General features: G+C 44.6%; 1 protein-coding gene across 3 annotated transcripts; it reads left to right on the top strand.

The window, feature by feature from the left end:
- Positions 1–30,808: 30,808 nt before the first annotated feature.
- EMB2410 (embryo defective 2410) lies at positions 30,809–134,418 on the top strand. Of its 3 annotated transcripts, none has more exons than XM_086783840.1 (23): positions 30,809–33,427; positions 78,031–78,229; positions 78,347–78,406; positions 78,506–78,610; positions 82,995–83,135; positions 83,303–83,365; positions 84,172–84,406; positions 84,502–84,581; positions 85,686–85,843; positions 85,989–86,517; positions 90,310–90,507; positions 91,989–92,048; positions 92,182–92,304; positions 92,416–92,694; positions 92,839–92,904; positions 92,989–93,126; positions 93,257–94,093; positions 94,215–94,495; positions 94,573–94,805; positions 94,928–95,160; positions 108,397–108,588; positions 110,239–110,508; positions 133,957–134,418. In XM_086783840.1, the coding sequence occupies exons 1-23, from the start codon at positions 31,068–31,070 to the stop codon at positions 134,107–134,109; spliced, it is 6,993 nt and encodes a 2,330-aa protein (XP_086639966.1). In that variant the 5' UTR covers positions 30,809–31,067; the 3' UTR covers positions 134,110–134,418. The 3 variants fall into 3 exon arrangements, with proteins under 3 accessions (XP_086639966.1, XP_086639965.1, XP_086639967.1); XM_086783839.1 differs by having other exon boundaries at positions 94,573–94,811; XM_086783841.1 differs by lacking the exon at positions 30,809–33,427 and adding an exon at positions 34,003–34,020 and having other exon boundaries at positions 94,573–94,811.
- The last annotated feature ends 9,761 nt before the right edge of the window (positions 134,419–144,179 follow it).

Genomic DNA, 144,179 nt, shown 5'->3' with positions numbered 1-144,179 from the left:
TTGTGGTTGGTGATCTATCAAAGATTATCTTACTGTATGCTATGGGGAAGGGATTATAAAACCCCAAGCTTTTGTGCAGTTACACAATACTCTAGGGAGATTGACTCCTCCAGGAGACTAAGATTTGGTTTAAACAATGACATTGTACTGGGTGCTTTCTCTCTAATGGTTTGTAGAGTCCCAATAAGGCGATGGGCATATGGGGTTTGGTGAAATTGTGCCTCCATGGAAGAATTACAACACTGGAGAAGCACAAAATATATGGGAGATCGCTAATAGGTTGGTTTCTAACAATGGTTGTGCCCTCATATTATAAGCAGCATGTACTCAACCAATTATGCCACTGGAAATAGTCATTTATACGGATGGGAGTTTGTAATGATGCACTCATTAAGGTGAAAAATAGAGGTTGGCATCCAAGGGATCCTTGTAAGTAGAATTTCTATTATATGTGGTCTCTAATCTCAAAAACTACAGTAATTAATAGTTTTGATTTAAAGTGTCTTTATGTTTTTTTCATTTTGCAAGATTACAATCTCATACTGTCTTTCTTTATGCATGCATCCTCAGTACCGTTTTATGTATACCCTAAGCTAGACTATTGGAAGGATGAAGGTGGAGCAAGGGAGTGGAAAATAGATAGTCGTGTAGAGGTGGGTGCTTTTTTTTGCTAAGTTTGATGAATAGTTGTGGGTTTTATTCCCAATGATTTAACGTTGTAGAGAATATACATTAAAAAGTAATGTAAGACCTCTTTATTCCAAGGTTGTATTATTCTATAAAACACGCATGAAAAAGTGTGCACCAAAAGTTGTAAAAGATACAAGGAATAGGAAATTAATCATATCATTTCTACCACCCATCTATATAATGCTTGAAGATTAGTCAATTCATTCCTTCATATGAAGCAAATTGTATAATGCCCTTGTCATTTGTATCATCCTTGATATATTCCTTCTCCACTCTTGCCATTCTTCCACTCTTGCCAATTGTACCATCCTTGATATTCCAAATGTTGTATTATTCTACTGAAAACATGGATAAAAAGTGTCCTCCCCAAATTGTTAAACATACAAAAACAAAAAAATATATTATTTTCATTTATGCCACCCAACCATATAATGGTTGAACTTCAATCAATTTATTCTTTATACAAAGCAAATTGTATAGTGTCCTTGTAATTTGTATCGTCCTTTGGAAAAATTTATTCTTCTTCTTCTTCTTCTTCTTCTTCTTCTTCTTCTTCTTCTTCTCTCTCTCTCTCTCTCTCTCTCTCTCTCTCTCTCTCTCTCTCTCTCTCTCTCTCTCTCTCTCTCTCTCTCTCTCTCTCTGTGGGTATTCTAAAAAAATTATTATAATTTGCACGCGATTGTGGCGTTACAATGGACATTCAAAAGGCCTATCACATGTAAACATTATTTGACCTACGGCTAGACAACATCCTTATAAGGACTTCCTTTTTGAGCTTGGGCTAGTGTATGAACATATTGTTGTGGTCATGAGGCCAAAGATTTGAAGGTACACAAAGTATAGGTGCTTGCATGCTACAAACTCATGTCCCCCAATTGCCCTAATCTAAAAGTCTTAGCAAGTGTACTTGGGGTGTTTTGCAATAGTGACATCATATCTTTCACCTCTAATGGTAGAATTACATGTCTTCATTACAAAGATCTCATGCTCCAATTTCTTACTCACCCTTTCAGCCACCACAATGGTGCATGATGATGACAAGGTGTGGTGAATCCTCTTTGTTATTGTAACCTCTAACATCTCACTCCTGTACCTTGATGTAAAACATCTTGCTCCCTTGCATTGTCTTCCATTTCCAACATGAATCATGTCCTCTCTATTGTGGCTACCTATGTCTTCGTTGGAGTAGTTCCCTTTAGAAATGGCCACATTCACAACGGCCTCAATGGAGCATTTGTGATTGTTGTGCAGATTCTCCATGTGTGGTTTATGCTAGTGTTGTAGAACCATATGAACTACCTTCATTGTCCACCACTCCATTCTCACAAGCTATAGAATCTTGGTGTTGGGAATCCTTTGCTTGGCTCCTTGATGGGTTTCTTGCACTTACCCACTTGCATGTCTAAACATGCTTAGCACGTGCAACCCTACTATTAGCACATATGTATCGGATTGCCTAATGATTGAATTGTAGACATTGACCATCAAAATTTCGAGGTTAATTCTTTGTCACGTACTCTGGCCAATGGGAGACCTATTATCATCTTGTATTATGATGGTAACATAGCGGCATTTTTTTTTGTGCTATATTTTTGTTACCCACACTACATTGGAAACATGATTCATTGGTATTCCTACAACTATTTCTTTGATCAATTTGCTTGTTGCTGTTGGATTGGGAGATGCAATAGCAGTGTGATCACATTTGTCTCAAAATCAGCTTTACAATGCTAGGACACCCAAGCTGAGGTGCTTTTCCTCTTAGAATGTATGCTTTAGTCAATGTGCCCTTGAATCCTTTGCTAGCCATGCTTTGCATTTGTTAGGTTGGTTCATGACAAGACATCCAATGATTTCTCATCAAACTCCTATAGGTGAAAAAAAAACAAGTGCTTTAATGCGTTGATCGTTTGCTAAATGGTTAAAAGTTAAAAGTTGCTTACCCCAACTAGGTGATGCCTTTAATGAGAAAATCTTACATTCCACCAACCAACAATCCATGGCAACAATATTTATGTCGGTAAGCTTATCATCCCCCCACATGCTCTTATATACTTATACTACTACATTAGTGCGTCGTCCTTGTTGGTTGTTGTTGCATGACACCATCTTCTACATAGAATCTGTAACTGACCTTGAATATCCTTAACAACATACTACGTTGTGTGTATGTGTAGGCTAGCCATGACCATTTCCTATCCTCCATCATGTTTTGTCGAGACCATTGTTGTACACACTTTGCCCAATTAGCACTCCAATTAGCACTTACCTTGTCAGCCCCATGAAGCCAAAGAAACTTGGCACTGAAAATCCCTTCCTCTTCACCACCTCATTTAGCATTCTCTAGAATAGTACTTGTGATGTATCCTCCTCCTCCATCTCGCATGTTGGTAATGTGATGAGATCTCCTGCACACTACATCTCCAAATAATTTTTATTTTTATTTAATACATAAACATTCACACCACTTATAATAATCTCTTATGCCCCTCACCTAGGAGCGTACATGTGAGCGACTATAGTGCCTTAAGCTCTCTGCACATTATCAAAGCAAACCCATGATCTACGTTACCACTTTGATGCATGTGATTGAACAAATCTAGTCTAGAAGTAGGCCTAGTTTTTGTTGACATCTTTAAAACATAACATCATTTGTGTGTTCCTAGGCTGCTTGCCCTAGAAAATGGCTACCATGAAAGAAATCATACTTCTTTAACTCTACTATACATGACTTAAGTCCTTGTGTACATACACCTTGCTTCAACATCTTCACCATTCTCTTGAACTAGTCATACAAATATTAGATGCTAATTTGCAACACTAAAGCAAAGATATACCCTCCTTAGAGATGTTAAAAAAATATATTGTGTAAGCTGTTTGTTTGAATAAGAAGATGCATATGAGAAAATCAGACAGCTCTCTCTAGCTTATTACCTTCATAGTTCATTATCTGTTCAAACCATGGCATCAATGATAATTCACATTTGAATCTTTCATGGGTCAGAGACTACTTCTTCTCAACAAGCTCCTTGGTTTTCCTAATGGCTTCCCACGATTTTCCTCTCTTAGCCTCATTGGCTATGAAACAACAAGGTTGATTTAAGAAGAATATATGGGTGGTTGTGTTTGCTATAAGGAAAAGTAAAGTGTCTTTTATTTGCATTATACATAAGGCACTTAGGAAGCTCATTTAATTTTTATAAGTGAGTGTTCGTTAAGCCCTAGACATTGTAAGTACACAATATCTTTCCTAAAGTTTAATGTCTAACTACATGGGCAGCTACATTGTTGTGGGTGTTTGGTGGGTTGGACAAGGCTTAAAATGATGCACTAGATCTATCCATTCCTCCCCTATTCTATCCATCACCTAGAATAGCTAGCACCATACTAACAAGGGCATTGACAACACCATGATCTTACCTAATTGTTACTCGTACTCTCGTGCACTTGACTCCTCTTCTCCACCTACCTACACTAACTAATGACTTAGTCCATCCTTGAAGTCTTCTTGCATGAGTCACAATCTCAAGGGCATTGACAACACCATGATCTTACCTAATTGTTACTCGTACTCTCGTGCACTTGACTCCTCTTCTACACCTACCTACACTAACTAATGACTTAGTCCATCCTTGAAGTCTTCTTGCATGAGTCACAATCTCAAGGAGTTTGAGTACTGTGCACAGACATGATTTTTTAATTGTCTTGCAACTTGGGTGATGCATGTTATGTGATTATGAAGTGAATGCAAATGTGAAATGGTATTGAGTGTGAAGTGGTGTTCACAAATGTGAGTGATGATATGGTGTAGTTGCTTATACAATGATGATATGAAGTCACTTATGTAATGATGATGTGGTAAACCATTTTTATGAAGTTTCTTATGAAATAATAATGTGGAAATCATTTTATAAAGTTTTTTATGCATTAATAATGTGGTAACCTTTTTGTGAAGTCTGTTATGTACTGATGATGATATATAATGATAATGTGGCAACTATTTTGTGAAGTCACTTACACAATTATCAATTTAGAAACCAAGATATGAAATGTATATGTGATGAGGTTGCAACTAAAATGTGAAGTGGTCACACCAAGTTGTGTGTAGAGAACATGCCAAGCTTGTTCCACTCTCCTCTCTCTTTCACCCTTTGCCTTCTTGTCCTTACGAAATCCCTACTCCAAGCTACACAAGGCAAGGAAAAATGGAAGATGACTCCACGATTGGACTTTTTTCAAACACTTCTCGAGTCCCACTCTGTAGCCCCACACTTTCTCTTACTATATCCTTACCTATCTCTTCTCTTCCTAGCTCCACTCCCTTCCCATACTCAAGCTTCACTCCACCCTAGTATGAGATTTCAGCCCATGCCATGCTCCTTCACTCATGAGAACCCTATGCAAGCTTCACATTCTCACATAAGTCTCAAATCTCAAGAAAATTGAAAAATTTATGCAAAAATCCAGAAGACAAGAGCTCATATGAGAGGTGAAGCACAAGTACTCAGGAGTACCATAGAACAAGTACTCACAACTACCATGGAGTAAGAAATACCAAGATAGAAGAAGTAGCAGGATAGTAATGAGAAGCACCCAGAAGAGGGACATATGACAAAAGAGATTCCAAAGTTAATAATAACATGTAAAGAGCATTATATGTAGAGATTTTGACTTATGTATAGCTTGAGTTATGGGCATTCACACATATCCAACTGCCCAAAATACACTTTTTTCATAGTCTAGTCTCTATCTCCTCATTCTCCACCTTCTAAATTAGAAAATATGGCCTAGGCACATTAGCAAAATGGTGTAGGTTAGAATGCCAAAGAATTGGCTTGATTCCTAGGGCAGAACAAGTGGCATAGTAGATTTACAAGATTTTTGGTTGATGTAGCAACACCCTTGTATTGACTATGAAGGATAGAGAGTACATCTGGTCTAGAGGGTGTTCGGAAGTGTTGCAAAATCGAAAGAAAATTTTGGATGATACACCCATAATTCATCTTCATGGATGCTTTAGATGTGGCAATAAGAAGTGCCTTGATGTAGGAGGCACAAGAAGGATGGTTCCGACCAACATACTATGCAAGTAGAAGGCCATCCAAAGTGAATAGGAATTTTCCCACCACATGGAGAAGGAATCATACTAGGAATGATCTACTTCATTAATAAGTTTACACATTATTTGTTTAAGGGAACATTTTTTAGTTCCATGTAAATCACAAGGCACTCTTGTATTAGGAAAATAAGCTGAACCTCGCAAGAAAGTTAGCAAGGTGGATGTTTCTACTGCAAGAGTTTCACTTCACCATCAAATATACCCGTAGTAATCAGCATGCAATAGTAGATTTCCTATCGAGGCTAGAGTCAAGAGAAGCTCTAGTAGGGGTAAAAGATGACTTTCTAGATGTACAACTACTTGTGCTGGATAGTGAAAAGATAAACTTATATTATGAGTTACTACAATTCTTTACTGACCTATCCTTCCCAAAATACATGCCAAGGGACTAGAGGAAGGAGTTGACCCTCTCAAGTAAGTCATTCATGGTGATAGCTAGACAAATTTACAAGATAGGCATTGATCAAGTACTAAGAAGATGTGACTAAGATCATGAGTAGCAAGATGTGTTGGCAAAAGCACACCAAAGAGTTAGTGGAGGACTCATAGGAAGGAAAGTATTCTAGGAAGGACTAGCCAACAACAATTATAAGGATTCTCACACCTTTGCAACAGAATGTGACATGTGCCAAAGGACAAGACAACCAAATGCTTCAGAGACAAAATGCCACATAATCCAATATTATTACCTCGAGCCATTCTAAAACTGGGGACTAAACTTTGTAGGTCCATTCAAACCAATAGCCCAAAGGATAGGCAACAACTATATCTTGTTAGTGGCAACATACTATTACACTAAATGGGTGGAAGCAAATGAAAGACTACAAGGCATCTTCTATATACAAATTCTTGTATGAAGTAATCGTGACAAGATTCAGATGCCCAATCAAGCTTGGGACCAAGGGACTCATTATTTGAATGAGGTGATCAAGAAGCTAATAGAGTGACTCATAGTAATACATAAGAAGTCAACATAGTACTACCCATACTGCCCATAGGCCAATGTCAAGTAGTGTACTAGTCCTGAAGTGTACTAGTCCTGAAGGGAATTCTAGTCAAGATTGTAAATGAAAACCAGATAGATTGGGACATAAAAGTTACACTCTACACTATGGGCATTTAGAATAGGTTACAAGAACACCACATGACTACCACCCTTCAGTACGGAGACAATAGTGCCCATGGAATTCAAAGTGCTAAACTATAGCATAGAGGCTAGAAGAACCTGAGAAGCACATGATTGAGCATCCCGCAAAGCTAGATGAAAGGAGGTTGTTCAATGTATGGATAGCAAAAGTGGTTGAAAAGAGAAGAAACCTTCTCATGGATAGAAACTCTAAGTTCAAGATCTTTTAAGACAATGGTATAGCGTTGATAATCAATTCCAAGATGGGGACACACCCATTAAAGCTTAAGATGAGATAGGTAGGCCCATACAATTTTTTCAAGAAGATGGGAATGGGAACATTTAAGTTAGCAAGTGATGGGGCAATAGGGTTGCCAAAACTGGTGAATGGATACAGGTGGAAGCCTTACTATGGTAGGTATTCAAATTAGATGCAGAATATCTAAAAGCAATAATCAGATCGGAAGAATGAAGAAGAAGAAGAGAAGTCATAAGGAAATGATGTGTGTGTGTGTGTGTGTGTGTGTGTGTGTGTGTGCATGGTGTTGGCATGTAGAGCGGGCGAAGAGACATCTGGCACCATAGTGTTGTTAAAATAAAAAATAACATCCCTAGGTAGGCCACATGGGTGCAAAGGGAAAAGGGTCACATCTATCTTTTCACACCCTTATCCCATCATTATTGCTCTGGTTGTATATGCACTTAATGTTAAGGAGCAAGTGATGGGGCAATAGGGTTGCCAAAATTGGTGAATGGATACAGGTGGAAGCCTTACTATGGTAGGTATTCAAATTAGATGCAAAATATCTAAAAGCAATAATCGGATCGGAAGAATGAAGAAGAAGAAGAGAATTCATAAGGAAATGATGTGTGTGTGTGTGTGCATGGTGTTGGCATGTAGAGCGGGCGAAGAGACATCTGGCACCATAGTGTTGTTAAAATAAAAAATAACATCCCTAGGTAGGCCACATGGGTGCAAAGGGAAAAGGGTCACATCTATCTTTTCACACCCTTATCCCATCATTATTTCTCTGGTTGTATATGCACTTAATGTTAAGGGCGAAGAGACATCTGGCACCATAGTGTTGTTAACATCCCTAGGTAGGCCACATGGGTGCAAAGGGAAAAGGGTCACATCTATCTTTTCACACCCTTATCCCATCATTATTTCTCTGGTTGTATATGCACTTAATGTTAAGGAGCTGAATCAATAAAGGATTTAAAAAAATCATGAAGATGTCGAGCATCCATGGCCGTATTACATGAAAACACACACCATGCCAATGGTTTTTTACACACCCAAAACCTAAATGATTTGGGTGGAGTCGTAATTTCTAGTTTGCGTCCTTTACATTTCCTCTCTTCTAAACATCCAACTTCTTGCATCCATTCTCCCTCTCACTCACGTCTAGTTTTGTAGTGTCAGAAAGATGGAGGAGTTTGAATATCTCACCTCGATCCTACACAAGGAAGAAAGAAGAGAGGTTTTGTATTTGAATAAAGGAAGATCACAAGCAAGCAAAACAAGAGCCTAGATTTGGAGTAGAGTAATGAGCTAAAGCACTGGTAGCACATAGGCAATAAAAGACTCAATGAAATTAGGTTGCTTGGAACAAGAAGCATAGAGCCAAGTATAGGGGTGGAGCAATAACACCAAGCCTGAAGGTCAACAAATGCTGATACCATAGTCTGTACCATCTACACCAATGCCAAAATCGATAGTTGAGGTTTCTCAAAACAATTGACATGGATTGGATTCAAGAAGCCATAAACTGCTTGCATAAGTGCATGATGGAGGGACCAAGAGAAATTCATAGATTGTAAATAAATCTCAAGGAGAAGGAACCAGTGCAATAAAGCATTATAGAGGACATTCGGAGTCTGAAGGAAGCCTTGTAGGAAGAGGTGAAAATACTGAAGGGAGAAGCAACCTAGCACAAGGACTTATAATTTTTGGTTAAGCCTACAAAAGGCAAACAAAGGGATGTCAAGGGAAGTTGAGGAGTTGAAAGGCATTGTGTCCAGAAAAGAGCACGAAGGACTAAAGATGAAACAAGATCTAGACATAGCCCTCCTCTGACTTGAAAGCACAGTAGCCAAAATAAATCAGATTCTTAAGGAGCATTAAGAAATAAATAAGACTATGCAATAAAGAGCAGTTAAGAACAATATGGAATTAGTGAAAGCCGAAGCATGACTGGCAATATTGGATGTACACAAGTGCTCAGAAGTCTTCAATCTTGATGTAGAGAAGCATGCCATCAACAATGAGATTAAGGGGGTGTGGGAGGAGTATTTGCAGAAATTGAAAGCTATCATGGAGGCTCCCAAACCGACATGCAACCAAATAATTCCCCATGGGAAAGAGCAATAAGGGAGGATTGCTAGAATAGGACTAGTATACAAAAAACCAATAGGAGGGCAGGACAGAAACAAGATCTAGACATAGCCCTCCTCTGACTTGAAAGCACAGTAGCCAAAATAAATCAAATTCTCAAGGAGCATTAAGAAATAAATAAGACTGTGCAATAAAGAGCAGTTAAGAACAATATGGAATTAGTGAAAGCCGAAGCATGACTGGCAATATTGGATGTAGACAAGTGCTCAGAAGTCTTCAATCTTGATGTAGAGAAGCATGCCATCAACAATGAGATTAAGGGGGTGTGGGAGGAGTATTTGCAGAAATTGAAAGCTATCATGGAGGCTCCCAAACCCACATGCAACCAAATAATTCCCCATGGGAAAGAGCAATAAGGGAGGATTGCTAGAATAGGACTAGTATACAAAAAACCAATAGGAGGGCAGGACAGGAGCAAGATCAGACATAAAGGCACCAACGAGAGTGGCAACAAAGAAAAGGAGGAACTTTAAACGTAGAACACAATGCTGGTGCAAAAGCTAGAGGTTTGGAAGAAGTTTACAAATCTGAAAGAAAAAAGAAAAAGGAAGAAGGTAGTGACACAATAGGAATCGATAGAGGGAGAGACAAAGAAATAGCGTTGTGGATCAGTAGAACCATGGACAACATACCCCTGAACTAGCTTAAGGAACACGTGTTGGCTACTACCAACAAGCAGCTTGGAGATAAGGTAAGAGATAAATCCACACTCAAGCTGTAGGTGGAGGAATTGGAAGGATTTCAAGAAACATCAAAGGAGGGCTGGAAAGACGGTTGTCTCCCTACGTATGCAATATAGGCAAGTAGACTACACTCCTAGCTCACCAATGGAATGATAAACACTCCTTTCATCGCTAGGGGATTCAACCCGGTTAGGTGCATGGAAGCTTATCCCTTTCGGGAGAGAATACTATGAACACCACTACCTTGACATAGACTTTACACACACAAGCTCAATCTTGCCATAGCTCATTCACTCATCATCCCACTCATTCATACATCCAATACAAGAAGAAAGCTAAGCTAATGCACACACAAGCTCACTCATAAGCACACAAGATCAAGCACACTTCATTCTCAAGCACTTACTTCCCTAGCATGCACACAAACCTTGAAGCTTAATGGAACTTGAAATAAACATGCATTCTCATTCACTACTCAAGCAATGCCTTGCCCATGGAAAAGCTACAAGCTATGGAGAAGCTTAAGCTTGAATCCACTACCACACAAAGCCTAATAGTAGAGAATCCACAAGCATCAACAAAGAAGCATGCACACTAGAGAATAGAAATGAGAAGAGAGAAAAACATCATCTCATTGCATTGAATTAGAAGAGCATTGCTCATACAATAGTGTAGATGGGGAGAGAGAAGAGCTTGCACTCTATGAATAAGAGGGAGAGCTAGTCTCAAGAGAGCTCAAGCATAAGTTTAGCCCAATGTGTCCATAAGCTCTCAAATGAGCTACTATTTATACTAAAACTCCTAAAACTCCCAAAACTTCCCATGTGGGATTATTCTCAAGCCCACTCCCACACTCACCTACAACTTGGAACTCTTTACAAGAGCCCTAAATAAGAATGTCAAGTCTCTTGTTTTCCTGCTTCCATCTTTGTGTTGCATCCTTGCATTGATCACCACTCGTCACGCAACATTCCCCCCTTCCTATTTTGCGCACGTCCTCGAGCGCGTAGATGCCAAGGAAGAGTAGAATCTCCAGTGTGTACCTGCAAGCAAAATGATAGGTGGTTTGTGTGTTTTTTTTTTGAAAGCAAAAGTACTAACAGACAATAACAAAACAAGCAATTTTACTGAATAAGACATGGCAATAAACGTCCAATTAGCTAGAGGAAGGAAACATTGAAACAGTGTAGAGATTGAATAGGTTAGCTCAAGCCTTAATAATTACTATCTGTAGCTATCTAAAGTAAAGAATGTTTTATGCCAAATGTATTGTTATTTTCCTAGAAGGCAAAAGACAACAGTTAATCGAGGGACTATCAAAAGTAGTATACTGAGCCTATGCTAAGTCAAAGATGTCAGTTCAAACCTAATAAATCTAACATAATTATGTATTGGCAGACTCTTGATATTGCTTAGTGTTTTGGTTTAATATTTTAAGCACAACGGCGACCATCCTAGATTAGACAAGCATTTCTCTTGGTGCCTGTCTGTCCTTTTTTTTTTTGGATAGGGCTCTCTTCAAGAGTATGTTTGTGCACCCGCGGTATGGCTATTCCTTGCTGCACAAGGCATTGGTCTGGGAAAGGTATAGACCTCCCTCGCCTACCATGAATAACAAGGCAATAGGCCACAAACATATACACTTTTCTTTTATTTTTGTCATGCCAATTTTTGTTATGGAAGGTTTATTAGATTGTCCCTAAGCAATGTCCTAGTAAGGGCAAGATATCCACTGACGGTCCTATGATTATTTTAGTCTCTTTGTCCTAGGTCTGGAACTCTACCTTTAGCACAAAACACTAATTACTTTGTATTACTAAACGGGTAAAAACAAATATGGTCAAACTTACACTATCAAGTCTAAAGCCACTAGAATGCTATCCCTACTCTAGACCAAAGGAGATGCATATTGCCATGCTTAGTAAAGTGAATTTTATAAACAATCAAGCAACAAGAAAAATACAAAAAACATTAAAGATTGGCATGAGTTCCCCTGTTTCTGTTAAAGCGCTGGTTGGTGAAGAATTGTTTGCACTTGATTGTATGACTGTCAGTTGTGGTACTGAAGCAAAAGATGGAGTTTGGTGCTTGTATCTGTTTTATTCCAACAAAACAAACTAAAGAGAAAGAAAATTAAAAAGACAAAAAATAAAAAACATTGGTGCTAAGCACTGGATTTGGTCGAGGGAAAAAACCCAATGAAAAAAAGTGCCCTTGCTTCTAGTTCTTATTAAGAGAGTACAAGTGCTAGTCTTGCACTGGGGGTGGATGTATGTCTGCATTCTCAGGTGGGTGGACATCAATAGCTTCAGGATGTAAAGATAACCCAGAACGTAATCCTACCCATGGAGAAGATGGCAAGGGAAGAAGTGTATCCTCACTAGCATATGGTATGGGCACAGTAGGAAGGCTAAAGAGGCACCTATGGTTTTGAAACCGTTCTAAAGACTCACTCACATTGAGCCAAAACTGACATGTAGATTCTTGGGAAAGAAGAACCTGCAAAATGAGAGGGGTTAGCAAACGAAGGGTGTCTTCGCGCCATGTTTGAGCTCTTTCCTCTTCCGGGAGTCTTTGTTGGTTGGGTCCACGTTACGGCATCACAATTGCCCAGAGATTATGTCGTTGAGGTGTGACCCCCATGATCTGCTGCATCATACCAGTGCCATAGCGACGGAAGTATGTGCGACACTGCCAACATATATGGGAAGCATTCCCCAATACCATACGAGCACAGTCGCGGCAGTGTGGAAACGGATGATGTTGTTGGTAGTATAACTCCACAAATTGTCTTCCACAGCAATCCTCACCCACTGGGGCATCAAAATATCGGGAGTGCGTCTGAAAAGGTGCAATGCTGTAGCCCCCTTGATGGTCAGGGTGAGTGCTATCTAGGTCCAAAGATGGATTGCATGTGTCCAGCCAAGTCTCCATTTGGTTATTCTACACAACACATAAGGAAGTGTTCAGATTTTTTTTATTTAATGCAAGTTGAACAAAGAATGCTAGTATGTACAGGCATGATGGAAATAGAGCTAATAGATTCGATAGATGAATTGCCAAAAAGTAGCTTTTGTAGCATGATAGCTCTTTCAAAAATGAGTTTGTTTTTTGGATATAACATTATGCAAACTGTTTTTGGGGTGTTGACGTATGGCACAGGTTCCTTTTTGTTGGACTCTTTTTGGTACCCATTTCAGAGTACGTGCAAGAGATTGAAGTTTAGTCGGAGGTGAGATTTTAGCAATAGGCATAGGAAATGCATTGGGACAAATAGGAGGAGGTGTGAATGGAGATGTTTGAACACTTTTGAGCTTTGGCAACCATATGGCAGTTGTGTTCTTGCCATCCCATTAGGCTTTCAAAATTTTCTTGGGTCTTCAGAGTGCCCAACTCTAACACCTATGCCTGTAGACTTATGGCTGGTAATGTAATTTGATTAGGGAAAGAGTAGAATACCGACAACATTCCAAATAGTTGGAGTTGTAGGAAGAACGCTCTTTTCTTGATAGTCAGGGAGTCTACTTGTGTAGGAGCCTGATTGAAAGTTGTCGGCTTTGTAAGACAAACTTTTGTTGCCTCTGAGATAGAAGTGAGTAAAGGTACCCACTTGCCTTTTTCTTCCCATGTCAGTTTGGAGTATCCCTTCCTGTTCGAGACCTTCTGATGATGTCCAATTGACGCGTCAGCTTGTGTTTCCACCTAGACTCTTTCAGGCTTGGTAAGGCATGGTTTCCAATATTGATTTGGTTTCTGTAAGTGAGGTAGTGTTGACTGCTTTTGTTCTTGAGTAGATTCATGAACATAATTATGTTTTGCTGCAGTAGTCCTTGCATTCTTTTTTGGTAGCCACAAGGTAGTAGCACCCTCGTAGTAGCCTTGTGCTTGCAGAACCTTCTTTGGGATCCACCGTTGTTGAGTGGTCTTGTTGGAGGTGAAACTGTTGGCTCTGGTGAACCTCCTCTTTAGCTTTGTATTCCTTGGATGTTCCTTGGCAGCATTGGGTCTTGCCTTGCAAGCTGCTTTAGGTAACCAGATTTGAATTCTAAGTGCTTCCCCCCTTCCGTAGCCTTGTGCATATAAGAGAGATGTTGGCACATGCCATCCTTGAGTATTGTCATTGTCATTATTCACCCAAATCATTGGATCTTTTGAGGATGTCTCTATCACAGTAGGGATGGTTTCCACCTTTTGAAAAGATGGGAGTGCCGAAGCACTTGATCCTGTAAGGTGAGTAGAATTTACCAACAAGGTGTATTGTCATGAGTTCCAGTCTATACCGCATCTAGTGGTTCTAATCCATGATCTGCCTAGAACAACATCCACCACTGATTGGCTCTTGTTAGCAACATAAAAAGTCACGTGCATAGATTGATCCTGAATGGACATATTAATACAGCACTTGCCTAGGGCTGGGGTTTCATCCCCAAAGAAACTCTGGAAGTTCAATGATGCGTTTTTGAGCAAAGGTTGGCCTAATGATGTCCACGCTTCATAAGACAAAACATTGCAGTCGGCTCCCGAATCTATAAGACAAAACATTGCAGTCGGCTCCCGAATCTATAAGTGCAGATGCTGCAAAGATTGCTCTTTGAGTAGGGATCCTTACATCAATATGAAAGGGATCTACAAAGTCTTCATCATCATTCAAGTGGATGGCCATGATAGCTGCCTTGCAGCGCTCTCGTACTAGTGCTACTCTAGCCTTAGCTTCTTCTTTTGCTTGACTTTGTAACAAAGCTTGAGTTTTTTTACGTGTCTGACTAGCATGTATGCGTATCAGCATATCATCTGTTAGAGGTTCTTCATAGCGCTTCAAGCGGCTACCATTGATGAAGTTAGTCATTGGCTCTCCGTCTAAGGTTTCCAACCTCACTGCACCACTTGCACTAAGCTCGTTGATCACAAATGGACCAAGTCCTCGCATTTTCAGCTTGCGTTTTTGTTTCTTCAATGTGTAAAGCAACACTAAATCACCTCTCTTGAAGTGACCTTTCTTCACATGCGTATCATGCCAATGCTTTTGGCGTCGTTTTTCAGCATACATGCCAATGACTGCCAATAGCCTGTCTTCATCTAGCCTCTCCAATTCATCGATCCGTGAAGAGAATTCATGATCCGTCCACTCAAGTTGTTTCGCAACTCGAAGTGTAGGTACAATAAATTCTATCGGAAGGATAGCGTCCAATCCAAAAACTAGATTGAAAGGTGTCGTGCCTATGGACGTTTTGTAAGCAATTCGGTAAGCCCATAGAACTGAGTGAAGTTTCTGTTCCCAATCTGTTCTATGTCCCTCAACAATCTTTGTAAGCGCAATGCAAAGAGTCTTGTTTGTGCTCTCAGCTTGACCATTTGCTTGCGGGTGATGCTGACCTCTTATGGATGACCATAAAGTCTTCCAAAAGAAAGGTAATGACTTCATTGATAAAATGCACACCTTGGTCACTCACAATCTCAATAGGTAAACCGTAGCGTGTACACACATGTTCGTATAAAAACTTTGCAGTGGTCCTAGCATCGTTTTTTATTGTGGCTTTTGCTTCTACCCACTTCGTAAGATAATCTGTGGCTACAATGATATACTCAGCATGTGTATGGCGTGCTGGTGGTTTAATCGGTCCCACAAAATCAACTCCCCATTTGGCAAAAGCTCTAACCCCCATAATTGGTCTCAATGGCATGTCCTCATACTTGGTAGGAGGTTTGGCTCTTTGACATTGATCACATCGTTTGACATACTCTGCTGCATCATGAAAAAGCGTAGGCCACCATAGTCCTGACCATAGTATAAGTTTGGCAGTTGTTTCTCCATAGAAATGTCCACCCCCAACTCCTGAATGTGCATGAGTCAATACGCTAAGGTAGTCACTCTCACAAACACAAGTCCGTAGGTTTCCATCTTTGCCCCTTTTGTACAGCTGGCCTTCAATAATCTGAAAACTCGCTGCTTCTACCTCTATGGCTCTCTTTCTATGCATAGGCATCTTATCGTCCGTATGACCCTGCGTCAAATACTTCACAATGTACAAACTCCAATTGGGTGTTGTTGAAATATAAAATAGAGTCACATGAGGAATGGGCTTCCTTTGTTGATAAATTTTACAATTCTGTACGTACTCTTCTGTATCAGCATGAAGTGTTCTCCACCAATATCCTTCCCACAAAACTCTTTTAACCGTATCCTTCCCAGAGACATGTCTGCCTCCTAAGCTCACGTGGACAAATGAGATAATCTCATCATATTGATCAGGGTCAGGGCATAGACGAAGTATTCCATCTTTTCCTAATTTATACAATCGTCCAGAAAGAAGCTTATAAGGAGCACAATGCTCTAAGGTTATTATTTTTTCATTGGTGGGATGAATGGAGTTAACAAATCCTGTCGTTAAAACTTGAATGATGGGTTCTGTCCATCTTGGTGCTGTCTCAACCAAGAATAAAGTAGCGTCAGGAATATCATCATCTATACCAATGGGTGCTTCTCCTGAAGTTATCCTGGAAAGATGATCAGCCCGTTGATGCATTTTTCCTTTCTTTACTGCTACTTTAAATTCAAATTCAAGTAGAATAACAAACCAGCATACAATCCTTCCGGTTGCACATGGCTTGTTCACAAGGTAAAGCAAAGCTTGATGATCTACGAAGAATGTAAATTTGTTGGCCAAAAGGTAATGTCGAAACTTCTTCACAGCATAGATCATAGCTAAGCCTTCTTTTTTTGTGGTGGTGTAATTCTTTTCAGCACTATTCAACTGGCGGCTAGCATATGAGATTGGAAAGTCCATTTTGTTCTCGCCTGGTTGAGCTAAAATATAGCCAATTGCAAAAGCCGAAGCATCTATATGTACGTGGAATAAATTATCCCAATCCGGCGACCTGAGAATAGGTGCCGTCACTAATGTCTTCTTCAGCTTTTCAAAGGCTTCTTCACAATCCTCTGTCCATTCAAATACAGCAAGGAGTGCGTACAATGGCCGTGCTATTTCAGCATACATGTAGATAAATCTACGATAGTAGCCGTAATGACCCATGAAAACTTGTACCCCTTTTGCATTGTAAGGTCTAGGTAGCTCAACAATAACAGCTATCTTTTCCGCATCCGTGGATATACCATTCCTAGACACAATGTGGCCTAGAATCTTCCCTTGCCTAACCATAAACTTGCATTTATCAGGGTTAAGGCATATGCGATACACTGCATTTCTCAAAGATTTTTTTGAGATGCTCTATGTGTTCTTCTCTGTTTATGGAATGCACACACAAGTCATCCATGAATATTTCAAGAAATGATCGCAGGTATTCTTTGAACGCATGGCTCATCAGCCTCTGAAAGGTGGCTGGAGCATTAGTCAAACTAAAAGGCATGACTCTATATGCAAACACTCCCCATTCTGTAGCAAATGCGGTTTTATGTTAATCCTTAGGATCAATAGATACCTGGTTGTAGCTGGAAAATCCATCAAGAAAACTGTATGTCTTCTTACCAGCTACCCTCTCTAATACATGATCAGTGAGTGGAAGCGGATAGTGATCCCGGATAGTAGCAGCATTTACTTTCTTTAGATTGACACATACTCGTAGTTTTCCATTCTTCTTAGGTACTACCACAATCGGTGAAACCCATTCTGTATGTTCAATCTCATAAATAAATTCAGCCGCCGCTAACAGCTTGTCAATCTCTTCTCTGATCTTTTTGGCAAAATTATCGTTATATATGTAAGGACGCTGCTTGGACGGCTTGGCATCCTCTCGCATGGGAATTATATGCTGGCAGATCTTTGGATCTACCCCTTGAAGGTCTTTGTAACTCCAAGCTGTTGAAATTTGAGCATAATGATGAGCTATGGTGGATCAAACACTAGAATCAACATCATTAACAAAGTGATTAGTAAATAATTAAGATGTAATTAGTGGATAATTAGCAAATAGATTAATGTAGGTATGGATACTCAAAAACCAGCAAATTCTCATTAGGGCTATGCCTCAATTTATAGAGTTTACATCAAGCATCAAATCCCATTGATTTCTCCATGATTCACTCTTAGAATATCTCCACCTCTTGCCTGATTCTCTCCACCTCTTCTCTTTTCCTTGAATATCTCCCAGAATAACTCCACACTCCTAAATTCTCTCATGCTACCCTTTATTCTCTCCCAGTAGATTCTTCTCACCTTTTCACAGGTTCTTTCATAATTACATCTTCTCTTTTACAGCCTCTAACCAAGGGCTTGTTCCCACACACACCCTATTCACTTGTATATTTCAACACCTCCCCTCAAGTGAATAATCCTAGCACACCTAGACCCTATACCAAGTTTCCCTCTTACTTGATAGCCCGCGACCAGTGCCTCAAGTCCCTAAACTCCATAGTCCTTGACACTCTCTCTCTCTATGTGTCCAAGGCTACTATAAGTGCCCGCGACCTTGACTAAAGTGCTCACACATACATCTACCACGTGGCCTACATCCTCGGTGGCTCAGAGGTGGTTTTACTTTATTGGGGCAGGTTACATTGGGTTGTGGGGTCTCTCTCTCTCTCTCTCTCTCTCTCTCTCTCTCAGAAAAGATGATCTGACTCCACTTCCTTTGGAGCTTCCATGAAGTTTGCCGATGTCATCTCTTCTCCACTGGGTTTGCTGTAGCAGTCTCTCGCCATGTGTCCTGGCTTTCCACATTTGTGGCAAGTGAAGGTCCTTCCTCCTTCTCTGCCTCTTCCTCGTCCTTGTCCTCGAGAGAATCCTCCTCGGGTGAAGAATGCTTTTTCTTCTCTTGCTGTTGAGTCAGCCCCTTTCTTCTCTTTGCCTCTGCTCTCTTGCTCTAGTAGAGCTGCTTCTATCTCGTGTAGCTTCAATTCAGGTACATTCTTTAGTGTTGCTACAATGTTTTCATAATCACCTTTGTCCACACTCTTCAGAAGTACAGCTAATGCTTCATCATCTTCTACTTTTTTGCCAATAGCTGCCAGCTATTGCTTAATGCTTTTATATTTATTCAAGTGTGTGATTAAAGGTTCACTTTCCTTCATGTCCAATTTGTAGAATTGCATTAACACATTTATCTTTGAATTTTTTGCTTGTGTACCAAATAATTTATTGAGTTCATCCCATGCATCTTTTGCCCATTGTATCCCTGTGATGTGATGAATGATTTCATCATTTAAACTGAGTGCAATAAGTCCCAATGCTTTTTCATTCCTGCTCTTCCACTCATTTTTCCCTCTCTCTGGGCATTCATCTCTCCCTTCAACTAATCCCCACAGATTTTTCCTCATCAGCAAATACATGGTTTTTGTCTGTCTGCCATGTATAAAACTGTTCCCCATTAAATTTGGCTATTTCCTGTGCTAAACTCATGGGTGATGTGAAGGGGGTCTTACCTCTTGATCCAATTTCAAGATTCAAGGGCAGTGTCTACCCTTTTACAACTCAATCTGGTGTTTAATACATGATAACAACAAATTTATCAGCATAAAATCACCAGAAATTACACTAAATCAAGGGTAACCAATTTGTACGGGATGGTTGGAGTATCAAACCAACTCCGATTTGCAATTTGAAGCTATAGGGATCTGTATCAGATACCTAATGGTTAATTTGAACCCTCAATTGCACCAAAATACAGTGATTAGTACTGATTAATCATTGATTAGCAAATTAATGCTCTGTTTTGTGTGCAAAAAACAGAGTATGCAGGGAGTCCAGATCTGGTGCCTTACACTTCAAATGAGCTCAAATGCTTTCAAAGGCATCAATAGCAATGAGTCTAGTAGAGGATTAAGCCAAGAAACACAAGATTTGACCAAATATTGAAAGCTTAATCTCTATTTTACCAAAGTCACCTGCAGATTTGATGAAGAGCTTGGATCTCACTATAGACTTCATGAAACTCAATTCTGTCTTCACCAGCTTGTAGAGCATGCTTGAATACACCTTGGGCTAAGAGGAATTAGAGAGATTTGATCTGATGAAGTAGCAATGTCAAAAACATCTCAGAAAAAAGGCGCCGGTAAAAATCGCGAATCCTCCTTCGTTGCTTGGCGGTTTGCTGCGCCGTCTTGATGAGCTTGAAGCCAGTGTGTTGGCTAGCTTGTGTTAGAAGGGCTTGCCCTAATTTGATGTGTGCAAGGTGAATGGAGTCCTCAACTGGCTGGGGGTGAAGGGGTGAAGTGAAAAATAACTAAAATTTTGATTATTTTCTAATTATCTACTAATCTTGATTAATTACATAATGGGCTCATAAACCTGATGGATTCTAGGCATGGCTCTGATACCATGTTGAAATTTGAGCATAATGATGAGATATGGTGGATCAAACACTAGAATCAACATCATTAACAAAGTGATTAGCAAATAATTAAGATGTAATTAGTGGATAATTAGTAAATAGATTAATGTAAGCATGGATACTCAAAAACCAATTAGGGCTATGTCTCAATTTATAGAGTTTACATCAAGCATCAAATCCCATTGATTTCTCCATGATTCACTCCCAGAATATCTCCACCTCTTGCCTGATTCTCTCCACCTCTTCTCTTTTCCCTGAATATCTCCCAGAATAACTCCACACTCCTAAATTCTCTCATGCTACCCTTTATTCTCTCCCAGTAGATTCTTCTCACCTTTTCACAGGTTCTTTCACAATTACATCTTCTCTTTTACAGCCTCTAACCAAGGGCTTGTTCCCACACACACCCTATTCACTTGTATATTTTACAGCCTCTAACCAAGGGCTTGTTCCCACACACACCCTATTCACTTGTATATTTCAACACAAGCAAATATATCTCGATACTCTCTCAGAGTAGAGATTAGCAATTCTTCCTCCGCTTGGGTTAAGTCTGTGGCAATCCACACGTTACGTGGCTCTTCGCTTGGTTCTGCCAGGTCTATTTTCTTGGCATCCTCAGGGCCATCATAGAGGAAACTCCTGGTTCCTCAGGTTTCTGTCGGCGAATAGGTTGTTGCAAGACTATTTTCCGATCTTGTATGGTGAATTTCTTGAAGTTTGAGGGGATATTTGTGGTATCCTCTTCTTCCTTTGAGTCATCACTCATGAAAGACCATGTTGCTTTTAGCATTCTCTTCCGTTCTTGCACTAGAGCTTTACACTCCACTCTCGTCATGGTGGTTTGTTCAATCTTGACTGAATGCACTGAAGCCTTAGATTTTAGCTTCGGTTTCCTTTTCCTCTTCTTCTTTGGGTTGTGACTCTCCTTCTTGTTTAGCTTTTGCACTAATTGAAAGCCGTATCTCCATTTCATCTCGTCTTTGATGCAATCATCAGCTCCCAAGTAGTACAAGTACTCGTTCTTCCCTACAAAGGTTGGAGGTGGAATAAAGTCTTCTTTATCCACATCTTCTCTTTCTTTTTGTTGTTGTTGTCTCTTTTCCTTGACTTTCTATTTGCGAAACATCCGGTGACTCTTGCAAAACTTACGTTTCGGTTTGTCTCACTCTAGGAATACTCAGCAAGACCTCTCTGCCCTTTAACAACAATCTTATCTTCTCTAACTCTGATTCAGGGACTATGGCATCATCATCAGAATCCTTCCCATCAGAGGATTCTAAGCATCTATCCTCATCTCCTTCGTCAGCTGAGCTGTACTCAAGAGGGGATACTTCCTCTACAGATACCATATCTCCTAGCAAAAATGATTTGTTTATTTCATTCCTAGGGGCTTCTTGAGGTTCCTCTGCATAGATCGGTCTTAGCATTCTTACGGGAATAATGTCATACCCATCTGGATCACAGAACTGTGTTTGCCTTGGCAATGCACAAGTGTCTATGGTAGCTAAAACATGGTTCCATTCTAAGGGATCTATCAAGTTCTCAGGAAAAGGTATAGGGATATACGCCTCATCCGTCACACTTCTGTCTATGGTAACATTTCCAGGTTGCAAGTCTCAACAAGATGCTCCACAGATCCATAGATCAGCTCTTCCTTCAGACATAGTTGCTCCCGATGCTTCTGAAGAAGCAGAATCAAACTCATCCACCAACAGGAGAGTGCGTCACATCTCGATAAGCATGGTTTTTCAGATTCACCCTCGTGGTTACATTCTCATGTCTGAGGTACAAGTAATTGTAATGAATGGCCTTCCTAGGATCACTTTGTAATTTGTGTTCTTGCCAAAGTCTACAATAGCAAAGGTATGTCCGTACTCAATGCCACATGACTTGATTATAACGTTCTCAAGCAATCCTATGGGACTCTCTAGATTTCCATCTGCCAATTGCAAACTTATCCTTGTACTTCTAATTGTAGGTTTTTCCCACATTTCCCATACAGTTTTTGTTGCTATACTCACCCCTGCTCCGCTATCTAGAATAGCTATAGATTCAGTCTTGTTGATCTCCACAGGAAGCGTAGTATTTCCTTCATCGTCTTCACAATGCTTGCCAACTTTGTTCACAGGAACGGAATTGTTTGCTTAAGCATTAGCCCAGAAGCCTTTGCCTTCAACAACTCCTTAACCTAGATGTTCTGGTTCCACAATCCTTGCTTAGTTAATTGTGTAGCCACTTCTCCCCACAATCTTGGCCTAAGCTTTAAGAACTCTGCGAGTGGAATGGTACACATAACTGGTGCCGACATTAAAGCTTGTAAACTCCCTATGTCTCGTTCCTGATGAGGTTGTCATGTCATTGATGGTACTCGCATGATTTGGCTATGTGCTTCGTACAGTCCTAAATATGAGGGCAGTGTCTTGCATGTGAGCTTGTTGCTCCGAGCTGAGACCATGCGCGTTTGTATACAAGAAATGGAGTCTCATGTTGTCAATCAACTCCCCATCTGGGATTTCAAATGGATTAGCAGAATCTGCCATACCAATGGGTGTGGATGGTCTATTCATGCCAAATGACTCATTTACGTCCATTGAAATATCACTCTCGGTTCTTGAGAGGCTCTCTGTTTGAGACTCCGAAGATGTCTCGAGAATGCTCTCCAAGTTGCCAACAACCGATTGAGTGCCGCTCCCTTGAGTGGTTACCCTAGATGGTGCACCAGTGTTACGTTCCCCTAGTATTGTTCCCGAACGTAGATGCATACGCTATTTTTAGCTCGTAGCAGTGTCCAGTTTTTTTTTAAAAAAATTTCTTTTTTATTTTTTTTATTTTTATTTTTTATTTTATTTTTTTAATATATATATATATATATATAAACCCTACCTAACCACTAAATGCAACTAACATGAATATGTGTGTAAATACCTATTTTATTTTTATTTTATTTTATTTATTTATTTTTTAATAATTACACAAAAATATGAATTATGCTAAAAATACTAATTATGCAAATTACACTAATTATGCAAAAAATTTCAAAAATTTTAAAAAATACAAAATATGCAGAAAATGTGGACTCCAAAGAAAACACCTAATTTATAGCTTTTTAAAAAAATATTTTAAATTATTTTTATTTTTTATTTTTATTTTTATTTTTTTTAAAAATGCAAAAAATATGAAAATTTGTATGTGGGAATAGCAGATTTTTTAAAAAAAATTAAAGATTAACAAAAAAATAAAATAAAAAATAAAAAATAAAAAATAAAAATACTAACCTTATCTTATCGCTTGTGATTCGGCACCTTCTGCTGTGGCCACGTGTGCGCTCGCTCTCAGCTGCCGCCTTCACCTTCACCTCCAACAGCACAGCGTCCAGCCCTTCTCCTTCTCTACAGTTTCTCTTTCGTCATCTCTCTCGACGGAGCCATGGTGGTAGCCGTGGAGTCTGTGTATAGTGCTTCGGACGCAAGAAGACAGTGGTGGTGGTGTGCCACTATAAGCGAGGGTGGGGTTTGATCAAGATCAATGGGTGCCCGATCGAGCTTGTGGAGCCCGAGATCCTGCGCTAAAAGGCGTTTGAGCCTGTGCTGCTGCTGGGGAGCAGTCGCTTCGCGGGCGTGGACATGCGCATCAGAGTTCACAGGGGAGGCCACACCTCGCAGATCTATGCCATCCTCCAGGACATCGCCAAGGCCCTAGTTGCCTTCTACCAGAAGTTCGTTGACGCCTTCGCCACCGCCAGAAGCTCGCCACCACCTCTCCTTCGCCTTCGCCCCGCCAGAAGCTGGCCACCATCTCTCCTTCGCCTTCGCTGACTCCTTCGTCGCCAACTGCCAGCTTCGCCTCCTTCGCTGACTCACCTTCTTCGCTACAGCCGCCTTCTCTTCATCTAAGCTAGGAGCTTGCGCTCACCTCTCTCAATCCCAAAGCATGCACACATACAACATGGAAGCTTTAATGGAAGCTCGCCACACACACAAGCACTCAACATACAAGCCTCAACCGAACACTTGAGAGCCTATGGAGCTTGCATAAGCTATGGAAGAGCTTGGCAACGCACCCAATAGCATTCCGCGATGCTCAATGAGAGCTACAACCCATCACACCATTGCAACCATGCGTAGCTTACAAGAGAAAGAGATAGAGAACACTATGTATTCATTAGCTAAGAGAAGAGCCTTGCTCATACAATAGTAGAGGTGCATTTGGGGACTCTTGACGAGGTCAGGCAGCTTCGACCCCTTGGGTCTTGCTGAATGTTTAGAATGTAATGGCTGCTAAGGATCCTCAACCAATCGTAGGTCGCAGCGGCGCCAATGGAAAGACGGTTATCTCCCTACGTATGCAATATAGGCAAGTAGACTACACTCCTAGCTCACCAATGGAATGATAAACACTCCTTTCATCGCTAGGGGATTCAACCCGGTTAGGTGCATGGAAGCTTATCCCTTTCGGGAGAGAATACTATGAACACCACTACCTTGACATAGACTTTACACACACAAGCTCAATCTTGCCATAGCTCATTCACTCATCATCCCACTCATTCATACATCCAATACAAGAAGAAAGCTAAGCTAATGCACACACAAGCTCACTCATAAGCACACAAGCTCAAGCACACTTCATTCTCAAGCACTTACTTCCCTAGCATGCACACAAACCTTGAAGCTTAATGGAACTTGAAATAAACATGCATTCTCATTCACTACTCAAGCAATGCCTTGCCCATGGAAAAGCTACAAGCTATGGAGAAGCTTAAGCTTGAATCCACTACCACACAAAGCCTAATAGAGAATCCACAAGCATCAACAAAGAAGCATGCACACTAGAGAATAGAAATGAGAAGAGAGAAAAACATCATCTCATTGCATTGAATTAGAAGAGCATTGCTCATACAATAGTGTAGATGGGGAGAGAGAAGAGCTTGCACCTCTATGAATAAGAGGGAGAGCTAGTCTCAAGAGAGCTCAAGCATAAGTTTAGCCCAATGTGTCCATAAGCTCTCAAATGAGCCACTATTTATACTAAAACTCCTAAAACTCCCAAAACTTTCCATGTGGGATTATTCTCAAGCCCACTCCCACACTCACCTACAACTTGGAACTCTTTACAAGAGCCCCAAATAAGAATGTCAAGTCTCTTGTTTTCCTGCTTCCATCTTTGTGTTGCATCCTTGCATTGATCACCACTCGTTACGCAACAAGGACATAAAAACAATACATGCACTAAAGGAGAAGCTGCAAGCACAAATTTAAGGAAGACACGGAAGGGCTCCTAGAAAATAATGGAAGAGCTAAACATGGAATTGACTACTGCCCCTATGGAGCTAACAAAGAGAAATGAAACCTTATGGAGCCCCTATGGAGCTAACAAAGAGAAATGAAACCTTATGGAGAGTCAAGAAAACACACGGTCCGCTAAAGACAAAATGATTAAAGGCTTCCAAAACAAGATCAAGTGGGAGTAGGAAGCCAAGGAACCACAAGCAGACCAAACAAGAAAGGATGGACTAAACATAGTTTTTTCCATACCAACTTTTCGGATCCATTTTTTTTTTGAAGTCTTTAAAATCAAGAGAATGGTTTGATTGCTACTGCTGACATAGTGTCCACTAGGCAAGCCAAGTATTGTCAGGTGTGAACACAGTTGTTTCCATAACTCATTGCCAATGGACTTTCAATTATCTCACCTTATGGACTCGTTATATGAGTGGCAATTTGTCTTTGTAACACCCTAGAGAGAGAGAGAGAGATGGGGGATTGTACGTTATATGTTTGCTATGTTTGCTAATTTGTATGATCTTGTGTGAGGAGAAAGTCTTGCTGTATGGTAATACCTAGTTGCCGTTAATGGAGGATTGTATTGAGTAGTGTTGTATGTCTACTAATTTTTGTGATCTTGTGAGGACACACTCTTGTTGTGTGGCATTACCTAGTCGTGGTGGATGAAGTTAGAAATATGGTGTTGCCTAGTGAAAATTGAAAGCTAGACTGAGTATTCTGGAGTTCATTGTCGTTTACTCAATGGTTTAGTCTATTATGCTCATTATGTTCTATATGTGTTCTGTTTAGAGTGTGTCTATGTGTTCACTTCAACACCATTGAACATTTATGTCTGGAGTACGTCTATATATTCACTTTAACATCGTTGAACCTTGATTTTTGCACTATTTAAGCATGCAAATGAGCACTATAGTTTACACGAATGAGTGTTTCTTACACAGTTAAGACTAGTAAGCACTCCTTTTTACTAGAGTCCAGAAACATTCCAAATAGTACTTTGGCTCATATGAACTAATCTCCAGAGCATTCTTTGCTCATGTAAACTAGTGTTGGGCATGTTTTATCCACTTATGGTGTTGGGCACACTCGTCAACTCAACTCATGAGAGGACTAGGTGGTTTGGAACCATTGACTTGTTGGGTCTTGACTGGACAATGATAGTCTCTATTAATGTGCTTGGCCTGTATAAAGGCAAAGAGAGGGGGGGGGCAAGGGCAAGGGAAGGGGCATGGTTCCTAATCGTTATCTTACTTCCCTAAATTAAAACATAATTAATTATAACAAGGGTTTCAATTCACATCTGAACACTCTCACAGTCTTCCACATTCAATGTCCTTATTATCGTCTTCTATTTGGGTGCCCATCCACACAGACAAGTAACATTGCCTTGATGACTATTAAGGGTATTAATCATATAATTTTGCAACTCTTATACGATTTGGACCCTTAGGAGTGTGAGTAATAAAAATAATATTCACTTTAAGTGGTTTAGTAGTTTACGATTGAGCTAATCAAGCACAAGAGACACCTTAAAATAGTGTGTTTTTTTCCACTAAAATTGATGTTGATGCTTTGCCACCATGCATCATAATAGAGAGAGGCATCCAAAATCGAGTGAGAACTAAGTCTTTTGTAGGTAGCTAACAACCAAGTTTGAAAGTGGTCAACCACAGCACACGTGAGCGCCCAAACTCAAGGTGGTGACCATCTCCAATTGAGTACACTTCAATCTCATCCATAATGTTTGACCTTCAATGCTTGGTTTATGATCATCTTTTCTTTAGGTGCTCCTTCACACAAGCATGTTATATTGCCCTGCTCACTATTGAGGATATAAAACACATAATTTTGTAACTCTTATATGGTGTGAAACCTTAGTAGCGCAAGAATTAAAAAGCATATTCACTTTAGGTGATTTGGTAGTGTACATTTGAGCTAATAAAGTACGAGAGACACATGAAAATAGTATGTTTTCTCACTATAATGGATGTAGATGCTTCACCCAGTGGGCATCAAAAGATTAAACAAAAGTTTGGTATTTTGATTGCAAAATGGAGAGACATGCATTCGAGCAAGCCCGCATGTGAATGCCTAGCTAATGGCCAAGTTTGAAAGTGGTTAACCATAGCATGTGAATACCCACAAATTCAAGGCATTAATGGTCTTTTAAATAGCGCACATGCACACACACCCATGCTCATAGAAGCAAGAATCACATGCTTTTGAACACACACACACACACACACACACACACACACACTATTAATTCAATTCTAGGATTAACAAGAGCTACATCCATTATCTTACATCAAGGAGTCACGGTAGATACATCAAAGGGTCATAGATTCAAGATATCAAGCAATAGTGTCCAAAGCTACAACTTGGATGGGTGCCCGTAATGGTGTGACAGAGTATTTATGGCAATTCCCGCTTCAAGAGCGTGTGGTAGCAAGTTAGGATGAAGTCCTAACAAGTGATGTACTTCATGGATATATTATGAGAGTAGTCATTGTAATAGCATTAGGCCTCTTATGAGCCTAAAGTGCCCAGTTGGCCACAGTTTAAGTGAGTGTGGACACTTATGGCTATGTATATAAGTGAATTTCTCTCATAATACAACATACTCTCTCATTGTGCAATTGAGTCTTGCTCTTGCTAATCCTCTTGCTAATCTCTCTCCCTAATGCATGCTAGTGAGTGTGTGTGAGTGAAGTGAGGTGAGAGGAGGGACGAGGACCCGTAGTGCAACGCGACGGTGTGACAACGCTCGCCGGAGACGCGGTGGTGTGACAACACTCGCGGGAGACGCGGTGGAATTGCTTCTCAAGGAGTTGTAGAGCTTGGAGACAAGCTCGGACATTGGAAGGATCCTCATCACGATAGTTACGGTTCACCAGGTAAGCTCTTTTTGGATGTGTTTCAAGGAGGGTTAGGGTGAGCCTTAACACACACACACACACACAGACACACACACACGATTGCTCAGAATGCAGACATGCAATTCTCAAGGCCCTCTAGTCATTTTTCATTTATGAAAGATTACATCATAAGTGGCCTCTGCATCTAGCACTCTCCTGAGATCTCTGTCTCCTCTCCTATGCAGCCTCTGTTGTATCTCTAAGACCTCTCTCTCTCTCTCTCTCTCTCTCTCTCTCTCTCTCTCTCTCTCCCTCCTATTCCCTATACAGACTCTTATGCGCTCTCCATTAAGCAAGAAACTCCTCTCGATCGTCATGCCAATTGTGCTCCTTTTCTTTTATTTTTTTCAAAGTTTGGCTGAATATGGCACCAAAGTGTTTTTTTTTTGCATTTCCATTAAATATATTATGCAAAATTTATCAAGAATAAGAGTATTTTTTAAAGTTTCATTTTAGTATGTAATGATTAATGCTTGAAAAAGTCAATGAAATGATGACCCTCCATTTAAGGCAATGAAATGATGCCCCCCCATATGCTTTCTATTTTCATGCATTTGCCCCTCCATATCCTCTCTATTTAAGGCAAGGAAATGATGACTCCCCCATACACTTTCTATTTGTGTGCATTCATTGATACCCTTTCTATTTAAAGTCTCACAATTCTCTTTAAAAGGCCTCAAAGGGCATTCAATGAGTAGAGGGAGGGAAAGAGAGGAGAAGGAGAGGGAGGGGGTAGGGGGCACTCATGTACTAAGGTTATATTAATTAAATGCCACATTAATGGCATTTAATTAATACACCTACAAATAAAGTTATGAATATACACTACAAATAAAAGCATTTGGCTGAAATAACCCTTTAACCGCTCCTTCTCATCCATTATTACTTTACAGAATTATGGATTTAAGGGGGCTTGTTGAGGATATGAATTATTATTGAGCTGATCAAGTAAGAGTCGTATGAGGTGATTATAGCAATCTATTAGGAGAGATCACATTAGTAAATTATTATATGAATTATTATATGAGAGCTGATCAAGTAAGAGTCGTATGAGGTGATTATAGCAATCTATTAGGAGAGATCACATTAGTAAATTATGGATCTAGGATTGCACTTTATTGGACTACAAAAAAGCTTGTACACACACTTTGCCTCTGGACAATTTGGAGATTAGGGTGAATTTGGCTAATATGTTACGAGTCTTTTGTTGTGAACCTATGTATTATGCTCAACTCTCAATTTATCCATGTTTGCATCATTGTTAGTCTGCTCAATTCGTGGGTGTGTCTTGCCTTAAATCCTATTTTTCCCACACTCATGTGTTGTGTGGCCTCCTCCGAATGACCCGACTCCTCAAGCTTGTTATCCTCCTCCCCCCACTTGTGGTGTTCTAATTTACCCCATAACAAAATGGAAAGTTAAAATCACATCGCTAAAAAAATTTATGATTTTTTAAAAGGAAAACATATCTTTAGAGAATAGCAGTTGCACTCCTTTCCATCATAAGTGTAGGACTACAACTCTTTTTTGTAATGCATATTCACAATAACTATATTAATTAAAGGGGTGCTTTAATTAACCTAAGGTATTAAACCTTAGCATTAAGGTAACTCCTATGTAAGACTTGGCATCGTTCTGTGTGCTGCCCCTCCCCAACACCCCCCCCTTCCTTCCCACCCTTCTTCCACTCAACAACCCTTCCCTCACATAATTCAAAGAGAGAAAGATCGAGAGAGAAACTTCTGTACTTCCCCACCCATCCTATAGAGAGAAAGAGACCCTAGTGGTGGTGAACCCCTAAATGAGAGAGAGAGAGAGAGAGGAGCATGGCTTTCTTCTATACATACCAAAGAGTGCAATGTCCTCTCCTCCTACGAGTGCCCTAACTAAGTGGAGAGAGAGAGAGAGAGAGAGAGAGAGAGAGAGAGAGATGATGATGATGAAAAAACGAGCAAAACCAATTCTTCCAGAACGAGCAAGCGAGAGGGATGGCATAAATCACACGTCTCCAAGATTCGGATTTTTTACGAATACAAATGATTTGCTAATATTGATGGTTTGAAAATATAAATGTGATGAAACCCTCAAGGTAGACTGTGTCCACGCAAAGATTATGGGTAGTGTTTAATTTATTAATTGAAAAGAAACATTTTGGCGCATATCTTCTTCTATTCTATCAAGCACAAGTTTTACTCCCCTCCATGAGTCATTCCCTCTAGCATCTCGGCTAATCTCCTCTAAAACCATCTCCTTTCCTCCTTTAGCCACGTGGCAGCCGTGTACAAAAGGGCAGATCTGTTGCCAAAGGGGCAGATGTACACGGGCAAGGGCAGTGCTGCAACAGTGAGCGGGTACAGAACTAGTTCATAACAATGGGCACCTTTGAGCTCAAACCACCACACACATGCCCGCCTCTCCCCAAACCCACCAAGGAATCTCGTATATTATTAAGGACAACATGGTAGTTGAGAGCTATATATACATCCTTTCTTTTACAGCAATGCCCTCTTGCATAGTAAGCGCATATGATACCGTATGAGTACCCTTGATGCTACCCAAGAATGCATACGGCGATGGGGAGCTTGGTCGGCTCGGTGGGGGCCGATTCCTGGCGAGCCTTCCCCACAACTGCGGGCATGTATACCTTCCCCGCAAACCCATCATCAACTGGGTTTGGTTTCTGGGGGGATCGACCCGCGGCTGGCTTTCTGCAGCCATCAGTAATAAGTAGGAAATCCCCTCCCAATTCATCTTTTGGCCCCCAAAAAGTGGCTCTGATCAGAAAGAGAAAGAAGAACGAGAACTTCCCTTCCTACACAGACAACCACTTAGAGAAAAAATCAGGCAAGACATGGTGCTTTGCTTGTTCACATCCAAGTGATGAAGGAGGGTTGTCCCCTGCCTGTCATTTTGCATCCATATGGTTTTCAGCACAGCCCAGCTCACCATTTTTGCCCTTTTCTGTGGATATCAAGAAGAAGCTGCAGCAGCAGCCGGCTAATCTGAGCAGAATTGTGGGCTGTTGGTGTCAAAGCAGGATGCGGGATGGTGGCCGTGCAATGCTTGGGGCTACTAGCGGCTTTTTCTATGAGAGAAGTATCCTTATTCTCAGAGGTGTGGCCTTTGTTGGGAGTGTGGTGCTCTTGGGCATGCTCACACTGTATGCACAAGCCAAGGCCCAAGCGCACATTGAGAAGCATGTTCTGCCACCTGTCGCAAGCATTGTGGGTGCTTACCTCGGCCGGAGTGTTGGGTTTGGCAAGGTGCAGAGCGTGTCTCCCTTGGGTCTTACCATGGAATCATGCTCTTTGGGTCCCCATGATGAAGAATTTTCCTGTGGTGAACTGCCCCTTGTTGAGATTCGTGTGCGTCCTTTTGCAAGCATTCAGAGACGGCAAATTGTGCTTGATGCAGCTCTCATCCAGCCCAATTTACTTATTTGTCAGAAGAAAGATTGGTCTTGGCTAGGGATACCCACCCCCAATGATAGATCTTTTCATCGAGATAGCTCGGAGGAAGGTCTGGACGCCCGTACAAAAGCCAGGCGGTTGTCCAGAGAACAAATGGGTTTGAGATTGGCAAGGGAAAGGGACGAGGCTGCAAAGAGGTCAGCAAACTCTGGTTATGTTGTTCAGGGTGAACAGCGTCCCGAACAAACATTTGTGAAGGCTAGACGGATTGGTGATGTGGGCTTTGAATCTGAAGAGACTGACAACATGGCCTCTGAGTCATTTGCTGATACCTCTAGCAAGCATGGCATGCAGCAAAAGAGGGGGGATTTCGAGAGGAGTTGGTCTGAAGCAGTCAAAGGAGGGGAGGAAGAACACAAGAGTTTTCAAGAAGAGGTTTCACCTAGTGCTAAATTGGCTCTGAGTAGGTCGCTCATGGACTGCAAGACATGGGTAGACGTACATTTGCTAAAGCCGGTTCCACTCTTCAAGCATTGGAGTGTGAAAACCACAGCAAGTAGAATGGAGGGTCAGAGAAGAAATCTTGATGCTAGTGCTGCAGCTGCAAGGGCCTATTTTGCACGAATGGATCCTGCTAATCGAGCAAGCAATCTAAGCAAAAGGGATGGACAGGTGACATCTGGACAACAAGAACTGGCTAGAAATTTAGATTCAGTCAGTGCTATGTTGAATGATAGTGACTCTAATGAGGACTTAATCCATGCCTTGGAATCACCATCATGTCAGGCTCATCAGATTGAAGATTTAGACTTAAAGGTGGAGGCCATACGAAACTTGTCTGGCCCAATTGACAAAAGGACCATCGGAGATAACTGTGGAGAAATTAATCTGCGGGAAGGAGTTGAAGATGCAGTGCTTGATCATCATGTAATTAGCAAACATGAAGATCATGAGAGACCGTCAGAGATGAAACCAATGCCAGCAGTTGTCCCTGACAATGCAAGAAGTAACACATTGGTCCTAAAACAAGAACTTGAAGGAGTTGAAGGCAATGCAACAGACTTCTCACAGATGAGTTTCAAAAGCAAGGAACTGTCAAATATTAGGCCTGTCGAAAGGCTCTCTTTGAATGGGCTCAAGGACTCTGACCATGCAATTGAGAAAGGCAGCATGTTGGAAAGACTAAGGAGTGATTCCAGGCCCTTGTCAGAGTTGGCAAGATTGAGCTCCTTTAAATCTGGTCATTTTGAAACAAAACCACAAGAAGCATCGTGGTGGAAGACTTTCTCTATGGATAAGAATGCAAAGAAGCATGAGGCCAAGGCCTCTAGTAACAAGCAAAAGTCTGGCTTTAACAATCGAGCAAGAGCTATTACGGACAGTCTTGTTGCACAGGCCAAAAGCAATCTTGATGCTGCCCCTTTGCAAAACTGGATACCAGTTACCCTTGATTCCGTGTACTTAAGAGGAGGAACTCTAATGCTGCTTGCATATGGAGATCTTGAGGCCAGGTGACTGTTTGCCCACAGATGACCTTTCACTCTTTGGTTTAGCTGATTCATATTTTGCATGTAAGTAGTCAGATTATATCTGCTTGTTGGCATCCTTCAAGGCTTTCATATTAAAATATGTTTGAGAGAAGTGTTTGTTGTTTGTGACAGCCTTAGGAGTTCCAGGAAGTGCTGCCATTTAGGGCACATACAACTATGTAACTGTGTAACATATAACATTTACAATTTAAAGAGGTGACTGTGGTAAAAGACTAGAGAGAAGAAAGGGAAAGCGCTTCATCTAAGCCTTGCTGCCCTCAAAGGGAGACTACATATGAGGGAAAGGGCGAAAGAGACACGCCGAGTGATGTCATCCTTGCCTCCAGATGAGAATGGGCAGGAGCGTAGATATGAAAAAAAGCTGCCTGCATAGCCTTGAAGCTGCTCTGGAGGCACTCCCATTGACCACGGAGGGTATATGGATGAGGTTTTCAGATGGAATGGGCTAACTTTGCAGGAGTCGTCCCTGTTTCCTCAATGGTCTGTGGGCAATGGGCCTGCCAGGTGGGGGTATCCCAGCGACCTACTGGCCATACCATAACAATTAGCTGCTGGTAAGACAAATGTAGTGCCAATCTGGTGCCATCCTCTTTGTTTATAGCAGCCCAAGCAACTTTATTCCAGGTGACATTGTGCATTGCTTGAAATTGGCATATGAACAGGTGGTAAGTATATTTTAAACCTTCATTGTGTAAATGAGTCTGTTTTGTATGAAAGTTCAATGGAAGTTCATACTTACTAATGAGTGGGCAGACACCGCATTCTAGAGGGCGTCCTACCTCTTTTGATGAACACATAAGGGATGGGTGACCACATACATGTACCTCATCATTGTGGGAGGTCACCACGCCATATGTGGATGTCACTTCCCATTTGGCACCTACCTACTCACAAGTGGTGGGTGAGACTTGAGTGCATGGCCAACTCACAAGTGGTGGGTGAGACTTGAGTGCATGGCCAACTCCCCACCTACCTACTCACAAGTGGTGGGTGAGACTTGAGTGCATGGCCAACTCCCCACCTACAAAGGGGCTAAGCCATCCTCATGCCCAAGGGACAAAGAGGAGAAGCGCTTCTCCTATCAGCCCACAGAGTGAGGGCAAAAGGACAGAAGGACCAGATGTACGAGAGATCAGAGCAAAACAACACTGCATGAAATAGGTGAGTGAGTTTATATATAATGGTGAGTGAACATATGTACAAGAGCCCTCTGATGTGAGGTGACTTTGAGAAGTAGACCAGTGTAGAAGCAAAGAGGATGTGAGGCAAAGGCACTCCGTGAGGTGGTCGGTGTCGAAGGCTCGTGTTGGTGGATGCAGTGGCACTTCGAGGTGGTAGTGGGCAGCGGAAGGTGAAGTGATGATGATGCAGACTCTGGTGACAAGGGTGCTGCTTTACCTGAATGGTGATGAAGAGAGGGCAGCGGAAGGTGAAGTGATGATGATGCAGACTCTGGTGACAAGGGTGCTGCTTTACCTGAATGGTGATGAAGAGCAGAGAGGGCTGCCATCCCGAGTGGTGCAAGCTCTGGTGACAAGGGTGCCTCAATACGTGAGGGGTGGTGAGCAGCAAAGGGCCGCCGTCCTGAGTGGTGTAGTGGTGCAAGCTCTGGTGACAAGGGTGCCTCAATACTTGAGGGATGGAGAGGAGCAAAGAGGGCTGCCGTCCTGAGTGGTAAACTGTAGAAGAAGAACGATGATAAACCGCAGCTGAGAGTGGGGTGCTGTCCCAAGTGGTGTACTGGTGATAAAACGCTCAGGTTCTGTATTGTGTAGCAGAGAGTGGGCTGGTGTCCCACGAACTTGTCACTTGCATCCCGCACTTGGATGCCACGTAGACATATCTGTACAGAAGGTGCAGGACCTGGGATGGTAAACTGGTCCCATGTAAGCCCAGTCCGGGACGAGTCAGCCAGGGTTCCATCCCAGTCGTCCGAGGTCAGGTGTGCATTGTCCTGCACATGAGTCCTAGGTCAGGTGTGCATCGTCCTGCACATGAAACAGTGCGAGTCCACGATGCGAGTCTCCCTTTGGAATGATGTCAGTGATTCTATGTATTTGGTATGGTACTGGATGCTAGATCATTGTGTAGGTAGTTAGGGTTTGCTTATAGGAAAGGGGCCAGCCCATAGGGCTACCCCAAGTCCTTGTGTGGGCATGGGGACAGGGTAAACCACCCCCATGAGGGCCAAGAAGGCCCTGGCTGTACCCACCAGCCATGGGAGGGCCATAGGAGTGCTTTAGGACAATCCGAGGGCTCTTACAAGGGTAACCAACTGGTTATCCAGCCCTAGGGGACTGTAGGGCAAGTATGGGGGCAGCCCATACAGGCTGCCCAGCCTCCTATACAGCAGGCGCCAGTGCCCAGCCCTATTTTGCACATGCGCCTAATGCCCAGCCAGCCAAGGGAAAGAAGCGCAGCATTAAATGATATTAATTGCTGTTTATTCCAGTCGTGGGCAGAATTAAAGACAGCCGCTTGGATTATAGTTGGCCGACTGCCTTTTATTGGTAGTATAAATAGTTGAGGCCCCAACCCATTGTGTTATCTCATAATTCACCAAGAGCTAAGGCAATCAAGGGCTAGGACAGCCAAGGAGTTGCGAATGCAAAGGGGTGAAGGACTGCAGGTCAAGGGCAGAGTTATCTCAGCTAAGAAAGGTCAAGTTTTCTGTATTTTCTTTTCAGATTTGCACCATTCGTGGTGGGGGCCCTACAGAGGGTATTTGGGACCCAATACTGTGTCCTCTCTCTCTCTCTCTCTCTCTCTCTCTCTCTCTCTCTCTCTCTCTCTATTTTCTGCACATCTTCATTCAGTTTTGTGCGTTAATTCCGTTGCGAAAAGTGTGTTGATTTCTGAGCATTGAAGTTACCGATCTTCCCCGAAGTTTCCGCATGTTACAGTGGTATCAGAGCCTACTTCAAGTGCAAAGATTCAGCAAAGAAACCAGAATTTTTCATCGCTCGTGTGGTTGGTTTTTAGACGCCGGTGGACTACCCCTTTCGGAGTGGCTTCTGTCCCTTGAAGGACGGTTGGTTTTCAGCCTGCAGAAGCCTCTGGAAGCCTCCCACACACAATGGATGGTCAGATTGCGCTCCAGAAAGGAAGTGCGTTTTCCCGCTATGGCGAGCTTCGACGACGAGAGAGACCAAGAACCTGCTTGAGTGTTACAGATATGTTCCAGCAGATGATGCGAGCAATCGCAGACCAGACAACCAAGTGGAAGAGCAGAAGGCGCAGATTTTGGCTCTGGAAGAGTGTACTCATTCTCTAGCGTCGCGTTTTCCATCTCCTCCTCCCTCTCCTTCCGTATCCCAGATTCCAGATCCTCGATACAGGGACCCTCTCGTGGGGTCACGACCACAGCTGAGCTCTTTGCTTGAGTTGCAGATGCGTGCATTGGAGGTCCAACAACGTGAAGACGAAGCCATGCGACGCGTGGAACACGTGTGTTACCTTAAAGCTTTGGACGCCAGATTGACACCAGCGGTGCCCTCGAATCATTTTTCCGAGAAAATGAACTTCCGTAAGTATAATGGTAAACTCGACCCCACAGCTCTTTACTCATGGTTGCACCAGTTTAAAGCTTACTTTAAGTAGTTAGAAAGACAGATACTGACAGAGTGATCTTAGCTAGTTGGACTTGGAAGGTGAGGCCATTTCTTGGTGGACTCAGTGGGCTCATGCCCACACCAGATTAGGTATGGCAGCTTATGTGTGGGACAAGTTTGTCCGCGACCTTAAGCAACTGTTTCTACTGCTCCACTACCTTGAGCGACTTGAAGACGAGTTCAGGGGAGCGCGTCAAAACGCGCAACTAGTCCTTTGCCAATAGAATTTCGACCTTATGTTTGCAATTAGGCTTATCTAATTCGGACAAGAAAGGGCAGTTTTTGTATGGCCTTGACACGCAAATCCAGTGGGAGGTGCGTATGTTTCGGCCAGCCACCATTGAAGACGCACTCTCGCTTGCGCAGAGTGCCAAAATGAAGCATAATGGTGGCAAGCCCAAGACTTCCCAACTGGCTACTCCCCAGGCTACAGCCTCGGGAGGAAAAGGCGAGAACCAAACGGGGTTTTCCCCAGGACAGAGCACGGGAGCCTCTGGCTCCAAGAACTCGAACAATGCGTCTAAGCTTACTCCAGACCAGAAAGCGGAGGCAGGCAAGACTGGTGGCAAGTTGAGTGCTGAGGAACTTTCTCAGTACAAGGAGGAGGGTAGATGTTTCTTTTGTCATACAAAAGGACATACTTCTCGGGAGTGTCCTAAGAAGACTCCAAAGACCGCCGCCGTTGCCTCCACAGCTTCCGTGGTGAGCCTAGCTCCCACATAGACCTCAGTGGCTGCCCCTAGTTCTTCAAATCCCGGTGCTTCGGTTGGAGCAATTATTAGCTGGGAACTCGAAGATAAGCCGAAGGGCGCCCATGACCAGGAGTATGAGCGCAACAAATTGCTCAAGTCCTTTGGCTACATAGGTGGCCAGAGGGTCATTGTCTTGTTTGACAGCGGCAGTACGGAGGATGTGGTCACGGAACAGGCTGCTAGGCATGCTCGTTTCGTCCTGACTTCGGTGGACAAACAGGTTGAGGGTTTTAGCACAGGCATGACAACGAGCGTCAAATATGAAGCTCTAGGTGCTAAATTAGTAATTCAGGGCATAGAATTTGTGCGTGATTTTATGGTTGTCCCTCTTGTAGGAGCATACATAATTCTGGGCATTTAGTGGTTTCACAAGTTTCTTCTTGATGTCAAGTGGAACGAGCACACATTCCGGATCAATTGGAATGTGTCAAACGCCCTAGTGACCATTAAGTGTGAACTAGGAATTCCGAACTTTTCGCTCATAAGCCACTTGCAGGCTAAGTGAGCAGTTAGGAAAGGCGCACATTGTGCGATGATATACATCAAGACAGTCCAAACGGTGGCCAGTGCTTCCGAGAAGTACTTGGCTCTCCATGAAAAGTTCCAGAAGATTTTTCTTTGGAACAATCTCCCTCCCCAACTTCCCCTGTCTAGACCGGAGGACCATAATATTGACCTCCTCCCAAGCTCGGAACCCCCGAGCAAGTTTCCATATCGCCTTTCCAAGGCAATGGAATCGGAGTTGGACCGCCAACTCTAAGAATTGTTGCAATCTGGCTTCATCCGCCCCAGCGTGTTGCCATTTGCAGCACTGATCTTATTTGTCAAGAAGAAAGATGGGTCTTCTTGGTTGTGTGTCGATTATCATGCACTCAATAAGTTGACTATCAAGAGTAGATTCCCGATGCCTCGAATTGATTATATTCTCGAGAGGCTGAATGGAGCGAAGGTGTTCTCGAAAATCGATTTAAAGAGTGGGTACCACGAGGTGAGGATTGTGGAGGGGGACATCCCCAAGACAGCCTTCCGTACGGAACGGGCCCATTATGAATTTGTGGTCATGTCATTTGGCTTGACGAACGCCCCAGCTACTTTTAACCGCATGATAATGCGTGTTTTCCAGGATTTGATTGGAAAGTGTGTGCTCATATTTCTAGACGACATACTGGTATTTTCAGCTACAGTTGAGCAGCATGACATTGATGTGGAGAAAGTCCTTAAGTTGCTGGAAAGCAACGAGCTCTACGTCAATGAAAAGAAGTCGGAATTTTATTTGTTCCAGGTACATTACTTGGGATACATAATTAGTGCAGAAGGCATTCAACTTGATCTGGCTAAAGTGGCCGAGATTGTCAACTGGGAAGTACCTCAGACAGCACATGACATCAGATCCTTTGTAGGTATATGCTAGGCATACTCCACCCACATAGACAAGTTTTCTGACCTCTTGGTGGATCTCACCGATCTGCTAAAGGGTGTGAAGACAAGAAGGCAATGGTTTCGAATGACTCCACGAGTGTTGGAGGCATTCAAGAACCTCAAGGTGGATTTATCAGAAGCGCCTTGTTTAGCACTTGCCTCGTGGGACGAACCATTTCAGGTGATCACCGATGCGAGTAACATCCCAATTGGTGGTATGTTACAATAGAATGGTCATCCAATAGCTTATATGTCTCGTAAGTTACTGCCCGCAGAGAAAAATTACTCGGTCTAGACTCTACGATCGTGAACTCCTAGCAGTTATACAGGCCTTGAAACATCGGAAACATTTTCTGTATGGCCGTGACTTTGAGGTTCGCACTGACCATCAGGCATTACGCTGGATTCAGACAATGCCAAGTGCACAGTGGAGTGACCGATAACACCGCTGGAGCCAGATATTATTGCTCAATTCGGTAGTATGATTGAGTACCTTCCAGGAAAGGCCAATCCAGTGGCCAATGCTTTGAGCAGAAAGGGACAAGTGACTTCGATTCAGACCACTAGACTGGACATTATTGGTACGGGACTAGATGACATGAAGCATACGTACGCGGATTCCGAGGAATTCGGTACATAGTAGGAACAGGCATTGGATGCCACAGGACCATGCCACTTTCTGATACGCGATGGTTGGCTTTTCTACAAAGGCCGACTGTGTGTCATGAAGTCATTTAGGGCAACTCTTCTCCATGATGCTCATGATGCCATTACTGGTGGTCATAGGGGCATGAATTCGACTTTGGAGAAATTGGAACGGCAATATAATTGGCCAAAGATGAGGCGAGACATGTTTACATATGTACAACGCTGTGATATTTGTCAAAAGGTGAAAGCTCCTTGCGGAAAGAAGATAGGGTTATTACAGCCCTTGCCAATTCCTGAGGGTCCTTTCCAAGATATTTCGATGGACTTTGTTACGAATCTGCCTCCCAGTCCGAGTAAGTGTAATACGCAGTGCTTAACTATTGTTGATAGATTGCTTATTCCTTGCAGGGCCAATGTGATCGCCGAGGATGTTGCCTAGTTGTTCATTCGTCATTGGTACCTGATTGGCGGGATTCCTAGGACCATAGTGTTAGACCGAGATGCCAAGTTTACCAGTCATTTTTGGAGGGCATTGTTTGATAACTTTGGTACTAAATTGAATTTTTTCAGTGCATTCCATCCAAAGGTGGACGGCCAGACAGAGATATACAACCAGTTGGCCTTTGATGTGCTGAAGTGTTATGTCCACGATCAGCAAGGTAAGTGGGAATCTTATTTGCCTTTAGTTCAAGCTATTTTGAATGATTCTTTTTCTTTAGCTATTGGCAGGACTCCATATGAGGCAGTCGTTTGGAAGACCTTTCCAGTTGTCGTTAACCAGGACCTCGTCTTCAGAACCAGAAGTGAACAGAGTGACGGAGTTTTACGAGGAGATTTTAGAGTCAGTAAAAGACAGGTTGGCTAAAGCGCAAGAGGCCTACACTCGATTGGCCAATAAAGACCGAAGGATATGAAGTTTTCGGAAGGGGATTGGGTTTTTCGGATTATGAAGCAAAGGTTGAAACAGGTGGGCAAGCGATGCCCAAAGTTGTCTTTCAAGAGCTTCGGACCTTTTCCCATCCAGAAGAAGATTAATGAGGTGTCTATGCAGTTAAAGCTACCTCCGAGGTTGGACTATGCACGATGTGTTTCACGTCAGTTGGTTAAAGCCATATGTAGGTCTGATCCCTTCAGAAGTTAAAGACGAGGCGGAACTAGATATTGTTGATGAAGTAGAAGTTATGGTTCCAGAACAGATCCTTCTGCACCGTTTCAAGCATGGCTCCGGCCGAAGGCAAAGACAGTTACTCACGAAGTTTCAGGATTGAGGGACCCACGAAGCGGTATGGCTTGACAAAGAGTTTTTCGAGGACTATCCGGCGTTATTGACGGATTATTTGGAGGCTATGCAGCTTCCGTCAAGTTAAGCAGACGGGGATGTCACGTGCATCCCGCACTTGGATGCCAGGTAGACATATCTGAACAGAAGGTGCAGGACCTGGGATGGTAAACTGGTCCCATGTGAGCCGAGTCCGGGACGAGTCAGCCAGGGTTCCATCCTAGTCGTCCGAGGTCAGGTGTGCATTGTCTTGCATGTGAGTCCTAGGTCAGGTGTGCATCGTCCTGCACATGAAACAGTGCCAGTCCGCGGTGCGAGTCTCCCTCTGGAATGATGTCAGTGATTCTGTGTATCTGGTATGGTACTGGATGCCAGTTTGTGTAGATAGTTAGGGTTTGCTTATAGGAAAGGGGCCAGCCCATAGGGCTACGCAAGTCCTTGTGTGGGCATGGGGTCAGGGCAAACCACCCCCATGAGGGCCAAGAAGGCCCTGGCTGTACCCGCCAGCCATGGGAGGGCCATAGGAGTGCTTTAGGACAGTCCCAGGGCTCTTGCAAGGGTAACCAACTGGTTATCCAGCCCTAGGGGACTGTAGGGCAAGTATGGGGGCAGCCCATACAGGCTGCCCAGCCTCCTATACAGCAGGCGCCAGTGCCCAGCCCTATTTTGCACATGCGCCTAATGCCCAGCCAGCCAAGGGAAAGAAGTGCAGCATTAAATGATACTAATTGCTGTTTATTCCAGTCGTGGGCAGAATTAAAGACAGCTGCCTGGATTATAGCTGGCCGACTGCCTTTTATTGGTAGTATAAATAGTTGAGGCCCCAACCCATTGTGTTATCTCATAATTCACCAAGAGCTAAGGCAATCAAGGGCCAGGACAGCCAAGGAGTGGCTAACGCAAAGGGGTGAAGGACTGCAGGTCAAGGGCAGAGTTATCTCAGCCAAGAAAGGTCAAGTTTTCTGTATTTTCTTTTCAGATTTGCATCATTCTAATAAAGCAAATACACCATTCGTGGTGGGGGCCCTACAGAGGGTATTCGGGACCCATACTGTGTCCTCTCCTCTCTCACAGCCTCAGCATCGGCGATGTATGATATCTTATATCCCTCTTATGGCACTGGATGGAGTTAGATCTACATAGCATGCTTGTACTACCCCTTCAGCATATAGAGATGCATCTTGCCTTAGCACTCCATCCACGTCCCCACCCCCCTTTCTATTGTTTGTATATGGGCTCCACCGATCCATGATGATTCACAGTTGTATCTAGACACATGCACACTTTTTCTTTTTTCTCTTTTGTTTTCTTCCGATGACCAGAAGAACACAGTTGTATTATTTTTTGTCTCATAGGCCGACTTTGGCCTCTCGTAGACGTTAATATATCTTTCTTTCTTTCTTTCTTTCTCTCTATTTTCTGCACATCTTCATTCAGTTTTGTGCGTTAAATTCCGTCACGAAAAGTGTGCTGATTTCTGAGCATTGAAGTTACCGATCTTCCCCGAAGTTTCCGCATGTTACAGAAGTGAAGATTCAAACGCTGATGTGCTCTGTGTAGTAGAGGGGACTGCTGTCCCATGAACTGATAAGAAACGCTGATGATATGTAGCAGAGAGTGGGCTGCTGTCCCAAGGTATGCTCCTGAAGGAAAACGCTGGAGATATGTTGTCAACAAAGAAGATGTGCTAATGTAGGGCAGGCGCCGATAGCAGCAGCACCAACAGCAACAAATAGATGATGTGGTACTGGATATGTCTATGAAGTGGTACAAAAGATTGAATGAAGAGGCAATGCTATATATAGTCAAGGGGACTGCTGGTCGGCCAGGTCAGAGGTTGTCGGCTAGCAACAAGATACAAAAAGGATGGAAAAAATCTAATATATCCAGAATAATCCAGATAAGCAATATGCAGGATGCTTTCTGATGCAAACCCTAAGGTTTGTACTGATTGTGTATGCATGAATGCGTCTCTTTAAGTGAATTAAGAGACTTAGACTAACTGAATGACTTGCTATGGCTAAGAATGACCTACGTAGCTCGTGCCTGACTTATCTTGGACTAAGGATTACAATGGGGTCACGGCGTACGACAAATATCATCCTAAATGGAACTAATACTGTACAATGTTGCACTGATGATGATGAGCCAGCTTGTCACCATGCACTACAGTGCAGAGTGCATGTGACATTCCTTCCTGTGCTTAGCTTGGCGGCAGGTTCATGGCTTCCAAGTAGTCCGCCAACAACTGAACTTCTCGTTTAGCCATACGGCTTCGTGGGTACCTCGATCTCGGAACTTCGTATAGAACTGATGTATCCCTCGACCGGAACCATGCTTCCAACGATGAAGAAGGATCTGCTCGGGCTTGATGACTTTGGCTTCGTCTACCGTGTCTGGCTGCTGTTCATCTAAAATATCAAAAACTTCTGGTCCAACATATGGTTTTAGCCAAGAAACATGGAAAACATCATGCATTGTCCAACTGTTAGGCAATTTCAACTTCATGGAGACATCACTTAACTTTTTAACTATTGGGAAAGGTCCAAAACTATGGAATGAAAGCTTGGGACAACGTTTGTCCACTTGTTTCAATCTTTGTTTCATGATGCATAGATAGATCCTATCCTCTTTCTTGAAGTGGATATCTGGTCTAAACTTACTTGCCTGTCTGTGAACTGAATAATGGCCAGGCTCAAAATTGAGGGCCAGACTGGGTTAAGTACCAACTTTGCAGAATCGACATACTGATCTTCTATGCTATTTAAGTCTTTCCAGGAATGTTGAGAATGGTAGACTCCTGACTGGTCTGGATGCTGGTCTTTCTACTAAGAACATTTGCTACTAGGTTATGCTGACCAGGGATGTACTTGATCATTCCTCCAACCTGGTGGAAGAGCTTACCCTGTCTAGTTTATTGATCACTCCACTGGGCACTTGGCATCGTCGGGAGCCACTTAAGTGCTTGGTGGTCTGTGATGATTGTGAAAATGCGTCCAAAAGGGACAGGTTTCAAATGTTTGAGAATTGACTGTTGTTCTAGCTTGCCCTTGAAAGTCTTGGAAAGACAAGAGGGAAACTTGCTAGGGACCAAATCGATATGATGATCCATAGGACGAGAGGGTGGGATACTGGGTGTGAGATCATCCTTAAAAATGTCTGAACGAGAAAGGAGATCTTCCAACTGAGGGACTGAAGAAGATGAGACATCGATGAGATAGAAGCTGTCTGAGCATAAATCAATGCTTTGTCTGCTCCCTTGCGGATAGCTCGTCGGGCTTGGAGATGAGAAATCACAGGAATGCCAAGAATGCTCCTATCCCCCCGAATCATGACAGGCTCAGGCAAACCTTTAGAGATAATAAAGGTGTCCTGCCCCCAATCGGGAATAGGCTCATATTGACGAAACCATTGGATTCCTAAGATCATGTCACACCCCAAAAGAGGAGAGACAATGAAATCTCGCTGGAATGAGGCCTTTTGAACTTGAAAAGAAAACTGTTGTGCCTGTTGAGATATGTGGGTGCGGAGACCAGGTGTAAACCCGTCTACCTCCAAATGATAGGGCACTAAGGTACAGCTCATGTTGGTAGCCAACTGGGAAGAGATGGCGTCCTCAGAACTACCCATGTCAAAAAGGATTATGAATTGTCGGCCCTTGGCAGAGCCATAAGCTCGGATCAGGCTTTTCTGTGTGGTTGTTGCCTCACCCTTCTGCTTAGCATCAAGTACCACGGATGGCATGGGATGCATAGAAGGTAAGATCTTAACCGCATTGGTGGTAGCAGGCGGGTCTGGAGGAGCGGGGGATACTGCGGCAACTGTGGCAGAAGGCTCTTTGGAGGCTTGCTCTGCTTGCCTTTTTGGACAATCCCTCTTACCATGCCCAATGGTATGACAGAAAAAACATTGGTTTTCTGATTGATATTGTCTTTGTTCCTTTGGAGGAAGATAGCCTCCAGTGATGCCTACTTTAGTCTTTTTGCTCGGGGGTCTTCTTAGGCTCGGGTTCCTTGTCCCTTGAACTAGAGCTAGGATTGTTGTCTGTCTTAGTGTCTTTAGAAGACGAATTACCCTTCCCCGGTTGGGGTTTGGTACTGGACTGTGATGACTACTTGGGCTTGCCTCTGTTCATCTTCATTTCTTCATTCTGAGCAAGAGTCAAAGCTCGGTCATATGTACTGGGTTCAAAGTTAGGAACTGTGAACCGAATGTTGGGATCCAATCCACAAATGAATTGCTCCATCTTGGCCTGCGCAGATAGCCCTAATTGCTGTGCTAAAGTAATAACCTTTCTGGAAAACTGAATTACTGGCAACCCGTTCTGTCTGAGTCCATAGAACTCATCTGCCAGACCGGTCATATACTGGGGCAAGAGAAATCTGGTCTTTAGGTCATGAACAAACGTATCTTAGCTAAAAGTTGTGACACCTGTGGTCTGGTCTGCATGAAGATTAGACCAATGCTGCCACCAAGTGACTACCTCACCAGTGAGATGCGGAGCCGCTACGTGGACTCTATCCTGAGGGTCTGTGATCCTAGCTAATGGAAAATGAGTAGTAAATTGATGAATAAACTGATTAATTGCTGAATGATCACACTTACCATCATACTTACTGAAATTTGGTTGACTGCGAATGACGGTAGTTGATGCTACGGATTGTTGGTTGGTGGCACCTGAGGCGGGGGATGCTGAAGAGAGGCGCTAGTATCTAAGATTAATGGCCTCCTTTTCCTTTGGTGCTAGAGTAACATACGTTCTCGATCGAGCTCTCGTTTTGGTGCTCCCGAGCGGCGAGTTCAGCCTGACGTCGGTCTTCATCGATCCTGCGTTGGGCTTCCTCATAGTCCCGTCTTTCTGCTTTTTCTTGTTGGTTTCTTGCTTCTGCTTCTGCTTTTTCTTCTCTCCTTCGGGCCTCGTCTTCTCTTCTTTGTTGTTCCATCTGAAAGAAGAGGGAGATGTAGTCGGGGACCGTTGGAGGCGGAGGAGGACGTGCTATTGCTCCAAGAGTTGGAGACGCTCCATGAGCAGCTGGTTCTGAGCTCTAAGAAGAGCTATGGTGTCTGCTGTAGTCGGAAGAGCAAGGTCTCCTTCAAGGGAGACTTCTTCTGGCTGATGGGTACTCTCCTTTGTAGACATGATGCTGAAGTCGGTGGTCGTTCCTGAACACAATCTGACCATCCAAGGATGCCCTCACGCTAGGATACGGTGTGTGTGGACAAGCTGAATCTGATACCAATGTAACATGCAGCGGAAGTATTCGTATTGGAGGATCCTATCACACAAATGCTCACACCGTCTTCTGTATCCCGAGTTTCACGAGTTTAGCAATCCACTTTAATGACTTCAAACTTTAAAGAGATATAAGAGAGAGATGAGAACTCTACACCGTATGGGGTCCCGAATTATCCATTGAAGGGTCCCCTATCCTGTTACCAAGATAGTATTTGCTTTATTATCTTTAAAGAGACTGACGGTGTGACTGACGATAAGCAAAATGCAAGAACTCTGAAGACCAAGTGTTGGGCTGAACTGTACACTTCTGTAGAAACACCAAAGATCTCCAATCTCGAGTCTATGCACTCTTCCCAAATGGAATGAGAAGGGGATGCAAAGCTTCACCAAGTGGCTGGAGCAAAACGATGACAAGATGAATGCTGAAAACTGTATGGATGCAGAAAACGCAAGGTTTACTGATGGCTGAATGCTGAGGACTTCTGAGTTTGCTGATGGAGGGCTGAATGCACAAGCGTTGATGCTCCTCTTGCTGTAGGATGACACACTTCTCCAAAACGCATGGGACTAAAGTGAATGCAAGGCTGAATATGATGCGCCTGAATGCTGTTGGCTGAATATGATGGAATGAATGAATGAGGATGCAAGGATTCTATTTATATGGAATCATGGAGCCAGTCAGCTGGCTACGGCCGATTGCTCATGTTCAATAATAAATGCATAAATGTGTATAAAATGCTGAAAATGATGGGAAAAATACCAAAAAAATCCTAGTAAATATCTTGATAAATACTGGATGATATCTGGGGTTCTTGCAATGGTCTAGATGCTATGCATGAATGATGTGCAATATGCAGGATGCTTTCTGATGCAAACTCTAAGGTTTCTACTGACTGTATATTCATGAATGCGTCTCTTTAAGTGGGTTAAGGGACTTAGACTGACTGACTGACTTGCTATGGCTGAGAATGACCTACGTAGCTCGTGCCTGACTTATCCTGGACTGAGGATTACAATGGGGTCATGGCGTACGACAAATATCATCCCAAATGGAAGTAATACTGTACAATGTTGCACTGATGATGATGAGCCAGCTTGTCACCATGCACTACAGTGCAGAGTGCATGTGACAATACTTGCTTAACTTCCGGATCTTCATGCAAGCTCTTCAATTGGGTATCTTTCTCATGTAGCTGCTGTCACCAGCCTGGACATTTCCCAGTATGAAAGAGGTCTGGTGGACTCTAGGATGTCTGACTATTTGGAAAGTACAAGCTTTGGGAATGGGGGATTATCCTAGAATACAAAGGACCACACTCCTAAAATTTAGGAGAGTTGCTATTTTTGGCCCGACTCCGATGGAAATTCTGTTCGCGTCATTACATCTCGAATTGAGCAGATACCAAGAGTTGGCAAAGTGGCTATGACAGAATGTCTACCAGTTGGGATATTTTGAGAGATAAAGTTTATGGAAGGACCCATCTCTTAGATTGGGACATGTGGCAAGAAAGTGGACCAAAGTGAGACAAGTGGCTTGACACTTGTTAGAAAGTGGATCAAAGTGAGACAAGTGGCCTCACACTTGTCACTTCAACTATTGTGTGGCTCTCCACTTGTCATTGTAGCCTTCTTTTGCCATTTTAGCTCATGGGAGGCCCAAATCTATAAATTGGAGCCCTCTCTCTTCATTAATAGAGGCTCTCGTGCTGCACACTAGCCTCTACCACCATTACAGGTTGCCCTAATGATGGCTACTCTCTTTCTCTCTCTCTTGAAGGCTTCACATGAAGAATACCGGCTGTTGGGGACTGTTTTGGAGGCTTCCATCGCGAAGAAATACTGAAGGCAAGGGTATTTAATCATTTATTATGATTTCTAGCCATTGCACTTGTTGTACCAGTCTTTGTACCTGCTGTACTAGCCATTGTACCGGTTGTACCAGTCCTTGTACTTCTTGTACTTGCTGTACCACCCATTGTACCGATTGTACCAGCTTCTCTACTTGCTATACCAGCCACTGTACCTATTGTACTAGTCACTGTACATGCTGTACCAACATTTGTACTTGTTGTACCTGCCATCGTTTTGGCTGTACTAGCCATTGTACCGGCTGTACCAGCCATTGTACCTATTGTACCGGCTGAATGGAGCGTTGTACTTGCTGTACCAGCTCTATTGCATGAAGACCGGTGGTTTTTGGGAAAGAATCAGTACCCACATGGAGGTATATGGATTATATTGTTGGTTCGCCATTTCTACAGCCTGTGTTCCGGCTTGGTAGCCTCGTGTTGGGCTGTGTTATGGCATTTGTATATGGATAATCCGACATCTCCCGTGGGGAGAGAGAGGCCCTCAAAGGCCCTCAAAGCTTTTACATGATATTATTCTTCTTGGGTAATAAAATACTCCAAGGGGGGGGGTCGGCCCACTCCGGCCTCTTTGCGGTGTCACACGTGCAAGCTCCATTTTCAGCATTTGTGGGTGTTTTGTCCAGCTTTTATGTCTTATGCAAAGTGATGATGGATATGTGTTAAGGTTGTGGCCATGTTTAAATGTTTAAATGTTTTAATATGCATTGATGGTATCAACAAGTTTGTCAAAGGCCCTAGTCCCCCGGGCACTGCCGCCGCTGCGAGTTACATTGGTATTAGAGCATAGGCTTTCTTGGAAGCGGAGGCTTCCTTCTATCAATAAGGAAGAGAAAAGATCTCAAGTGGGGACCACACTTACCATCATTGCTATTAAGCATGGCCAGCCACTTCAGAGCCTATGAAGCAAGAGCATGAGCAATAGACAACTTGGTCTAAGGATTTATGAATTCTCAAAATTTATCTTGGAAGTATGGAGTTGACTTTATGTGCACACATTTAGCACTCTTTCCATATGGATATTGTGGATTATATTATCAAGCTTACAAGTAAGCTATATGGAGATATATCTCAGGATTTCTTAAGGATATGGTGATGAGATATTTCTTTTGGCTTCATGACCAACCTGGCAAAGAAAAGCTAAGTATACTTTGAGTTTGCAAAGTTAGTGCTTTTGCTATGAAGTGTTTTTGTTGTTCACTAACCCTTGTATAGCTATGCAAGGAGAAAGGTGTTGTTGTTTGCCTTGAGATGGTTTTAGGGAAACATTGTTTATGGCTCCCTTTAATGGGATGAATTCTTTTCATGGCTCCCTTTATTGGGATGGGTTATATCTATGGAGATTTCTTTCTTGGACGAGATTTATATAGATATTGGGCTTCACAAGCAATGTGGTTAGCACGGAGTATGTAGTAAGAGTTATGGTATACAAGGATTATGGTATACAGGTCTATGGATTCCTGGACTTCTTTTCTAGAGATTTGGATCCATCCTCAAGTTTATGGATTATGTTTATGACTTCCTTTTACTGGGATGGATTATTCTTTTTGGCTCCCTTTATTTGGGATGCATTGGACTTATGGAACTCATGGTTCACTTACCTTGTGTAGTGTTCTCTTGTCCTACGTACTCTCTTGAAGATTGTTTCTACCATGTGAGGGTGGAACAATAGAGAGCAGATGGAAGGGAACATGGGCACTTCAAAGGGTAGTGACAAGCACAACATACCCTGTGTAGTGTTCTCTTGTCCTACGTGCTCTCTTGAAGATCGTTTCTACCATGTGTGGGTGGAACAATAGAGAGCAGATGGAAGGGAACATGGGCACTTGGAGAGGGTAGTGTGAGTTGGTGGCTGAAATGCCTATAAACTGTGTAGTAGAAATGCTTATGGAACACTAGGCTATCTATGCCTGCGAGTGATTGTTTTATCTTGTTACTTAAGCCCACCTCTCATCCAAGGTGTGTGGTCAGAGTACCAACACGGAGTGCAAGTGGTAAAGTGGACATGATACTTGGTTGGCAAGGGACTTATGTGTACACCAAGGGTCATGTGGATTGGCACATATTTGTGTGCTTTGAGCTTGGATTATGATATCTCGACTTGTGGGACTGTTTTGTCTCGCCCATTTATTTGGGACATGGATTTATTTTTTTAAAAGCCATATTAGAATCACTATCTCCCCATACAGAGGCCAAGAGGTTCATTGTTCATCTCACCATGCATGTGGATTCATGTTGGGATTGTGAGAGGGCAATTCAATGAACACTCCACCATACACATGGATTCGTGTTGCGATTGTGGAGTGAGTGTTTCATTGTTTCCACACCATGCTTGTTGATCAGAGTTGGGATTGTCCTTTCTGTGTGGAAGATGATCCTATCTTGCATACACTACCTGTTAGTGCTTTTAAACACTATGGCAAGCCATACAAGTAGTGGAGTGAATGTATATTCAAGAAGACAAGCCCGTGGAGAACAAGTTGTCGAAGATGTACACCATGGAACTCATGCAAATGATGAACACTAAGATGAAAATGTATCTCATGCATCCTGTGGTGATTATGCACATGAGGGACAGCCGTCCCGTAGTAAAGACAAAGACACTGGTGATTGTGTAAACGAAGGACAGCCATCCCATGGTAAAGAGAAGGTGCAAGACACTAATGAACTTGATGCTATGCATGCTAAGATGGAAAATCTCAAGAGGCAGCTGAAACTCGCGGCGGTGCCCGGGGGACTAGGGCCTTTGACACACTTGTTGATACCATCAATGCATATTAAAACATTAAAACATTTAAACATGGCTACAACCTTAACACATATCCATCATCACTTTGCATAAGACATAAAAGCTGGACAAAACGTCCACAAATGCTGAAAATGGAGCTTGCACGTGTGACACCGCATAGAGGCCGGAATGGGCCGACCCCCCCCCCCCCCGGAGTATTTTATTACCCAAGGAGAATAATATCATGTACAAGCTTTAAGGGCCTTACTCTCCCCACAGGAGATGCCGGATTATCCATATACAAATGCCATAACACAGCCCAACACGAGGCTACCAAGCCAGAACACAAGCTGTAGAAATGGCGAACCAACAATATAATCCATATACCTCCGTGTGGGTACTGATTCTTTCCCAAAAACCACGGGTCTTCATGCAATAGAACTGGTACAGCAAGTACAACGCTCCATTCAGTTGGTACAGCAGGTACAGTGGTTGGTACAGCAGGTACAGTGGTTGGTACAGTCGGTACAATTGTTGGTACAACAAGTACAAGTACAAATGCTGGTACAGCATGTACAGTGACTAGTACAGTAGGTACAGTGGTTGGTACAACAAGTACAAAAGCTAGTACAGCCGATACAATGGGTGGTATAGCAAGTACAACAAGTACAAGGATTGGTACAACCGGTACAATGGCTGGTACAACAAGTACAAAGACTGGTACAATAAGTACAATGGCTAGAAATCATAATAAATGATTAAATACCCTTGCCTTAGTATTTCTTCGCGATGGAAGCCTTCAAAACAGTCCCCAAGAGCCGGTATTCTTCATGGGAAGCCTTCAAGAGAGAGAGAAAGAGAGTAGCCATCATTAGGGCAGCCTGTAACGGTGGTAGAGGCTAGTGTGCAGCAAGAGAGCCTCTATTAATGAAGAGAGAGGGCTCCAATTTATAGATTTGGGCCTCCCATGAGCTAAAATGGCAAGAGAAGGCTACAATGACAAGTGGAGAGCCACACAATAGCTGAAGTGACAAGTGAGTGTAACACGCGGAAGCTCTGGGAGTCTTCTTTCAGCCCTAAACACTACTGGAAAACCATCTGATGCAAAACGCAGATATGGAGAGAGAGTAGAGAGAGAGATATATGCTCGAAAATTCAGTATATTGATATGGTACAAAAAGGTACTTGTCTGCAGCCCTAGGTTGCCTTGAAGAAAAGGTGATAACACCCAAAATTCTGTCCTAAACTAGGACCCTAATGATCCACTCCATAAAGGAATGAATGATCTATTCAATGAGCATCCTTGCCTTTTATAGGCCCTTGGACAAATAGATGAGCTGGCCGATTGGCAGTAAAGTCCCATAAATGTGATGCGCCCTGCAGCCGCCTCAATCTGGTCCAGCCAACAGCCATCTCTTGCAGCGGACAGTCCCCTCTTGCAGCCGCCTGGTCATCCTGGTCCCCTCTAGCCAAATCAGCACTTGATGCTCCAAAATCCTAGCTTTAATGGTCTTTTTCTTGGGTGCCCCTTCTGGATTAGCCCTGAGAATGTCCATGAGCATGTCATGCACATGACATCCCCCTCTGCTAAACTTGATGACGGGCTTCCAACCTGTTCTTGGATAACTGTCATCATCCCATACTTTTTCCCGAAGTCCCTTTGTCATCCATCCATCCCTGGCAACCCTTTTCTCTGAAAGGCCGGCCCGGTCTCCCAACTACTCTGTCACCGACTAAGATCTATGCATCTGGTTCCATCAAGTCCACAATCCATTCCTGCCCTGCCTTGAGCACCGTCTTGGTCTTCATTCCTGAGAAACGAGTCTGGCACTCTCACATCACCCTTGGAGGATAAACCTCCCTTGGGACCGTTGCCCGAGAACCTATCTGGCTCACAGGACTGCCATCCCCTTTGGCTTTGTGGAACACCACCAACAAACCTCCTAGGAGTTCTTCCCGCTTCTGTGCTCCTTGCCTTGGGCTTTGAATCCGTGTACTTTCTTGTACCTTGGACCTGTACACCATCATATGGGACTGAATCAGTGTTTAGCTTTGCTAAGCCTAATGCTTTGATACCAATGTAACACGCGGAAGCTTTGGGAGTCTTCTTTCAGCCCTAAACACTACTGGAAAATCATCTGATGCAAAACGCAGATATAGAGAGAGAGTAGAGAGATAGATATATGCTGGAAAATTCAGTATGTTGATATGGTACAAAAAGGTACTTGTCTGCAGCCCTAGGCTGCCTTGAAGAAAAGGTGATAACACCCAAAATTCTGTCCTAAACTAGGACCCTAATGATCCACTCCATAAAGGAATGAATGATCTATTCAATGAGCATCCTTGCCTTTTATAGGCTCTTGGACAAATAGATGAGCTGGCCGACTGCTGGTCGGCCAGCCGACTGGCAGTAAAGTCCCATAAATGTGATGCGCCCTGCAGCCGCCTCAATCTGGTCCAGCCGACAGCCATCTCTTGCAGCCGACAGTCCCCTCTTGCAGCCGCCTTGTCATCCTGGTCCCCTCTAGCCAAATCAGCACTTGATGCTCCAAAATCCTAGCTTTAATGGTCTTTTTCTTGGCTGCCCCTTTTGGATTAGCCCTGAGAATGTCCATGAGCATGTCATGCACATGACAATGAGGCCACTTGTCTCACTTTGATCCACTTTCTAACAAGTGTCAAGCCACTTGTCTCACTTTGGTCCACTTTCTTGCCACATGTCCCAATCTAAGAGATGGGTCCTTCCATAAACTTTATCTCTAAAAATATCCCAACTGGTAGACATTCTGTCATAGGCACTTTGCCAACTCTTGGTATCTCCTCAATTCCAGATGTAATGACACGAACAGAATTTCCATCGGAGTCGGGCCAAAAATAGCAACTCTCCTAAATTTTAGAAGTGTGGTCCTTTGTATTCTAGGATAATCCCCCATTCCCAAAGCTTGTACTTTCCAAATATTCGGACATCCTGGAGTCCACCAGACCTCTTTCATACTAGGAAATGTCCAGGCTGGTGACATCCTCCCCAGCTTCTTAAAAGTTGTTCGCAACTTTAAGCTTGAAGCCATATATTCAAGATATAATCATGTCCCATTAAGTGGGCGAGACAAGACCGTCTCAAAAATCCAATATAACTGAAGAATTCCATGTCCCAAAGAAATCAGTGAGACTAAATAAGTCTCCATAATACCAATATCAAAATCATGTCCCAAAATAAATGGGCGAGAATTCCATGGAAGATATGCTAGGCACAGGCACAAGAGCCAATTGTGTCTCAATCACCATTATCAATGAGATAATCATATACCAATGAAAATCACGAACCAGGTGCTAAGACACTTAAATAAGTGCCATGCACAAGAAACTAGTGCCTCGCACAAAAACATGTGCTATGCACACAAACTGATGCCATTCAAAAGTACAAACCATGGTGACAGAAAAACTGGTTCTCCATAGTTCTGGCAATCCTTTCTCCCAATCCCAACAATTCCCATGTTCTCCCATAGGAATATCCTAGGCTCTGATACCAATGTAATTGCCCCAAATAGGGCTGAGCACAATCTTTTCACATACTTAAACTATTAATACTATTAAACAAGATGAAATGGAACAAAACCAAATGAGATAGCAATGTTGAAATTTATATGACACTGCAATAGGGCCGGAAAGGGCCAACCCGCCTTGTAATATGTTTGCATTATCAAGGATTTCTCAAGATACAAGCTTCATGGGCATGATACCAGGGCATCGTATGCCAGATTTCCAATGACATTCATGAAATGAAAACATTTGCAAACATGTTTTGTCGAAGTAGAGGTTGATTCCACTACTTCCCCCCCCCCCCCCCCCCCCCCCCCCCAGAAAGGAGACTTCTATTAAGTATGAAAATTTTTTGCAAAATGGAGATTTCACACCAAGCAAGGTGGAATCAGGAGCCCTGTGCTGCCAATAGGGTCCCGAACGAGAGGATGTGAAAAAGATACCAATGTCCCACTCTCTCATAAACTGGCCACGCTTCCTCTCCGGCAGCCCTCGAAGATCCCTGGATTTTGGCCCAGGTAGCCATAATGGTGTGAATAATATCACTCCAAATCACACTGAGAAACAAGAACGGGAGTACCGTCAATGGCCTCAGTGCATCTAGCCTTCGAGATGTTCCAGGGTGAGATGCTAGCAATAATCTCCCAAGAGCTGTCTAATCTCTGTGCCGGAGGGACAAAGTGTGAAAGTGGCAAATCCTGAAGACAACACTATCGAGCAACTCCTTTCCTAACCATAATGGCCAAGCTCCTGTCAGTCCCCTCGAATCTCAGTTGAGGCCCATACTGTGTCAACCAAATGATAGAACCAAAAGAAATGATAGCATCCCTCTTAATCCTACCAAAGAGGTGTGCAATTGCAGACCAAACCCTTTGTGCTTCCCTCCATTCCCATAAACAATGGTAAACTGATTCCGAAACTCCTGCACATCTAGGGCATGCTGGGCAAGCACCAGTAACAGACCTCCACTGATTGGTGGCCAGACCACCATGAAGAGAAACCCAAATAATGGAGGAAATCTGTGGCTTCCTATAAGAATGCCACAATCTCCGCCAAAATACCCTTTGAATGTTAGTCCAATCTCTGCACCTTGATGAGGCTCTGAAGCCTCTTCCGAGCCAACATTGTGGGGCATAGGGTCTCCCAGCCAGCCCAAAGAATATGCATAGATGCCCCAAGAGGCCTAAAATGCACATCTAAGATCAAATCATTCCACAGAATGGGCTGCCAGTTAGCTTTCTCCACTGAACGCGGGGGGATGTGTACCAAAAAACTCCTCAAGCAGTGCCAAGCCCGTAGGAGGGACCTAACCAGGGGGGATGAAGGGGTGCGGTGAACTGCATCCGAAAAAATAAAGCGTGAGCTGAGAGTCTAGTCACCTCCGTAAACAGGGACACCGCAAACAGGGACACTTTGTGATCTGCTGCATGAGAAAGTCCTTCCACGGCTCAGTGCCTAGAAGAAAGCCCCTAACAACAAGCTTACAAAGCAAAGCCTTACATTGCACTTCAGGGTCAATGATATTCAATCCCCCTTCCTGCTTAGGTCTGATAATGGTTTCCCAAGCAACTCTAGCCCTGGTGTGTGCATTTCCATCAAGCCCTGACCAAAGAAAGTTCCGAATAAGGCGACGAAGTTGGCCAATGCAGCCCTTATGAAAAATCCAGCACGAAGCGATAAACCAAGCTGTGGCTAGCAAAACTTGGTTAACCACCAAAGCTCTAGAGGCCAAGTTGAGCTTCCTCCTACTCCAGTGATGAAGTTTGCTTTTAATGCTTAAGAGCACTAGAACAAACTGTTGTGCAGGGGAGATGACAATGCCCACGTGACAACCAAGGTATCTGGCAGAGCATCCTCTCTCAATCCAAGTAAAACCAACATCTGTACCCCAATCTGCAAGAGGAGAATCACTGATCCAAAATCAACTGACTTATGCCAATTGATAGTAGCTCTTGCTGCCAAACAAAATGAATGGGAGAAGAAGAATTAGGGTTAGAGTTCATGTGGGAGACATACACAGAGAAACAAGGGAGAGAGAGAGAGAGAGATTGTGGGGATAAGTCAACTCATGGGAATGAGTGTGTGACTCCCCTATCACACATGTACATTGCACTAGTACACATAGTGCACTTAGTACATTAAAAGTACTAAGTGTACTATGTACTATAACTTATGGGCTTGTACACACTATAAGGGTGGGCATAATGTCTTTACCCCAACAACCTCCCACTTAAAGGCAAAGTGCCCTTAAGTAAAGGAAAAGAAAAATCAGCATGTACATGATAATATACAAGGCCATATCAAGGCTGAAACTGGCCTCATCCAATGCCCATCAAGTGTCTGCAATGAGCAAACCGCTCCGGAGGCAAACTCTTTGTCAACAGATCAGCCGGGTTGTCATCCGTATGAATCTTAACAAGCTGAATTTGCTTGTTCTCTATCACCTCTCTGATGAAGTGATACTTCACATCCACATGCTTCGTCTTTGCATGAAAGACAGGGTTCTTTGCCAACTGGATGGCACTCTGACTATCACAATGCAACAATGGAATATCCCCTGTAGAACCCAAATCAACCACTAACCGAGATAGCCATAATGCCTCCTTGCAAGCCTCTGTGGCTGCAATATACTCGGCCTCTGTAGTAGATAAGGCTGTGCACTTCTGCATCCTGGATATCCATGACACAGCACCTCCTGTGAATGTAAACACATAACCGGTAGTAGACTTCCGGTTATCTGGATGACCGGCATAATCCGAATCCGTGTAACCATGCACTAATGCATCCTGTTTGCCAAAACAAATGCACATATCCTGTGTGCCCTTCAGGTATCTCATGACACCTTTCACTGCTTCCCAATGCTTCTTGCCAGGGTTGGCCATGTATCTAGAAACCACTCCCACTGCAAATGCAATGTCCGGCCTAGTAGCAACCATGGCATACATGAGACTGCCACAAGCGGAAGCATACGGAACCTTGGCCATATCAGCCCTGTCTCTATTTGACTGTGGGCTGTCCATAGCACTGAGTTTCACATATGGAGGCAAAGAGTACTAGTCTTCTTCCCCCGTCCATATTGAACCTCTGCAAAACTTTGCCAATGTATTCCTTCTGAGACAAATACAACACATGCTGATTTCTGTCCTGAAGTATCCGCATACCCAAAATGTGATTTGCATCACCCAAATCCTTCATATCAAAGGTTTGATGTAGCCTCTGCTTCAAGGTATCCATCTCCTTACGAGATTTCCCGGCAATCACATATCATCAACATACAAGATGAGGATCAATAGACTGCCATCCAAAGCTTTCTTGGTGTACAAGCAGTGATCTATTTCACTTCTCCGGAATTTCTGGGATTTCATGAATGTATCAAATTTGTGATACCATTCCCTTGGTGCCTATTTGAGCCCATAAAGACTCTTTTTCAGCTTGCATACAAGCTTCTCCTTTCCACTCACTGCATAACCCTCTGGCTGCTGCATATATATCTCCTCATGGAGATCACCGTGAAGAAAAGCAGTCTTCACATCCATCTGAATCAAGTCCAGATCATCATGCGCAACCAAAGCTAACACAGCTCTAAGTGTGGTCATTTTGATCCCTGGAGAGAAGATCTCCTCAAAGTCCACACCATATTCCTGCTTAAAGCCCTTAGCCACTAACCTGGCTTTGTATCTTGGCTTTGCATCAGGTGCAACTTTGAGCCTGTAAACCCACTTGCATGGCAAAACCTTCTTGCCTGCAAGCAAATGCACCAACTTCCATGTTCCATTTTTGTGCAGAGAATCCATCTCTGACTTCATGGCACGCTCCCATAGAGCTTTGTCTGCCCTCTGTAAAGCCTCCTTATAACATGAGGGCTCCCCACAGTCAGTAAGCATCAAGTAGTCAACCCCTGGAACAAACCTGTCAGGGGCTCTGGAGGGTCTTGTGGACCTCCGTACCCAATGACCATCATTTGCAGGTTGCTGTCCAGCCTGCATATCACCCATTGGTGGCTCCTGTTCCATGCCATAAGGCTAAAAAATCATGCCCGGTATCTCCTCTAACTGTGGTATATCCATAGGGATATCTTCTGCCATCTCTGGCTGTCCATTTGGACCATTTTCAGCACCATTTAAGGGCTGGTTTTCCTGCTGTAATGGCTGATTTACAGCCCTTTGTTGTTGTCCATGATGTCCATCATCATCAAAGATGACTTTGCCAGGCTCCTGTTGCCTTGCAGGCTCCTTATACATGCATGTTTCATAAAAAATGACATCATTGCTGCGTATAATCTTTCTATTCACGGGATCCCAAAGTCTATACCCCATTTCACCTTTGTCACCATATCCTAGGAATATGCATTTGTGAGACTTAGGATCAAGTTTGGTGCGCATTTCCCTGCGTATGTGCACGTACGCAACGCAACCAAACACTCTCAAGTGCTTGTATGACGGAGGCTTCCCTGTCCATACTTCCTCTGGCACTTTCCCACCAAGCCTCGTGTTAGGTGACCTGTTTATAAGGTGAACGGCTGTCATAACAGCTTCAGCCCAAAAACCATGAGGTAACGCAGCATGTGACAACATAGAACGGACCTTCTCCTGAATGGTCCTGTTCATCCTCTCTGCTGTCCCGTTTTGTGGAGGATCATAAGGAGTAGAGAGCTCCCTCTTGATGCCTTTAGCATCACAAAAGTCCTGAAACTGTTTGGACATATACTCTCCACCATTGTCGGAACGCAAAGCCTTCAGTGTTTTGCCAGTTTGATTCTCAACAAGAGCAACAAACTTCTGAAACACTGAGAATGTATCACTCTTCAAACGAAGAGGATAGACCCACACCTTGCGTGTGGCATCATCAATAAAAGACACAAAATATTTTGCCCCTCCCAAAGAAAACTGAGGCATCTCACATACATCTGTATGCACAAGCTCTAACTAAGCATCTTTCTGTCCAAGAGCTTTCTTGTGGGGGCACTGCAGTTGCCTGCCATATATACAATGCTCACAAAACTGAAAACTTGAAAACTTTAGATAAGGCAAGTAACCCAAACGAGACAATTGCTCCATTCCTTTGACACTCATGTGTCCCAACTGGCTATGCCACAGAGATTTCCGGCAGCTCGGTTGCATTTACATTAGCATGGTGACAAACACCTGCATGCATAAAGTAAAGAGTGTCCACCTTAGAGCCTCTGGCAACAACCAGTGAGCCCTTACTAATTTTCCACTTTCCACGACCAAATGTGGTAACATAATCGGCATCATCAAGCTGTCCAGTAGAAAGCAGATTCTTCTTGATCTCAGGCACATGCCTGACATCATGGAGCATAAGCTGTGAGCCATCTGAAAACACAAGCCTCACATCACCTCTGCCAAGAATCTTGCATGCATGGTTATCACCCAAATAAACCACTCCTTCATTGCCAGCAGTATACCTGACAAACAAGTCTCTGCAACCTGTGACATGAAAGGAGGCACCTGAATCAATGATCCATGAGTGCATACCATGACCACCTGTAAGAAGTGAATGGGCATCAAGTGAAGACGTAAATAGGACCTCATCCTCACTGTCACCTGCATGTGACACATTGATTTCTTCAATCTTGACTCCACTTTTGCCCTTTGGCTTTACATCTTTGGCTTCATCTTTCTCTTTGTCTTTGCCTTTTCCCTTTTCCCTTTTCCTTTTGATCATTTTTCCATTTGTAGCATTGCTTTTTAATGTGTCCCTTCTTGCCACAATAATGGCATTCCAAATCCTTTTTGGAGCGAGACTTGCTCCTTCCCCTTTCTTGGCTTTTACCCCTTTGCTGGGATCTCCCACGTGCATTCATTGCATTGGACTTTCCAACAGAGTTGTTTTTCCTGTTCATCTCTTCTTGAAGAAGAGCACCCTCAACATCTGCATATGACAGCATAGCATGCGAATTGTTAGTGGCTGTCCTGAATGTGTCCCAACTCTCTGGCAAAGTGCATAACAGAAAAGTGGCTTTGAACTCATCGTCCATTGCCAACTTTTGATTAATGACCTGGCTGACAATACCATTAAACTCATTTAGATGGGCTGTCATAGACGCCCCTTCCTTCATCTGAAGACCTATGAGTTTTTTCAACCAATACACTTTGCTTGAGGCACTTTGCTGGGCATACAAGTCCTGCAATCTCTGCCACATTCCCCAAGCTGTCTTCTCTTCACGAATGCTGAAAAGTATAGAGTCTGACACAGACAACATGATGGTGGATCTTGCCAGCTCATCCATATCTTCCCACTCTTTAGCAGTAAGAGAAGCGGGCATTACACCCCTTTCTTTGATAGGCTTGTGCTGCTTCTTCTGGAGCAACACATTATAGCACTGGGTTTGCCAAATATCATAGTTATGTGAGCCTTCAAGCTTCTTGATGTGAAGCAATGAAGAGCTCTCACCTGTGGTTGCCATAGCAAAATGCAACCTGTCAATGCCTGACTCCCTGCAAAATGTGCAAACACTGCACCAAAAGCACACAAAGTGCTCACAGTTGTTCTCCCAAACTTTATCTCCCACTGCGGAAGCAAGAATGCAACTTTTCTCCCACTTTATGTGATGAAATCACCAAAATCTGGTTGCTGCAGATTTAGGACAGCACTTTAAATGTGCTCTGTTGCCCTTCCAAAGTACTGTACAATAGTACCAATTGCTCACAAATGATGTACCAAACCTGTACCGGCAAGTACAGCAACTGAAATTGAATCTTTTCCTCACTCAAATCAGTGTACAGCCATGCCAAAACTTGCACAAAGCTGTGCCAAGTCTGTACCAGCAAGTACAGTAGCAATAAATGCTCTCCTGGCTGTCCAAATGAGTGAAAATCAGACTTTTACAGTCCCGAACACTGCATACAACAGTCCCGTATAGAAATTGGGCAAAAGCCCCTTGACTGCAAGCTGATTTCTGAGGATTCAAGGCATAAATGTCTTGCCTGCTGCTTTGCCAAGCTTAACAAGCATAAAATCTTGAAAAGCCCCTTGATTTGAGATCAATTGCTGATCATACATGGTACATTGACGCACATGAAGGTATCCAGAGTGTTCACGATGCTTCCCCCAGGCCACATATACATCCAATACATGAAAGCCCCTTGATTTACAGGCACATTGAGTGCTTGTAAGGCATCAACACATTATCCACAGCATCAAATGCGATTGCCTGCATGCAAATCAATCCAATCGGCACAAAAGCCCCTTGATTTGCACTGCAATTTGCTGCAAATTTTGCAAATCAATACAATCGGCACAAAAGCCCCTTGATTTGCACTGCAATTTGCTGCAATTTTACCCAAATGTGCGATTTCTCACATCATACAGCATGTATGAATGCTTAATTGCACAAATACATCAAAAGCCCCAAATTTCGACATCCAATTTCCTGCAAATTAATCCTGATTGTGACCAATGTCACTCGATTTTGCCAATTTTGCTCAAAATTGAGCAATTGGGCACCTGTACCTGCTCAATTGATTATTGTACCTGCTCAATTGCAAGTCCCAAAAAAAAATGAAGCAAGATACCTTGTAATTTCTGATTTTTTGTTGCAGAAAAAAAATGGGTGATGAATTTGGTGATGTCTGCAGAAATCTGATGCTGTTGGAGGGCTCTTCAGGCGTGCTGCAGGAGTCGTGAAGACACAAGCTGTTGACGCTGAGGTTGCTGCTGCGCTGACTGGTTGGGCAGCTTGGCTGCGCCTGCTGGGCAGCGTGGCTGCGCCTGCCCTCTCTTCAGTGCTGTGCGCTGTATACACTTAAGCGTTGTTACGCTTTGGAGAAGGTTCCGCCCAACGCGTTGCTTCGCCGACTCCGCCTGTAAGCCAGTCGACGACTAACGCCCAGCGCTGACACGTGGCTGTGAAGAGTGCGTAAAGGCGTTGAATGCGCTGGCCTCCTCGCTCGACGCCTGGCTGCTGCCTTCGCTGTCTCCGCCTAGCAGCGCTACACGATTAGCGCTGCTGTTGACGCCCGCCTGCTTGTCTCGCCTATTGGAGCTGTCGCTATCAGATGTTGCTGCTCAGCTGTTGGTCTGCGTTGTAGAAGCACAAGAGAGAGCTCTCGTGTTGGCTCCTTTGTGGGCTTAGCGGCCGATCTCCGTTGGGGAGGCCTACGGTGTGCTATGTTACTGTGTGGTGCTGTCTACACACTGTGCGCTGCTACTCTTGCTACGTTTCTTGGCTATGCCTACATCGCCTACCTGCCACACTTGTTGCATAGCTCAGCACCACAAGTCTCAACCAGCTCTGATACCAGTTGAATGGGAGAAGAAGAATTAGGGTTAGAGTTCATGTGGGAGACATACACAGAGAAACAAGGGAGAGAGAGAGAGAGAGAGATTGTGGGGATAAGTCAACTCATGGGAATGAGTGTGTGACTCCCCTATCACACATGTATATTGCACTAGTACACATAGTGCACTTAGTACATTAAAAGTACTAAGTGTACTATGTACTATAACTTATGGGCTTGTACACACTATAAGGGTGGGCATAATGCCTTTACCCCAACACAAAAGGCCTCCAAGGTTGTCTGGAAAGCACATAAACAAGCATGTGAAGCCTCAAGGAACAACTCGGTATCATCTGCTAACTCAGAGTCCAAAAACTCTTCCTCTGTGCATAAAGGCAGCCTGAGACCCACAACACCAGGGGCAGCCCGAAGAAACCTGCTCATAGCCTCAGCTACAATGAGGTACAGTAAAGGGGCGAGGGGACAGCCTTGCCTCGCTGAACAGGAAATCTGAAAACGCTCGCCGCACCCCCCACAAGCTAAAACAGTGCTATGAGCCTCCCTGTATAGGCAGGACACCCCTCTGATCCAGTTTTGGGAAAACCCCATGTGTGCCATAGTGCCCTCCAAAAAATTCCCAATCCACTCTGTCATAAGCTTTTTCAAAATCAAGCAAAAGAATGGCAAGAGGCTGCTGACTAGACTTGGCCCACTCGATAGCTTCCCAGAAAGAAAAGATGTTATCAAATATACTCCTTCCTTGGAGGAACCCATTCTGTGTATCATGGATAGTCCTTTGGAGAATCGGCTGCAACCTTATACTCAAGGCTTTAGCTAAGATCTTATATGCAGATCCAAGGAGAGTGATGGGCCTCCATTGCTTGATGTCAGTCTTGTCCCCACTCTTGGGGATAAGGTGAATCAGCCCCTCCATGAGGTATGGCGGCATCATACCCGACAACCACATTTCCTGAAGGGCAACAGTGATAGCATCTCCAATATGATCCCAAAAAAGAAAAAAGAAGGCGGGAGAAAGGCCATCATCCCCTTGGCATGAACCACTGGAAAGAGCATGCAGTGCGTTAAGGAATTCATCCTTCGAGAAAGGGGCATCCAAGGAAGAACACATAGCATCTGTAATGAGCCTGGGCATGCACTCCCAAACTTTCTGTCGTGCCACCTCTCTCTGAGGAGAGGGCACCTCTGCAGTCAACAAGACCGATAAAAATCTGAAGCAATACCCCTCACCTTATCAGGCTCAATTTGAACCTCACCCTGTGAATCCTGCAAGTACCTCACAGAATCCCTGCTATGGGAAGGCCTGTGTGCTGAGAAAAACTCTTTGTTGCATCTGCCACCCATTTGAGTCCAAAAAGCCTCGTTCGCATGAAACACGAACTCAGCCCTCCTGTCCATGGCCAACTGCAGCTCTGCTATAACTGTGGTCAAGAGGTCTGTAATCCAAGATGCATGTGGATGCTTTTCATGTTCCCTCTAAAGAGCAGCAATCCTACGCCTAATAGCTCTCTCCTTGTCCAGAGCCTCTTTCTTTTTGGACAAGGCAGTGCTATGATAATGATGGCTGGTCCTCTCAAGAGCCAGCGCAATATTATGACGAGGATCAGGACTGTCACAAGATCTCCATCTCTCTCTGATCTCAAGGGAGATGTCAGCATCTAGATAAAGAGAGTCAGGGATACGGACACGGGGACAGGCCGAGCGAGCCCCAAGCTCCTTGAGACACAAAACGACGGGGCAATGATCGTATTTGGTGGTGCCAGGCATAATAGCAATGGTGCCTCCTCTATCCAAGGACCAATCATCCACATAAAACCCGTCCAGAGGTGCAAAGATGCTCTCATCCCCACTCCTGCGGTTATGCCAAGAGAAAGATAAGGAGTTTGGCCTTCTTTGGAAGTCATCCTTAGTCCAGCAATACCTACCAAAAAAAGAAACCGTGAACCTCTCCCATGAGGTTCGCTCCAAAGGGTGTAAACCCCCTTTGCGTCCACCCTTCTTGTCAGAAGGTTGCTCAACCATATTAAAATCTCCTCCCACTATCCAATGGGGAAGAGGCAGGCAAGGAGGGTGGAAAAGGGCCACAAAGAAAACAAAAAAAAAAAGAAGAAGAAGAAGAAGAAGAAAAAAAGAAAAAAGAAAAAAAGAGAAAAGAAAAAAGGACACACAGGCGAAGAAATTGGGCACACAGGCAAAAAAAAAATTGGACACAGGCGAAAAAAAAAACTGGACACATGCGAAAAAAAAAAATTGGACACAGGCGAAGAAGGGCGGGGGAAGGGCAGCGCAGCAAAGGCTGCGTAGAATGGAGGAGGCGGAGGAAGGAGGGGAGGCGGAGAGAGGAGGGGAGGCGAACAAGGAGAGTAGGAGGGGAAGGGGCGTAGACTAGAGACAGCAGTGGGAGGAAGAGGGGCGGGCGGAAGCAGCGGGGGAGGAAGGAGGGGGGGCGACACAGCCGACAATGGCGGAGGTTCGGGGAGTTCGCAGGTCGCCTCGCTTTTCAAAATGGTTATTCTTGTTGTCTTCAAGGGCTGATTTACTTACAATCTGATTCCACAACTTTTGTTGCGAAGAACCTCACTCCCCAATCCCTTTGTTGCGAAGAACCTCACTCCCCAATCCCTTGTGTCTTGCCACAAGCAGCTATGCTCCACTGGCATCCATACACAAGCATGTGTGTGCCAAGCCGAGCCATAGAAGACCTTAATGGTCAAGCACGCGGATGTAGAGTAGGTAGAGAGAATTTGTGAAAACTCTTACCACTGAATTTTCTGGTTTTGAGAGAAGAAATCAGCTTTTGATCAAATTGTTGGTGATAGAAATGCTTCAAAGCATTTTCAGCATGTAGATATCCATGAAATAGCAGTGTAGAAGGACTCTCAAGGGTTGGGCAGCAGTGAGGGATCCATCTGCCGGCTATTCCAAGAGCTAGAGAGCCAAGAGAGCAAGCAAAAATGCAAGTTCTTGGACTGGTTTTTGCTGAAAATCCACTTCCCATATGCACACTAGAAGTTGGCACCCACTTAAAAGAGGGAGAGAGAGAGAGAGAAATGAAATGAAATGATATATTAACGTCTTCAGAAGGCCAAAATGACCTATGAGACCAAAAAGGTTACAACAATTGGTGGATTTGATACAATGTCTGTGTAAGAAAACTAAAAAACAACTAAACAGCTAACTGAAACTGAAACAACTATGAGGAAAAGTATGGTACTAGGAGCTCCTAATGGATAACATCTGGGAGAGAAAGAAAGAAAGAAAGAAAGAAAGAAAGATTTTATTAACGTCTTCCAAAAGACCGAACTCGGCCTATGAGACAAATCAGTGTACCTGTGTGGGGTATCCTCTGTCATCCCAACAAAATGAAAAAGTACTGAACTAGAAAAGCTGAATCTGGGTGTGCAATAAGCACAATGAGTGGGGGAGGTGATGGAGCTCTACTACTAGGAGAATGCAAAGCTATATGCATGGAGTATACAATCATGATATGCAACCTAGCTAGCTCCATCCTGTACCATATTGGGGGTATAGAATGGTATACATCAATGAAGGGGGTGTCCACAGCTCCCTGAAGAACATGCCTGGGTCTGCTCTGAAGCGAGCCAGTCGCTCCGCACCCTCTCTGTGAAACTGAGCTCTGATCTCTGTCATCTCTCTCTGGTATAGGCGTGGTGTCCGAAAGCCAGGTGTCCTCTGTCTCCTGTGGGCTCTGAGTGTCTCTGCTCTCTGGAGAGTAATTCCTTGCTGTGTAGGGGCTGGGAGTGGGGTGGATCTCTGAAAAAATGTAGTAATCTGTGTTTGTCGTCCCCCCTCTGGAGCTGTCTGAGCCTGTAATGATGTCTCTCTGTGACGCGGTATGTCTAGAATGAATCTCCCCAGTATGCGTTGGTCTGCTGCCTCAAAGATCTGGCGTAGGGAATGTGGCTCTCTGAATAAAATGGGATATCTCTCTCTCATGGCTGTATATGCTTTGCATCTGCATACATAATGCTCCTCACTCTCCACCTCCTCTCTGCACAATCTGCATACCCTCTCCTCTCGGGGGATCCGTGCTGCTTTGCCAGTCTCAATCTCCAATCGATGTGATGAGACTCTAAGCTGACCAATAGCTACTCGAGAGCCGTGTGGTAAAAAGCCCTCCATGTATCTAGGCCTCTCTATAAATCCATCATCAGTGATACTCATGAAGTGATCTCTGTAGTATAGCATCATCGGTGGAAGAGGCTATGTAGGTGATATCCATGTCTCTCGTGTATAGAGCTGCCATAGGTCCTGTCTCAATACTCTGTTCCTCTCACTATGAGAGAGACGGATATGTGGACACAATGGTTTCAATAAAAGATTGTTTTCTAAAGATAGCTGATTCTGTGAAAAAGGCAATTTCATATTGGGTGTGTAAGTGGTGTGACTAGTTTTAAGTTTGCATGAATATCCGGCTAGGGGTAAGGAGCATAAGCATGCAGGTGGCAAGCTAGTATGCAGGTCTCTTGTGAAGTTTAAAAACTATTCGGCTATGGATGAAAAATGGATGGATGCAGATTATTTTGAGGATTATCTGGAGCTTCTGAAGGCCTATTTGGAAGCTTTTCAACTGCGGTCAATTGCTTAGAAGCCGGGGGAATGTCACAAGCTTCCTCACAGCTTTTGTTTTCTACTGGTCATGTGTGGCATATGGAGCCCGACATGATACACATGTATGGCTGGTGGGGGAGCCTGACATGGTGTGTTTGTATTGCATATGGAGCTTGACATGACAGTACATGTATGGTTCATGGAACGTGACATGATAGTACGTGTGGTTTGTGGGGCCTGACATGGAGCTTGACATGATGTGATTCCCTGGGACTATCTATCTTGGAGATCTTATGTATTTATGTTCTAGGAAGGTTCAGGAAGGATCATTAGCCCTGGACATTCTAACTGATACAACTGAGCAGATGGGTGTTTCTTCCAGTCTAGCTGCACTCGTGTGTGCATGACTTTGATATTATATTTGGATGACTTGTTTTGTTTGCTTGGACAATGCCTAAGACTACTGCTTGTGTTGTCCATGGGTTGGGGACGCCGGGGCACTGTGTGGACATGTATGTGCACACTTGTTTGGGACTGAGAGGTGGTCTACATGTGTTTTGTAGGTGTTAAGTGTCCCCAAAAACCCAATTTACAGCTTTATGATTTCACATACTAATAATTATGGGTGCAGGTCCACACTCACTTATACGTGATCGGACAAATTATAATTTATTCACATTGGGCAGGACCAATTTAATACACGTGGCGGCAATAGATGGGCACTGGACAAGATTTGGACCAATCTCTTGTAGGCGCCCCCTTCTGGACCAGAAAAGCACTTGCCTGGGCTATTTTCAGTGGTGGAACTCTATTACGGGGGGGGGGGGATCTCCAGTTTTGGATAGGCGCCTGCTTTTTGGTGCATGGGAGGAGTTGGTCGAGTGGTTCTACAACTTCCTATAACCATCTACCACTACCTACCACGACAGAATTCAACCAGGGGTGTGGCCAAGGCTGGTCGACTTCATCTAGTGGCTGTTTTTGATGCTGGCCAACTGTTTACAGCCCTAAGAAACTGCTGGTCAGGGCATCCGGAGGCAGGGAAGTACTGGCCGATTTGTGAGAGAGACATTCTCTATTGATCGGAGACCATCTGGCTTGTGAACTGCTGCTGGTCGACTTCCCTTGTGGCTTCCGAGAGCTGGTCGACTTACTCTCTGAGCCAGACAGGAGGAAGATGAAGATGTAGGGCTGTCCGAGACTGATGTGGGAGTGCTATGGGCTGTCCATGGTGGTCCTACATGTGCTTAATGCCGGGAATGCTCTTTGGTGCTGAAGATTGACATCAAAATTCAGCATTTGTTTTGTTTTGTTTTCATACTATACTGGAAGAAATAGGTGCTAGCTAGTGGAGAATCCCTGGGCACCTGCGAAGTTGTATTCGGAAGCAAACTCCTTTTTAGTAATCTAACCATAAAAAGGTGGGGGGGTGGTGGTCAGCCCATCTTCTGGCCCCTAGTGTCGTGTAGTGTGCAGAGTTGACATCTTTTTTTTATCTGGCATGCTTATGTGTTTATTCAGTTTTCATGATTGATAAGATTTCCGTGTTACAGCTGCCCTTCCGTTACACTTGCACACTTACTCCTACCATTATCCCCATATAGCCATAAGAGGCCAACATCAGAGAGCAACAAAATATTTAAAAAAAAAATTTTCCGAGAAAAGATCCTTTCATTAGTTATGTAAAAAACGCCCGTAGGGCTACAAAAGAGATCTCTCCTGCTCCTAACAGAGAGAAGAGCAGTGAATACATCATGGCAGCCCGGGAGACTCTCCCTAGGTGCTGCAAAATACAAGCATCAGTCTAAAGAACTGAGCGGTTAAATCATTCAATAGGGGGGGGGGAAGAGCCAAATAGGTGGCCTGTAGTGCCAACGGGGGGATCCCGTGTGTAGGGTGTAGAACGGGCCACAGCGCCAAGTGGTGTGAAAGGCCTGGCGCCGTAAGATCGCCTCATCCGAGTCTCCCCGGATGCGGTCGTACTGTCCTCGCAGGGTGTGGATCAACTCCTGCCAAATCCCCCGAACAGTCTCTGCTGGTGGCTCTAATCTCCCCTCAAAGGCCGTAAAGCACCGGGCCCTCCAGGTGAACCAGATGGTGAGGCTGCTGAGGAGCTCCCATCGTAAATCCCTCTCCTGTGTCCAGCTGGCGGACGAGAAATCCGGTGCCGGAACCAGGCGAGGCTGGCCCCTAATAAATCTGATGGCCTGACTGCCCTGCTCCATCTCATAGCCCATAGCAGGCCCTGATGAAGTCGACCAAGCAGCGGCACCCCACGTAAACATACCCTCTGGAGAGAGGGGGGCCAGAATACGCAGCATCTGCAGCCAAATCTGCTGTGCCTGAGGGCAGTCCCAAAGGCAATGTCTCTGTGTCTCCATAGGGTGGCCGCATCGGACGCAGGCCGCCGGAAGACCGCTGTAAACAAGCCAAGTGCCAACCGCTGAGCCCCTGTGGGCGACCAGCCATTGAAAAGCCGAGATCCTGCGGGCCTGTCGACTAGCCCAGAGCCGAGCCCAGAAATCCTCCAGGAACTCCTGTGATAGTCCCTGCAATCGCCGCCGCTGGAGAAACCGTCCTCCTCGCCGTCAAAATATGCCGTCCCAGCCGAACAGTATACTGGAAAAAGGTGATCTCTGTGGCCTCAAGGGATGCATAAGGATCATGCCACTCGTACTCCCCGGGGTCCCACTGTAGCCGGGCCAAGGGGCGCGCTGCATATGCCCATATGCGCCAATCCGAGAGCACGTCAGCAGGGTCGGGGTCAATATGCCACTTCCGAGAAGCGGCAGCCACTACCCGAATCCTCTGAAAGGTGCACTCTGCAACCAAAGGCGACTCCACCTCCACTCTCTGGAGTCTGCCCTCATCCTGTATCTCATAATAGAGGCATCTGCCATCCTCAGTGCTAGCTCTGACCGCAATCAGGATCTCCAACTGTGTAAAGGCTCCCATCCACCGTGGGGCCACTGGCTCGAGAGGTGTGAACCACTCCTCTGTAAGTGCCTCCTGAATATCATCCCTCATAATCAACCCTCCTCTGAAGTGACTCAGCCTCTCCACCTGGGTCTCCTCTGGTAGACTGCAGAAAGCCTGCCAGTCTCCAAAACTACGAGCTAGGCCTGCCGCTAAAGGTCCCCAGGCTAGACGAGGCCGAGAACCCAGCATATGACCCTGCTCTGTACGAACCGCTGGGCTCCAGATGAGCGGCTGCCTGGCCCGCTCCTCAACACAAGAAGGAGGCCGCTGAGAGAGCCCCGGTCTCAGCAGCTCCCAAGCTCTCAGGATACTCAAAGCAAATCTGTCCTCCCATCCTCTACTGAGGCCTGTCCTCCTCATCTCTATGAAGATCCAGCGAATCTCTGGTGCCCAAGTACCCCCTACAGGAGGCGCCCGGGCCTGCAGTCGCTGCAAGAGGAGCTCTTTCCAAGGCTCAGCGCCTGGAAGCAACCCCCGAACAATAAGCCTCCCCAATAAGGCTCTACTCTGATCGACTGGATCTATAATGCCCAAACCGCCCTGAGCCAGCGGAAGTGTAATAACTGCCCATGCAACCTTTGCCTGAGCTAGCTGACCGTCCCGCCCAGACCACAGAAAGTTCCTGATCAGCCTCTGTACCTGGCTGATGCAAGAGCTCGAGAAAATCCAGCAAGACGTAATGTACCACATAGTCGCTAACAGCACTTGATTTGCCACCACCACCCTCCCAGCCAAGGATAGTCTAGCTGTACTCCAATACAATAGCTTCTTCCGAATGCTCAGAAGAAGCGGGGCAATCTGCTGCTCAGGTGACAAATCGAGGCCAATCTGGCATCCCAAATACCGCACTGCTGTGCCTGGAGGAATCCATCTAAAACCGGGGTCCGGGCTCCATGCCGGAGTGGGAGCACTACTGATCCAAAAGGCCACTGTCTTGCGCCAATTGATCAATGCTCCCGAAGCTGCACTAAAAACCTGGAGCGACTGCTCTGCCCGAATAAGATTGGCCTCTTGGCCATGCAAAAATAAGCCCGTGTCGTCTGCAAACTCAGCATCAAGCAAATCCTCCCCCCCGGACTGGGAGCTGAAGTCCTCTCAAACCAACCTCCTCTGCCGTCAAATACATACTCATAGCCTCCGCAAAGAAGAGAAAAAGGAAAGGGGCGAGAGGACACCCCTGACGGACTGATCTGGTCAGCTCAAAACTCGGCCCCCGACCTCCTGCAATCAACACCTGGCTGCGAGCTGTGGAATACAAAGCTGCCACCCCTCTGATCCATCCTGGCTCAAAGCCCAGGCGTAGCATAGTGCCCTCTAAGAATCCCCAATCAACTCTATCGTATGCCTTCTCAAAATCGAGAAGCATCACGACCAAGTCCTCGCCAAGAAACCTAGCTCGGGCCGTCGCCTCCCAGAAAGTAAAGATGTTGTCAAGGATACTGCGCTCCTTGACAAATCCTGTCTGAGTAGCATGAATCAACTCCCCCAGGAAGGGCTGGATCCTCAAACTCAAGGCCTTTGCTAAGACCTTGTAGATAGTATTGAGGATCGTAATAGGCCTCCAATGCCGAATGTCATCCGATACTCCCTCCCCCTTGGGGATAAGATAGATCAAGCCCTCTGAAAAGCTCTGCGGCATCACCCCAGTGTCCAAAACATGCTGAAAGCCCCTGCGGAGGCCTGGCCCCAAAAGGTCCCAATAGCGCATAAAAAAGGCCGGCGTCAGTCCGTCCTCCCCTGGGCAACTATGTCGCGGCAGGACCCTCAAGGCCTCGGCAAGCTCAATCTCTGACAGAGGCGCACCTAGAACTGTGCGCATATGGTCTGTGACCCTCCTCTGCACATGGGCCCACACAGTCTGTCTGCACACATCTCGATCCTCAGTGGCTGGCTCCGCTGAAAGCAAGTCACTATAAAAAGCAGTGGCAATGGCTCTGATCTCCCCGAGCTCAGTAGCTATCGATCCATCCGGTCTACCAAGCTGGCGAACTCCTGCTCGCGCATGACGGGGTCCAGTGATCTCAAAAAACTCCCCAGTCACTCTATCACCAAGCTGCGTCCACTGAGAGGCCTGACGACGATAGTAAAACTCATGTCTCTGCTCCTCTACCTCTCTAACCTCCTGGCGTGCCTGGCTCAGCTGGGACGCCACCCACTCACATGCAGGCTGCTGCTCCTGAAGGCGCTGTAGCGAAGCAAGGCTGCGTCTCAGCCGTTGCTCCCGCTCGCGAATCTCTCCCAGTCGTGTCAAAGCTGCAGCGTGTAGAAAAGAGCTAAGATCAATGAGTCCCTGGGCACACTGGCCTGCTGCATCTTGGTCAGAGCACTGACTATCATGCCAGATCCTCTCAATGTCCTCAGCGAGACTGGGATCTGTAAGTACCCTCTCTGGGATCCTCAACTGCAAGCTGGGCTCCCGTGTCCCCTCCTCCAATGTCAATATAACTGGCGCATGATCTGAAAATGAGGTGCCAGCAAGAATGCCGACGGAGCCCCCTCGCTCCCCTAACCAATCGCCCACATAAAAGCGATCAATCCGAGATAGATTAGTCCCTCCCTGCCGGCGATCCGACCGAGAGAAACTAAGACTGTCCTGAGACCGGGAGAAAGCCCCATGCTGCCATGCATCAGTGATCCTCAGTGACATGCAAAACCGGTCCCAAGCTGCAAGCTCCGTGCCGTGCACTGTAACATGACTGCCTCCCACCCTATCTGCCGGGTCCTCAAGCATGTTGAAGTCTCCCCCAACACACCAATGTGCGGCCTCTGGCAATGCATCTGTAACCTGAGTCCAAAACTCTGCTCTGGCACTAGCATGATTGGGCGCATAGATGTTGAGCACACCCAATAGCTCATCATGCATCCTCAGAATGACATACTGTGCTCTACCAGGCACAATGATCCCTCGATCCACAATGGCCTGCCGCCATACATCTGCAATAACCATGCATACTCCTCCCTGTCCACCCAAAGGACCAAACCCTGCAGACCAAAAAGTGTCCCATCTACCAGGCATCACCAAACCATATCTCCGGATCCTGCTCTCACCCAAGTGGTGCTCCTGCATCATCAAAATGTCAATGCTGCCACCAACCAGGCATCTCTGAAGCTCCTGCCTCAAGCAACCTCGATAGCGTATAAAGTGTGCTCCGCCAAGGCCCTGTACATTCCATGAGATGATCCTCATGGATGCCCTGCTGAGGTGGATGCTGTCTCAGCCGTACGGCGGGCCTTCGCAAGCGGCTTGGATGGAGAGTAGTCCCCATCCGAACGGCTGCGAATCTGCCCACCCGGTGTGCTGCAAGAATCCCGGATCAGGCGCCAGTGGCTGTGGCCCATGGCGACTGCCTCCTGCTCTGACAGAGAAACCTCGTGTATACTCACATATCCAGGGTCGCGCGCCAAGTCTGCCACTATGCGCACGACCAAATGCCGAATCCCTGAGGTATCCACACTCCCGGGATCCAAGAAAAAATGAGCCAACTCCCAAAGTCGGCCTATCACATCAGTCACCTCCAGATCGCTCATGTGGTGAGAAAACTCAACTGCTTGAGTCTTCAAAGTGCTGAGAGCGAGCTCTAGAGTCCACTCCCGATCACAAGGTCCACATAGAGGGAACGAGAAGGCCACCGCTGAGTCTAGTGCCTCCTCCCCGCGGGCCGGAGGTATCACTACATGAACTCGAATGGGTGCTGGCTCATGGGGACCCTCTGCTCCAAAAAGCCGTGTAAAGGTATAATCAAAGGCCTCCGAGCGCTGTCTAATGCCAAGGCGACTCAGCCGACTGCGGATAGATGAAATCCGTGAGGCCCCTTGAGCCTCCCTTCCTCTCAAGAGTAGGCATGGCTTTCCTAACTCTTCCTCGGGGATTATCACATCATGGCCAGGGAACTGCCAGGGTCTCCCGGGAAGGTGAGGCGGGCGGAGGGGGAGGAGGGGGAGGCGAGGGAGGTGGAGAGGGAGCCGCTGCCGAAACCGGAGCGGAGGCGGGAGGAGGCGAAGGTGGAGACGAGGCGGTGGGAGGGGACGGGGGTGGGGGGGGTGAAGAAGCAGGAGCTTGCATCTCCTGGTCCTCAGTCGCTGCAGGGGTCTCCTCCTGAAGGGGAGCAAAGCTGTTCCTCACGGGAACCCAGTGAGGCTGAGACTGTGGCTGCTGCTGCAGCGGTCTCTGTGCGTGCTGCTGTGGCTGTCTCCCTCGGCGGCGCCCCTGTCCAGGCTGCCACTCCGAGGTCTCTGTGGCCTGAGCAGGTGTCCCTGAGGCAGCCTGCCGAGCCGAATCTATGGGCGGGCCATCAGTAGCCTGCTGCTGTGGTGAGGGTCGAGGTCTCCTGCGAGGGCAGGCCTTGGCCAGATGACCGACCTGCCTGCAAATGAAGCACTGGTTCGGGAGCCCCGAGAACTCCACTCTCTGATCTATCCACCCCCCCCCTATCCTAGGTAGCTGAATGACCTTAGGAAGGGAGGAGATGTCAGACACCAACACTCTGACCGAAGGTAGCCCCGCTGCTCTGGCCACCACTGAAGCTGCTGAGGGGCCCGTCTCTAGTACCGAGCCCACCAATGCTCCGAGCCTGGGGAGGAGCGGAAGATACTCCCGGCGGAGACCAGGGAAACAAACTGTAATATGGAAGAGGCGCTCTCCTTGCTCCGCCGCTGCTGGGTCAAATCCATGCTGCCAAGGTCTGAAGAAAGCTCGAGCACCCCTGATGTCCAGAGGACTCATGGCAAGGACCTTGGCAACGCTCTGGGCGGCCTCGAACTCGATCTGATAATGGCCCCGGCCCAGGAGCTGTACATCTAGGATCTTGCCCACATCTGCAAGAAGGCGAGCCTGAAGAAGATCCCTGATCTCCCCTCTACTGGGGCGAGTGCCCACTATACGGCAAATGGTGGAATGAGCCTGGAGGCGTTCCACCTCTGCAGTGAGGCTCGCTTCCTCTTCCGGCGAAAGAGAAAGCCTGATGGGGATGACCTCGGGGGCGGGCGAGGGGGCTGCGGGTGAGTCCCTCTGAGGCGAGGCGGGAGGAGTCTCCATCAGAGTCTGAAGCTCAGGCGAAGGCGAGGCGAATGCGGAAAACCTGCAAGAAACGGGCTGCACCCAAAGAGGCGGAAGACCGGATGAAAATGAAGAAAAACAAAACCCCCTGGGGGTGAACAACACGAAAGAGGAGGGAGAGGGGGAAAACGAAGGAGAAGCCCTGGGGGGGGGGGGGGGGGGGGGGGGGGGGGGGGGGGGGGCGGCAACAAAACGAAAGGGAGGGGAGGCGGGGCGCTGCTGAAGGGGGGGGGGGGCGGGCGCGAACAGGCGGAAAGGAGGGGGGCGAACAGGCGACAGAGGGGATGGGGGGGCGAACAGGCGAAGAGGGGGTTGGGGGCGAAAATACGAAGGGCGGGGGACGAATGGCGAGGAGGGGGGGGGGGCGCAGCAGCGAGGCAGGAGGGGGGGGCGCAAAAGCGAGCAGAGGGGAGCGAAGGCAGGCGGGGGGTGAAAAAGCGAACAGGCGGAGAGGAGGGAGGCGCACAGGCGATAGAGAGAGGGGGGGCGTGCAGGCGGGCGCACAAAGCGAAGGCGGGCGGGGGGTGAAAAAGCGAACAAGCGGAGAGGTGGGAGGCGCACAGGCGATAGAGAGAGGGGGGGCGTGCAGGGTGGAGGCGGGAGCTTCAGCGAGCTCGTTGACTTTGTTCAATCTTGGCTCAGGGATACTTTGTGGGAGTCACCAACTTATGGAGCCCAAAACAAATTAAGAACTGTTCTGCAACAAAATATAATTACTTAAAGACTCTACAAAATGATTCAAGGGATGATCTAGCAACCATCTTTCTTAAAAGGGAACATGCTGGCAGGGTTCCTCAATAATACATCCATTTCATGCAGCCATTTCTCCTTTGGGATCCAAAGAGTGACTCTTTTTCCTTTGAATTAGATATGTCTACCCTACAAGCCAATACTAGGCATGCATAGTTGTGTGCACTCGTCGCTTTAATCATTTTTCCCTTGGATCCCTCATCTCTTCTTTCTTTTCGCCTTCAGTAATTTTTTGGGCTAGTTTAGTGCTCTTTTAGATTGTTGTTTGGTGGCTTTTAGCTCTTTCCCCTTGGAGGACTCCATGGCAGCCGCTTCCTCATCCCCATCCAAGTCCACCCTAAGTTGCCATTTCGTTGACATGGACCTCTAGCTCCATGCCTCTTTGGTGGCTTCAATAAGGCCCAAACCTTGGTTTGTAAGGTCATTGGGAATCAGACCAGCCTGGATACAGATCCGAGAGCTCTTGTTAGTGGCCCTAGAAGGGGCGTATCGTAGATGTCCCATTTCTTGGCAACGAATATATCCAGATTGAGTTTGACTCAGCCACCCTAGCAGAGAAGCCTCAACACAACCCCGCTCCCCCCCCTGCCGGTACAAGTTGGGTACAACTGGTACAGCAGCAGGTACAGCAGCGTACAGCTCTTCTGTGAATGATGATTTGCATAGCTTGGCGAGCCCCTTTGCAGTACAGGGCTTCAGAGTGCAATAGGTTTCCTAGTCTTGGTTTGCTTCCTCGGTTCCCACAAGGAGTATCATGCTCTTCTCTTGGCAACTGAACGCTCTTCGGGAGAGGTTCTTGAGTCCCTTCCAAGAGCGGTAGCCACCATTGCAAGGGTTGTTGGGCTCGACTTGTGAGTTCTCATTGCCTCTTTGGAGAACCTCCCTTGACACTTAGCGATTCCATAGTTGGATGGCACATTTCTTGCAAAGGGCAAGTTCTTAGGGTTTCTTGGGTTCTGTCAAGAGATGGGACACCTCACGCAAGCCTGTCCTTGTTGGCATTAATGCGAGGGACAGCCATCGCGAGCCCTGCGGCGCCCAGGTCCCCCCCCTTCCATATATGTGGGGACTATCGGGCTTTTAACACGGGCTTTTAACAAGATTTCTATGAAGAATTCCCATCCCACGGATTGACGATGTCTTGGATAAATTGGATGGTTCCGCATATGGTGGGAACTCATTAGCACCTTTGCCACCTGGCACATATGGCTAGTCTGAGCAGCGGGGCTATCGATGGCTCCATTACCCCACCTACGGAGACTGTTTTCTCCATTTGTAGAGATATCATCCACACCCTTGGCGATGGGAGTGCTTCACGGGTGACTTTGACCGAATGCAACAGAGCCGAGCAGCTTTCTTGCGCATTTGGAACCCGTGCCTCTTCTTCATCCGGACTTGTTTAGGAGTACAATCCCGTAGTGTGGCCTTTCTCTCCCCCTCCCCAGATGTTGCCTCTCTCTAGAGTGGCTAGTTGGAGAGGGAGCCTTGCCTTGGGTTTTTCAGGCTTCTTCTCTTTCTTGAGGGTTATAGTCTGCACTTAACATACGTTTTCCTTTGGAATAATGGATGGATCTGTTCATACTCTTATTTTAATAGATTATGGTGCTTTTACTAGTGGAAGGAAATTAACAGTATCTTCGGTCTCTAGTGTGGAGTACCGAGCTTGCACAACACACAAATACACAGAATCTATATTATTAAGTTCTCTTATTCAAGTGAAATCTAAGTATCTTCGGCAAAACTCCATAACATGTTTTTTTTGGTATGCATGAGCTTTTGACTACCAAGCAAGCTTGGATATAAGCTGAAAGTTGAGCCTAGTTTTTATGGGTTGCATGGGTTTCTAATAAACACCTATTTGGATCCAGAGTGATGGAGAATATCAATGGATATGTGAAGCTTGGGAACAAATATGAGCAGGTCGATGTCCATGTCATTGGAAAATTGCACCAATGGCGTACAGCTGCAGATGTGAGGAATGGAGGCAGACTTCTTGTCAAAGTTTTTGCTGATTTCGGGCAGCAAAAATGGCATGTGAAGTTGAAGGGAAACAACTTGTTTGCTCCGGTAAAATCCTGCATTCTTGCCCCACTCTATTCTGCACAGTTCTGCTCACCTTTGGGTTCTCCCTTTTAGCTAGGCTCCACCTCATTCTTAGTCTTGTTTTTTGTGATCCCATGGTAGCTATTGGAAAGGCTGTTGGAGATTCCATTGGACTGGTCGGATGGTCAAGCTTCTGGTGAGGTACATGTTACAAGATCTGATCCTTGGAGTTGATGCTGTCCTCTCTTGCTTTGCTTGCCTAATTACCTTTTGTTGATCTGAAGAAATGTTTATGGACAGTTAAGCATATGGTCGTCTAAAGGAGATATATTTCCCAACTTGGCCGGGCGTTTGAATGTTTCCAAATTGGCTTTTCGCATTTGGGAGGCACCCTCTGCATTCAAGGTATCATTATATCTGATTCCCATCCGGTTTTCATTTCACCCATGCCACATGGTCACCTTATTAATTGTGTGCTAGAGCTTTTAGGACACCACCCGCCCAAAAAGAGTGCCCCAAACATAGCTGCTGAGTAGACCATTGGTGTAAAATAAATTCTGTCTGTGGATCCTTGAATCATAGTCACCAGAAATGGGAAATTGAAAAACAGAAACAGCACCCCCCTTTGGAAACGGAAACGGCAACTGCGGGAAACGGAAACGGCTAGGAAACGGCACATATACTCGATAAATTAAACTATAGAACCAAAAACTAGTAATTACAAACTCAACAGCGAGACTTTCTCAAATTTGCATAAAGGACACCTCAAGATGAAGTCAATTTCTTGTTGAATTAAGAATAGATTGTACAATGCAAATACATCAGCCAAGTTTGGAACTCATGAGTAGACTCAAACTTGCGAGAGATGCACATCGTCTGAGCCCAAATCATCATAATCTAGAAAGTCGTTGGAGCTGCTATCCCCTGCTTCGCCCAAAGTAGCTATCGGCGTAGGCGGTAAACTGGCATGCTCCTCTGCCTCTGAACCCTTCTCATCCTCCTCTGACCAATGCTTCCAAGATTGGGGGTTCTCATTTCGCTCAAGAAGACGCAAATTGGCACCCACAAAAATTAGATCATTGGTCTTTTGAGTGCCAAGCCGGTTTCGCTTCTTTGAAGCGATATGGCTAAATGAGCTCCATAGTTGCTCCAAACAAGACGAACTGACCGCCTGGCTCAGAATCTTGATGGCCAATTGTTGCAACTCTGGAGTGTCAGCCCCATAGTCCTCCCACCAAACACATGGATCAATGGTGAAGCGATCTGCCAAAGCATTGGCTCTTCCAAACCTTCTCTTGCAAGCCCTGTAATTTGCCAGTTGATCCTTGATAATTCTCTGCTTTGCACTGTCAGGATCAAGTCTCTCCAAAATCATGTCCCATCCATTTGCCACCTCTCAATCTGTGTATTGATTGCCTTCTTGAAACTGGGGATCAACCATGAAACCTGCTGCATGCATAGGTGAATGGTACATATCCCATCTATCTTGGCATAGCTTCCTTAAGACCTGGTATTTCTGTTCATCTTGCTCAATGTGCTCCAACTTTTCCACCATCTTGTCCATGCCCTCGTAAATCTTTCCAATGCATGGCTGAAGTGAATATGTCATCCTCAACAAGTGGATGACTGGCTTCCCCAAAGCTATGATGCGTCTCACCTGCTCCCACCAAAGAGGGTTCCCAATATTTGACGCACATGCCTTCCCTACAACGGTTCCAGACAATGCATGCCTCTCATACTCATCACTCACCATCAACTGCTTTAGGGCACTAGAACACTTGTTAAGGGACCCCAACATAAGGAAGTTGTATCTGAAGCGAGTGTCTGAATACTTGCGCAAATCTCTAGATGACTTCTTCCTGAACTCAGCCAGCAAGAAAGTGTGCTTGTAAATGAAGGATACAATCTGGGTGGCTTGCTCTATGATGGGAGCAACCCAATCCAACTTCCTGATGTTCTTGAGAAGATTGTTGAGGCAGTGCGCCATGCTACCATGTGACATGTGATACACTGTCTGGAAAAGAAAAGAAAGAACTGAAGGTAAGTATCCAGCCCTACAATACATTGGTAGGGAGCATCCAGAAGCAGCAACTAGGGAGAGTGGGAAGCTAATGCTACTAGAGTCAAAATGGGGTACATGAGTACATGGATACATGAATACATGAATATGGGGGAGTACAAAAGTGACAGTGAATACAACAATATATGGCTGGAGTGGTAATCATCCTAGGAGCTCTAGCATGGGTCTCTCCCGGAGGGCCGGATGGCCTAGATATCTGCCATAGTGAGATGCCTGGTCGGACGAGCCCGATGCCTCGCAATGATGCTCTGAATCCTCCGGTGTAGGCACTGTCTCCGATGTGAGGATCCGTGAACCCTCAAGTGTCTGGTTCTGCCCAACTGGATAGCTCTCTCAACTAGAGTCCCACGGGATGCTTGCTGCTGGGCTGTCGGCTATGTGTCCTCCCGGGTAGTCCCTCTAAAGAAGTCAGTAATCTGTCTCTGTGTGGACTCCCTGCCAGTCGGGCGTCTGCTCTGATAATGGGCTTTCTGAGCCTGCGGATCTCCAAGAGATAAAAACCCAAGCATCTCTGATCACAATAGTCCATGACTCTAGCCAGTGGTCCAAATCCCTCTCTGAAAAGGCAATGGTAGCGCCCTCGAATCTCATAATATGCTGTGCATTAGGGGAAAGGTAAAGAGCATTAGGAGAAATTCGGACTCCAAATGGGCTCTTTTGGAGCAAGGCCAACCAATGAGAGTGCTTGGATTCTAGATCCATGTAACATGGATCTTTTTTTGTCAAGTGGGCGTCACAAATACGAGCTAAGAAAAAAAGGAATAAAATATATTAGCATAAAACTCAAAAAATAGAAGAATGTCAGGCTTGAATACCACTTACCAAACTTTATGGTTGGCAGCTGGTCCGCATGGGTAGAAGCGGCCGGCTTCATGGCAGCAAGCAATTGGAGCAAAGCGAAGGGGTAACCCATGCAAACGAAAACAAGAAAAAAACCGAGGACATCCCACCACATGTCAACTAGCATGTTTGGACACACAAGGGGGGACCCTCATCACTACTTCTTGCCTCTTGCTCTCTACCTCATTGCCTAGCTGTTGGGTTTGGTTTTTGGCCTCTTTCTTGAGCTACACTACTCCAAAGGCATGCCTTACTGCCACCTGGAGGCGCTCTACTTGTGGTTGACCTGTTTTGGGGCAGATTTGAAGGTTCCATAATACTGTTCGGACTGTTTTGAAGCTATGAGAGTCTTCCCTACCACTACACAAGCATTGAAAAGAGGTATTTGCAGCATGTATGCATTTATGCTTTGATTTTGAGGACTGTCATGGAATGGAACATCTTCTAAAGGCTTATGAGAAATGGATTACCTTGTGATAGTGAGTATTCTCTCCAGTGGTGGGTAAGTAGTGATTGCATGATCATTTACACAGCAAATGATCCAGTACACCGATACACTACTCTTTTAATGTTTTCATCTCTCAATCGCAATCGGATAATGTAAATGAGCCGGTGGAAGTAGCTCCTAGTTATTCCAAGCTTGTACAAGAGGGTTCTTTTGATAATAAAATACCATAAGGATGCCTTTTTTTTTGGGGGGGGGGGGGGTGTGCGGGGCAACCCATCTTTGACCCCTAGTGCATTGTTTATGGTCTTGTGTTTGTGTGGTTTGATCTTTTATGCTTAAGTGTGTTTAATTAACTTAGGGGTTAATCGTTCCGAGATACACGCTCCTTGTTACATTGGTATAGGACCAAAGATGTTTAGGCATGTATTTACTTGAGCTCCACCATCACAAAGAGCTCATGCTGAGGCAACACTTCAAGAGACAGAACCAGCGAGATGCCTCCTAGACCTCCATCACAGATTCCTTTGGGACAAGCATTGACTATTGTGGCCCGACAGGAGCAGTAGGATCAACCAGGGCCACACTGGCCTACATGGCACATGTACATGGGGTGGCACTACTGACTCTAGAGGGTGCGCGATCTGTTTTGAGAGCCAAGCCCCAGAGATTTCAGAGGCCTCAGCCCTCTTTGCTCTCTATTCTGGAGGAGGATGGTATCACTGTATGACCACACATTGTCATCATGTAGCATCACATGGATACTTTTGCTTGTATAGGTAGTTTCATACAGTTTTTTATTTTCTATGATTCATTATTCATCATGGATACATTGTACTAGCTTTTTGGTCTCATAGACGCACTGGGTCTTTGAAGACGTTAATATATCTTTCTTTCTTTCTGCAGGTGCTCTTTGCCAAATTGTAGGCTCTGAAGTCTTGCAGTTCCCAAGCTGCCATTGTAATAGGCCATTGCCTCCAGAAATGAAAATCTCCCATCACAGGCATGCACCTACACTAGTGCATCCCCTGCCTAACTTCAGTTAATGACCATGTCCGTTTATACAATCAGGGCATACAATGGCCTGCAAGCTACCTTATCTGTACAGCACCTCATAAGCAATGACACATGCATGTGACCTTTGTGGATGTTTAGAGCCAGGCACAGACTTGTAACAGATTAGAGGTCATTACCAATGTTAATGACCATAATCAAGCACATTTAGTGCTATTGTAAACGAAGGGATTCCTCTTTGAGGGCATGTGAAATGGGAGGAGAAGTTAAGGATTAGTGAGGTTTAGTATGGGATTTATGAACTCTTGTTTGGTTGTAAAGCTGTTTATGAACTCATTTACTGTGTTTTTTCTATTATTGGTGATCTTTTGGTGTATTAAGTGCTTGATACCCATTCCCAACTCATGCAGGATGTTAGTGGTACCTTGTTCATCCAAGGCCAGCGATTGTTCTTGCACAACACAAGCGGGTTCTTTGGTGCTATTCCATTGCAGGTCTCTGGTGATATGGACCTTAATCCTGATGGTGGGGAGTATCGCCTTGTCTGTCAGGTGGTTTCCCCTGGACTTCCCACACAGATTAACATATCATCTACCTGCACAAAGCATTGGTATATTGGTATAGGGTCTAGACATCAATAGGAGCTGCAAGCATTTTCCATTCTTTACAGTAGGTTTATTGTTGATGACACGCTTTCTTTTCATATGTGTTGTAATAGGTTCCCAATGTGGAGGTTAATGCGCTCATGAAAACCCTTAAAGCTCGCCCCCCATTATTTCCTGTGAGTATCCAGTATTAGCAACTTGTGGCATCTACTTTGTCTGATTCTTGTCCATGTGCTTGTGAATGTTCTACATACGTACAGAGTCATGGGGTTTGGCAGAGGAGAGATCTGGACTGTGGAATTGGCCTGCAAGAAAAAGGAGAAATGACATCTTTAGCACCAGCCTGGCCTGTCACCATCATCATTTAACCTTCTGTGCCTGCTGAGGGAGGAGACTTGAATTTGGCTTGTGAAGGGAGGTGTCTTGTGCAAAACTGGAATTAGAACTTCTTGACTTGTCGAACTAGAATGACTGAAGTCCAAAGGCCTTGGGTTGTATGGACGGGATCTAGCCAGTTGTCTGCTGTGAGCTCACGTGTGTGGTGCTCCTCTGCATGTCCTTTCAACATCTGCACAGTATGGTGAGGGTCTGTCACCTGTTGTCTTTCCTGGCTCCAGCAGAGCTGCCTTCTCAAGACTGATGTCCAGGAATGGCACATGGGATGCCACTCCCTTTTGGAAAGCCGGGAGCTGCAGTTCATAGCACTTAGGATGCCATTCTGTTTGGAAAACCAGGGATGTGGTTCATGGTACTTGGGTTGCCATTCTGTTTTGTAAAACAGGTTTGCAGTTATGGCCGCTCCCTGTTTTCCAAAACGGAACAGTATCCCAAGTGCATTCCTTAATACATTCCAAAAAAGATTCCTTGTTTTCTTGTGCTCATGTGATATCATGTCTCTTACGATTTGTCCCCTTAATGCTTCCCTAACAGGCCTCTTTGTGGCCTGCAAGTTTGACCTCTTTACTTAATTGGAGAGTTGCAGTTGGCAGGTGCAATCAAAGCAGCAGTTTACTGTCGAGGTCCTCTGGAGGTACCTGTATTTGCAGGAAGTGCTGAAATCTCAAAGAAGAATGTGGGCACTGCTTTGGATGGACCTTCTACTGCTGCAACAGAAGCTCTCAAACGGCATGAAGACAAAGGGGCAGTGGCAGCATTTGATAGAATACCGTTTTCTTTTGCATCAGCTAACTTCACCTTCGACACAGATAATTGTGTAGGTGATGTGTTCTTTTACAAATGGTCGGGCAGTTTATGAATTGGAGGTTCCTCTTTTAAAGGTGAGACATTTTCCTGTATGAGAAAGAACAGGTAGCGGATGTGTACGGCATTCGAGCAGCTCTTGTGGATGGGGGGGAGTTACGAGGAGCTGGCAACATGTGGATATGTCCTGAGGTTAGGCCTTCTAATCTTTTCATTATCTTATGAGCAATCCCCTTCTCCCCCCTCTCCGTTCAGTAGTGAATGACTGGTCTTGTGGTGAAATGACTCGGTTTAAGGTTTCATCCTTGGGGCATCAGTTATAATAATTGTAAACAGCCCTTTCCTAGCAAAAATTCTGGGAACTCCGTTTGAAGTGCCCTATCAATTTCTGTTTTCTTAATGTCACCTAAGCTATTTTCCCACAATTTTCTCCCATTAAATTTGGTTTTCCCAAATTTTATTTGCTCTCTCTTTTAAATTATGATCTATCCCAAGTTTACCCTCTTTCTCTCAACTTTTTGCATCATTTCTATTTATCTCTACTATGTAATTATATGAAAGGCTTGCCGTTTCCTAGACATTTCACTTTCCTAGTTTGAAGCTGTTTCCGTTGTGGAGACATCATCCATTCCGGTTGTAATTTTCGTTGCACATGCAATAATGGCATCAGGAGCTCCTAGCACCCAAAGAAAGACAAGCACTAGGTCCTTACAGGTAACGCGACCCATTCCTTTAGATGTTCAGCGTGCTCTGTGTTTAAAGATGCTATTGTTATACTATTGTTGTGGTTCTCTTTCCACATTTATCAACCTCAAGCATATACGGCTCATATTATTTCACTTCCTTTTCATCCGTCCTGCTCCATGAGAGGTGCAAATCATGGTGGTGCCTTTATGTGGGTCTAATGAAAACAATAAAAGTGTTTTCAAAATGGTCCTACTCCATGAGAGGTGCAAATCATGGCAGTGTCTTTATGTGGGTCTCATGAAGAACATGAAAGTGTTTTCAAAATGGTCCTACTCCATGAGAGGTGCAAATCATGGCAGTGTCTTTACGTGGGTCTAATGAAAACAATAAAAGTGTTTTCAAAATGGTCTAACCGAGCCACCTATGGGCAAAATTTTGTTGTGTTTGTGTGTTTGTAAGCTTCATTTGTAATGATGTGTAACCCTAACCCTAATCCTACTTGCCAGGATCTAACCCTAATTCTGCAGTATCTAACCATAACCCATATATCTTGCAACCTGTAACCCTAACCCTAATCCTGCAGCACTTTTTTGATATATGATGTAACAGGGTGAAGTGGACCCAACAGCTGTCAATATGGATCTTTCAGGACAGGTCTTCTTTGATTCTGCAGTGCAAAACTATTTGCCGGCAAAGTTCAAAGTGTCACCTGTGAAGCTTGACTACATCCATGGGGAGGCCAAGATACATGGCTCTTTGATGCGGCCGTAAGTGTAATAGATTTGCAGACTTAACTGGCCAATCTAATCTTATCTATTATTCACACCTTGATCACTTAATTGCATCTGCTAATCACACCTTCAGTTGAAACTTTTTGCTCTTTAAGCATTAATGGCTTGGTGGACTTTTTAGGGTCTTTGATATCAAGTGGAATGCTCCTGAGGCTAAAGGGGCTTTCAATGGTGTTCGGGGTGACATCAACATCTCACATGAGGCAATTGCCATCAATTCGGCTGCTTTTACCTTTGATCTCTCTGCAAAGATCCATACAGCATACCCACCTCTTCTTGCTGAAAGGGAGCATAAATCTAGTGACCTTCGACCCCCACCACCTGACATTGAAGGATTGGATGTTGACCTTCGAATGCGGGGCTTTGATTTCTTGGGGTTGGCTTCTCCAACCTTACCTGGAATACCGTCTTCTGAGACCGAAGGGATGCATACAAAACTAACAGGACGTGCAAAGTTCCAGGGCCGCGTTGTGAAGTCACAGGAAGATTTCGAAAATGTGGCTATGAAGAGGAATGAGAAGGCAGGGGCCCAAGACCAAGAGGTATCAGGTGTTACAGGAGAAATACTACTTTCTGGCTTAAAGCTGAATCAGTTCTTGGTAGCACCACATCTCTCTGGCAGTATGGACATATTTCCGACGAGGTTCAAGGTAAGATACTGTCCCTCCTGAGGTGAGAGCTCTAAGAGATTCTGCCATTGTTATGACCTGGTGCTCAGATATGCTTTGGTATTTTTAAATGGACTGGTAGACGGTGGAGTCTCCCATTATTTTTCATCATCCCATTGCTTAGGTGTTTTATGCAAAAGATATGTGCTCTCTGCCGAGTACATCTTACATCTCACATGCCAATGATATGCTGGCGCCCCTACTGGCCTACATGTTCAATAGAGCCCTTTGTGAAGGATTTCCACCCTCTTGGTCCACTAACACCATCACCCCCATCCTAAAAGCTGGAGATCCACTCAATCCTAATAATTGTAGGACGATCATGATTGGCCACACATTGGCCAAACTCAATGGACCGGTGCTAGAGGTGGAGCTCAGCTCATTTGCAGAGAGATAGGAATGCAAAGCCTCATGACAGGTAGGATTTTGGAGGAGCTCCTCTACCCTTGACCACATCGTCACCCTCCATGCCATCATCGAGGCGGGTAGAGCACGACATTAGAGGATTTACTGCTGCTTTGTGGATTTCTGCAAAGCTTTTGATACTGTAGCCATGGTTTGGAGCATCATCGCTCTCTATGAGTCTGCACTGGACGAGTGAGAGCCCTAGGAGGTACATCGTAGGAGATTTCCAGCACTACTGGGGTGAAACCAGCATGCCCTCAAGCACCAACTCTTTTTGGTCTCTGCATTGATGAGATCTCGAGCTTCATTGACAGATTAGGCGGGGCTGGTCCCACATTGGCAGGCATATTGATCCCCCTACTACTTTATGCAGATGACATCTTCCTCCTTTCAGATTCAGCCGAGGGGCTTCAGAGACATTTGGATGCCTTACAAGACTTTTGCACTCTGCGGGACCTCACTGAAAACCAAGGTAATGCATTGTCTTCAATACCTCCCGCCTGTTCACATCCAGATTGAGCTTCACATACAGAGGAGATCCTGTGGAGAGATTCTCATCGTATATCTACCTTGAGGCTTGGTGTCACTTTCAATGGCCAATGCTACACCATGCTTCCCACAACACATGCTAGAGTGACACGGGGATATGCTGCCTTGATCTTACTCGAGCGGCAATGCTTCCAAGCACATTTCCAGGAGCCCAGGACGAAAGGTTGTCTTTTAGACACCCTCGTTACACCAGACTTGATTTATGGAGTAGCCTTCTAGGGGCCAGATTTATCCGATGAGGATTGGCAGCGAGTTGGGAGGCCCCAAGTCATGAAGTTCTCCCGTATCATCCGCAGCAAACCATTAGTCCCACACTAGATTATGTAGACACAGTTTGCTGCAGCCCCGATGGTAGTGGTGGATGCACTCTTCGAGACAGTCACATATCTCCGTTGCATCAATCACATGGATCCCCACAGGTACCCGCGGCTTGCCCTAGAGTCCTCAAGATAGCTAGCACTCAAGGGCCACCCTAAGAGTATGGTATGCCCGGGTTTCTACTTGGTTCTCAAGATATGGGCTCCACATGGACCGCCTCCCATCCCTTCAATACAATTTGGACTCCCATTTTCTCCGGCTCTCTTATGAGGACACCAATCGGATTATCCGGTTAGATCTTCTCAGCCTCTACACCCATTGCACATGGATCATACCCTCAGAGCTCCTACCGAAGATGCACTTCTATAGAGATCACTTCCTCACGCTCAGTGGATGGATTCATCCAGCAACTGGCTACCTAAGTGTTCACATGTCCCATGTCATGTGGATTGCAATTGGCCAAATACAGGTTTCATCCCACCGCTTCAGAGTGGAGACGGGAAGAGCCCAACGCGTCTTCAGAGCGAGGGAGCTCATATGGAGACCAAGGGAGGAGAGGATTTGCCGATTATGCCACCAAGAGGTTGAGACAAAGGAGCATTATATATGTCGCTACCCAGTATACTGTGGGATCCGCGGCGGGAGGTTTCACTATCTATTCAGTTCATTTGCAGAGAGACAAAGCCTTAGGACAGGTAGGCTTTCGGAGGAGCTACTCTACCCTTGGACCACATCTTCACTCTCCATGCCATGATCGAGGAGGGTAGAGCACGTCATTAGAGGATTTTATACTGCTTTGTGGATTTCGGCAACGCTTTTGATACTGTACCCTAAGCCCGCCTCCTACAGTCTACAAGAGATACGATACCCATGTGACATGGTTTGGAGCATCATCGCCGTATATGACTCCGTCAGCAGACAAGTGAGAGCCCCAGGAGGTACATCACAAGAGATTTCCAGCACTATTGGGGTGAAACAGGGCTGCCCTCTATCACCACTCTTTTTGGCCTCTACATTGATGGGATCTCGAGCTTCGGCAGGCATATTGATCCCCCTACTACTTTATGCAGATGACATCGCCCTCCTTTCAGTTCCAGCACTACTGGGGTGAAACAGGGCTGCCCTCTATCACCCACTCTTTTTGGCCTCTACATTGATGAGATCTCGAGCTTGATTGACGGATTAGGCGGGGCTGGTCCCACACTGGCAGGCATATTGATCTCCCTACCACTTTATGCAGATGACATCGCCCTCCTTTCAGATTCAATCGAGGGGCTTCAAAGATAGTTGGATGCCTTACAAGACTTCTGCACTCAGCGGGACCTCTCTGTTAACCTTGGTAAAACCAAGGTAATGGTTTTCAATACCTCCCTCCCCTTCACATCAGATTGAGCTTCACATACAGAGGGGATCTTGTGGAGATTGTCTCATCCTATGTCTACCTTGGTGTCACTCTCAATGGCCCATACTGCAGCACATGCCAGAGTGACACAGGGATATGCAGCCTTGCGTTTACTTGAGCGGCAATGGCTCCACGCCCAGACGAGTTCTCGATGAGCAAGCCTGATCTATTATGTAGGCCGGATGCTCTTGCTCTAGAGCACCTTGACCATTTATCCGACAGATGCAGATGCAAGAGATACTCCACTGTTATGATATGCTTCCATCACAGAGGCTTGACATTCCCTCCGCCATTAGACTAATTCTAGTGGAGGGGGGTATCGGCACTAGCTGATCACGACATATCTCACTCCAAAATCATCTGCTGATTACATGTACATACACTAGTGTTAAATGTTTTCTCTTTACTTTTTCTTTCAGTTTTCCATGGCTTGGTATATTCATGGTACCATTGTATCAGTTTTAGTCTCATAGACCCTTGGGGTCCTTAGTAGACGACAATAATATTACTTTCTTTCTTTCTTTCTCTCTTGTGATACCAAAGCCAACAAGGTGGACATTCTTAAGCAGTTAAGGAAAGTGAAGGATACCAAGGTGTGGCTTGCAGATGAGCTTACCAGAACACAAGGGCTGTAAAAAGGTGCAAAATGTGCTGCAGTTCGGGCGGCAATTAAAGAAGGAAAATAGGCCATTTTTCGTGATGAAAAAGTCCTCATCCAAATTTTTTACATCCCAAAACCAGCTCCTTCTCTGTAAAAAAGTAATAAATCCCTTTTTTTTTTTGGGTCATGAAGTACTTGGAAAGCACATATATTACTAGGCCATGAACCTCCATGTTCTTCATCTATGTATTTGGTCTCAAAAGTCGTCATGGCCTTCCACAGACGTTAATAAAACTTTCTTTCTTTTGTGTGCGTGTGCGCTTCACTTCTAGTATGGTAGCACAATTTTAAAAAAAGTAAGTGAAGTAGATTTGATAATGGAATATAAATTAGTGTTTTTTGTTTCTTCCATCTATTTGTGCATAGTCCAAGTTCAATGTTCTTTGGAAAAAAGAAACTTATAAAGAAAAAAGTCCTGTGTTTCATTGTTTTGTTTCAGCTGAATGCTGTCGGGAGGGCGGACGAACATCTGACAATTGGGTTTATGGGGAACTTGAGCTCGGACGGTTCGGATCACAAGCCTATGTTCAATTCCCCGTCTGCTGAAATAAGCAAGAAGACAATCCAGTTGTCTTTAGAAAGAGGCCAGCTTCGTATGCACATGGATTATCAACCGGGTCATTTTGCAAAGCTAGAGGTAACTTCCTTTGCAACTTTTTTATCTGTGATGCACCCTCTACATCCAATGACACTGTATGCATTAAATAATTAAGTGCCAGATATCGTATGGAATACATATATATTCTAAGCAATCGGCCTTTTCCTACTTGCCAACCAATGCTGTTATCGACGACATTGGAAAGAGTTGGCTGGCAAGTTGGGATGTAAATGTCTCAAGGAGATTGTCAGTGGCTCCACCGGACAGTCTTTCCAATGCGTTGGCTAATGAACTGACCCACCTGCTGCTGTAGTTGCAGCCCGGCCTTCAATGCAGGCACCTGGCATGCATCAATTTTGTTGACCAGACCTTCTATGCTGCTAATGGTGATGCTGTCCAGCCCCAAACTTTGGCTGAGTGTGCACGTACTGCCCAAGGTTTGGTGCAATGGTGTTTTCGCTTGTGCGACTATTTAACTTTTATTCCAAGCTCTAGTCACTAAGAATGTGAGACATTCTTGCAAAAATCTGCTGTTCTTTTTGTCATCAAAACCAAGTTGGAACTTTTCAAGTTTAGGTAACCAAAATTTTCAATCAACAGTCTAGATTTGAATGACTAGAGAAGATCTGGGTGGAATGGCAGGAGGATGTTCTAGAGGCTAGGTCCTATGAGATCGAGGACCATTCTCCAGTCGTAGTAGTTGCAATGCTGCCAGTCAATCCAGATGTAGATTGTAGGACTTCAGGGCTGTAAGCATGAGGGGATGTCACATATGCGATGCCTTCCATGAAGTTGAACTTGCACATGTGGTGCCCACATGAGATCTGGGCCTGGGCAGCCAGGCCGCACGATGATGCCTCGTCATACAGCAACATGCATATTTGCGGGTCAAATGCAGGCTGACCAGTTGGATCAGAAAAATAGAGGGATCCAACTTGTCAGGCATTCTTCCACAGTATACAATGCAGAAGAACAACCAGGGTCCAGTCCTAAATAGAAGGCCCATTCTTTGTACTTCTTTTCATTTCAGAGTAATATATCTATACTCACTCGTAATTTTGGTGAAAAGGGTAAGCACAAGTTAGACATGTTTTTGTTCCCTTCATGCTGGAAATGTAATAGACCCTACGGACAGATCTTATCCACACACTTCACTGTGGATCAGAGGCAACTATTGTGCTTTACAGGAGCATGTGGGAGCATTTTTTTGTGTTTGGATTTTGGATCCTGGCATGTTCTTGATGGTGGGCTTTCAATGTTCATCAAGTGTTATTTCCGAGTGTGCCCCACCCCTGCCCCCCCTGCCCCCCTTCCCCCCTCCTCCCCTCCCCTCCCCTCAAGAAGAAGAAGAAGAAAAAACAATAAGAAGAAAGAAAGGGAACCACACAATACTCTCCCTGGCACCCTCCCCTGTTACTGGGAAGGTGAGAACAGTACGGTGCACTCGAAAGATAAGAGGCTATTAAAGAGTTTACCAGTGGAATTTACATCTTTATGTGGTTGTATATGGGAATTTTCAGGTACGCAATTTGCAGCTTGATGAATTGGAGCTGGCGTCTCTACGTGGCACAGTGCAGAAGGTCAGAAGTTATTACAATGGCTATTAATGTTCTACCTTCTTGCCATGCTATTTTTATGGGCATTCGGCTCATTCTTTGACAATTTCAGACAACAAAATCAGCTCAATATTTTTGAATTCGGCTTGCACTGCAGGCAGAGACACATTTGAATTTCCAGAAAAGAAGGGGCCATGGTGTTTTGTCTGTTCGGCGGCCTCGGTTTAGTGGTGTGCAGGGGGAGTCTCTTGATTTGTCGTGTCGGTGGTCTGGTGATGTGGTACGATTATGTTCGGTTTTCTTTATTTTGTACTTGATTTAGCTGAGTGCTGTTTGCTCATTTGGAAGTCTAATCAACATGAACTGCTAAGATTTTTAATGCACATTACAGATCACCTTAGAAAGATCGGTGTTAGAGCAAGCTTGCAGTCGCTATGAGCTTCAGGGTGAGTACGTTCTTCCGGGACCACGGGATCATGTTTTTACCGAGAAAGAGAAAGGAGACGGAAGCTTGAAAACTGCCATGGCTGGACAACTCGGAAGCTTCATAACATCTTTGGGCCGTTGGCGACTGCAACTAGAAGTGCCAGGTGCAGAAGTCACAGACATGCTCCCTGTAGCTCGCCTTCTTTCCAGGAGTAGTGATCCTGCAGTTGTGTCAAGATCTAAGGTTTGTGGCTTATTTCTCACTAAGCGGTAGTTCTAGCATGTCGAGGCTTTTCTACTTTGAGTCCACCAAAATGTTAGGTGATTGTCAGGAATTCTTCTGTATGATCACCATGATTGTGTGTGTGTGTGTGTGTGTGTGTGGCAGGAACTTTTCATGGAAGGAATGCAGCATGCTGGCTTTTGTACAGAAAACATGAAGCAACAGCTTGAGGTATGTGAGGTTAAAATAATTTGGATTTTTTCCCTTTGTAACCTATAAGGGCGACTGAACTGTAAGCCTGTAACTGCCTGCTAGAACGCACGGAACAGCAAAACCTTACCGGCCTTGGAGGAGGGGTCTCAAGAATCAATTCCTCTACCTGGCCTAGCGGAGTTGAAAGGGCATTGGCATGGCACATTTGATGCAAGTGGTGGAGGAAACGGGGACACTAGCGTACGTTTTTGGTGCCCTCTTATTGATGTATTCAGAAGAGTAATATATTGCATGCATTCCTCTCATTTGACACTTTGAGTTGATAGAGTGTGTGCATGCGCACGTGTGTGATTGTGATTTATCCAAACAGGCTGATTTTGACTTCGATGGTGAGGAGTGGGAGTGGGGAGCATACAAAGTCCAAAGAGTTACGTCTGCTGGTAGCTACAATAATAATGATGGTCTCCATCTAGACAAGATTTTTATTCAAAAGGACACGGCCACATTACATGCAGATGGAACTTTGCTAGGTCCAAAGTCCAACCTGCACTTTGCCGTTCTTAATTTTCCGATAGGATTGGTGCCGCCTTTGCTCCATGCTGTCCAGTCATCAACACTGCAACCGGTTCCTTATCAAACTGCACGAGCACCAATAACATCAATACGGGGAATATTATACATGGAGGGAGACTTGAGGGGGCCCCTAGCCAAGCCACAATGTGATGTGCAAGTACGGCTTCTAGACGGAGTTATCGGAGGAGTTGATCTGGGACGTGCAGAGGTCGTGGCCTCTGTGACGTCATCGAATCGATTCAATTTCAATGCGAAATTTGAGCCGGCCGTGCGCAGTGGACATGTCCATGTGAGGGGAAGCCTTCCCTTGGAGGCAGGGGGTTTGGATGCCATAGAAGAAGGTGAGGCACAGAAAGAAGTCAGAAACTTGAAAAGGTGGCGAGGGTTGAACAGAAATAAGAGTAAGGTCATTGATGAGAATGATGCTGAAGAGAAGAAGCTTGTGCGTGACAGACTGGGAGATGAAGGCTGGGAAGTTCACTTGGCAGAGAGTCTGAAAGAGCTAGATTGGGATTTCTCAGAGAAAGGAGCTGTACAAATGGATGCGACTGTGAAGGACGGGGGTATGATGCTGATCACCGCATTATCGCCTCACCTCCATTGGCTGCAAGGCAATGCTGATTTGACCTTACAGGTGTGCCTTTCTTCTACCCTACGTGCATTTTTTGGATGGTTTTTATAGGAAAGCATTGCTTCAATGAGGCCATATGTGATTTGAAGTTTTGTACTACTCTGATCGTTTGCTGTTATATCAGGTCAGAGGAACTGCAGACCAGCCGACTGTTGATGGTGTGGCTGCGTTTCATAGAGTATCTATTTCATCCCCTGTTCTTCCTCGTCCCCTATCCAATTTTGGGGGCACCATACGCGTTGTTAACAATCAGCTACGTGTAGAGGGCCTCGAGGGACGGGTGGGAAGAAAGGGCCGGCTACATGTGAAAGGAAAGCTTCCTCTTCGGGCAAGTGAGGCCTCTGTTGGGGACAACGTAGAGCTGAAGACCGATTTACTGGAAGTGCGCACAAAGAATGTTTTCAGGTAGTAAACGCTTTCATATTGCAGTTCATTCATATTGTTTTGTTTGGATTGGAGACTAAAGAAGAGTTGTTGAGCAGTGGGCAGGTAGACAGTCAGATGAGATTTACAGGGAGTATACTTGAGCCGGAAGTTTCTGGTATGATCAAACTGAGCCATGGAGAAGCATATCTTCCACAGGAGAAAGGGGTGAATACGGCCGCATCGACTCTAGCTTCGAGTTTAACAGGAATGGCAGCTGGCGGGAAACTGCCCCGTTTTCCTTCTAACGAGGTCACCTCACTGCCTGATCATCTCCGAGAAACGCAGGCTGGTAATGGTGAGGAAGGCATACATTATTACATTGTGTGTTCTGTGGATTATGCCACCTCGGAACCATATGCTTTTGTGAACTAGAAGTTGCTCATGTAACCATTTGGGCTTTTTGCACTTCAGGTAATGAAGACAAGGCTGAAGAGAAAAGGGAACAGCGAAAGTCTCTCATTGCTGTTGGGCTGAAAAATCTCAAGCTTGTTCTCGGTCCTGAACTACGTGTTGTGTACCCCTTAATCCTAAATTTTGCAGTCAGCGGAGAGTTGGACCTTAATGGCTTGGCCGATCCACAGTGGATCAAGCCGAAGGGTACTCTAACCTTTGAGAATGGGGATGTCAACCTTGTTGCAACGCAGGTAAACCGTATTTGTCCATTTGGTGCTTATAATCCTTGTCTTGTTTAAAGGGAAAAAACTCGTTGGCGGAGCTATGCCTGAGTGGTTTTTGTTCCATGCTGCCCAGCAGGGGTGATTAGTTTAAACCACGACACCTAATGTGTGTGTGTGTGTTTTTGGGGGGGGGGGAGGGGGTGTCCACACATGCACGCACATGCACATATTTGTATGCATGTGTGCGCATGCATGTATACAGTATGATAGCATGTAAATAAATATCAATATCAATACACACACGTCACACACACATATATATATATGTATGTATGTATACTTAGAGATATTGATATTTGCAAATATTTATTATCAAGGTAGTTATCATATTGTACTAAAATACAGGAAAAGAAAAAGGGGGAAAGAAAATGGGAGAAATGTGGAGAAAGAATAAAGAAGTTAGGAAAATCAAAGAAAAAAAAAGTAACTTATTTTTTCTCCCAGGACCCCCTTGCACGTGTGAGTGGATGTAATTTCTTGCAATTTTTAGAAGACCTTTCTGAGAAAATATATCAAAATGGGTCTGTAAGCCAAAAAATTTCACTAAGACCTACCTTTTTGCAAGGCAGACCAAAACTGTGATTGTTTAAGCCTTCTCTGGTACCAATGTCACAAACTGTGCAATATCATGTATAATTAATTGTACATAGCCTCTATCTTCTTTGCCCAATTCATTTCAAGTATGAAGATATAAAACTGTAAATTTAGAAAAAAAATTATGCTTGTGACTTCAATAAAAGACAACAGTTTACAGATTTAAAGCAGAGGGCTCTCTCTTCAATATCATGACTTGGCCTAAAGCGTGATTCCTACATCCTCAAAACCCCCTTTTGGTATGCTTGTAATTGGGGCTTCTATCACATGCTTGACTGAGTCACCCCTTCCCTATGTAGTATTAGGGTAAACACAGGTCAGCAGCAATGGAGGATGAAAGACATCCATCGTGTTGAGTGGATAAGAGAGAGAAAGGTAAGACAAACTTAATTAGAGAGAGAGAGCATGTGATTTATGTGATGAAAGCTTCAAAGAGTACAATGCTTATATAGGCTTAGAGCCTTATCTTTTGACACAACACACACACTAGGGAAATGACACATGGCAAGTGCCTATGACATCAATGCTTGACACATTCACACATAAAAGTGGCTATAAGAAATTCCTCACACACAAACACACTAAGCCATCTAAGGGCTGTTTCGCACACACGAGGCTCTGAATACCCAACACCCTAGTGGATGCCATGTGTCCAATTAGGCTTATTAGCTTATAGCTCCCTTTTGGTCCTTCACCTTTAGACCTACAATTCAATGGCCAAGGCATCTCCCTTGGCCTTTTTTCCCCTAAATGGCCATTTCACTGACTAGTACAGCCCTCTAGGCACCCTATTGTGTACCCATAAGTACAAGAGACATATAAATCAATCTACTGGCTAGCCAAAATAGTATGACAATGAACTAGAAAATCTCTCTCTCTCCCAGGAGGTGGAGGACACCGACATAGTGGATCTTGTGGACCCTCCACGAGCTGCTCTGGACCTACCTCGCTCGAGAGGAGTTACCTCGGACCGAGCCTATGCACTCCAGCGTGCCCGATGCCCTCGACCCCCCCGTCTGCCACAATCACCTCATCAACTCTAGATCCAGGACATGCTCCACCGCCATCGAGCTACCTTTCCACGTGACATAGCTGAGGGAGACCTCTCGGCCATACTCGTCAACCCCATGCTTGACATTTTGGAGAGTGGTATACCATCTACTCAGAGCTGATGTTGCTCCCATGTTTTTATGTTCTTAGTATTCCATGACGAGTTTCCATGGACAGTTTTGTATCACCCCAGTGAGATAGCTATATTTATGTTTTCATTCTGTTTTATTTTCCATTCCATGATGAGATATGCCATGGACATTATTGTACCACTTTGGTCTCATAGGCCCATTGGGTCTTTAGTAGACGCTTAATATATCTTTCTTTCTTTGTTTCTCTCTCTCTCTCTCACACACACACACACACATCCTTTAAAAAAAAAGGGACCACTGTTCTATTGCTTTTGTATACAAAGAGAAGCACCCTCAGTGTGAGAGTGTTTCTAATCAATTCACAAAACAAAAAACAGTGGAAAAACGAATCTGGATACATCTGATCTAGTTGTTGGAGCTGATGGCAGTCATCAAGGATTGGCGCAATGATTGACAGAAGGTAATACTTGTCGACCGGGGGTGACTGGAAAGCGAGTCGTTTGTGTGAGTCCAAAGTGACTAGAGAGCCTAAAATCTTGTCCATTCAAAAAATGGAGCCATTCCTACTAGCCTCCTCTCATATGTGCCAAAGATCTAGAAGTTCCTAGGGAAATGTGTACCAGGAAATCTGGAAGTCAAACGCACAGATAAACTATGCAAGAAATTCTAGGTGTCAAAACAACGCCATAGCAAGTGCTGGATAGTCTCATTAGAGCGTGAACACCTTGGGCATTGAGCAATGGTATTCTTTGTTTTTGCCAAAATTTTACCCCAACAGGGAGTTCTCTTGCAATACATCTCCAAGTGGCAACTTGCTTTCCCATACTTTCTGCAAAGTTTGTTTCCACTATTTTGGTGACTTTTAATATGTTTGCATGCTCCGAGAACCAAGGCCGCGGAATGATCAATCTTGATGCTATGATTTATAAGAAAGGAAGTTTTACTGAACCAAGTGTCTCCTGTCTTTGTAGTATCCAATCTTCTAGTCTCTTGTGTTGAAGGTCATGTAACACATTCTCAAAGGGCCGTAGTTGGCTTCTAATTTGTTGCCGTGAATGTCTGTAATGCATACCCAAATCCCATTTGCTGACTTGTAATATGTTTGCATTGCTCCAAGAACCAAGGCCGCGGAATGATCAATCTTGATGCTGTGATTTGTAAGAAAGGAAATTTTACTGAAACAAGTGTCTCGTGTCTTTGCAGTATCCAATCTTCTAGTCTCCTGTGTTGAAGGTCATGTAACACATTCTCAAAGGGCCATAGTTGGCTTCTTACTTGCTGCAATGAATGTCTGTAATGCATACCCAAATCCCATTTTCTTTGAGTCTGTGGAAAAGATAAAACACGTCCCTCAAGGGATATGACATCTGGCACAGTACATATTCCTTTAACAAACAAGAAATAAGATGCTCAACGTGTTGTAATCACCAACAGAGCAACAAAAACTCTACTCCAATGTATATTTTTGTGCCTCAATGAATTCCCTGTGGAGGCCTTCCAAACCAATGTAGATATTGGAGCACTTCTTTCTAGTTAGCAATCAATCTGCTTGTGTATAGGCAGCCAAGAATCTTGCCGTGTATGTATCCAAACAGTATATCCCAATGTTGTAGCTGCCATTTGCCAAATGAGCATGTCTGAAATTTTGTACACATTGCTGCTACCATGAGTGCCCAAGGTTGTTTTTGTGCAAGAAAAGTATGTAGTAACGTTGATTTTCTTGCCAATCCATGATAATGAATATTAAGAATATTCAGTCCACCATGCATTTTGGGCAAACAAACCCTCTCATATCTTAAAAGTCTCAATGCTTTTTTATAGTGCTTTGTCTTCCACGATACTTCCATTGTCTATGACATAAACTAGTAATATGTGTTTTTGACGATATCAGAAGCAGCAAGAAAAACTGAATGTATGGCATGAGAATAGATTGCACAATTCGAAGCCGCACATGAAGAGGCCAAGTAGATAATTGCCAGTAATCTAGTTATGCTTGCACTTTTTGAATGACCCATTCAGTGGCATCTAGGTGAGACATATTCCATCCTAATGGATATCCCAAGTGTTGAACAATGTCAGTGGGTGGAAGGATCTCTCCCAACCATAAAATGCTCTGCCAATCCGCTTCTTTCAAGGGCAACAATTTGGATTTCCTGAAGTTTACGAATAGCCTTGGAGCCTCACCAAAAAGCTCAAGAGCTTGCATAAGTACATTGAGATCACGCGGCATATTTTTAGGGAAGATGAATGAGTCATCAGCATTTTTTTTTGGGGTGAAAACCATTGTTTCATTATAAATGCAATGTACATTCATAGCTGCCCCAACATGGAGTAGCTACTACGGAGAACTAGAAACAGTGATAAAACACTTCCAACTAGGCTGTGGAAAGGTATCCAAGAAAGTGGGCATCTTAGAGAGACTGGAGCAAGGAAAATCTGAAAAAGGCGAAGACATCCACCAAAGTGTGCCCAAAAAACTGAGTGTTGTGAGCATGGTATAAACTCCATAAGGCCCAATAACAGCACCACAAAAAAAAGAGAGCATTATTTGGGGTAGAGGGATATCTACCAAAAAGCCAAAAGTGCCTGCCAAAGGAAAGGCTGGGAAACTGGGCATGGAGAAGAGTTGTCAAACGAGCTAGCAAATCTCGAGCAGTAGGAGAAGCCCAGAGAAGATGCAGAACCGTCTCGCGCGGATGCGAACAAGTAGGGCAAACCGAGGAGACAATATGCCGGGTAGCCAAAAGGACACCCATTGGAAGGGCCCCCACTAGACATCGCCACAGGAAAGACCCATTGCTTGAGGGAAAGCTTACTTTTCCATATACGATGAAGGCATGTCTTCCACCACCCAAGTGGCCTATCCAAATGCCAGAAACAATTGCCTTGCTCCTGAATCCATGGTTGCAGAAGAAGAAGACAGTAGGCTTTTTTGGCAGATAGATCGGCAAAAGAGAAAGTGGAATAACCTGGTAGCCCCTGATCAAACTTCCAATCAAGTAGTGGAAGAGGAGAAAACAGGCGAGGCACCGACTGGAAAGGCTATAGCAATTATGCCATATAGGTCGGTGATGCATCCCCAGCTGAAACCGTGTCTGGGCCTATGGAAAAGAGAGTGTACAGCCACTGTCATTGTCACCATTTGGCCACCCGAATGGTTCACTCTTGCTTTCACACTATGTACATATTGGATTGGTGTCCATGGCTTATGGAATGTGCCTATGCATGTGATTGACACGTGTCATGCTGTATAGTTGGATATGATATTCCACTGGGACTTGATGTTATCATGCCCGGAATATCTGGAGGACTTGGCTTTCTGTTGGGACTTGTGCCTTTGTGTACATGTCCGGAAACGCTTGGAGGACTTGGCTTTCCGCTATGACTTGTGCCTTTGTGTACATGCCCGGAAACGCCTGGAGGATTGGCTTTCCACTGGGTCTGGTATCGCATATACTTGCCTGGAAACGCCTGGTCTTATATGGTTTCATGAACGGAAATTGCTCATGCCAATGCTACATTGCATAGCATCTTTATGTGCTTGCTTGCAAATGAAATTGCATGTTGTTTTCATGCCTGCATGACCTATGTGTAGTTCCGGGCTAGGGGACGCCCGCCCGTGAACCGTGCGTGTGAAACTGTCTGCTGACATGGTTGTGTGGCATGTGAACAGGTGGTAAGTATTACCCAATCTAGGCTCAAATAGCCCTTAGGACTTGGCCAATATTTATAAGTGGGTGTGTTCCCATTTCATTAAAGTTTGGGTGTCCAAAAGTCACTTATAAATTATGACCGCTTCCAAGTTCACACTCACTGAAGTCCCGAGGCGGACAAGACTCAATGTCCAGGACCTGATCCTCCCCTTTTACTCATAAATGGGCATCTCCCCATGTCCCTTCACCTGATTGGACCCCAATTCACTTACTTAGTAAGGGAAATTCGTGTTTTCTCTTCATGAGGATTTTTGGAGACTGAAAACTCTTTTTTTCTACCATTTCTCTCCATTTCCAAGCTCTCCATAGCCATACCCAACTTGCTAGGGTATTTTCCAAGCTTCCAAGAGTGTTTCCAAGTGCTAATCACTCTCCTACTCCCTCCCAATGACTGAAATTCAGCAAAACAGCTCTCATTTTTGTTGTAATTTGTGGTCTTTTTGCTGAAAACCCTAATTTCAGCCTTCCTTTCTCAAGTTGAACCATAGGGGAAGCTTTCCCAGGGTTCCCTTCATCCTCTTGAAGACTTTTGTCGCGAAGGATTGCGGCAAATGGAAGATATCAACACTTCTAAAGCTTCCAACGCGAAGGCTTCCACTTCTAAAGCTTCCAACGCGAAGGCTTCCACTTGCAACAACTACTATGAAGACTGGTAAGCTAATTGGACAATGTGTTGTCATTACTTATTCAGTAAAAGGGCAGGACTCCTTGTTTAGCCGCCCTGTGTAGTATTTCTCTTGTCCTATGTGCTCTTGAAGATGTTGCTACCTTGCTTGGTAGAACATAGAGCCAATGGTAGAGAATATGGGCACTGAAGTCGGGCCGGGTATCAAGGCAGCTCCTTGGTGATCTACATCAACATACCATTGTTTTCTAAATGCTGAATTTCATATGCATTGGCATGGAGGATTTGGCAATGGATGCCCGTGAAGCTATGTATTGAATTTCTCCAATAGTAATACAATTTACTCAAGGGAGGGGTCGGCCGTTCCGGCTCATTGTGTGTCTCTTGTCAATTCAGCAATTTACTTCTTGTATATGAGCAAGTGTCCTTCAAATCTTAGTGTAATTAAGTGTATTGATTAGCATTGTGTTCAACCAAGTTACAGTCATCCACTACATCCACTAGAGAAATGCCCAAGCGATGCAGAAAATATGCCTTACGAGGTTGAAAAAGTGCCAAAGGGGAATCAAAGACCTGACTCGAGTGTAGACTCTGCTAACGAAATGAGTTGCCGGGATCCGGACGGCGGCCAAACCAAGATAAATGTGCCAAAAGCTACTGCCAATCGGAAATCAAACGGGTAGAAAAAGGACAGCTAGGAATGCGGCCTTGAAAATGCCCGAAAATAACATCCGGGATAGTTGGTGTCCAATGCCCAAATGCTACTATCTTGAGAGAGGCAAACAAGTGAGAAAGCATGAGTGTCCAAGGCTGACATTGTTCCAAGAAAGCAGGCAAGAGCATGGCCTTGAGAGCAAGCACATGAACATGTATGTTGTGGATGTTCAAGCCCCCATGCATCTTTGGCATGCAAACATAATTGCATTTGAGAAGACGCACCGCCTTACGGTCAGTTTTGGTACGCCAAAGACATTCTATCGTTTTGGACAAACTGTTGAATGTTTGAAGAGGACCAAGGAATGAGCGGCAAATGAAATTGCACATAAGCCATAATGGACTGGACAATCCGAAGGCGAACATGCAGTGGCCAAGTGGAAAGTTTCTAGTAGTCTAGCTTATGGTAAAGCTTTTGAAGCACCCACTGTCTCTCCTTTGCCAAGGAAATGTGCCAACCAATGGGGTACCCCAAATGCTGCACCACATGATCAAGAGGGAGCAAGAGGCCCGGCCACAAGAAACGATGCCAGTCACACTCATGCAAAGGCAAGAGTTTTGATTTTGCAAAGTTAACTTTTAACCCCACCACCAAACCATACAGATCAAGGGCTTGCGTAAGATGCTGAAGATCTGACTTAGAATTGTGCAAGAAGAAAAAGGAGTCATCAGCATAAGCCTGGCTAACAAAAGGCATCCCCGCAGGAATAGCAATACCATGCAAGCGTTGCTCTAGAACCAAAGCATCCATATATAGCACTAACGGATGAGTAGCGATAGCATATAGCAAGGCACTGAGACGACAGCCTTGCCGGACGAAGCGACCCAATGTCCAAGAGGAAGAGAGAGCATCAGCCAACAGGCAGCGGGCATAGCCATCCGCATAGAGCCAATGCACCACATGTTGCATGCGACGAACGAAGCCCAACTGGGCGAGAACAATTGCAATGAAATCCCATCGAATGGTGTCAAAAGCTTTCTCATTGTCTACCTGCATGATAAGAACATCCTGACTAGTGTATTTGGCATACTCTATCCCAATGTAAGTACTAGCAATATTATCAAGAATCTACTTGCGAGGCACACAACCATACTGGGCAGGGTGCAAACCAGCATATAAAATGTGGAATAGCCGGAGAACCAGCATCTTAGAAACCAACTTATAAACCACTAGCGTCAGATTTTTTGAACACCAATCCGATAGACGTTCACACAACGGTTTTTTAGGGAGCAAACGCAACAAACCTTTTTTCCATGAGAGAGGCATCACACCAGAAAGTCAGGCATCATTAATATAAAATAGGGCTCAAATCATCCTAAAACTCAGCAAAGAACTCAATTGTAAGCCCATCCCAGCTTGGGGATTTGAAGCGACCCAATCAGGCCGAGGCAATTGTCAACTCCTCATCAACCTACACACACACACACACAAGCATGCGTGCGTGCTCACTTGCTCGGCCCCAATGGCCAGCTAGGTCACACATCCCCCCCCCCCCCCTCCAACCCAAAAAAGAAAAGAAAAAGAAAACAAGTGGTGGTCATGACCCACAAACATGGCTCGTCACACAACACTTATACAGGCCCTCTAGCCTACTAGTCACCCTTATAGGAATATCGACTATTTGTAGAATAGTCAGCTCTTGACCCCTAATTAACCCTAGCATACTCCCTCTATCCCAGGGTTTGTCTATGCTCAGGATGTAATACACTCCCACCCCTCACTTTTGTAGCCTTAGCTTGCATACATAGCCTTTTTGTCCTTAGTTGTTGTTAAGGATGCAACGTGTTAAGTGCAGGTTGGTGCTTTCTTTTTGGGGTTTTCAGCTTTTTGGGTAAGCTTCGACCTTTTCACCCCGCCTTTACCATCCGAGCCCTCCCTCCTCCCCCCTTTTGCCTCTCCACAGCACTCTCGTCGCCCCCCAACAAGTCCTAACCCAGAGCGTGGGCAATCGGTGGGATCAGTCCGTTGTTTGATTCACCGCTTTTCCGAGCCAGTGGAGATGACCATTGCCGCCTCCCGGGTGAGGGCTCTCCCGCCAGAGTCCCTAGGGGGCCCAAGATCCTGGGACAGTTTGTGGATTACAGTTTCTTCCGGTGTTTGCCAACGGAAGGGATCGACATTTTTGAGGAGACAGTAGCCCCTATTCGGGTTTGTGTGGTTTTTCACCACTCCAGGCCCTCTACGCAAGATAATGGCATGATGATCTTCTCTTTCCCCTTCAGTGCAGCCGCGGGGACAGAGTGGGATCCTGAGTTGGTGGCAACTGCCATCGAGGGTCAGGCAGTTGAGCTCTCCCACCATCTCCACGATCTCCACTTCACTGATATCCTCACCCATTTTGGCCTCTGGCTAGGATGGAGCTTGGAGGTTCAGTCCATCGAGGCTAGGACGGGGAGATGGTAGTCTCCAATGTGGAGGTGCTGCTTTTTGTGTTCATGCATACTTTTGCTGCGGTACCTCTTCCCCCCTCTTACAGATACTTCTACTGTGATGATCGATGGGTCCGGAGCATGCATGCGCGCGCACTTGTACAAAGTGGCGTCACATGGAGGACAGGATTAGTGCCCACCTGGCACGCCTTCGCCCCCGCACGGATTGTGATTATTCCCCATCTAAACACTCGCCCAAGAGTCTTCGAGTGGATGGCAGTTCCGCTAGTGCCACATCACATCGAGATTGATATGTGGATTGTTTCATGGAACAATCAAGGTTTAGGGGAGCCTGAGTGCTTTCATAGATGAGGCGTCCTGCGTGGCGAGCTTTAGAGGGCCATAGTGGGGGGACCCATAGACATCCTGTTCCTCCGGGAGCATCATCTCTCAAAGGGGCGCTCCCGCAGATGCGGGAAGATTCTTCCAGGCAGGAGTCACACTTTCTGGTCCCCATTGTCGGCCCCTCAGGCACGCAGGGAGGGGTGTGTATATCTGTTAGTGAGGAGCTGCTGCCGGCAGTGACTGGCTCAGGAGTCATTGTCCTCGGGCGTGCACAGTGGATTACCATTACTATTGGAGAGGATAGCATTGGCTTCCTCAACGTTTACGCTCTGAACACTGTTGCAGGTAGAGCCCACTTTTGGTGCTCAATACGGTAGGCCCTCCCTCAGGCTGATTTTTGGTGCTTGGGCAGTCACTTTAACATGAGAGGCAATAGAGGACAGACTTGGAGGTGGCACGGCCACAATTTTAGGAGTAGAGTACTCAGCCTGGGAGGAGATAATTCTTGCAGTCAGGGGACAGGACCCTTGATTGGCATCTTCCAGAGTTTGGGCGTAGCCCCGAGAGCCTTCGCTTCTCGAGGTCGGATAGGAGGAGCACCGGCCCCAACCTCTCCAGACTTGACAGATTTTATGTTGATGAGTGGGCTTGCAGTCGAGGGGGTATGATTGGTATTTTGGCAGGCCCTTCATTTTCAAACCATGCCCCGGTTATTTTGTCCTTAGAGGATCCCTGGAGGCATGGCAGGCATGTGAGCTCGAGGATTCCGGACAGCCTCATTGAGGACCCCGAAATTTGCAGCAAGATAGAACGGATATGGGCGGGATTGGATTTTCTTTCAAGCTCTGTTGTGCGCACGTTGGATGAGGGCTTAGGAGAGATCAACTGTTTCTTGCAAGAGGCAGCCCAGAGCCGACTAGAGAGTTTCCGGGAGTAGAAGAGGAGTTTGAGGAGTCTTGCCTCTTTACATTGGCTTCAGGAGAGGTCCCCGGATAGCCAATGGATCGAGAGTTAGCTTGCCGCCACTCGCACGGAGATTAGATCCATAGAGGAGAGGAGGGTGGAGTGCAGGTATCATGTCAGAGCCTCTTTCTGGACTCAGGCAAGCGATAGAGTCAGAGGGGATTTCTTTGAGATAGCCGGCCCACACAGGAGGAGAGACGGTATTCGCAAGTTGCGTGGCTAGGATGGAGCTATTGTTTCAGACCCCCCCCCCCCCAGGTGAGAGCCATCGCCACGGACTTTTTTCAATCCCCCCTCACTGGTGTCCCAGCATCTCCATAGGTGGTGGAAGCACGCGAGAGGTGGGTCTAGCGGCATACGAGGGAGGTGGTTCCCCTTTATCTTCGGTCATTTTTATTGACACCATTCACTAATGAGGACCTTACCTCTTCCTATTCGTCGTCGAGGCCATGAGTAGTTTTCTCTCTGCCCAAGAGACTGGGCTTTAGGGATTGCGTCTTCCCCTCCGCACGCAGGAGGAGTTGCTGGACTCAGAGTTTGCAAACGACACAATAGCTTTCGTGGCAGGAGATGTGGGGAATCTCCAGAGATTTGTAGAGGCGATTGAGATTTTTTGCCGCATATCAGCAGCAGAGATCAACTGGCATGTTGCACCCGCCCCGACTTGGCGACCACTTGAGGATTTCCAGTGGATCCCGGGAGGCAGTCTAGTTCGATATCTCGGCTGCCAGGTTGGCATTGATATCTCTCCCGAGCAGCAGCTCGCTTTGCTTCTTTTGAGTATTCGGAAGAAGCTTCTTTATTGGAGCTCGGCGAGGCTATCCCTAGCAGGCAAGGTGGTGGTGGTGAACCAGGTACTTCTGGCCACCATGTGGTACATCACTTCATGTTGGGCCTTTTCTCGGGCTTGTATTGGCCAAGTACAGCGATTAATCTGGAATTTCTTATGGGCCAGAAGTGATGGGGGCCAGCCAGGGCCAAGGTGGCATGGAGAGTGATTATTCAGCCTCGTTGCAGGGGGGCTAGGCCTTATTGACCCGATTATTCAGAGCCGCGCCCTGCTGGGCAAATTGATTGTTGGAGGCCTCCTTCCCGGTGGTGAGCCTTGGAAGAATTTTTTGTTGGGCCGGATTTCAGCCCGCACTCCAAGTCTTGGGGGCCTTTGGCTGCAGAGTACCCGATGGATCTTCACAGAGATGCGAGCTCGTGGTTTTAGCCTGGCTTTTGAGGACAGATTTGCAGCTAGCTTACTTCGTGCTTGGGAGTGCCTTAGGCCCGCCCTCAGACAGATAGCTCCTGTTGCATGAGAGGAGCAGCTTCCGCAACCTTTGGTCTGGAACCCCTTGATCCGTTTACCCAGTGGCCACATGCTAGGGGCCCGACCGCACGTTTCTTGGGATGCCTTGAGCATAGGACCAGCCAGGTCTCTTGGAGATTGGATCGCCCACAGGCAGTTACTCTTGGAGGTGCAGAAGAGAGGCCTGACAGGGATTCGGGGCAGAGATAGGCTCAACATCGACATCGACTCAACTATCCCGTAGGAGTGGATGACTCCCCCAGTGTGGCTAGGCATGTTTACCCGGGACGATATCCTAGTGGCGGTCCACGGAGCAGATGAGGACAGTGGTCTGCTTACTTTCTCGATTGGATCCCATGGCAGACTAAAGAGATCTGAGCTTCCTTTGGAGGATTTTAGTGGCTGCACGTTGCAAAGGGTGGTGGTTGGTTTTCGGGCACGGGAATGGCATATCGATCTAGCACCGGCCAAGGTGGCCAGGGAGAGATTATGGTGGCTATGGATATGCTCCTCACTCATGTATCCCTTAACACACATGCATAGCCATTTTGACTAACCCTAACCTTCTTTTAGAGTTAACTAATATCTTAAACCCTTTCAATTCTTAACCTAGTGATTCACCCATGGACATAAGACAAAGCTTGACCACATGGTGCCATTGATGGATGCACATTCATGGGGTTCGATTGTTGTATGATCACGTGTACTGATTGGCGCCCTCTGTTTGTGCCACACACACTACTTACAAGTTGGAGTTTTGGAACTTTACACACTTCACCATTGTTGTATGATCATGTGTTCTGATTGGCGCCCTCTGTTTGTGCCACACACACTACTTACAAGTTGGAGTTTTGGAACTTTACACACTTCACGATTGACTCAATTTTATAGCAGGTAGCAAGAGACTGGATTTTAATTGAATAGGGTATCTTGAGCTTCAAGGAAACACTTCATATTAGTGTGTGTGCTTTGAGTATACAAGCATTTGTACAGAAGGAGCGGAATTCTGCTTACACCACTTATGAGTTGGTGTTTTGAACTTTAAGCATATCAAGATTAACTCAATTTTATAGCAAGTAGCAAGAGACTGGAGAGTAGTTCAGAAGGGTGTCTTGAGCTTCAAGGAATGGAAGACTATATATAAGAGCATTTGTGCATGTGCTTTGAGCATACAAGCATTTGTGTGAAAGAAGCCAAATTCTACTTACGCTACTTACAAGTTGGTGCTTTGAACTTTAAGCACATCAATATTAACTCAATTTTATAGCAAGTAATCAAGTAGCAAGAGACCGAATTTTAGTTGAGTAGGATGTCTTGAGCTTCAAGGAACGGAACACTTTATATAAGAGCATTTGTGTGTATGCTTTGAGTATACAAGCGTTTGTATGGAAGAAGTTCAATTCTACTTACAAGTTAGTGTTTTGCTTCTGAGTGTCTCAGGTGCGACTCAATAGAGATCATCCGAATCGAGCTAAATTTGAACCTGAGCAAGGCTTGGATCCTACCCTAGATTTGGCTTTAGTTGGAGCAGATTGGCAGTTAAAGATCCAGGGACGAGCTCGGAACTGGCAGGACAACCTTGTTATTACGTCAACAAGATCGGGGGAGCCAGATGCTTTTACTCGAACAGAGGTGCTTTTTTGGTTTATTTGCTTGCTGTCATTAAGATGCAACTAAAAACTATCCTTGTAAACACATGTGGGTTTAAAGTAGTTGATGCTGACCTCCTCAAAAAAAATCTTTGGCTTGTATGCATTGCTTATGACCTGGTTCTAGTCCCATTTTTGCATGCTTTATTCTTTTGTTGAGGTAGCAGATGGGAAGTTACTTTGAAAATCATGCAATCAATCATGATTCCTTGAAGCCTCGTTAGGAGGTGCACTATCCTGATTAGTTGCTAGATTAGGATAGGACAGGTCTTTGATTAGGGCTTAGTTAAGGCTAGATTAGGTATTTTCCTTGGTGATTGCAGAGACTTCTTTAGACATCTACTCGAGGAAGAATTGAGATCTGCGTGGGAATGATAGGCTGAACTTTTTGCTACATTTGTGTGTGTGATTTGAAAGAGAGATTCACTACGACAGTTAAGGCTGTCGTCGCAGTGGTGAAGTTCAGATCGGCCAAACGAGCTATTTCTTGGGCTTCAGTAGAGTTCGCCTGCATTTTCGCAAAGGCCCACAATCCAAAACTGCAGCAGCAGAAAAGGGTGCTGTTGCGCAGCTCTGTAGATAATGGATCAGCATCCAAATTGTGTCTTCCCCATCAGCACGATTCCAATGCCTCCTCCACAATGTTGTCACAATTGTTGGGCACTAGAGATAGTCCCCTGCAGCAGTACTCCAATGCACAGCTACCTATAGGCAAGCTCTTTGCGGCACCCAGTCTCAATGGGGTAATAGAAAGTGAAACCTGGGAGCAGGGATCTTGGACAATCAAGTCTGATGAAATGACATCAACAAGTTTCACAAGACCATGAAGATAAAAGGCAAAATTGTAGACACACTAGGGCCCTGCTGCTTGATAAAGATTTTATCAACAAAGCATTCTTGTACATACAAGCTTTGAAGGCAACTAGAGCCAGATTTCCAAATACACTTATATATAATGAAAACGGTGTTAAAATCAGTTTCTATTTGTTGATGTAGACGATCACAAGAGGTCTTCCCAAGGCCATTCAACCCTGAGCAGTGACTCCTCAGCACACACCCACCAGCACATGCTGTAGAGGACCCTGTTTGATCTCATTTGTGTTGATAGTGATACGAATATGCAACCTTGTTAGTCTTTGATGAATGACGCATTCCCTCCCTCATCTCACTCAGACAATAGTAATTCTAGGGTTTCCTTTCTTTAAAAAAAAAACGTTTTCTAATAGGAGTTCAGAGATGTCGTATGCATCATCTATCATATACTATTTTGGGCTCGTTAATACAGCTTTCTTTATTTATTTTTTGTGTGCCTGCATGTGCGCCACACGTGTGTGTGTGTGTGTGATCTTAGTGGTCTTTTGGCCTGACTGCTTTATTTTCTTGAAGCAATGTGCTTGATATTGTGACCCCACAAAGAAGTCCTTTGCTAATTGTTGATTTGTTCTATTTTTCCATCTAGACTACGCTCCTCTGTTGATACCATGAATTTTAATTTTTGACATACTCAAATATTATGCACACATTTGAAACCGACCACAGATCCAATCATTTCTTGTAAATATAATCTAATTTCCTGACCTTTTGTAAATTTCTGGACGTTTTGAACATATTTTGACTCGACATACAATTGCAGGCAGCCAGGGTTTTCGAAAGCCAATTGGCAGACTCACTTCTTGAGGGCAATGGGCAACTAGCTTTCAAGAAACTCGCAGCAGCAACTGTAGAAACGTTGATGCCAAAAATAGAGGGAAAAGGTGAATTTGGCCAGGCTCGATGGAGACTTGTTTCTGCGCCTCAAATTCCCAACTTACTCTCCCTTGATCCAACAACTGACCCCTTTAAGTCACTCGCCAACCTATCTTTTGGTACTGAGGTGGAAGTACAGCTGGGAAAACGACTTCAGGTATTGTTTTTTTCAATAATTCTTGGTAAATTATTATGGTAGTTTCGTTCAGCCTTTTGTTTTTGTCATAGAATCAAGAAAGTTTTGATAAGAAGTTTTTGATAACACCATACTAAAGCTCATGCAACAAATAAAGTAGGAGTCCAATTTGCGAGAGAAGAAAGAGAAACTCATTTTGATGGTTCATCTATGAAGATTCGTCTACTAAGGTGGCATAAATAAGGTGACATATTGTGCACATACTCTTGGGGACTATGACATGCATGGGATGTCATAGCATGTAGTCTGTGCTATGCACAATGGAGATGATGATTTGAAGCTTTGTGAAGCGGCTTTCATGGAGTCAACATTTGACATGTAGTCTATGCTATGCATGGAGTTGATGATTTGAAGCTTTGTGAGTAGGCTCTCATGGCATCAAGATCGCACCTTGGTTTCGTTAAGTTTGGAAAATAACATGACCTTTCTGCCATATTAGAAGACATGCAGATTCATTTGAATTCTTTGTCTAAGTTGTGGCCATCTGGTTTATATTTATTCTTTTTATCCAAAGCTGTGCAATGGCCCAACGAACTACCCTGTGTGCACTGTGCGCACATGTGTATGCTCGTTAGTGCTAGCCTTCAATATGGCTGAGTCTGCCCTTTGCCTTCAAAGAACTGATAGAAACTTAGTTCGATAAGTTATCTATGAAGATTTGTCTACTGACGTGATTTATGAATGAACTTGCACCTACTGTTGTGCATTGATGACATGACTAGGGATGTCATAGCACATAGTCTATGCTATGCATGATGGTGTTTATGGTTTGAAGCTCTGTAAGCAGATTCTCATGGAGTCAAGATCGCATTTTGGTTTTTGTTAGGTTTAGGTTTATTTTCCATTGGTATATGCAAGTCCACTGCATCCAATGTGCCAAGTAGCATGTAGAACAATCTAAACATAAAACGAAGTTGCTTCTGATAAGAGACAATCTGAGGATCTAGAAACAGAAGTTACGTACACAAAACTGATGATGCATTTGGAGGGCGATCTTGCTCCTCTTCACCTAGGATTGCCAGATCGTCCACTTCATTGCATGGGTTACAGTTGCGTGGGTGATGGAGACTGGCCGCAAGTAGGATGGAACAAGGTTGGCACTTCATCTGTCTTACGACTGGATGACTGTCAGGGTTGTCAGTGAGGTGCCTATGATATAGTGTGCTATCACCCCGCCTCTTGACTCCCACTTGGAGAAGATTCAACAGTGTGACAGCATGACAAATTCGTGGGCCTGCTGCTGTGAGACCATTTTGGGTTCTGCGATTCCTCCTGCAGAGTCTGGACAGACCTCATCCATACCCTTGTGGCCACCTCTAGGATTTCAATGTCCAAAGTCTCTAACATATAGATATTGATGGCTTCAATCAATAACTTAAGTCAAAGTTCTTGGGAAAAATCTCTAACCAATGTCTAAATTGGTTTAACCAATAAGACCAATAGAGGTTTCAAAGTCTCGTAAAGGCATTTAACCAATTGTGTCCAACAAATCTAGAGACAACGAATGTCTTGTATAACTCTTAAGTTTCTCCTCTAATCCAACTACAGATTGGCACGAGTGGGTCATGTTATCACTCATGGCCCAGGTGCTGGTCCTCTCATACCATACAATAATACGATAACCCAGTCATCACATAACCCTCACTTGTAGAGCTTGCAAATAAAAGCTATACTTATGGGATTATTACATATGATTCTTGACCCTTATAGTTACTTGCTTTTCCGAATCCCTTGGTCCTCGAACCCCTAGATAAGGCCAACTAGCCCTACAGTTTGTTTCAAACTAGCCATAATCTCCTGAGTTGAGTCCTCTACCCTATCTTTCTACTTAATCTTATGTTAAGGATCAACTTATTCCTAAGCTTCCTCTTGCTGACTGCTATGAACTCTAGTTCATGTGGAACAAAGGACAAGTCCTCAACCTCTACAAGTTCTTGAGGTGACACCAGGTTATCCTCGCCACCCAATTTCTCCTCAAGTCTACTCGTGTGTAAAACTGAATGAACTTGCACTCGTAGAGGTAATTCAAGTTCAAAAGTAACCTCACCTTCCCTCTTCAGGATTTTGTAAGGTTCACAATACCTAAGGGATAATTTGGCATACTTTTCTATCCTCAAGGTCTCAGAACTCGTGGGTACCTTTAAATATACAAGTATTCTCTTGGAGAAAACCCTCGGCAAACACTTCCTATTAGCATAAAATTGTGCCCTCTCTTGAGCACTCCTGATATTCTCCCTAACATGAGCTAGTAACTCTTGCATATCCATCAAGAAATCTCTAGATCCATCTAGTTTGTGTGTGTGTGTGTGTGTGTGTTTGAAGAGCTTGGCCATAGTCATTTGTTATCGTCCCATGAAGAAATGCAGATGATTTATCCCCGGCATGTACTGGACAAAAATGATCAACGAAAGCTGCAAAAATTGCAAATTCGATCACAACAAAAACCGTTGCCTGACAAGGGTTGTTTCTCCAAAGCTTTCTTCAAAAAATTTGGTGATGCATTGCTGTAGTTGTAACGGGAGGCGGACGTGTGTATTGGCATCGTATAAATGTGAACAAGATTCTGAGCACTTAACACTTGAGCATTACAACCACAAAGCTGAAAAAATGACAGTACACCACATAAAGGGGCCGATGATAGGCTGACCCCCCCCCCTTTAGGTTATATTACCAAAAGAGTCTGCAAAGTACAAGTTTACGGGTGACTGGGGATTCACCACCAGCCTGCACCTGATTCTTCCAAATACATCATGAATGAATACATTTCAAACAAGAGAATTTGTAGGTACATCCGCCCTACACACAGGTACATCCGCCTTGCACAAGAGTATCACAATCCTCACAGGTACTCCGCCCTGCACAAGATGTAAATGGATCTTTAGGCCCTGTTTCCACGCGAGAAACTGATCCAGAAACCTGTGTTCTCCGCGAGCAAGTGTCCCCAATGCTTGCCCTAAACACCTGTTATACCAGGAATCCTTGAGACACATCCATGCTCACATATTCCATTGCTGTCCGGCCTGTTTTGTGCAATAACCAGTCCAAAACAGCAACTTTCTATCGCGAGAATTCCACCTGTAAAGGGTCCTACAGCCCTGTGGAGGTCCCTAGAGCTGTCCTGTACTGTCCAAGTTGACTTTGGACACCTGTAACCAGCCCAAAACTCGCAATAACCAGAAATTGCAGGTCTGAAATTTACCAACCAGCCCTTTAGAAGAGTGTGGGGATCGTTGTCCAAGCTTGTGTGAGTCCGGGAAGCAAGCAACCAGCCCTGTAGCAACTCCCAAAGCTCCAACCAGCTCTCCAATGTGTTGAATGATGAATAAAACAGCCCAAAAGGCCTCTTGAGGGAGGCGCCTTTTTCCAGTGCCACCTAAGGGGCTTGGTGGGTACACATACAGGCTGACATGTGTCCCCATAAGGTGTCCAGCCCATAGTGCTCCATTTGTCCTGTTTGTATAAGTTTAGGTCCAACCAAATGAGAAATGGCCATAAGCTGTCCGGACTTCATTAATTTTGGTCCAACCAAATGCGAACGCATTATAAGTTGTCCAGCCACTTATTAATGAGTGTGGACCTGCAAACCAATAAACTTTAGCAGTAAATGAAATAAGCTGTAAATTGAGTGTGGACGTACCACCTGCAAAACCCATAAGCCCACAGTTTTAGGCCCAAACAGGAGTGCACACACGTGTCCACAAGGTGCCCGGGCGTCCCCGGTCCCTCGGACTTCACAAGCCAAAATAACAAGCATTGTCCAGGCAGCAAGACAATGTCACACAAAGTAAAATAAAGTTATGGCATGCATCATTTATGCATTGTGCACATGTAAACTTGGAGAACCACCTATCATCATTCTTGTACTTGAAAATATTCCGCCTGCCATCATAACACACCATGTGTGCATGGCCGGAATCCACACGGGCACCGCCCGAAAGTCCACAAATGTCCTGCCATGTCCTTGGACTCATATGCATCCACTCATATGATCCATACACATGCCCAGGTATAATACATACATGCATCCGCATGCTTCTAGCCTGACACGCATCCGCATGTCCCTAGAATATAGGGGTTTGTGACATCCCCCTGGCTTCTTTTCAGTTGACCGCAACTGAAAAGCCTCCAGATAGGCCTTCAAAAGATCTGGGTGATCCTCGAAGTAGGCCTCATCCATCCATTTCGCATCCAAAGCTGAATAATTCTTGAACTTGACAAGGTACCTACGAACAAGTTTGCCTCCCGCAAGCTTTCGTTCCTTGTGAAAAACAATCTGTTCAGGTTGAAGAATCTCTTCCAGCTCATCCACCTCGGGTGGGTCTTCCAAAACCGGCTCAAACGGTGTCGGTCCCACATAAGGCCTCAATAGGCTCACATGAAAAGCATTATGCATGTTCCAATGATCTGGAAGTACAAGCCGAAATGCAACATCATTGATCTTCTCCAAGATCTGAAAAGGTCCATAATACCTGTTGGAAAGTTTAGGGTACGTTCCCTCTTTCCCTGGCCTCTTCCGAAGGCGTGCCTTTTCAAATTTCAGCAAGACCCAATCACCTTGTTTGAATTGTACATCCCTTCTATGCTTATCAGTTGCCTTTTTATTCTTGGTTTGAGACCTCTCTATGGCTGTCCGTACCTGTGCAAATGCAGTATCCAAGTCTCTGACATACTCATCTACTGCAAAAATCTCATCCTTTATACGAAGGATGGGTGGTAGTACCACCTTGCCATAGATAATCTCAAAGGGCGCCTTGCGCGTAGAAGTATGTACCGTATTGTTGTAGGCAAACTCCACAAGTGGTAAATACTTCTCCCAATCCGATTTGCGGTCGGATACATAAGATTTCAGCAAGTCGAGGACGGCTGTGGATGGTAAGCTGATGAGAAGTTCAGCTTTGTACCCATATTGTCAAACAATGTGCGCCAAAATAAGCTTGTGGTTCTAGGATCTCTATCCCCCACAATAGATTTAGGCATGCCATGGTGTTTGAATATCTGTGCCAAAAACATCCTAGCCATATGATCTGGCTTTATTGTCTTGCGCACGGGAATGAAATGTGCCTGCTTGCTAAACCTGTCAATAATGGTCCAAATAGCATCATTTCCCTGTGGCGTCCTTGGCAAATCCATAATGAAATCCATAGCAATGCTTTCCCATGGTTCATTTGGTATAGGCAAAGGCTGAAGCAATCCAGGTGCTTTATGTCTGTCAAACTTGACCTTTTGACATACCATACATTCACGTACATATGCTTCAATATCCTTGCGAATATGTGGCCAAAAGAAATACCTCTCCAAAGCTTGTGCTGTGGCCAAAATGCCTCTATGACCTGCATATGGAGGAGCATGGCACTCATCCATAACCTTATGGCGAAGGTTCTTTACCACACACATACGATTTTGCATCATGAGATATCCATCTCTTATGACATAAGATGGGACAGCAATACCCTCTTGCAAATCAGCCCATACATGTGCAAAATCCTCATCCAGATGATAAGTATTACGCATATCCGATAAGTCCTCATGGTATGCAACTGTAATAGCATGAACCTGTGGTCGTCTAGATAAGGCATCTGCCACCACATTCTTTTTCCCTGGAGTGTGTAAAATCTGAAAATGAAACATTGAGAGGAAATTTGCCCATCTCATATGCTTCTCTGAGAGCTTACTTTGAGTCAAAAAGTATCTCAAACTTTGATGATCAGTTTTGACCATAAAATCAGCCCCTAAAAGATAGTGTTTCCAAATAGTAAGGGCATGAATTACAGCCAACAACTCCTTCTCATAAACCTATAAGTGAAGCTCTGCATGTTGCAAGCGTCTGCTCTCATAGGCAATGGCATGTCCTTCTTGGTTCAAAACAGCCCCTATGCAGTCCCCACATGCATCACATTCCACCACAAAAGGTTTGTGCAAATCCGGAATAATGAGTACCGGTCCCGAGATGATTGCACTCTTCAACTTTTGAAAGGCATCTCTCTCTTCTTGTGTCCATTTAAAGATTGCTTTCTTCTTCGTTAAGTCATGTAACGGAGCGGCAATGAAAGCAAAATGCTTGACGTACCTCTGTAGTAAGCACATAAACCAAGGAAGCTCCTCACTTCATGGACTGATTTCAGCTCTGGCCATTCTTGCATGGCTTGTATCTTTGCGGGATCCATGCGCACACCATCCTTTGATACAATGTGACCAAGATAGTGAATCTCTTGGAGGAAGAATTCACTCTTTTTTGCATTTATGTAGAGCTGATTTTCTTTAAGCTCTTTAAACACAATAGTCAGGTGCTCACGATGTTGGGCTTCATTCTTTGAGAATACAATAATGTCATCAAAGAATATACCCGTGAACTTTCTATGCTTTCTGAACACCCTGTCCATCATCCTGTTGAAGGTAGCGGGTGCATTTGTAAGGCCAAAAGGCACCACTAAAAACTCATAAAGACCAAAGGCTGTCCTAAATGCAGTCTTGTGTACATCTTGAGGTGCCACTCTCACTTGATGATACCGAATGTTCAATGGTATCACGTACAAAAACCAAGTAAGAACAAGCTGATTTCTTTATTGCCTTATTAATTTGTACATGGCTTACAAGAGGTATGGTACTTCCAGTAGTACCAGCATCTATAGAGTGCTCACGACCTCTATGTACAAAGCTGATTTTCTTCTCTTTGTAAGCCTTAATAGGCTCTAAACGGTGATGCCAGGGCATCCCCAACAAAACATCACAACCTGTAAGAGGAGCCACTAAAAAGCTCTCATGGTCGAGGTAGTCCTGTATATGTACACGGAGCTTACCAATGAGCGGAGTTACATCAACCTGTTTGGCCTCAAAGGCGGCATCTGCATTCATTTGCATTTCCATGTCTTCCACATTGAGACCTATGGCGGCAGCCATCTGTACGGATATAAAGTTATCTGTGGAAGCATCATCAAAAAGAAACAAAGCGGGCTGATCCTTCAATTTGCCCCAAGCCTTGCATATGACTCTACTCTTGGGCTCATGCCCTGTATTACCCTGCACATCGGGTACAACATTCACAAGAGGCTTTTCCACATTAGGCTCAGCATTCTTAGGATTCTGTGGGCATTTAGGATATATATGATCTTTACTGCCACACTTAAAGCATTTTCCAGCCTTCCTGTACTCTTCCAATTGCTGTTTTGAGAGTCCAAAATTGTGGCGTTTACCCCCCGGCTTCTTTTCGGAGTCATCCTTTGCAACTCGGCCATCTTTGGGAGCATTCTTAGGTGGCTATCCACCCTTTTTCTGGTCATAACCAGCCCTGAATTTGCTCTTGTTTTGACCTGCAAATGGCTTATTTGAGGGTGCTTTTATGTGCAAGTTCTCCGCAATCATGGCTGAGTGTATAAGCTCTTGTATGGTCTTATTTGGGTACACTCCCAAGCTTTGTTGGATAATGTGATGGAGCCCCGATTCAAACTTTCTCTTCTTCTCGTCCTCTCCAATCTTCATGGAGTAACCTTGAGAAGGACTTTCCAAAACTTTGCTATGTATGAAGCAACGGACTCTCCCTCATCTTGGGACAGCCAATCCCACTCCTTGCGTACATCCTTTGCAAAGTTTGGTGGTAAGAATTGATCATAAAATTGAATTTTGAAAGAAGACCAAGTTGGGGCAGCACTTCCATCAAGTATTTTTGCAAGCCACCAATCACTTGCCGTATCCTTGAGATGCATTCCCACATGCCTGAGCATAGACTTTTCCGAAAAGTCTTCATTGCAAAAAGCTATCTCAAACTGTCTAATGAAAGCAAGTGCTTTGGTAGAGTCCATCCGTCCCTGAAAGTTTTCAAACTTTACATCCTTGTCACCGGACTTGAACTCTCGAGGCTTCTTCCTTCTATATGCATCCCTATGTACATCCTGTTCATCTGCATGATGATGATGCCGCGATGAAGATTCACGATCCCTCTTCGTTCTCTCTTGAGCCACACTCTCCAAATGAGTGGAAAGCTCAACACGAGAACGGATATGTTTTCTTGGAGCAAAGCGGGAATGAGTAGAGGATCCCTCATCCTTACTCTTCTCTTGACCTGCATCAAGCCTAGCACCAGGGACTCTTGTCCTTTCAACATTTGGCACTTGCTGTGCTCTTTCTGCTTGTTGTGCATCATGTGCATCACCACGGGCAGCCATGAGGGGTGGCTTCTTGAAAGCCTAACTACCATCTGCTTCAGTGTATACATCACCCTTGACCATTAGGTATGCAAGTGCAAGCTCTCGGGGTTTCGCAACATCCATTTCCTTTGCAATTGCTTCAAAAGTGACTTCATGGACCGAAGCCTTTGCCTTCGCAGAGCCAACACCTTTTGTACATCCGGGTCATTTTTCAATGATCTAAGCTCTTCGGTTTCAGCCCTATAGCGTCGCACTTGACGCCTCAAAGATTCCAAATCAAAATGCATAGTATCATGAGTACCTGCATCTCCATAGACATCATTGCCTGCAGCATCTCTTGCATCCTTTGTACCATGAAATTCACGGTCCTGTGTGTTCTCCACAGTGTCAGAAATGTGGCTGTCCATGACACTCAAATCAGGTCACCACTTATGATTCCAAGCCTCAGACCGTTTTCCAATGAGGGGAAAAACTGAGCTCTGATACCAATGTAACGGGAGGCAGACGCGTGTATTGGAATCGTATAAATGTGAACAAGATTCTGAGCACTTAACACTTGAGCATTACAACCACAAAGCTGAAAAAATGACAGTACACCACATAAAGGGGCCGATGATAGGCTGACCCCCCCCCCTTTAGGTTATATTACCAAAAGAGTCTGCAAAGTACAAGTTTACGGGTGCCTGGGGATTCACCACCAGCCTGCACCTGATTCTTCCAAATACATCATGAATGAATACATTTCAAACAAGAGAATTTGTAGGTACATCTGCCCTACACACAGGTACATCCGCCCTGCACAAGAGTATCACAATCCTCACAGGTACTCCGCCCTGCACAAGATGTAAATGGATCTTTAGGCCCTGTTTCCACGCGAGAAACTGATCCAGAAACCTGTGTTCTCCGCGAGCAAGTGTCCCCAATGCTTGCCCTAAACACCTGTTATACCAGGAATCCTTGAGACACATCCATGCTCACATATTCCATTGCTGTCCGGCCTGTTTTGTGCAATAACCAGTCCAAAACAGCAACTTTCTATCGCGAGAATTCCACCTGTAAAGGGTCCTACAGCCCTGTGGAGGTCCCTAGAGCTGTCCTGTACTGTCCAAGTTGACTTTGGACACCTGTAACCAGCCCAAAACTCGCAATAACCAGAAATTGCAGGTCTGAAATTTACCAACCAGCCCTTTAGAAGAGTGTGGGGATCGTTGTCCAAGCTTGTGTGAGTCCGGGAAGCAAGCAACCAGCCCTGTAGCAACTCCCAAAGCTCCAACCAGCTCTCCAATGTGTTGAATGATGAATAAAACAGCCCAAAAGGCCTCTTGAGGGAGGCGCCTTTTTCCAGTGCCACCTAAGGGGCTTGGTGGGTACACATACAGGCTGACATGTGTCCCCATAAGGTGTCCAGCCCATAGTGCTCCATTTGTCCTGTTTGTATAAGTTTAGGTCCAACCAAATGAGAAATGGCCATAAGCTGTCCGGACTTCATTAATTTTGGTCCAACCAAATGCGAACGCATTATAAGTTGTCCAGCCACTTATTAATGAGTGTGGACCTGCAAACCAATAAACTTTAGCAGTAAATGAAATAAGCTGTAAATTGAGTGTGGACGTACCACCTGCAAAACCCATAAGCCCACAGTTTTAGGCCCAAACAGGATTGCAAACACGTGTCCACAAGGTGCCCGGGCGTCCCGGTCCCTCGGACTTCACAAGCCAAAATAACAAGCATTGTCCAGGCAGCAAGACAATGTCACACAAAGTAAAATAAAGTTATGGCATGCATCATTTATGCATTGTGCACATGTAAACTTGGAGAACCACCTATCATCATTCTTGTACTTGAAAATATTCCGCCTGCCATCATAACACACCATGTGTGCATGGCCGGAATCCACACGGGCACCGCCCGAAAGTCCACAAATGTCCTGCCATGTCCTTGGACTCATATGCATCCACTCATATGATCCATACACATGCCCAGGTATAATACATACATGCATCCGCATGCTTCTGGGCCTGACACGCATCCGCATGTCCCTAGAATATAGGGGTTTGTGACAGTAGTACTTCTTGTTGGTAACATTTTGGCAAAAAGAAAGATCGCTTCTGCTCATTGTCCGAGATGTTTTTTCTTGAATGAGACCATTCATCACTTGTTGTGGTGCTGCATTGACACGCATGATTTCCTGCTTCATTTATCTAGATGCTTGAATGCCAGATTTCCAGGTGCATGTTTCTCTTACCAAATCTCTGCTTGATATGGGCTCTCTGTATAGTTTGGATTGCTCGGAATCAAGTGGTTTTCGAGTCGACCTCGATTGACAACTATCAGTATTTCCATCAATCGTTTGCGACAATCTCTACATGATTGCTATCAGCTACAAGAGCTAGATCAGTCTCAGTTGGATTTGTTTTTCCATTGTTTTTAGTTTTTTTTTCTCATCTGGGAGACCTCTATTGCTTTGGCGGGGTTTCTCTTTGTACATTTGACATGATAGAAACAGTGGTTTTTACCCCAAAAAAGTTAGTGTGTTTGGCGCCAGGTGTGAGAGAGGGCTCGTCTGTTCGTTTTGTGTGTGTCTCTGCTCTGCATGCTTGCGTGGTGGTGCTGCTCGCCTACTCTTCCACTGCCTCTCAAGTGCCCCCAAGGCTGCATGCCCTCGAGCTAATCTAGCTGCTGCTGCCTCCTTCAAGGAGAAACGCGGTCCTGTGAAAGTAACTCCCAAGTAGACATATGACCTGACGTACTCAACCGGCTCCCCTCGGAAAGTGAACTGAGGCTCTGATCTCGTCACCCATGCCTGTGTGGTGTTAAACACCATAACCTTGGTTTTCCCAAGGTTCACTGGCAGATCTCTATCTGCACAGAAAGCCTGTAATGCATCCAGTTGTCTCTGTAATCCCTCTGGAGAGTCTGAGATTAGAACAATATCATCAGCATATAACAAGATGGGTATCAACACCCCTGCCAGACATGCCCCTGGGCCTCCCAATCTGTCTACATAATCGGAGACCACATCAATGTAGAGTCCAAAGAGGGTGGGCGATAGTGGGCATCCCTGCTTCACCCCTATCGTGTGCTGGTCACCATATCGGATAGTCCGCTTGGAGCTCGGACTCTGCCTGTCAACAGACTCATACAAAGCATATATCCCCCACTGCATATCCTTGGGTACCTCAATGTCATGCAATCTGTGCATAAGCCTGGCACGTGGTACAGTATTGAAGGCTTTGCGGAAGTCCACAAAGCAGCAGTATATCCTTCTCTTATCCGAAGTGTCAGTATGTGATCCAAGAGGTAGTAAATCCTCTCCTGAAGCCGGCCTGTCCATGTGCTCGATGACCATGCCTCTCTACCCAGCGGCTCAACTCCGACTCCAATACAGAGCCATATAGTTTGGCCAAGTAATGACCAATCATGATCGTCCTTTAATTGCCTGGTACCATGGGGTCCCCACTCTTAAGGAGTGGTACAATGATATGCTCTGTCTAGCTTGCCGGGAAACCCTCACAAATGGCACAATTAAACACATGTACGATGAGCGGAGCCAAAGTGTCACGCGCATATGAGAAGTGCTCTCCAACTAGCCCATCATGATCCTGTGCCTTTCTATTCTGTAACTTGTCTATCGCATCTAGCACCATCCGCATAGTAAAAAAGGTGCTGCTAGTCGGTCTAGCTCCCAGTGGAGGGGGGGTGGGGGGCTGTCCTGGTGCATCATATAGCTCTCTAGCATAAGTATGCCATGCCTTAGGTGCAGTAATCGGAGTACCAGGTTGTCTCTCCTGAAACATCTTCCATGCCCTCTTGCTGTCCTTCCCCAGGAAGAGTTGGTAGATCTCCTCCTCTAGCTTAGGCAGGTAGGCTCGTTTCTTCCTCCGCACAAGGCGCCAAAAGATCATCCTGGCTTGCCTATGCGTGTGAGTCCCAATGGCAATCTCACGCTGTAGCTGTGCTCGTGTCTGACGACACTCATCATCATACCAACTGTTCTGTGGGGCAGTGCTGCCCGGGGGGGGGGGATCAGTGCAGGGAAACGCATATGAGGCGGATGCATGTAGTACACCTGCCAATCCTCTCATGATCGCGTCGAGAGGGCTATGCGGGTCTAAAGCAAACAAGCCATCAGACACTGCATCTCGGTAAACCCCAACTGTCTCACGTGTAAACTGATATCTCGGGTACCTAGGTAGATGAGTGGCTGGCCCATCTCTCGGGGATCTACCTACTAGTGTGAAACTCAGGTATGCATGATCGGCTTCTATGCCAATGGGCCGACTGGAAATTGTGAAACCCCGCACATCAGGTATCAATGAAGGAGATCCCATCAAGTAGTCGATTGTGCTCACTCCCCCTTTAGAGTTCCAGTGTGTGAGAGCATCTGATCCTTGCCATCTCGATAGGCCATTGTATATGACCAACCCATGTGCACTCCCGAGTGAGAAAATGCATGCCATGATCTGTAATCTCCCCCTCATCCTGTGCTGATCTCTGCAACCCTACATCCTTTGCCGTGATCTCCCGGTACATAGCCTCTTGAGTATCATACAGCTCTGTCTGCTTTGTGCCTGTACGTGCATTAAAGTCTCCCAATAGTAATATGTCTCCCATGCTGACAAACCTCATGATATCATCATATCGTGGCGTATAGGGCGACTCTCCTGATGGTGCAAACCTGGAGTGGGTGGGGGAAAGTAGATACCGCCACATATAGCTCGCGGAGCCCCTCTGTGCAGGATAGAGAGAGAGAGAGAGGAGAGAGAGACGGGGAGAGAGAGGAGAGAGAGAGAGAGAGAGGCAATGGGCACCTTGAAGCTGGACAGCAGCAGACGGGCGATGTCAACCAGATGGTCACGCGGCGCAGGTACGGAAACACGACAGCGGCCCAAAACACGAAGGGATTTGATTTAAAAAAAGGTACGGAACCCTAGGCGATGCAAAACCGGCAGGTTTGGGCTGCCGGTTTGGGCTTCAAAAAAAAAAGTCCACATTGTACTGTTTCGTACGACGTACCGATCCGTACTGTACGGACTGAATCATTCCGTACCAGTACGGAATGCAACTATGGCTCCAACATCAAGAAGTTATAGGCAAAGCGTGTATCGGAGTTCTTCAATAGATCCTTGGAGCCAATCTTGCGATAGACCGCAAGAATATAATGATAGCTTGTGATGAAGGTCACCACCTCTCTCCACATCTCAATGACATGCAAGTAGTAAGGCAATTTCCCAATGTCCTTCAAGAGTGCTAAGACAATGGGCAATGCATGGACTAAAACATATGTTGGGATAGCGTGCCTCAATGATTGCTCCTGCTGCCCTATTGGCATTTTCCCCATCTCCAATAAACTGTAAGACATTTGAGGCCCCAACATACTCAATGGCCTCACTCCAAATATTAGCAAGTCTCTTTGCGATCTTCCCTCCCTCAGAGTTGTCAATGGAACTTACAAAGTTTGACTTACCCTGTGAGTATGCAACGATGCCCTAAATGGAGCAAGACCTTGCGTCGCTCCATCCATCTCCAATGAGAGTGACCCCATGCTTCTGCCACTCCTCCCGGATAGTCTCCAATGCTAGCTCAATGGATGATGTAAGCCCAGCGGGGCGTGTCATGACAGATTCAGCCACGTATCCAAGAGATAAAGATGGAGAAAGAAAGAGAGAGGGAGAGAGGGAAAGGTTTGGGGATCTTTGCACAGTACACACACACATAGAGTGGGGAACAGGCTCCGCCCTCTTTCAGGAATTTATTCAGGAACAATCCACGGGCTTTTCAAGCCAAGGACCAATACAATCAATGAATATAAAATCGAACAAATATGTCGATGTAGAAATCCGGGTTGGAGTCAATGTCGAGGCACAAGATCTCTGATGCCCAAGCACACCACGGGGATGACCCACAAGAATCTCTCACCGGGCTAGTACGAGTATCCAGTATCCAAATCAAATCCCAAGCCTAGATGATGTCCAGTAATAAACTCAAAGCCCAAGCTGAAGTAAAACCTCCAAAAAGTAAAAGCCCCTTTTTTTTCTAAAGAATACCAAAACAAATCCCCAGATGGCAGCGGGGCACTTTGTATCAAGTGGCAGATATGTGGGCGGCAGCCAAGCTTGAACTGGTTGTACTGGCGGCGCTAGAGCAGCGCTGGCCCTACAGGCGTTGCAAGCGGCGATGCTGGCTACGCAGGCGGAGAAGGTGCTTGAGACAGGCACACAGGCGGTGCAGATTGGCTGAGCAGCAACGCAGCAGCTGAAGTAGGTGGCACAGACTAGCTGAGCAACTACGGAGATGGCGCACGTTGGCAGTGAATGGCTGACCAGCGGCGGCGTAGGGTTGAAGAAGTCGACGGAGATGGAAGTGCAGCCCAACAACTGGCAGTTGGAGAGAGTGCCAAGGATGAAGATGATGATGATGATGATGTTGATCTCCTTGTTCTTGAGGTCTCCACACGCTTCATGCTCAACAAGAGGGACTTTATACTTGAGGAGGGCATTACTTTTTGCCAAACGTAATGCTTTTTGATTTGCTTTTGTCTTTTTATATTAATAAAAATATTAGTCATCTTTTTAATCAAAGTTCTTGAGTTTTTCTTTTCTAGCTTCAGGGCCTTGCTTTTTGGCCCTAGAGCTGCTTTTTGGAAAAGCAACTTTTAGCTTCTTGATCCGGCTCAACCTCCTCTTTTCAATGGTGCCCTTGGCTCATGGTCAACTCAGTTTGACTTTTTGCTTTTTCTTGCTTTTTGACAAAAAATTGGTGCTTTTTCTTGTGCCAACTTCATGATCCGTGTTCCCATGCTTTCATCAACCTGTCCAGTGTCCGGGCACGTGTTCCATCATGTGAAAAGAGCTAGGAGGGCCAAATAGTTACTGATGCCTTCTCATCCTTTAAAAGCTTGGTCCTCAAAGCCTCAAAGTTTAGTGGCTCATAAGTGGGACCAAACGTTGCAATCTCCTAAACCATTTCCTTGTAATAAGGAGATCTTGCGGCATTGAAAGATATGCCACAACTATAAAAGAAATGAGCGACAGTCGCATCTACCTATGTCTTCTTGCCTAGATACCATGTAGCTGCAAGGCTTGCCTACTTGCTTGCGTGATGAAACGGGAGGGCGAGAAGGAACCGCAGAGGGCCCTACATAAGAAGCCCTGGAAGGAGTGGAAGAGGGGGCTCCACCTCCTCCTGAGCCTAATGATGAAGAAACAACTCATGCCATAGGTGCTAGTGGCCTCCTTGGTTTGAGTGCATCCAATGAAGCTTTGAATGCGGTAAGAGCAGCCTTCTTTGCGTTTGGAATGAAAAGCAGAAGTTGATGTCGTGGCCTTTCTCTCCAATGAGATGGGCACGGACTCTATCCATTCATTCTTCTCACTGCCACAATAGTGGCACTTCCACTTGCTCTTCCCTTGCTGGAATATTTGCTACTACTATCGACCTCGTCACACCACTTCGAAGCCATGCTGCTTGGAGAGTCAAGACGGATAGTGACACGGCTTGAGCGGCAGCCTGCTATCAAGAACCTACCAGCGTCAAGCGTAAGCAGCTGGGGACAATGAACTAGGCGATGCTGGCACTAGGCAGGCAATGAATCTTGAGATGCTTGCTGTCCACTGCAGGCTGCGATGAGCCTTTTAATGGAAGAGCCTAGATTGAACCTTTTAACAGAAGAAGGTGTAGGAAAGCGATGAGATGCTGGCAGGCGAAAGCAGGCGATGAGATGCTGGCAAGCGAAGAGCAGAAAGCAAGAAGCGATGCTGGCAGGCGAGCACTCGGAACCATCGCGCGCACAGAAAAAACAGAGGTGGCTGCCAGCGCAAGTTCGCATTTTTTTTTCTTCTCCATTTCAAACGTTTTTGGCCATATCTTCCGGAACGGCCCATAAGTGGGTGAGGGAACATTCCAAAATGTTCCAACTGGCCGTTCCAGATCCTGAAACATTCCAGGGCATTCTGGAGCGTTCTAGCATCCGCAGATGGGCGGAATGGCATTCCCATGTTCCAAATCCATGGAATGGCGTTCCATGGTAACAAGGGCACACAAATGCAGTACTATCGGGGTGTGTGTGTGGGACCAGGTGGACTCTTCAGGGACATGTGCAGCACTATTAGGGTCAAACAGGGTTTCTCACTCTCTCCTACACTTTGGTCTATACATTGATGAGATAGTAGCCTTTGTGGATAGCTTTGGGGGAAGAGGCTCACCATTGGCTTAGGTAGTGGTGCACATATTGTTGTATGTTGATGACATTGCCTTGATCTTAGATTCAGTCGTGGGAATACAATAATACTTATGCAAGAGAGATGGTGGAGAATAATGTTGAATTGCTGTTGCTGACTAATGCTACAAATTGATGCCATCTGCCCACCTGTGCACTCCAACAACAAGGAGCTTTGATGGCCATCCAAGTAGACTCTGGACAGAAGATACCATGCACAACAAGGGTGCACAAATGCATAGAAGATAGATCTAATCTATTGATCTCAATATGACTAGGGGGGCTTCCAAACACGTTTATATATAGTATCCACGGTTGGTTGTATCGTAGGTCGGCCAATGTTGGCCACCCTACGATTGGTCCAGACTCCAGATGGACCAAACTAACCACATCACCCTATTGGGACCATTTTAGACTAAACATAAGACCTACAGTTTTGGCGTAAGTTCTAGACCCATCCGAGGTCGTCTGGGCACCCATTTGAGCCCCATAATCTGAGAACTAGGTATCTTGGGAAGATCTCCTTCTACCCAAGAGTGCGGCCAATCTGCACGCACTTCCATGCATCCTTCTTGGCATGGTGCCAAGTCTACATAAGATGCCTCCTAACCATCTGATCACACATGGCCAACATCCAATGTCTAAACTAGAAACTGGCAGGCGCCTGGGTGCTAAACACAACAGCTACTCCTCATGTAGGGGGGCTTACAAAATGGAGCAACCCGTCACCCACACAATGACAATGATGAGGGTGGAGCATTGATTTCTAACACCCCCCCCCCCTTCTCCTCGGTGTCCACATGTAGGTGAACTACCTCTTCGGTCCAACACCGAGTCGATAAAATTGCTGCTCCTAGGGACCTCTCCCAAGAGCCTTTGTGAAGGTATTCCACAATTATTGTTTTCAGGTAATAGACCAGCTTGCACCTCTCCATCCAAGATCAACTCGTGCAACGTAAAGTGATACTGGACCTCAATGTGCTTCGTGCGAGCATGGAACACTGGGTTCTTCGCAATTGCCATGCAACTTTGATTTTCACACAACAACTCAGTCAACTGTTCTTGCAGCGTACCCATGTCCGCAAAATTCTCCTCATTCAGACTGCTTCACATGAAGCATAGGTACCGAGCCTCTGTAGAAGAAAGGGATAGTGTAGGCTGTTTCTTATTGATCCAGGAGGTAACTTTAGACCCAAGAGAAACAATAACGTGAAACTGATTTCGTACTATCACAATATCCTGTCAAGGTCCTGCTCACTGAGGTGTAGGTGATGCCATACTACTAGAGTGTACCTTGGATGTATTTCAACACCCACATGCCTGCCTTTCAATGGTTCTCGAAGAACCTGCTCAATACACTAAGTGCAAAGCTGATGTCCAGCCAAGTATTGCACAAGAAGATCAACCTTCCTGCCAATTTCCTGTACTCCTTCATATCCACAAGTGAAGAAATGTCTTCTGAGTAGACCACTTCGCATCAACCTCCATAAGGGTGTCAACAGACTTCTAGATGGCCATACCAAATGCCTTTCGTATATACTTCTACTGAGAAATGAAGATGTAATTGGTTCTTGCAAGACCTCAAACAAAAATGCATATGCCCAAGGTATGTCATTTCAAACTCTGAATTCAACATCTTCTTTGTCTGCTAGATCTTCTCTTCATGGTTCTCCGTCAAAACAAGGTCGTCATGACTTGCTCATAGAGAATGTACAAATTTGTAGCTGACAGGCGCTTAGAAAGACCAATACTCACAAAAATGTGTCAATCCGCTCATACCAAGCTCGAGGGGTCTATTTCAACTCATACAATACCTTCCGGAGTCTACATATCTTGCCTTTTGAATTTGGCATCACAAATCCTGGGGGCCGTTCACAAGACACCTCCTTGAGATGTCCATTTAAAAAGGAAGACTTCACATCCATCTGTGAGTGGTCAAAGCTAGTACCATGCGGTTTTTTGGTATTTCGGAGTTAGTCTTGAGTTTAGTCAAGTGTCCTTAGTGGTGTGAACACCCTCTTATTTAGGGTCAAAAGATAAGGCCTTGGTGCCTGTAACAGCATGTACTTAGGTCCTTCGTTCTTACATTATGAGTACCATTCAAGTTGAGCAATCTCTCTCATACTTGAACTCTACTGCTTCTCTCTCTCTTACTCTCTCTTCTACACACTCCACCATGATGACGATATTCATCCTCCATAGCTCCATGTGTGATCTCCAGTGATATCCAATATGGTATCAGAGCTCAAGCAAGCCATGAATCTTTCTCCTCTTGATGTTGGCATCTCTGCGTTTTCAGGGTTTCTACACTTTTAGGTTTTCTGTGTTTTTAGGGTTTCTGCGTTTTTAGGGTTTCAGCATTTTCTTTCCTCATCAAAGCCCAACATTCATCCATTCAGCCTAGCGCTGTTTTCCTCATCATGCCAATCTGCATTTTTATGTGACCGCCGTCATGCTGTGTTTTCTTTGGTGCCATCTCAACCACCTTTGATGCCACCCGTATATCTCCTCATCACAAGGCAACATTGCAGCGTCTAGTGATCTGCGCCACTTCATGTGCTAAGCCCATCAGCAACATCACATCATCTACACTAGCTGCTTTGTGTGCTAGCCCGCCAGCAGCAGCAGCATTCAGCCAACATTGTCACATCCTATACTTCCTCCATGGAGTTCTTGGATCTTTCAACATTGATGCCTATCTCAAGGCATGTGTGTTCGGCATCGACATTAATATCTTCATCGAACACATCCATTTCCAGGTACTCTGCCGTGGTCCATGTGCCTAAAATGATGGCCCAAGCATCAATAGCTTGGAAACGACGCCGAAAAAGGATCTTCATCGGCATCGAGGAGGAGAATCTTCCTCAATTTTTAGTTTTTATTTATGTTGAGTCTTGGGTTCTCTATGGCAATCCCCCAAAATCTGAGTTATATATTTTGATATTTTTGGATTTTGTAACGCCTTGATTCTATAAAAGGCTCCTCTCCCTTTCGGTGAGGGAGGTTGTGTTGATATGCCGATGTAGGTTGTCTTTGTCTTTTGGGCAGGACTTGACCTTTGTGTCTTTCGAAAAGACCATGCTTGTTAAGCCTCTGAGCTATGCTTGTTGAGCCTCTAGGCCTTTTGAGCCATGCTCACTAGCCTCTGAGTCACGCTTACCAGCCTTTGAGTTTGAAGCAGGGTCCATGTCTGGTCTTTGCTTGTGTTGGTGTATGGGACTACTGAAGGTTATGCATGCAACTCCACCATCACTCCAAAGGGGGGTTTGTTGGGTATTTTGGAGCTAATTTGGAGTCTAATCAAGTGTCCTTAGTGGTGTAAACACACTAGGTGTGAACACCCTCTTATTTAGGGTCAAAAGATAAGGCCTTGTTGCCTATAAAAGCATGTACTTGGGTCCTTCATTCTTACATTATGAGCACCATTCAAGTTGTGCAATCTCTCTCTCATACTTGGCTCTACTGCTTCTCTCTCTCTCTCTCTCTCTTCTACATAGTCCACCATGATGATGATATTTCATCCTCCATAGCTCCATGTGTGATCTCCTATGATATCCAATAGCAAGGCCACAGGGAGAGGGGGGGATGGGATGTGTTTTGAAAGCCTAATCTCTCGACCTATGTAATGTCCTTCGCCACACGAGCTTTTCCTTGTACTTCTCCAATGTACTATCAGATCTTTACTTAGCCTTCCAAACCCACTTGTTGCCAATAGCGTTGGGTCTCTTTGGACGATCCACAAGATCGCAAGTGTGGTTCCTCATGATAGAGTCATACTCATTTTGCATGGTCCCCTTTGAGTTTGGATTTTCCTTTGCTTCCTCCAAACTCGTTGACTCTTGCACCTTCATTATCTCAACCACCATCAAGGCCATATTGACAATGTGTGTGTTTGCTTTCTTTTGCGCCTTGAATTTCTTTGACCACCTTGGTGTAACTCTTGTTGAGGATATGCATCGTAGTGTTTTTTGCCTCGGCCCAAAAGGTATTCAGCAATCCTTTCCCCTTTAGCATACTCCATGCCATTTCCACGGTCATGCGGTTTTTTCTTTCCACCATACCGTTTTGTTGGGGAGTATGAGTAGTGGTCAAGTGTCTCTTGATCACATGCTTGCAGTAAGCATTGAATTCACCTGATGTAAACTCTTCACCCATTATGTCGAAAACTTCTTCACAGCTTCTTTCATGTCTCATTCTCAACCAACTTATGCTATAACTTAAACTTTTTAAAAGCATCTACCTTATCCCAAAGAAAATACACCCACAAAAGTCATCAATTAGTAACAAAAAATAGGAAGAACCACCCAGTGCAGTAGTAGGCATCATCTTACCACAAAGATCAATATGTACAAGCTCTAGTGAAGACTTTGCTTTATTGTTGCTCTCTTGCCAAAAGGGTTGCCAATGTTGCTTGCGCATCATACAAGCTTCACATGCATGTGGCATCTCTGAAAATGCTGGTAGATTTGCCACAATGCTAGACTTTTGCATCTCTTTCAAAACCACATAGCTCAAGTGCTCAAATTTCTCATGCCACAACCCACTAGGGGTGCGGGTAGAATTCATTCAAATTGTTGTGCCTTCTACCTCTCTCAACAACATTGCCGCCGCTAGCATCCAAGATGACTGCACTAGCAAGATGAAAGTGAACCCTGAGGTCACGGTCAATTATGACCGCAACGGAGAGCAGATTTGGCTTGAGATCTGGTACATAGAGGACATCTGATAACTTTTCAGTATTACCATTACTTGATACAAGAAATAGGACTGTTGCCTTTTGCTGGGCATCAATTGCTACCAGGAGGGACTCCCCTATTGGTTATAGGGATTGGTTATAGGGAGCTATACAAGTCCTTCTGACTAGTCATGTGTGTCGGGATGCTCCACTATTGATGATCCACAAACCATCAGGTGTTGTAGAATGCTCTGCCTTTGCACAAACAAGCTCCAATTTCACTTCAGCAATATTGCTCCACTCCTTTGACGGCTTCAAAGTCTCATGTACCTCCCGCAGCCTACATTTGGTTTGCATGTGCCCGGGCTTGTTTCTTTTTCTTTTTAGAAGAAGACGGTTTACCAGTCCTTTCCCTTCCCTTACCTTTCTTTGTGCTAGCTAAGAAAGCGAATCACTAACATTCCTACTCTTCTAGCACATCTTCTCCTCCACAAGCATGGTATTAAACTCTTTAAACGTTAAAGGAGGATTCCTGAGTGTTCAATGAGGTGACCAAGTTATCATACTTCTAAGGCAAGATCTTGATGCACCTTCATGTCAGATCTTCACTCGACTTGTTGATCCCAAGTGTGGCCATCGGATTCCATAGATTCGTGATCTACGTAATGAATTGCTTGGCTGCTTCTCCATCAGAACGCTTAGTTGATCGATGTTGCACACAACCTCTACTCTTCTTCTCCTCCATACCAAAACAAGAACAAGATCTGGCGGGATTTTTTGTGTAGTATGGCTGTCTCCCACAACTCTATAAGAATCCAGAATGGACTTATCTTGAATTTTCAGAGTGTATAGTTCGTTCCGTCGAACTTCCCATTGCTGAATGGTGGTGGTTGAGCCCTTGTGGCTCCAGGTAGTGTCATTTCTATAAATCTGCAGCTTTTCTAGAGACTGGGTTCCGATACCATGTAAGAAACAATAACCAATTCAGAAGATCACAAGACAAAAATACTTGATGCAAGAGAGATGGAAAATATTGCTGATTACTGTTGCAAACCAATGTTACAAATTGATGGCATCTGCCCACCTGTTCGCTCCAGCAAGGAGCTTTGATGGCGATCCAGGTAGATTCTGGACGGAGGATATCATGCACAACAAGGGTGTACAACTGTAGAGAAGATAGATCTAAGCTGTTGATCTCAATATGATGTATCCAGGGTTGGTCGTATCACAGGTAGGCCTATGTCGGCCAACCCACGACTGATCTAGATGGACTGAACTGATGTATGCATAGGGCATACCCTATAACCTAAACAAGGCATGATATGTCAAAGCACGATAGAGTTGGAGAGCCATCTCAAGACCTCGTCTGGTGATGGACATGAGGGAGTTCAGGCTTGTAGATCGCCCAGAAGACCAAAAATGGTCCTCTGTCCCCGAGGAGTGTGTGTCCTGGTGTGATTCTCGCATGGAGGGTGGTGTCTTCTGCTAAGCTTTGGGTCTTTGATGTGTTTTGTGTCATCATCCAAGTCTGCCTAGCATCAGCTAGGCATTTGGACATTAGGATGGAAACTCCCTGTGGTTGCCTTGTGAGAGAGAGAGAGAGAGAGAGAGAGGTAATATAAGCGTCTACTAAAGACCCAATGGGCCTATGAATGTCCATGGCACATCTCATCATGGAATGGAAAATAAAATAGAACAAATCAAAACTATTTCATCAAAGGGATACCAAACTGTCCATAGAAATCTCATCATGGAATACTAGGAGCCTGAAAAATGAAACATGAGAGGAGCATCAGTCCCCAATAGATGGTATACCACACTTCTGAAATCTCATCATGGAATACCAGGAGCATGGAACATGAAACATGAGAGGAGCATCAGCCCCCAATAGATAGTATACCACACTCCTGAGTATGGCCGAGAGGTCTCCCTCAACTACGTCATGTGGAAAGGTAGCTCGATGGTGATGGAGCATGTCCTGGATCTGCAGCTGATGTCGCGGCGGGGGTGGGGGGGCGCTAGAATGCGGAGGCCCAGTCTGAGGTAACTCCTCTCAGCGAGGTGGGTCTGCAGCAGCCCGAGGTGGGTCCACTGGATCCCCTGTGTAGAAGGCTGTAATGGTCTATGAGAAAGAGACATATGAAAGAGACTTTCCATGACGGCAGAAGGCTGTAATGGTCTATGAGCCAAAGGGGTAAAGAATGAATGCTATCTGCGTTCAAGTTCCTCATTTGTTAGATGTCGGTATGTTGAAAAATAATTAGAAGCTGCTTGCTTTTTCATTCTTCTTGTAACCCCTCACACATGTATGCCTAGACTTAGCACTTGATTCACAATGTAGAAGGGCTCACATGGGACAATGCTTATAATTGCAGGCATCAGTCGTACGACAGCTCAAGGAATCTGAAATGGCTACACAATGGACACTTATCTACCACCTGAACAACAAGCTCCGGATATTATTTTCCTCGATTCCCTCGGTGGACAACCGGCTCCTGTTTGAATATTCGGCAACTTCACAAAATTGATTTTATCTTCTTGAGTGCCTTTTGGAGAGGGCAATTTTATATTCTTTCTAATAAATCCCCCCCTCCGTCATTCCTATGTACAGGAGTCTTAACGTCCTGAATCAGGTGCAGCTTACATTGGGATTAAGGAGACCGGAGGGGTGTCCCTAGGCATGGGCGTTGTAATATCTCATCCTTGGTAGTTGTAAATTTATCATCTTGTATGCCAAAGTGCTGTATAGATGACGATCTCGTAGTATACTTCTCTCCTCCTTTTCAACCCACATTGTACCTCTCCTTTGAAATGGTGCAATTTTTGCTTGCATGGCATGACTCCTATCCAAGGTCAATTTCAGGTTCTAATACCATGAAGCTTGGTTCAAGGTTTAGGAGAGTAAGTATATAGCCTAAGAATACTAAAGTAAAGTATGGGAAGAGGATGACGGGCTAATATTGATTCAAGTCAAAAATGCACAAAGGTGATCCATGCTTTGCTATGATACTTTCACATATAAAAGGGCAATTTTTTCTCCTTTTTCTCACTCCACAAGGGGTGAGATAAATAGTGTGCACAATGTACCACCTCACATTTTATTTTAAAAAAAACATCCATTTATAGCATGGCACTAATTCTTTCTATGAAATCACTTCTTTTACATACATACACGAATAAAATTTTGCACCTTTACAACTCAAAGATGGTTATTAATATATACATTCGTAGCTAAGCTAAACATAAAGGTGTTCCCTATGCACTCATTCACTAGTATACATACATCATGAAAGTCCCTTCCATTTTAATTGAAGGAAACCTTAATTGAGAATTTCCATTTTAACCTACTGGAGATAGAACTCAAGGTGAAATTATGCACATTGTTTGCAACCTCTAGCAAGCTTGGACTATAGAAGTTCTACATATGGATAGTGAGGTCGACTAAAACTTTTTGGAACATTCAAGGCTTGTTTGTGTTAATGTAATGAATGGCAGATTATAGATGACCTTGTGGATCAAGGCATTATAGAGTTATATAATTATAGAGATTTTCTTTTAAGACATAATTGACTATATGTGACTATATGTATGGCTCCACTCTATTTTGCCTATTAACTAATGAAGCTTTGCCAAGTCCGTTTGATTGATTGATTCAAGGCTTTAGGGTCTCTCTCTCTCTCTCTCTCTCTCTCTCTCTCTCTCTCTCGTGTTCGAATCTCACTCCCGTCAGATAGATCATGTTTGGTCTCTTGGGATTGTTCCTACGACGTTAAAAGAGCTTCTTCTTCTTCTTCTTCTTCTCTCTCTCTCTCTCTCTCTCTCTCTCTCTCACACACACACACACACACACATGAAAGAGAGATTTTAATTCTTGGGATGAAGGGAGGGGGTTGGTAGTAATAGAGGTATTCATTCTTGGGGGGTTTAGGGTTTGTTGGTAGTTCACTACCCTAAAAATTGTACATAGCACAAGTGTTAAAAGGTTATTTGTAATACTCTTACCTATGAATCTTAAAGCCCTTTAAATAACTTCTTATGTACATATGATCTTATGGATCTTTATGAGCATATTAAATACCGTGTGGATAAGTTTATTTTTGTATTTTTTCAAGCTTTCAAAACCCATCTTTTTGAATTTGTGTGGTATGCTAACGTGCTTTCTTGAAATGGTAGGAAGAAAGATGTATGCTCTTAAAAGGTGGAGTCACAATGAGCTTCCACAATGTAGAAGAGAGATAATTATATCTTGATTATGAATGGATCTAGACAATTGCCTTTCACTACATAATGTTAGTGGTGTGATTCCATGCATGTAGGGCATGAGTAACAAGCCAAGGTAGTGTAGAACAAGTTGCAACACTTTCCCCATGCATCCACCCAAAGAAGGTTTTTGATTGTCAAACCTTATAGCAATCTATTGTACCATATTAGTAATATAATATTTTTTTAAATCTCTATTGCTATGCAATTTGAGTTTATAGCAAACTATTGTACCATATTAATAATATAATATTTTTTTATCTCTATTGCTCTTGGAATTTGAGTTTAACTTTTAACATCTCTATTTGAGTTAAACTTTTATCACATCTATTTCTATGCAAATTTTATACTTCAAAAGTCCTAATTCTTGTGGGTGTTTTCTACATGCACGCACGTTGTATCCTCTTACAATTGGTATTGGTCATTATGAGAACTAGCTATCTCTATGCTCACTTTTGGTGTTAAAACTTGTTCTAATATTTCAGGTTGGTCTTAGAATTATTTATTTAAAGGTTTTCTTATTTTTATGAGTCGAACCGTGTTTGTATATTGCGTGAACACATGCTCCTTCATCTTTTATCATGGTATTGTGGAGAAAGAGAGAGAGAGATTGCATAGTCATAGAGTCATCTAATTTAGAGTGTACCATTGGTGTTCATTGTTCTTGCTATGTTAATTAATTTAAAACTAGTTTTCTAATTTGTCGATTTTTGGAAAAGTGTTAACAAGAAATTAATATTAAAGTATATTTATATATACAACTCAAAACTATTTCTATGTTGAGGGAGAAACTATATTATGTGGAAATTAAAAGTGATTGTTTTTACCTTATCAAGGGTTCAAAATGCAAGAATGGGAAAGGGAGAACTATAGTAAATTAAAAATGATTTTTTTTTGCCTACGAAGGATTTTAAAATACAAGAATGGGAAAGGAAATTAAAATACACATTAAATTTCTCTAGGATGAATATTTAAAATATATTTTGGATAAATTGATACACTAAAGGAGGTTTGGAATCATTTTAAGAACACTCATGAATCAAGAAGCACATAAAGATTCAACAAAGTCAAGAGATTTTACACCTACCACAAAGGGTGCCTTGGACCAAGCACAATCTCTCTACAAAGGTTATTTGAGTAGTCACACTTTAGTCCATTCTTAAACTAGGTATCCACCTTACTATCTATTGCACCCTAGCTTCCATTAGCATATGGTGTCTCATCCAAGTAGTTCTAAATGAGCAATTGAACCTGTTTTCACTGAAGCACAAAAGTATAGATCTTATAACCATCTAATGACACATGACACATTGATAGGTACCCATATGAGGGGATTGCCATCATAATATAATTCAACATGTAGTAGGTGCTTGAACACCAATATTTATGACAAAGTATCAGGGTTGGTGCCACAATGGTTTTTTTTTGCTTCGTTCTTTGTTTATCCTTAGAGGTCTTCCAATGGAGAGGGAGAGGATGAGAGGCTTGCTTGGAAAGCTAGATAAGAGTGCTTCCTCATAGCCTTGAGCAACCTATTTATTGGTACATAAGTTTGATAAGAATACATCTGATGACTTGCAAGGTTGTTGGGTGGATTTTAGGGGCATTGGGGGCGACCGTGTCTTTGTGTCCCTCTCTTATGCAAGATTATTCGATAGGCATTTGGGGATCCATACTTGCATGTTTCCTCAAAATATCCTTGGATTGTAGCATCTTCTTGGGGACCCATTGTAGAGTGGTGATAGCATTGCTTTGGGTGGGTGCAGAGAGATTGGTCCGTGTCGCATGGTAAAGAGGATTTTTGTTGCCAATTGATGTGGCATTTGAGTGGCATCAATCAATAGTCCAACCTTGAAGTGCACATGCATCAATTACATGAAATTTGCACTCCACAGGGTTATTGCCAATGTAGACTTGTTGATCAAATAATCAAATACTCTTCATTTGCATTTCATTGAATATGGCAATGGGCCGAGGTGTGAGTACCCAAGTGATTTCTAGGCTTCCAAAAACATAATGTTGGGGATAGCTCCTAGATGTATATGGGTCTTCCCACCTTTGCACAGTGTCACTAACAGGGAAGCCAAGCCACACTCTTGAGGATAGCTCCTAGATGTATATGAGTCTTCCCACCTTTGCACAATGTCACTAAACGGGGAAGCCAAGCCACACTCTTGTGTGGGTATATTGCTGGTCATTCTTTAGTATTATGAGGGAAATAGGGGGATGTCATCAATGTGATGAGACCGTACATGTTACTAAAGGGGACGTAGATATCAACTTTGTTGTGTCCTCCCCATCCCAAAGATGATGCAAATATCAAATTTGTTGTGCACTCCACATCCAAAGGAGCATTATCACCTTACCCATGGGGAGCTGAAGGATTACCATGTTGTTGGATGAGTTGACCATGCATTCAACTTTTCTCACTCAGCTTCCTCCAAAGGATGACTTCCTCTCCCATGACAAGAGGTTGTGGCTAGCTTCTATACTAAAGCAAATCCATAGCTCACCTTCTTTGCATGTGTTTACTAAATGGAAAGTCTAGCCAAGCCCTAATATGTTGGACCCTTGTGGAGATGTCAAGATTTTACTGAGAGGGTGTGTAAAATGAGGCAAGGAGATTTCCATCAGAGTGAGTGAATTGAGTGCCTTGTGGAAATAGGAGACTTATATTAAGGGATATCTCTTCCTAGGGACTAGATTTGGAATACACTTCTTCCTCTTGATCAATCTTTTTTAGATGTTCGATCAACATAAAGGGACATGGTTCGTGACTTGGTGGCTAGCACATCTCTAAGGGATACATTTTCCATGTGAAAAGATCCACTTTTATTTTTTTGTCTTGTTTTCGAAGGCAGATGTGGTCGGTGTCCCAACCAGTGTGCGAGCCTAGATTCTCTCTTATATGGGTATCCACTGAGCATGACACCTTGCTTGTTGGAAATCCATACCAAAAAGGATCGTATAAAGTTAGTCAGACAATTTAACCATGATGTTTGTGTCATTCAAGATTGATTTTCTCTAGGTCTCCCAATAACCTTTTATGATGATATGGACACCGACACCACCATCTAAGATTGCAATTACCTTTTCCCCTTCGTTCGTCACATGAATTACCACATTCTTATTGTCTTGACTCTTAAAGTAGTGAAGATAATGTTCTTGTTGTTTTCACTCTTAAAGTAGTGAAGATAACGTTCTTGTTGTCTTCACTCTGTCCTTGTTTGTTTAAGGAGATTTCCTGTGGCATGCATCATCATTTGAATGAGAACTTGAGTCCAATTGGGACTCGGTGGGTTATTCGATATGTGTGCAAAGATTGCCATCCATCCAATCCTAAAGGTATTCCCAAAGATAGGGATTTTCTTATAATAAAGACTCTATGTGGATAATCCTTTTATGGATAACAAGGATATCATGCATGTAATGTCATGGGCTTAATACTTGTTAAGCGAAAACCCAAATCCTAAGAACACACTAGAATTCATTGTACTCACATAGACTCACTTATCATGGGGATGCTCAGTGATGCGGAGCGAAAACCCAAATCCTAAGAACACACTAGAATTCATTGTACTCACATAGACTCACTTATCATGGGGATGCTCAGTGATGCGGAGCTTCCCGAGGGAGGCCCTCCAACCACGTAAATACAGCTAACCAATATAGACCACTCTGTAGCCATATTTGGTAGTGATGTGTGAACACACCAGGACACCAACCAGGGCACTTTTTTCCTCTTTAGGAGGTTTTTCCCCCATGCTAGTATTATACACCCATCTTCGGGTGTACTCATCTTTGTACAGCACACATTCATTATCTAACTATCATCTCATTATGTGCAATCTTGAGCTACTCCACTCTGTGTGTGTGTGTGTGTGTGTGTGTGTGTACGTGCGCGCGTGCATTCTTGTAACCCTATTTTCAACATTTGGTATCAGAGCATACGCTCCTCGCCCCTGTGATGCTACCTACTCTTCACCCCAAGTCGCTTGTCTTCTTGAATCGGATCAAGGAGACCTTTTGGAAGAAGAAAGAGGACCATGAAGTGTCCAATACTTCATACTACAATTTGGCCAGTCGGATTTTTGTTTCGGGCATGTTTTAGGGACCATTCGCGTGGTTTTCAGTTTACTATATACATCTTCGGGGATCGGATTTACACTATTCTTCATCAGATCCTAGAGTAGTTCTATCAGATCTACTACATACGGGTGTGTAGATACACAAGAAAGCATCGTGTGTAGATACACAAGAAAGCATCTAGGAGCTTCACTCCAACGACATTGATCTCTGCATCTTACAAGTAAAATTTCTACTTACTATACTCTACATTTCTTTCATACACCTTGCAGGTCTCCATTGTCAAAGACCTTATTAGTAGCCACCTTGGTTGCATCAAAGAGCACTCGCACTTTGCAGGTTGCATGATTACTTGCTTGGGTATTATTAGAAATGGTAGACAGTGATGTGTTTCAGATGTCATAAGCTTAACGGGAGGACCAACTACCTGTTATGGTCCTATATGGTGCGGCATGTATTGGTAGCCAAAGGGCTATGGAATGTTGTGGTTAGTAGTGAGAAACATCTTGGTTCCTCTAATGAACATGATGCAGAAGACACATCTACAAACACGGACTCAGTTTCACATGGTGTATTACCACAGCATAGCATACCTCTCCTACGTGTAGGAACAAACAAAGTGGGATGGAAAAGATGCGCAGGCACATGCATTTCTTGCTTTGTTAGTTAAGAGGAGTATCATTCCTCACATTTGATCATGGAGGACTGCTAAAGCATGCTTGGGATGCACTTGCGTCATCGTACCAGGTACGTAATAAAGCACATATTGCTTATATACACAAGCAATTAGAGTCAGAGCATATGGGTGAGGGAGACTCCATGGATAGTTTCCTTACAAAAATCAAGGATTTGAAGGAGCAGTTGGCCAGTGTTGACCTAACAATTCATTAGTGCCTACTATCTTGAATGCGTTGCCGGACTTATATCAAGGTTTTATTTCTACCATCAAACTCATGATGATGAAAGGCAATGCCTTGAAGTTTGAGGAGTTGGTTTTTGTGATCTTGCAAAGAAGAGCAATCTAGGCAACAAAACAGATTTGTCATACATACAGGAGATCAAGCTTTTACTACTGCCCGTCAACAAAGAGGTAAAGGTAAATCCTTTCCTCCAGGTAGTTACAAGCCAAAATCATAGTCATCAGGCAAGCCTACAGACAAGGAAGACGACAAGCCAAAGAAAAAGGGCAAATGCATCTATTGAAGGAAACCCGGTTTGCTGAGTGGAAGAAACGGCTGGAGAAGGAGAAAAAGAAAGACTCGGGTATGGCTGAGCTGATGCATCGGCATCCAATGCAAAAAAACAAATAATCTGCAAACTATGCACATGATGATTGGGCTTTCATTGTGCAATGCATTTATGACCCTTTGCATAAGGATGTATGCATGGCTGTTTACAAATGTACATGTCTGCTATTTTGACAATGTGCTAAGAAGCACATTACTTCTCATCGCAGTTTGTTCTCATCACTTGAATCTACTCCACAGGGAAACACTGTAACGTGTGCAAACAACTCCTCATATCTTATAAAAGGAGTTGGTAAAATTGACTCACTGGTGCAAATGGTGAAACAATCACGCTCTCAAATGTACTATATATACGAGGGAGATCAAGAAGAACTTGTTATCCGTCTCTGCCATTACTAAGGCTGGCTTAGTGGTTTAGTTTGAGGATGATAAATGTATTGTTCATGATCGTAGTGACAGCAAAATAATTATTTCTTCTAGTACTTTGTCTCATGGCCTTTAAAGGCTAGATGCATATGAAAGATAAAGGCATGTTGTATGTATAGTTTGTACCACAAAGGAAATGGGTGATGCAAAGCTATGACATGTACGCTTTGGTCACTTGAACTTTGGTAGTTTGTTGCGTTTACATAAACATGACATGGTGTCTGAGTTGCCACATCTTAAAGCCCCTATCAAACATGTTTTGCGAGCTGTATTCTTGGAAAAATGCAATTGGCATCATTTCCCAAAGATGGTTTAGTTAGAGTTGTCCAAAAATTGTAGCTTATACACAGTGATATATGCGGTCAAATGAGGACGCCATCTATTGGGGTCTACCTCTATTTTGTGACATTCATTAATGATTATTCCATACATACCTGGGTATATCCATTGAAATAGAAATCAGAGGTTTTTATGTGCTTTAGGCACTTTGCTACTATGGTTCAAAATACTTCTGTATGTAAGATTGGTACCCTGCGTAGTACTGAGATCAAGGGGTGGAGTATATATCTAAGGAGTTTCATGCATACATGGTTGATCATGGGATAAAACACCAATTTACTGTGCCTTATATACCTCAGCAAAATGGTGTAGCTAAACGTAAAAACAAGTCTCTCATGGAGATGGCATATTGTATGGTCCAAAGTTATGAGTTACCTCATGGTTTCTAGCTAGAAAGAGTCATGCGTACAACATATGTTCCGAACAAGTGTCCTATAAAGGCTTTACATACAATTACGCCTTTTGAAGCTTAGAATGGTAGAAAGCCCTCTTTGCCTCACGCATTTTTGGTTGTCTTGCTTATGCACTTGTGCCTAAGCAACTTTGCAGCAAGCTTGATGATAAGGCTATTAAATGTATTTTTGTAGGACCCCACTTGAAAAGTAATGGTTACCGTCTCTATCATCTTGCTCTACCAAGCCGATTCTTGTGTGAGTAGAGATGTATTTGTGGAAGATACAATTCATCCCTTACTTTCATGTAAAAAACAAGAAAATGTATGTTCACAAGACATATTTGACACTCTCCTTCCATTGTTCAATGCAAGACACATTGATATAGAGAATTTGGGTTATCCAAGGAATGCTGAAAATCATCCCCCAAAGGTTACAAATTAGCATGTTTTTCAGCCCACATATCAGCCTATTGGATGAGGCAAATGGGAATAATGCATTTGATGAGGAAAGAAGAAAAATTGTGGAGTCTAAAAGTATGCCAAAATGTCTTGTGCAAACACTACATGAAAGCAAATTGGCCACTCCTTTGCCTAGAAGAACACGTATAGGTTCTCATCATGCATCTCATGTTGATGCAAGTTATGCTCTTATTGCTAGTTTATGTGATGAAGAGGAACCCGTCTCCTTTAATGAAGCAAAGGAATCTAAAAAAATTGGATGAGTGCTATGAAATCTGAGTATGATTCGATACTCAAAAATGATACATGGGATTTGGTAGACTTGCCACTTGGCAAGAAGGCCATTGGTACAAAATGGGTTTACAATCTCAAACGTAGAGCGAATGGTAGTGTTGAGCGATTCAAAGCCAGGCTTGTTGCAAAGGGTGATGCACAAGAGAAAGGCATTGACTATGGTGAAACCTTTGCACCCACATGTCATATGACTACCATACGGACTATCATTGCATTTGCAACACATAAAGGTTGGAATGTACATGAGTTGGATATCAAAACTGCTTTCTTAAATGGAGATTTTCATGAGGAGGTCTATGTATCTCAACCTCGTAGTTTTGTGGTGAAAAGTCGGGAATCAAAAGTATGCAGATTGAAGAAAGCTTTATATGGTCTTAAGCAGGTTCGTAAGAGTGTAGTATGAAAAGATACATGCATACTTGGTTGCATAGGGTTTTTGCAATAGCCCAACTCATAGTACCCTCTATATTAAGGGGACTAACGATGTTTTATTGCTCCTTGTGTTATGTGTTGATGACATGCTGCTCACAGGCCCTAATGATGATCATATTTCAGCGTTTATAGAGTTGCTTTAGAGAAGTCTTTTGAGATGTCAGATCTTGGACCGTTGCACTATTATTTGGGCATTAAGTTTTGGCAATGTAATGATGGCATTGTTATGTTGCAACGGAAATACATAGATGCATTGTTGAAGAGATGCAATCTTGAAGACTGTAAACATGTGGCTATACCTATGGAGCCAGGTTTACGACTAAGTCTTGAAGATGCAGGTGACTCTTTTGATGCTGGCTTATATCAAGAAGTTGTTGGATGCCTTATCTTTTTGTGTAGCACCAGGCTTGACATTCAGTATGTGGTCTCAATATTGAGCAGATTTATGCATAGCCCAGGCACAAAGCATTGACAGTCTATCAAATGGGTATTCTGTTACCTAAAGGGAACTAAGCACTTTGGGTTATTTTATCCCAAGGGGGGTAAATCATAGTTGCATGCATTTACAGACTCAGGATGTTATGACACTCGAGTGTCCAACGAGTGGTTTTTTCTTTTGCCTTGGTGATTCATGTATATCGTGGCTCATCAAGAAGCAACC

The sequence above is a fragment of the Cibotium barometz genome, chromosome 46 (assembly GCF_041138505.1).
Source record: "Cibotium barometz isolate CiBa-2024 chromosome 46, ASM4113850v1, whole genome shotgun sequence".
NCBI lineage: Eukaryota > Viridiplantae > Streptophyta > Polypodiopsida > Cyatheales > Cibotiaceae > Cibotium > Cibotium barometz.
This window is presented reverse-complemented; position numbering and strand designations above follow the sequence as displayed.

Coding starts and splice junctions, on each gene's coding strand:
- EMB2410 (XM_086783839.1), top strand. CDS start 31,068: ATGCATACGGCGATGGGGAGCTTGGTCGGCTCGGTGGGGGCCGATTCC. Junction 86,518..90,309: donor TATTTCCGACGAGGTTCAAG/GTAAGATACTGT, acceptor GTTTTGTTTCAG/CTGAATGCTGTCGGGAGGGC. Junction 95,161..108,396: donor TCAACCTTGTTGCAACGCAG/GTAAACCGTATT, acceptor TGAGTGTCTCAG/GTGCGACTCAATAGAGATCA.